Here is a 115302-nt window from a genome sequence, read left to right on the forward strand (position 1 = left end):
CATGACCCCACTCTCCGAGGGTGTCTCAGTGGTAGTTGGATATGAAAAATCCAATTTCCAACTCATACCAAACACTCGTGTGAAACAGGACAAAGATAAGCACCCCCTTTTTGACCTTTTTGAAACAGACAGATATGGAGTACAACATGGCTCTATTGTAGTACCATTGTATTTTAGAGTCATCTGTTTTAGACAGTACTTAACTACATTACCTTATAGTAACCATGGAGATTTAAATGTATACAAGTACGTCACTGAAGCCATCCTACAATTCTTATTCAACCACCAAGTGCTTTTTTGTGTTTTTTTTGTGCAATTCTTCCAACACAAATATGCAACATGCTTATGTTACAGTTTTTTTTTTGATTGCTAAATGACAGTGGGCACAACTGGAGTCACATGTGCAAAACTCTAACTACAGTCTGCACTACCAACAGTCACCTGAGCTAAACAGTTCACATCACCTGCAAAACTCATTCCAAGCAACACAACTCTTAACACATGGCTCAAAACATGCTCAGTGCAGCCAAACACTATGCACAACACTCACTGAGATAACACACACTGTCACTCAGAACACACTGAGAGTAAAAACACTAGCATCAAACACCAATACAGAAAATACAAACTTTTCATCTTTACAGTTTGAACAATTTCAGTGACTTCATACAAAGTAATATTTTCTTCAAAGAAAAGAGTGACATTCTTTCACATGATTTATTAAAATGTTTAGAACATAACAATTCTTTAAGGTAAATGAAAATTAGCAGTTTGCTTCAATAGTCTGTAGTAATTTACGGAATTACAGTAATGAGAAAAAAAAGGTACAAACTAAAAGTACATACTGTAATTCGAACAAATAATTGAGGGGCTAATCCTGCCTCTCTCTAGCATCAGGCCACAGGTTTTCTTAAACATCACATCTAATGTTTTCTCTTGCCATGCACCTGGGGAAGAACCTTCTGGAGTGCCTTATCCATCCCTGGCAGTCCTCTGGACTCGTGTCCTCACATCCGGCACGCATGGCTTCCAAAAGAGACATTTGGTCATGTGGGTGGTGACCAAACACTTTCCACCTCTAGGCAGAGAAAAACTCCACTATTGGGTTGAGGAAGGGTGAATATGCAGGCAGGTACAAAACCATAAATCTGTGATGTGCTGCAAACCAATCTGTGACAGCTGCAGAGTGGTGAAAAGCATCATTATCGCACACTATGACAAAAACTTGGAGGTTTCTTACTGGCTCCCCCTGTTCTGCTGGCACTAGCTGAGCATAGAGCTGTTCTAGGAAAGCTATAAGCCTTTCTGTGTTGTATGGGCCAATGAGTGGTGTGTTGAGAAGCAAACCATCATTGGCCATTGCAGCACACATGGTGATATTTCCCCCCCTTTGGCCTGGAACCTCCACAGTGGCCCTTTGACCTATAACATTCCTTCCTCTGCGCCGTGTTTTGGCAAGGTTAAATCCAGCTTCATCGATAAATACAAATGAATGTGGTCTTTCCAGTGCTTCCACCTCCATTACTCTCTGAAAAACAGTAAGTGCACAGTTTTACTGAAGAAATGCTAGTGTTTTTTTTACTGTAAATATTTTGTATAGCTGTGTACGTAACCTCAGACGTCTTACCTGGACATATTGGTATCTTTGCTCTTATACCCGTTCACTGTTTCTCTCGAACGGTACAGTGTATAACTGTTTCATTGTAACTTGGTGTTTCTTGAGGACTCGAGCAATAGTTGTTGCGCTGACAGAATTAACATTTTCAAATATATCATTATCAGCCAGCACTCTATCTTGAATCTCCCGCAGTTTTATTGCATTGTTGACAACAACCATGTCAACAATAGTATTTTCCTGCGCATCTGAAAATATTTTTCCTCTTCCCCCTGTTGGGGGCAGCCTTTGGGTCCTGTTGTAAAAATATATTTTACAGTCAAACTTACTGTAATATATATCTGTGTAAATATTCTATAATTGCAATACAAAATAGATTCCTGTAATGTTTTCATTTACTGTAAGGATGTAACTCTCACCTGTTTGTATGATGGAAAATTCGCATTTCAGATGCCACTGTGGATCTTTGCAGATTGGGTTGCACCCTCAATCCTGCCTCTCTCAATGAGAGACCATGGTTCACGACATGGTCTATAAGTGTAGCCCTTATTTCATCTGAAATAACAGCTCTTTGTCTTCTTTGTCTTCCTCCACGCATCCGCCCTCTCCCTGCCACCCTTCTCCTTCCACGAACCCATCTTCCTTGTTCCATTTCCAAAATGAGTCTTTCTGAGCTCTACCTATATATACTGTAATATGTGTGTGTGTTCACTAACAAGTCTAAAACAAGACACCTACTTAGCCTTTCAGCTGAAATTGCAATCAGCAGTGTTTGAAAGGCACAAGGCTGAAATCTATTCCGTTTTGAATATGTGGTTCACAGTTTTGACAGCAGTGTGTTAGCATTTGAACAAAGTGCTGTAAATCCACAGTGTTGTGCAGGTTGTGGTTAAAGTCATGGGATAAGTGTGTAGAGTTTTGAAAACTGTGTTCAAGCAATGAAAAACGAACTAGAGTTTGGTCCACATGAACTGCTGCTGTGCAGACTGTAGTTAGTGTTTTGCACATGTGACTCCAGTTGTGTCCACTGTCGTTTAGCAATCTAAAAAAACTGTAATTGCAGTTTATCGAGCACATTTAAACAGAGCCCATCCAAAGAGACCCCTGGGAGACCATGCGATGGCCTTGGCCTTGGCGCTGTGTCTCCGTACTAAAACAACGGCGGGCAGATAGGGACCACCGTCACCGTGCTGGTAATGACAGGAGGGCTACATGGGTAGACGAGCCCCTGTCTGTCCCCAGGCTAGGGAGGTTGTGGTGGTGGTGGTGGTGGTGGTGGTGGGGGGAATGTCTCATATGCGAGGAGATGCATCGCTGGAATCATTTAATTCATAACCTTAAATGTGACAGGGTTAATGAGTGGCAAAGGGAGCCTGGGGACCATGGATGAGGAAGGGCGTGTGTGTGTGTGTGTGTGTGTGTGTGTGTGTGTGTGTGTGTGTGTGTGTGTGTGTGTGTGTGTGTGTGTGTGTGTGTGTGTGTGTGTGTGTGTGTGTGTGTGTGTGTGTGTGCGTGTGTGAAGGTGGGAGTACTGGAGGTGGACTGGGGGCAGGATGTTATACCATACAGTCGTAACTACTGCTCTTAAATAGTGTAAGATTGTGTTTGTGTGCGTGTGTGTGTGTGTGTGTGTGTGTGTGCGTGTCAAGTTTGGGGGGACAGATGGCACTGGGCTGGGTTCTGTATTTGTTTGCTGTAGCTTTCAGTTCTAATTACCAAGGGTATACATATCCACACACACACGCACTCGCACACACAGGAACGTACACATGCACAGGCGCACGCCACAACACAACACAAACACACACACACACACTCCATATTCAACCACAGTTGCCATGATTTACTAAAGATGGGTAGAATACATGGTCAGACAGACAAAAAGAGAGAGTGAAAAGAGAGAGAGAGAGAGAGAGAGAGAGAGGATGGAGGAGGACAAAAACAAAATTGTAGTGGAGGAGGAGGAGGAAGAGGAGGAAGAGGAGGAGGAGAGAAAAATGATAGGCGAGTAAATTGGCTAGGCGGAGATGGAAGATGGAGGGAGAGGAGAGCGAGGGGTGATAGTGATGGATGAGTATATGGTGGGTGCGTGATGGAGGGAAGAGGAGGCAGAGGAGGGGGGAAAGGCAACACGATTTGTGGGCCCTGAAGCATCAGAGTTAACTCTCCTCTCTCTCTCTCTCTCTCTCTCTCTCTCTCTCTCTCTCTTCTTTCTCTCTCACCCCCTTTCTCTTTCCCTCTCCCCTCTCTTCCCCCTCTCTCCATTACCACATTGTGCTGCCTGGTAACACTAGCAGTTATTGTCTGTGAGGTGTGCAGTTTACATCGCCCTTTGGCCCGGACAATTAAATCTGCCATCAACACTGGGCGGCTTTCAGAGGGAGAAAATACACACATTGTGTGTGTGTGTGTGTGTGTGTGTGTGTGTGTGTGTGTGTGTGTGTGTGTGTGTGTGTGTGTGTGTGTGTGTGTGTGTGTGTGTGTGTGTGTGTGTGTGTATGAGCGTATGAGCGTGTGTGTGTGCCAGTGTGGACAAGTGACTGTTTCTGTGAAATTATACAGTTTTTTTGAAAAGGTGAATCAAATCAAATTGTATTTGTCACATGCGCCGAATACAACAGGTGTAGACCTTACAGTGAAATGCTTATTTACAAGCCCTTAACCAACAATGTAGTTTAAGAAATAGAGTTAAGAAAATATTTACTAAATGAACTAAAGCAATTTTTTCAATAAAAAGTAACACAATAAAATAACAATAACAATATATACAGGGGGTATCGGTACCAAATCAATGTGCGGGGTAACAGGTTAGTAGAGGTCATTTGTACATGTCGGTAAGGGTAAAGTGACTACGCATAGATAACAAACAGCAAGTAGCAGCAATGTAAAAACAAAGTGGGGGGTCAATGTAAATAGCCCGGGTGGCCATTTGATTAATTGTTCAGCAGTCTTATGGTTTGGGGGTAGAAGCTGTTAAGGAGCCTTTTGGACCTAGACTTGGCGCTCCGGTACCACTTGCCGTGCGGTAGCAGAGAGAAAAGTCTATGACTTTGGTGTCTGGAGTCTTTGACAATTTTTGGAGCCTTCCTCTGACACCGCCTATTGTGTAGGTCCTGGATGGCAGGAAGCTTGGTCCCAATGATGTACTGCCACGATCATCTCCTTTGTCTTGCTCTCATTGAGGGAGAGGTTGTTGTCCTGGCACCACACTGCCAGGTCTATGAACTCCTCCCTATAGGCTGTCTCATCGTTGTCGGTGATCAAGCCAACCACTGTTGAGTCGTCAGCAAAATTAATGATTGTGTTGGAGTCGTGCTAAGCCATGCAGTCGTGGATGAACAGGGAGTGCAAGAGGGGACTAAGCAGGCACCCCTGAGGGACCCCCATTTTGAGGATCAGCGTGGCAGATGTGTTGTTTCCTACCCTTACCACCTGGGGGCAGCCCGTCAGGAAGTCCATGATCCAGTTGCAGAGGGAGGTGCTTAGTCCCAGGATCCTTAGCTTAGTGATGAACTTTGTTGGCACTATGGTGTTGAACGCTCAGCTGTAGTCAATGAACAGCATTCAGTTCCTTTTATCCAGGTGGGAAAGGGCAGTGTGGAGTGTGATTGAAATTGCGTCATCTGTGGATCTGTTTGGGCGGTATGCCAATTGGAGTGGGTCTAGGGTTTCCGGGATGATGGTGTTGATGTGAACCATGACCAGCCTTTCAAAACGCTTCATGGCTAGAGACGTGAGTGCTACGGGGTGGTAGTCAGGGACTATGGTGGTCTGCTTGAAACATGTAGGTATTACAGACTCAGTCAGGGAGAGGTTGAAAATGTCAGTGAAGACACTTGCCAGACACTTGCCACTTGCCAGTAAAAGGCATTTAGCTCATCTGGTAGGCTCGCGTCACTGGGCAGCTCGCAGCTGGGTTTCCCTTTGTAGTCTGTAACAGTTTACAAGCCCTGCCACATCCGATGAGCATCAGAGCCGGTATAGTAGGATTCAATCTTAGTCCTGTATTGACACTTTGCCTGTATGATGGTTCGTCTGAAGGCATGGCGGGATTTCTAAGCATCCGAATTAGTGTCCTGCTCCTTGAAAGCGGCAGCACTAGCATTTAGCTCGGTGCGGATATTGCCTGTAATCGATAGCTCGTCATATTGGGGACGACGTCGTGGATGCACTTATTGATGGAGCCGGTGACTGAGGTGGTATACTCCTCAACTGCCATTGGATGACATATTCCATATATTGGATGACATATTCCATCCTGTGCTAGCAGAAGTATAATGTGACTGTAATATAGAATTTCCACAAAATCAAATTAAATCCCCAAATAAGGTAACTATGACAATTTGACATCTCCTAATGACTCTGAAAGCTATAAAATGAACTGTATTTGGATCAATGTAAAAACAGGAATAACATTCAGTTTGGCTGCTGAGTCTATGACAATAGCACCTGTCAGAATAGCGGCCATTTTGAAACAGAGGTGAAAAGCATGTCCATTCCCCCTCATCAAGCCTCTCTCAGCTGGTGAACTGGTAACATCTACTTCAGCTCCTGGAGAAAAACAAAGTCCCGCCTCCTCTCCTCCCCCCATCCCAAGGGAGGCTATCAGGACATGGAAAGGTCAGGGGTCCAGGAGCACCCCGGTAACCACAGACACACTTAATTACACACGCACACGCACCCACATACACATACAAGGCCAAGTCACCTGGTGGGGCAAAGATCTTGTGACCTGTTAGCGTTTTGCTTCAATTGATCCATTAAAAACAGATCAATTCTCCCCCCCCCCACAAATAGCGTGGTAACAGCCTGGCTCATCAATAAGTCAATATGACCTTTTTCACGACAGCCACTTTAACAATTTGTTGGTGGAAATCAGCGCACCAAGCCTATCATCACACAACACAACCTAAAGATGAACAATTTGACTATATTTGATTTCACATAGATTTGTAAATATAGACCGCATATACTTTTCATTTTCATTTGATTCATTCTCTTCTTTTCTTTTTTAAATACAGGTTGGTAGCATTAACTTGTTTTTTGCACATAAGTCCTAATTCCCAAAAGGTACAACACTGTGAAAAGGATAAAACCTCAAAAGCAGCCTGGGGGATAAAAAAGAGGGGATAAGTGTTCAATTCTAGGAGTTAAATTGTCCAATGAAAGAGTGGAAACCTCTTTAAAGCTAAAGTTTGGGATTTAGGAAGGTGTTCAATGGTCATTTCAATTCTTGATATATGATTTTCCCCTTCAAATCCCAGAATGTAGCTTTAATGGTGTAAATCCCTTTATCGGCTACCCCTGATCTCTGAGTAGCAAGGCTTTAGATGAATCAGAGCAGTCCTGGCCAGTGTGTAAGCTCCATGTCCCATGCGTATTATCCCAGCAGTGCCTCCATCAGTCAGGGACCTGCTTTTCTCAATTCCTGCTTTTCCAAAACCCATTCCAGACTTGGGGTACTTAGCAGAAGGGAAAGGCCAGGCTGGCTGAGGGGATTGCATCATCGTCTGTGTGGAGTTAGTTTCCATCACCAAGTGTCTTCAAACTTAACTCTGGACCTCGAAGCCAGTTCCACTGTATTTTTGTATGGTTCCCTTCGAATTAGGGACTGGTGTAAACCAGGTGTGTGCAATGAATTATCAGGTAGAACAGAAAACCAGCAAGCTCTGGACCTTCTAGGGTAAGAGTTGAGTATCCCTGACATAGGGTGTTAAGCGTAATCGTAGTCCATAGTCACTGAGACACGATAATCCGGTGTCCCATTGTGACATAGCTACAGGGCTCTGAGACCATCATCCACAGGGGATGCACAGCCCTAATGCGCACCTCCCCACATTTCCCAACCGACACAGCTCCGGTGCGCCTCCTCTATTAATTTGAATGTGTTGACAGCTGGAGAAATAGCTTCAGCTTCGCTGAGAATTCTAAACATATGAAAGCCAATATTCCAATAGAACACTGCTGTGCGTGTGCGTATGCGTTTTGGACTTTGATAGACACTTTTCTGTACTGTGATGTAGCTCGCTGTATTGCACTGCAGTTCATGCTTGACTTGTACATGTGAAGGAGATTTGTCTGTGAATGAAAATGAATAGGCCCATTAATCAGTTACTATAAATGAATCACTTTGAATCATATCACATGTAAATAATCACTAACATAGAATGCACTAGGGTGTGATAGGGGAGGGACGAAGGCTGAGAATCTAATGCCGGACCACCAAGTTACACCTCTTTATGGTCTTTTCTTATATTTCAGGAATGCCGTCTATACCTTTGTTTTCATCTGTGAACATCAAGAACCCTCCCTCACCAAAACCTATTGCATCAGTGTCTGTTGCGTTTGCTTTCAACTGAGCCGCCTACACGCCCAGAAGAACAGGTCCACCCCCCTCCCCAGTTGATATCTCTTTAAATACCACATTAAGCAGAGTGACGAATGAGCTTACGAGGCCAACTGTGACATCGTAACCAATGATAGGGGGAGCGTTAGCTTAGCGTAGCATTCCTAGTCGGTTCCAACAGTTCCGGCAGAGTGGTTTAGACGGAGCAGCTAATTCCGCTAACACGGTTGACACATAGTCCACATTACAGTTTTTTACAATCACTTTAGCACTATTTTCAGAACCTTGTGGTCATTTTTCAAAACTCTAGACACAAAACTCAAAATGGTCATCACTTGTAATGCAGGCTGTCCAATGTTCAAAACGTTGCATTGTGCCTTCATATCTTCAAAGAAACCTCTTTCTGCACTTGCAGAATCATTGGTTCAAATAACTCATTTATCATGAACTATCATAGGAACATTCATTAAGATCACCCACACAAAATACCGATAGTTTCACTGTGTAGATGTTCGTACAATCATTAAATATTGTAGTACAAAATATGTGATACATGTTTCATTATGCTACTACACGTAAATACATCAATGTAAAAGGACTAGTAGAGAGAATACTACAGACACAGTGGAATCATTGAACAAAATATGACATTTATTGATGAAATGAAATAAAATCACAACATAGGTTTCTTTGAATCAAAACAAAAATAATTAGCTACAAAAAAAGAAAAACACTACAGTAAAACATCAACTGTTCCTCACCTGACTTACTGTAAAAAGCTACAACAAAGGATTGATTACTGTACTTCTATATTTCCATCAAAACTGTCTTATGGATTTGGCCACAGGTTCTCATCCACATCACAATGGATTTACATTAGCCAAACATCTTGGGAAGAATCTTTGGGTGAATCCAGGCAACAGTTTCTTATCATTTTGAGCAGTTGTATCAATTGATAGTTAGATCATTGTGATGAAATGAATAGACAGTCATCTCAGATGTAATGTGTGAATTTCATTTTGAAATGGTAATACTTTGATGTTATGTTGTGTCATTTTGAACAGGTGATTTTAGTTCAATGAACAAATGATCTTAGCTTTATGTGTATTGTATCCAAGCAATTGGAAAAAGTGTTAGAGTTTTTTTAAAGTTTGCATTTTGATCATTGGTTGTGAGTTTTGTGTCTAGAGTTTTGAAAAATTACATCAAGGTTCCGAAATTAGTGCCAAAGTGATTGTAAAAAACTGTAATTACCCAGTCTAGTGGTGGGTTCAGCTGAAATGCAGCCCACTTTACAGTTTATTTAGATAATGACTACATTGATTTCCACAATAGAAACGTTAGCATGAGGCTAGCACTAGTTTGGACTGGTGCTACAGTTGCTAGTCTACTAGGGATGGGCTGAGAAGAGTACTGCTGGATATGGTTGTGTAGACTCAGAGGCACACTTGTGGACAGAGAGTGTGGGCAGAGAGAGAGTGTGTGAGTGTGTGTATTTCAGTGGCTCCATGGGACGGGGCAGGGTGCATTGGCAGCAGTGGAGTGTGCCAGAGCTATTTGTAAGCCCAGTTGATTGCAGATGTATTCTCTAGGGGGCATGAGACTCAGAGCAGGGGGTGGAGGTAAGGAGGGTGTGTGTGTGTGTGTGTGTGTGTGTGTGTGTGTGTGTGTGTGTGTGTGTGTGTGTGTGTGTGTGTGTGTGTGTGTGTGTGTGTGTGTGTGCGTGCGCGCATGTGTGCGTGCATGTGTGTGCGTGCGTGTGTGTGAGAGATATCAGAAGACAGTGTTTGGGAGGAACAGCTGTCAGTCAGTTGGAGTATAAACAGGCTAATTTATATTCCCACAGGCTTTGGGGAGGCTGACTGCAGTAAGTAATGCACTTCCTGCATGACTGCTTATGACATGGCTGGTGTGAGTACAGGAGAGATAGGTTGCATCCCAAATGGCACCCTGTTCCCTATAGAGTGCACTATTTTGACCTGGGCCCATAGGGCTCAATAAAGTGAAAAGGGTGCCATTTGAGACGAATCCATAGTCTTTAAAATTCCTGCTCTCCCTACTTTGTTGGTCAACTCTCTTCTAGTTGGTGAGAAAAAATGAATTGGTCATAGATTTAAAACATTATACTCAGGAATTATTCATTGACATTTTTATTTTCCCACTGCACCAGATTTGCCTGTGTGTATAGTTTAGGAGAGAAAAAATAACAGATAGATGCATTGAAGGAGAGAGAATGAATTCTGGCTATCCCTCCATTTTTGACACAAGAGGTGGGAAATACCAGAGCCACAAATAGAGATATCTATATATTCATAAATGGTCAAAAGTTTTAGAACACCTACTCATTCAAGGGTTTTTCTTTATTTTGATTATTTTCTACATTGTAGAATAATAGTGAAGACATCAAAACTATTAAATAACACATATGGAATCATGTAGTAACCAAAAAAGTGTTAAACAAATCAAAATATATTTCATATTTCAAGCCACCCTTTGCCTTGATGACAACTTTGCACACTCTTGGCATTCTCTCAACCAGCTTCACCTGGAATGCTTTTCCAACAGTCTTGAAGGAGTTCCCACATATGCCATACAACTCTCCTTCTGTGGCCTCCAATTGCTCTTAAATACAAGTAAAACTAAATGCATGCTCTTCAACCGATCGCTACCTGCACCTACCCGCCTGTCCAACATCACTACTCTGAACGGCTCTGACTTAGAATACGTGGACAACTACAAATACTTAGGTGTCTGGTTAGACTGTAAACTTTCCTTCCAGACCCATATCAAACATCTCCAATCCAAAGTTAAATCTAGAATTGGCTTCCTATTTCGCAACAAAGCATCCTTCACTCATGCTGCCAAACATACCCTTGTAAAACTGACCATCCTACCAATCCTCGACTTTGGCGATGTCATTTACAAAATAGCCTCCAATACCCTACTCAACAAATTGGATGCAGTCTATCACAGTGCAATCAGTTTTGTCACCAAAGCCCCATATACTACCCACCATTGCGACCTGTACGCTCTCGTTGGCTGGCCCTCGCTTCATACTCGTCGCCAAACCCACTGGCTCCATGTCATCTACAAGACCCTGCTAGGTAAAGTCTCCCCTTATCTCAGCTCGCTGGTCACCATAGCATCTCCCACCTGTAGCACACGCTCCAGCAGGTATATCTCTCTAGTCACCCCCAAAACCAAGTCTTTCTTTGGCCGCCTCTCCTTCCAGTTCTCTGCTGCCAATGAATGGAACGAACTACAAAAATCTCTGAAACTGGAAACACTTATCTCCCTCACTAGCTTTAAGCACCAACTGTCAGAGCAGCTCACAAATTACTGCACCTGTACATAGCCCACCTATAATTTAGCCCAAACAACTACCTCTTTCCCTACTGTATTTAATTTATTTATTTATTTTGCTCCTTTGCACCCCATTATTTTTATTTCTACTTTGCACATTATTCCATTGCAAATCTACCATTCCAGTGTTTTACTTGCTATATTGTATTTACTTTGCCACCATGGCCTTTTTTTGCCTTGACCTCCCTTATCTCACCTCATTTGCTCACATCGTATATAGACTTGTTTATACTGTATTATTGACTGTATGTTTGTTTTACTCCATGTGTAACTCTGTGTCGTTGTATGTGTCGAACTACTTTGCTTTATCTTAGCCAGGTCACAATTGTAAATGAGAACTTGTTCTCAACTTGCCTACCTGGTTAAATAAAGAAAAAATAAATAAATAAATAAATAAAAAATAAACATATGCTGGGCACTTGTTGGCTGCTTTTCCTTTTCCTTCTGCTTTTCCACGCTGCAGTCTAACTCATCCCAAACCATCTCAATTGGGTTGAGGTCTGGTGATTGTGGAGGGCAGGTCATCTGATGCAGCCCTCCATCACTCTCCTTCTTGGTCACATAGCCGTTACACAGCCTGGATGTGTGTTGGGTCATTGTCCTGTTGAAAAACCAATGATAGTCCCATTAAGTGCAAAGCAGATGGAATGGCGTATCGCTGCAGAATGCTGTGGTAGCCATGCTGGTTAAGTGTGCCTTGAATTCTAAATAAATCCCAGACCATGTCACCAGCAAAGCACCCCCACACCATCACACCTCCATGCTTCACGGTGGGAACCACATATGCAGAGATCATCCATTCACCTACTCTGCGTCTCACAAACACAGCAGTTGAAACCAAAATCTCAAATTTGGACTCATCGGACCAAAGGACAGATTTCCACCGGTTTAATGTCCATTGCTCGTGTTTCTTGGTCCAAGCAAGTCTCTTCTTATTATTGGTGTACTTTAGTAGTGGTTTCGTTGCAGCAATTCAACTATAAAGGCCTGATTTGTTCAGTCTCCTCTGAACAGTTGATGTTGAGAATGTGTCTATTACTTGAACTCTGTGAAGCATTTATTTGTGCTGCAATTTCTGAGTCTGGTCATTCTAATTAGCTTATCCTCTGCAGCAGAGGTAACTCTAGGTCTTCCTTTTCTGTGGCGGTCCTCATGAGAGCCTGTTTCATCATAGTTGTCACGCCCTGGCCTTAGTTATCTTTGTTTTCTTTATTATTTTAGTTAGGTCAGGGTGTGACATGGGGGATTTATGTGTTTTGTCTGGTCTAGGGTTTTTTGTATGTTTATGGGGCTGTTTCCTTTCTAGGTAGTTTGTAGGTCTATGGTTGACTAGATTGGTTCTCAATTAGAGGCAGCTGTCTATCGTTGTCTCTGATTGGGAACCATATTTAGGCAGCCATATTCTGTGTGTACTTTGTGGGTGGTTGTCTTCTGTCTTTGTGTCATTGCACCAGATAGGACTTTTTCGGTTGTCACATTTGTTGTTTTTGTATTTTGTAGTGTTCTCGTGTATGATCTTTATTAAACATGTTGAACTCTAACCACGCTGCATTTTGGTCCTCCTCTCCTTCAACGGAAGAAAACCGTTACAATAGTGCTTGATGGTTTTTGCGACTGCACTTGAAGAAACTTTGATGTTCTTGACATTTTCCACATTGACTTACCTTCATGTTTTAAAATAATGATGGACTGTCTTTTCTCTTTGCTTATTTAAGCTGTTCTTGCCATAATATGGACTTGGTCTTTCACCAAATAGGGCTCCTCTGTATACCATCCCTACCTTGTCACAACACAACTGATTGGCTCAAGAGTGTGCAAAGCTGTCATCAAGGCAATGGGTGGCTACTTTGAAGAATCTCAAATATAAAATATATTTTGATTTAACACTTTTGGTTACTACATGATTCCATATGTTATTTCATAGTTTTAATGTCTTCACTATTCTACAATGTAGGAAATAGTAAAAATAAAGAAACTCTGGAATGAGTAGGTGTGTCAAACTTTTGACTGGTACTGTATATATGAACATGGGAAATAGTGAGGCCGGGACACTACTGTATGAATTCCAAGACGATGGCATTCACTGTGCAGATGCCACCGCACATATGGAAAGGCCAGCACAAAACAAGCCAGTGTTGACATGATAAATATCAACACACATTAGTAGCACCCTCACATCCTGCAAACACACACACACACTCGCGCACACAGATGCACGCACACTCGCACTCACAAACACACTCAAACACAGCTGTGCGATGAACTGGTGTGTGTGTGTGTACTGTATACATGTGTGTGTGCTAGATGAGGGAGAGTGACGGTCTCCCCTGGTCGTGACAGCAGGTTTCCACATGGTTACACCTCGTCCTCTCAGAAGCAAACAGACAAAAGGCTAAAAGGCAGCTAGTGCTGACAGAAACAAAGCCCCAACAACCACAGGATTGTTTGGCTGCTGTCAACAGACCCAGTGTTTCAGATGCTGAGCGCTTGGTTAACCCTGTTTCCACCATACTGGATCGGAGAGGAGCATTCGCTGTGTGTGTGTTGTAATCAACTTTGGATAAGAGCTTCTCCTGACTGACCAAAATGTAAATGTACAATGGTGTTGGACTGGGAGGGGCTAGAGATTCATGCAGTAGCATAGGGAATATATAAAGACTAGTGTGACAGACCATTAGACTGAGCTACAAATGCACAAACGCACACACCCACACAGTCCTCCGCTAGACTAAAGACGCTTCTGGCGTCTGGCAGGATAAAATCTCCCTTCAGTCTGAGTGATTGTGTGAGTGGCACATGTGCCCACGCCTGGCATCAGCCCTGGTGGGTTGCAGGTACAGGGCTGGCATCTCACTTCAGTCCTGTGGCATCCTGGCAGTGCCAACCAAAGCCGCTGTTACAAATTCCTCACATTAGGGGAATTATGCCTTTATATGTCTTGACAACAGGCAGCGGCGTCAAGGAACAATGGCACAACAGAAACGACACAGTGTTGTTTCCTTCCCAATGAGAGGTAATCCTTCTTTCTCTCTCTCCGCCCCTAGGGTTCGTCACAACAGCACAAGTACACATTGTGGCGATTTAGGGACAGTTAGCGTACACAACCAGATGGAGGCCATTATCTGAAGAACACAATGTGTGTCCCAAATGTCTCCCTATATACAGTAGTGCACCACTTTTGACCAGAGCCCTATAAGCCCTGGTCAAAAGTAGTGTATAGGGAGCCATTCGGGACATAGACAATCTAACTGGAACAATCTGTCGTTCCAAAACATCCACGGGGCAGGATTAGAAGATACATACAGTGACATCAGGAGAGGATGTTTGGCAAGTGTGTGTGCTATCATGGTTTGCAATACGTATCTAGTAAGAGCCACTGGGTAGGAAGATTCAGACAAACCAAACAATTGACTTGTGAGGCTGTTGTGCACGATCCACACACACACACACCCACACATACGTACGTGTATCCATGTACATGCACACGCCCACACACAGACTGCGAGAGCCATTCTCACACCGTAGTGGAGCGCAAAAAGGACCTGCTGCACTTTAAATGCAATTTCCTGAAACAAGACACATAGATCGAATTGGGGATGTTTTTTTCCTTCCAGCGCTAGGCTATTACTGCATGGAGTGCTTTGTCAAAATCCCCGCCAATCTCACCAGGCTTTCTGGCAGACATCACACATCCAGCGTGTTTTTGTGGGGAGATGTTGTCTTCTGCTAGTGGAGAGGGGGAGGGGGAGGAGGAGCGAGGGATTGAGGGATTGAAGATAGAAAGAGGGAGGAAGGTGAAGAGGAACTGTAATAGGAGTGAGGAAGAAAAGATGGGAAGAGAGAGACAGAGAGAGAGAGAGAGAGAGAGAGAGAGACAGAGAGAGAGACAGAGAGAGAGAGACACAGAGAGAGAGAGAGAGAGAGAGAGAGAGACAGAGAAACAGAGAGAGTAAAGAGAGAATAAGGCAGATGGGGGGTGGGTAAAGGGAGGGTGCAGAGTCTCCTCTGCTCTTCCCTAAACAGCTGGCCAGGGTTGGCAGTAGGCCTGCAGACACATCTTTATATCCTGGTCTCTCTCTTCTTCTCTTCCTCACTGTCTTTCTATCTCTCTCTCCTATTTCTCTCTCTCCCTCTCCCTTTCCCTCTCTCTCAATTAAAATGAAAACACTTTATTGGTATGGAGAGTTTAACCACAAAGAAAGCATATTCATATCCCCCCCTCTCTCCCTCTTTCTCTCGCTCTCTCCCCCTCTTTCTCTCGCTCTCTCTCCTTCCATGCCAGGCTGTGTCTGGGACTTGGTAGGTGAGAGACTGCCTGCTCTATCCCTGTGAGGTCGGTCAGGGTCCCCGACTATGCTAACCCCTCCCTGAGGGATCTTTCCCTCCAAAGCCCCAGAAAGAGGGGGATGAGAGTGGACCATCATGGAGCAGACTCCCCCTGCTGTTTCCTCTTGCTCCAGAGCCTGTGACCCATAAAAAAGGAAGATACCTTCCCAGCACACGTAAACAGACAGACACACACACACCTCCAAGTACCGCACAGGACATTCAACAGAGACACTACGACCAACCTTATAAAACATTGCTATTCTGCACTGAACATAGCAGGATTTCCAATCCAAATCAAAAGTAAACTTAAATTGCCAAATTGGAGTTCCTTGAACTGGAATTGCCATGAAATTCACCAGACATTGAGGTGGGGCTGATGGGGAGAGGAAAAGGCCTTATCTGGATGAGGGCAGTGTGGTGCACTGTATTGCAGTGTGAGATCTGCTCTGCTGGGTGTCTGTCTCTCTCAGGGTTAGATTAAGGCTTAATGATTTGTTTCCACTCAGACAAGCTCAGCTGGCCCTCGCCGTGTCTGGCTATGGGCTCACCAGAGTGCCCCCCCCCCACAACCCTTCCTCCTCCACAACCATGGAAGATCCTTGGAAGATCTGAGGTAGACGTCTGAGGTAATGTGCTCACGTTCTCTCTCTCTCTCTCTCTCTCTCGCTGATGTCGCAGCTTCATTGTAAGGTGACCCGCTTAATCCTCAGGGAGTGTCCCTGATGACCCTCCAAGTAAATATGATCAATGTCTACTAACTATGACCCAATAAGGAACTAGTGATGAGCAACCAGTGGGTCGTTAATGTTGTGAAGCGAGGAAGGATTATAGACACTCTCTTTCAGCTGCAGGGTTGACTCACTTCAGCTCTGGTGTAATTAACACTTGACTCTACCTCCATGCCCTCAGGAACTGGCAGACGGAGTCTGTAAAACTATGTGGAAATGTCACAGAGAATCACCTCACAGTTCATAATATGGACAGAAAATGTTAAAGGTGAGAGAAATGGCCATTGTTGTCATTAATTTGTTTAGAAATGGACAGTCTAACATTTTGACTTGTCAAAACACCAAGGTTACATTATAAACTCAGTCTTAGTCATAATAAGCCTATGTCAAATAAATTGTTTGCAAACGTCAAAATATCATGATCTAAACAAATATGTTTTAAAATCGCTTATTTCAAAATGTATGATATAGGCATAATCATTTTGTTTTAAACAGATGCACACTGAAATATATTTTTTCATCATGAAGGTTAAACACGTGAAGGTTTATTTACACAAAGGGCAAATGCGGGTTAGTTTGAATGCTGTTGTTGAGTGGAAACAATTTCCCTTTGAATGTAAAGCAGGCTGAATCACCTGTTCCCTCAAGCACTCTCCTGCTCCCCCGCCAAGGACAAGCGCAAACACGTTTGTTTACCAGTCGGTGCTCTAGATGTCGGTGCATGCACTTGCGTCATCGGTTTCTTAGCAATTTAGCCTATGTAGGCTAGACACACACACAACCGGCAATCTCTTACAATAGCCTACTCATCAATTCCAGTACCTAAAGCTTTTAATTGCAGAAGTTGACCAACCCTAGACTATTTGGTAGTTATATGTTATTTTGTTTTAGAGATTAGCCTACATGAGTCAACTCTTTCTTTGGATCATACACACGGGAATATGTTAAACCACAACACTCAATTCCATTGAAACGGATAAAGCGTTGCTAATGTTGATCAACTCCAACCGTAGACTAATTGGAAGTCCTATGCTATTAGTTCCTAACCCAATCAATGAAACATTCAAGACAGAAAACCTCACGGATACTTTATTTATTTGTATATATCCTATCATAAACCAAGAGAGGCTTTAGAAAAAGCGATACATGCACTCGTGCTAGATTTTAAAATAGTGCATTTCAGCATGTTGCCCTACCCTATAGATTCCAAATCAAAGTGTATTGGTCAAACGCATATTTAGCAGATGTTATTGCTAGTGTAGCGAAATGCATGTAAAAATGCTTAGGATCTAGAGGCAGAGCTGTCATATCTGTCTGCGCCATTTTAGACAGACCACGGAATGATCGTTGAATCAAATGTAGGCCTACAGTATAATGTTAATATTTATTTTGGATTCTACTGCCTGAAATTAAATACCTGCCAGATCAATTCAAAAGAAGGTTAAATTCAAATGAAGATGCAATCATCCACGTGTCATAATTACATCCGCTAAATGAATAAATCGTTAACAAAAAATTAAGTGAAACATTTCGGGAAACTGTGTGAATAGGCCTAGGCGAAGAAAGCCTGAATAATGCCTATAATATATAGTTTAATTAACCTTTATTTAACAAGGCAAGTCAATTAAGAACACATTCTTATTTATAATGACGGTCTACACCGGTCAAACCCGGACGACGCTGGGCCAATTGTGCGCCGCGCTATGGGACTCCCAATCACAGCCGGTTGTGATACAGCCTGGATTCGAATCAAGGTGTCTGTAGTGACGCCTCTAGCACTGAGATGCAGTGCCTTAGACGGCTGCCCCGCTCGGGTCTTCATCAAGCCAAAACTGAGGCAATTCCAAATTATTTTCCATATATATATATATACAAGTCTCCCAACATTTTGACTCAATTTTGTCTATTGGTTTCAAGTGGGACATTCTGTACTGTAAGATTTTATGATCGTCATTTGGTGGACAGACTGTACATGGGTAGTAACCCGAGATCACTGAATCCGGGTTGGCAATGCGTCAGGTTGACAGCACACGACAAAGCAGCGAGTCGCGAGGCATCTCAGCCAGTTGCGGCAGGTGTGTTACATCCGGAGAGGAATCAGAGACACATTTGTTGTTTGGCTTTCCAAATAAACGTGACATGACTTGGCTTCGAAGTTAAATAAATATGAATTCACCAATAGGCTTATGGAGTCTATGGAAATATAACACATTTACACGAAGCTATATTTTATGTTAAGGTTGCATCGGTAATTGTACGTCAAGCAGAGCTGAGAGAAACATGGGAATGAATAGGCTATTTAGATGAATAGCCTCCACAAATTCATGAATAAGTAATTTGACGGTGTCATGTGATATGTATTGCCTTTTTAGGTCGTGTGTAATTTATTCATTTGGATGTGTGTGTGTGTGTGTGTGTTTGTGTAACGAGGCAGAAAAACGGTCTCTTATAAATCAAGTTCCTACCATCTTCTTTCCAATTCTGGAGATGGAGGTTGTAGGCTATTATTGTTTCAATATTTAAATGAATAGAAATAAGACGTGGCAAACAGACCAGCAAAGCTGTTGATATTAACATGTGTAACCAAACACCCGGGAAAGACAAAGGACCGTCGCACAATCCATCACTCCGTTTTATTCCTTCAGACAGTCAGGCTTCTGCCGCTGTTATAAGAGGTGACATTCGCTGCCTTATTGCATCAGCTAAATGAAACATGCGGTTTCCACGTGAGCACTGTTTCCATAATGTCATTGGTAGAACTCTCTGTAAACGTCTACAGAATGAAGTGGAAACATGTAGCCTGCGGAGATTCATGAAACGCATGTTGTATTAGGGCGTGCACGTGTGCAGAATAGAATGACACGGGAAGGTTTTATTTCAAACACCAAATGATCAGGTTACTTAATGGTTAATGGTTTTGCTGATAATTTTTTATTTTGTGTCTTGCAACACTTCATCAATAGTGTATGTTGTATACTGGCTCAACATCTACATAGCATATATATATATATATATATATATATATATATATATGAAAGCTCATGGTATACAATCAGCTTGAACATTCTCAACCTAATTTAAAGCCACCACAAGCCTTTTCCTGAAAATCTAAATGAATCATATTTCTTCAGACAGTCCATGATCCTATGATTATGAGTGACAGGGTTGAGTGACTGCAGCAGCTCCTGTAATTAACGTTAAACCTCTGGTCCCACAAGGAAAGAACAAGAGGAGAGAGGGGCTTCAGGTTGTGTGTGTGTGTGTGTGTGTGTGTGTGTGTGTGTGTGTGTGTGTGTGTGTGTGTGTGTGTGTGTGTGTGTGTGTGTAGATGGTGGGGGAGCTTGAGTAGACCTGACTTGAGATAAGACCTGAACCCAAACGATGGTATTTACAATAGTACACATATCAACATTTCCCCCATGGTAAAATCAAGTCAGAGAATGGCTTTTTGGTATGGGAAAAAACAAGGCCATCTTCCCTCATAGACACAACAGTTTGTAAATAAACACACTGGGTAAACATTTCAATGGCTGGTTTGATTTGAATTCCAGCTTCAATGGATCTCATCATACATAGAGGTAGATAGGGACTCTTACCAACTGCATAATGGTTGCCAGGAAGAACATGATGCAATATGACCTGATGGAATATTTACACATTAAAGCGATGCAATGCTGCAGCGGGTGGGGCATCACGCTTTCAAACAAACCCACTGACAGCTTCAAAGATGACCCCTACGGAAGACCCTGTTTGTGTATGTGTCTGTGCGGGCGGTAATGGTGGCTCGGAGTGTGTTTTATAGAGAGAGAGCAAGAGAGCGAGAGAGAGAGATGTGAGAGAGAACTAGATGTGGTGGGCTTCTTTTGTCTAGGCTGCGGGAGTCTATTTCATTAGCACACCAGCCAATCCCCCCCTCCTCTCCACCTTCCCTTCCCCCAACAACCCCACCCACCCTCTCCCTCATCTCTCCCCCCTCCCAGCCCCTCCCCGGCACCCCCAGGCCCAGGCGGAGAGCCCGGTCTCCAGCCTAATGGCTGCTCTGTATTCATTATCACCTCCCCGGTTCCCCTTGCCAGAGATGGGCCAACGTAATTGATAATTAAAGTGCAATAACACAGCGGTCAATGCAATCTCACTGCAGGAGCGGAGTGGCGGGGCCGAGCCCCCACACACACCATCGCTTTAATGCTGAGAAATAACAAGAGGGATGTGTGGCTCAGCAGCACTTCACCCAGGGAAGACCTGTAGTGTACACACACGAACACACAGACGGTAGGTATATAAAACGGGTACAAACATTAGCCTAACTACCCTGTAAAATTTATACAGGCAGAAAGACAGACAGACAGACAGAGACAGACAGACCTATATCAAAGTCTTATAGACAATTGCTCCTAATTAGGTCTTCATCACATAGAATCTATGTAGTAGAAAATAATTCTACATTTTCACTGAACAAATTCTCCAATTGTTTCTAATGAACCCATTGCATAGAATCTGTGTCACGAATTTCTATATTTTCCCAGAGGCGATCAATCCAATCAACAACAATAGCATGGCTAAAACACAATGCATATGTTCCTGGGGAGTGTGTGTAGCCTTCGTTATGTCTTTGAGAATAATTACGCTATCATATACCGTACTAGAGACCAATTCTACCACGAAGAGCTACCAAGATAGAAGGGAGAAGACAGGGAACATATTGCCTGTATTTGTGAGAGCAAATATCTCTTCACCTCTCGCTCTCCATCTGCTCTTGAAATTCGCTTAGCGTGGATATGAGGAATCAATCTGCCGTTTGATTCAGGATGCGGGATGTAATTACAGAAGGTAAAATGGAGGCAGTGCTTCACCTGATTAGAGAGAGAGAGAGAGAGAGAGTCATGCTCAACATGAGCTCCTGATATATTTCATATTTTTTTGTTTTTAGAATGAGATAAACACTCTAATCAAAAAATAATTCCAGACAAGAAGTGATGAACAACAACTCTATTCATTCAGAATAGAAAAAAAGTAACTGCGCCTCAAGTTAAGAAGTTGACTCTAGCTAGCTAGCTACACAAAGACCTAGCCTGCAGACGATCATGCTCGCCAGAAGGATCGAGCTAGAACAAACCTAGCAAGGGGAGTTAATATAACTACATCAAATGACCAAACTGAGTGAGTAAACCAAAAAGGAGCACGGACTAACTTTAAACAGATCTTCTGTTTTTTTTTGTGTGAAGATCTGACACTCTTTTTGCTGGTTTTTGAACTAAATTAGAGCTAGCTAACTACAGCAGCAGACAAACAAATCGGTTGCTATGGCAACGTGGCAGCAGGACAGAGTAGCAGCAGCAGTAGTAGCAGAGCCCACAGGCACCATGTCCCCACTCCCCCTCAGCGCTGAATCCATTCTCGACCCTTCAGAAGCCAAAAATGGCACAACTAGGAAAGCTTTTAAACAGAAACTACTAAAGGGGAGGCCAGAGACCCTTTTCTCAGACCTCTACAAAAACGGGGACGTGAGTAATCTTCCTCACTGACCAGCCAAATGCATGGCGCTCAGCAGCGTGCTCTCACTACCCATCCATAAAGAAAGAGGGAATCTGTAATGGGTGGAAGCTGAAAATCAAATAGACAGACGACCCTGACAGCACCATGATAACAATCAGCCCCTATAAGACTGGGACTGTCATGGTGCAAGGTAACATTCGGCTGTTTGAAACATACTTTCAGGCCATTAAGGAGAGAGTGGAGAGAGAGAAGGACACCACCAGTGACATCCCCTCCCACAAGACAAACTCCACCAACACCACCCTCACTCCTACTCTCCCCACCCAAAAAGGCACATCCAGCACCTCTCTTCCCACCATAGTGGAGAACACGCCCCAGGAGGAGAGCTACCCCCTCAGTGCAGAGCAGGCTCAGGCCCTCCTCACCACCATGGCTGCCATGAGGGAACAGTTCACCAAACTGGAGGGGGAGATGGTCCTGCTCAGGGAGAGCGTGAGCGAACAGCAACCAGACAACCACACCTTAGAGGAGCTCCTAACCAAGGTGAGGACAGAGCAGCACAGCAGCCTTGCAACACAGCTGAAAGAGGTTCAGCAAGAGAGAGACGGACTCAAGAGAGAGCTGGCTGATCTAACAATGGAGGTGAGAGAGCTCCAAAAAGACAGGCAGAACAGTAACAATGATCTGACCTCACTAAGAGAGGAGCGAAAGAGAACAGGCTGCAGGAGCAGCTAGATCACCACTCTATGACCTGCCCTCACAGAGCAGAGGAGCCCAGCTCAACCATCCAGGCTTCCCCAGCCCTGCCTGCTGCACCCCTCCTCCCCAGCCCACAGAACAGCCTCCCACTGACAGCGGCACCGGCACAGCTCCAACACCCACCAGCCCCCCCTCTGCCCCCTCCAGTCCAGAAGAAACACTGACATCGTCCTGTTGATGAACTCAAATGGTAAAGTTTGTTCAGGAGAAGAAACCTTTCCCTAGACACAAAAGGAGAAAGGTGTGGTGCCCAACAACGCAAAGTGCCATGGTGCTGCTTGATAAGGCCCATCTTGGGACGCCAAGCCTCATAATCATACACACCGGAAGCAATGACCTGCGTGCTCAGCAGGAAAGGGTGGCGACTTCACTACGGGGAGTGATCGAGAAGGCCTCTGCAATCTTCCCCAACTCAAGAATCGTGGTGTCAACCCTTCTACAGAGGAAGGACTTCCACCCTGCCACAATCCAAAGAATAAACACCAGCCTATCCCAGGACTGTGCCCTGCGACCCAATGTACACCTGCTCCACCATCCCACCATCCCACCCTCGATCTGGACTGTCTCTATGACCATGTTCACCTGTAAATGGAGACAGTCCCCATCCTTGCCAAGACTCTCAAGGATGTCGCTTTAAACCGTAGCCCGATCTCTCCACCCAGGAACAGCGGAGAAATCTCCACCCCGCCGAGATCACAGAGACAACACCCCGGACCAGCACCCTGGACCCCCCAGCCACAACCCGAGCACCACCAACCTCAATGCCCACCACAGCCAGCACAGCACAGACCACCCCAGCCCAGCTTCAGAGCCACCCAGACAAGGTCTCCCACCCACCTGCCCCCACCGCAGTCCCACACTTGGAGGAGCCACAGCCCAGCAGGCAGAGCTACGCACAGGCTGAGAGAGGAGCAACTGGCCCAGCTCCCATCCAACGGAATAAGTGACATTAAACAAATGCTGAGTCTACTATGCTCACATGTGATAGGCCGAGGGTCATGGTAAGATGAGCACAAGAACTCCACCATCCTCACACTATATCCACCCAAGTGGCATGACACAAATAATATCTTAAATGATAAACAAATCACATTAGTATAATACGAGTTTACTTTAATTGAAAAATCCTATTTTAATAGTTCTTGTTGGATTGTGAGTGTTTGTCTCATTTTGAAGGTAAAGAAAAAAAAGTTAGGAAATCTTTTTACGTTGCATGTTGGAATTTACAAGGAGTGAAGCCCTCTGCTCTTGGGCTAAAGAGCAGAAACCCAGACTTCCTGAAAGAAATTGATGATGTTGATATTGTAGTACTACAGAAAACATGGTGCAGAGGTGATGTTTCCACTGGCTGTCCACTAGGTTATAGGGAGATAATCCTACCATCCACTAAATGAAAAGGAGTCAAACAGGGCAGAGACTCAGGGGGAATGCTAATATGGTATAAATGTGAACTAATTCATTCAATCGAATTGATCAAAACAGGAGAATTCTTTATCTGGTTAAAAATCAACAAGGAGGCTGTCTTGACAGATAAAAACATCTCCCTCTGTGCCACATACATTCCCCCCTCAGAGTCACCCTACTGCAATCAAGAGAGTTTCTCCATTCTAGAGGGGGAAATTAGTCACTTTCAGGCCCAAGGCAACGTACTGGTCTGTGGAGACCTGAATGCTAGAACAGCAGAAGAACAAGACACTATTAACAGTCATGGGGATAAACACCTACCAGGAAGCAACAACCTTTCCCTCCCCACATACCCCCACAGAAACAACTATGACAAAGTGAAAAACAAAAATGGAGTACAGCTCGTGAAGCTCTGTCGAACACTGGGTCTGTACATAGTCAATGGTAGGCTGAGAGGGGACTCTTTGGTAGGTACACCTACAGCTCATCCCTTGGCAGCAGCACTGTAGACTACTTCCTCACCAACCTAAACCCAGAGTCTCTCAGAGCCTTCACACTCAGCCCACTAACATCTCTCTCTCAGACCACAGTAAAATCACAGTATATCTGAGAAGAGAGAGACATCTACTACACAGTACAGACATCTACCAAACAGTACAGACGTCTACCAAACAGTACAGACATCTACCAAACAGTACAGACGTCTACCAAACAGTACAGACGTCTACCAAACAGTACAAACAAACAGTACAGACGTCTACCAAACAGTAAAGACGTCTACCAAACAGTACAGACGTCTACCAAACAGTACAGACGTCTACCAAACAGTACAGACATCTACCAAACAGTACAGACGTCTACCAAACAGTACAGACGTCTACCAAACAGTACAGACGTCTACCAAACAGTACAGACGTCTACCAAACAGTACAGACGTCTACCAAACAGTACAGACGTCTACCAAACAGTAAAGACGTCTACCTAACAGTACAGACATCTACCAAACAGTACAGACATCTACCAAACAGTACAGACATCTACCAAACAGTACAGATGTCTACCAAACAGTACAGACGTCTACCAAACAGTACAGACGTCTACCAAACAGTACAGACGTCTACCAAACAGTACAGACGTCTACCAAACAGTACAGACGTCTACCAACCAGTACAGACGTCTACCAAACAGTACAGACGTCTACCAAACAGTACAGACGTCTACCAACAGTACAGACGTCTACCAAAGTAAAGTACCAAACAGTACAGACGTCTACCAAACAGTACAGACGTCTACCAAACAGTACAGACGTCTAAAACAGTACAGACGTCTACCAAACAGTACAGACGTCTACAGACGTCTAAACAGTACAGACGTCTACCACCAAACCAAACAGTACAGACGTCTACCAAACAGTACAGACGTCTACCAAACAGTAAAGACGTCTACCAAACAGTACAGACGTCTACCAAACAGTACAGACGTCTACCAAACAGTACAGATGTACAGACGTCTACCAAACAGTACAGACGTCTACCAAACAGTACAGGCGTCTACCAAACAGTACAGTCTACCACAGTACAGGCGTCTACCAAACAGTACAGACGTCTACCAAACAGTACAGACGTCTACCAAACAGTACAGACGTCTACCAAACAGTACAGACATCTACCAAACAGTACAGACGTCTACCAAACAGTACAGACGTCTACCAAACAGTACAGACGTCTACCAAACAGTACAGACGTCTACAGACGTCTAAACAGTACAGACGTCTACCAAACAGTACAGACGTCTACCAAAAGTACAGTACAGACGTCTACCAAACAGTACAGATGTCTACCAAACAGTAAAGACGTCTACCAAACAGTACAGACGTCTACCAAACTGTACAGGCGTCTACCAACCAGTACAGACGTCTACCAACCAGTACAGGCAAACGTCTACCAAACAGTACAGACGTCTACCAAAACAGTACAGACGTCTACCAAACAGTACAGACGTCTAACCAAAGACAGTACAGACGTCTACCAAACAGTACAGACAAAAACAGTACAGACGTCTCTACCAAACAGTACAGACGTCTACCAAACAGAAAGACGTCTACCAAACAGTACAGACAGACATCTACCAAACAGTACAGACATCTACCAAACAGTACAGACGTACAGATGTCTACCAAACAGTACAGACGTCTACCAAACAGTACGTCTAAAACAGTAGGCGTCTACCAAACAGTAAAGACGTCTACCAAAGTACAGACATCTACAGACAGTCTACCAAACAGTAGACAGTCAGACAGACATCTACCAAAACAGTACAGACGTCTACCAAACAGTACAGACGTCTACCAAACAGTACAGACGTCTACCAAACAGTACAGACGTCTACCAAACAGTACAGACGTCTACCAAACAGTACAGACGTCTACCAAACAGTACAGACGTCTACCAAACAGTACAGACGTCTACCAAACAGTAAAGACGTCTACCAAACAGTACAGACGTCTACCAAACAGTACAGATGTCTACCAAAAAGCACAGACGTCTACCAAAAAGCAATTAGTAGCCAAACAATACAATTTCTCCTGGACAACTTTTTAGCCTTAACATTCTCCTTCAGCAATGAAGGTGTACATTTGGCCGTTTGGAACATAAACTTTATATTTGACAAATTAGCCTCCTTGGCTAATCTAAAGAAGCATAAGAGCAAACCAGAAATAACAGACAATGAAAAATGGTTTGATAATGATTGCAAAAATCTAAGAAAGTCATAGAGAAATATATCGAATCAAAAACATAGAGAACCAGGCAACAAAAATGTACGCCTTCAATATGGAGAAACACTGAAGCAATACAAACACATCCTAAGAACAAAAAAGGAACAGCACATTAGAAAATAGCTGGATGTAATTGAGGAATCCATAGAATTAAGCCACTTCTGGGAGAATTGGACTAAATGAAACAAACCTCATCAGGAGGAATTGGCTATCCAAAATGGGGATATGTGGAGAAATCACTTTGTCAACCTCTACAGCAATATAACAAAGAGCCCAGAACAAAAAGATATTCAAGAAAAATTACAAATCCTTGAATCAGCAGTCGAAGACTGAATCAGAATCCTGTGGATACCTGTCATGCCCTTTGGTTAGGCCAGGGTGTGACTAGAGTGGGCATGCTAGTTTCTTTATTTCTATGTTTTCTATTTCTATTTCTTTGTCTCTGATTGAGAAACATACTTAGGTAGCCTTTTTGCCCACCTGGGTTTGTGGGTAGTTGTTTTCTGTATAGTTTTAGTTGCCTTACAGAACTGTTCGTTTCTCACTTTATTATTTTTGTTCTTTTGTTCAAATTTAAATATCATGAACACATACCACGCTGTGCTTTGGTCCACTCCTTCTTCATCAGACGAGCGTTACTATACCCCAATTACAGAAGAAGAATTATTGGAAAAACTATGCACTCTCCAACCCAAAAAGGCCTGTGGTGCTGATGGTATTTTAAATGAAATGATCAAATATACAGACCACAAATTCAAATGGGCTATACTCAAACTCTTCAACATTATCCTCACTGCAGGTATGTTCCCCAATATTTGGAACCAGGGATTGATCACACCAATCTATAAACATGGAGACAAATTTGACCCAAATAATTACAGAGGAATTTGCGTTAACAGCAACTTGGGGAAAATTCTCTGCAGTATTATAAATAGCAGATGACATCATTTCCTTGACGAACACAACGTCCTGAGCAGAAGCCCGATTGGATTTCTAAACAATTATCGTACAACAGACCACATTTACACCCTCCACACTCAAATTGACAAACAAGTAAACCAAAACAAAGGCAAAATCTACTCATGTTTGGTAGATTTCAAGAAAGCATTTGATGACAAATATAGGATGACAAATATAATTTATATTTGGACACAGTTCTATTAGAACACACCAAAAACTACACATATCTAGGACTAAATATCAGCAACACAGGTAGCTTTCACATGGCTGTGAATGAGCTGAGAGACAAAGGAAGAAGAGCATTCTATGCCATTAAAAGGAACATTCAAATCTAAATTCCAATTAGAATCTGGCTAAAATGTTTCCAATCGGTTATAGAACCAATTGCTCTATATGGCAGTAAAGTATGGGGTCCGCTCTCTAATAATGAATTCACCAAATGGGACAAAGAGAGAGTAATACAAGACTGTATTGCAGGTGCAAAGAAAAACTCCAAATAACGCATGTAGAGCAGAATTGGGCCAAAACCTCCTTCTCATTCGAATAGAAAAAAAGAGCCATAAAATTTGACAACCATCTAAAAACAAGCAACCCCAAAACATTCCATCACACAGTTCTACAATGTCAAGAGATGAAACCAGAGCAGAGTCCCCTCAGCCAGCTGGTTCTGAGGCTCAGTTAGCTGGTTCTGAGGCTCAGTTTACAAACCCAAACCAACCCCATAGAGCCTCAGGACAGCACTCAGAAAATCTGGCCCAACCATCATCACAAAACAAAAAGAAAAATATATCACCTCTTGGAAAGACACCACAAAAAAATCTAAGTAAACTTCAATGCTATTTGGCTCTAAACTGACAGTACTTGGTGGCAGACTATCTGACCACTGTGACTAATAGAAAACTGAGGAAAACATTGACTAGGTACAGACTCAGTGAGCACAGTCTGGCTATCGAGACCGGTCGTCACAGACAAACCTGGCTACCCAGAGAGGACAGGCTGTGCTCACTCTGCTCCAGGGGAGAGGTAGAGACAGAGCTGCAATTCCTATTACACTGTGACAAGTACTCATACCTAAGAGAATATTTCTTTCCCAGAATTATAATTCAATACAAAGAATTTGAAACTATAAAAGATGAAGAAAAAATCTAATATTTATTGGGTGAAAAGCCAAAATGTGCAGTTTTGGCAGCCAAATATGTGTCCTCCTGCCACAACCTGAGGGACAGCCAGTGGAAAGTTTAATGTCAATATTATTTCCCATCTTGTTTTGTTTTGTCTTTCATACCATGTCATGTGCCTTCTCAGTCATGTTGACACTGGTCTACTACCATTGCTTTAATGTACTGTTGTTCTGATTAATATTGTTGTTGTTAATGGTAATCCCATGTCCACTACTACTATTATTATTGCTGTTGGTCTCACCATTTATTTATATATATATATATATATATATATATATATATATATATATACAAATAAATATATATATATATAAATAAATATATATATAATATATATATATTTATTTTTTATTTTTATATATGTATACTTTGACAATGTGAGTAGTAATGAACTTGCCATGTCAATTGAATTGAATTGAGAGAGAGAGAGAGAGAAGAGAAAGAAAATACAGACAGAGAGGTGAAGAAGATAAGAGATTAAGAGAAAGGGAGTGTGTGTATGTGTGTGTGAGAGAACGAGAAAGAGTGTGTGTGTGCATGTGTGCATGTGTGTGTGTCTGTGTGTGAGAGAGAGAGAGCGAGAGAGTTAGAGAGCGAGAGAGAGAGAGAGAGTGTGTGTGTGTGTGTGTGTGTGTGTGTGTGTGTGTGTGTGTGTGTGTGTGTGTGTGTGTGTGTGTGTGTGTGTGTGTGTGTGTGTGTGTGTGAGAGAGAGAGATCCATATGCTAGGAAATGGCAGGGTCTGGCTCACTCAAAGGGGGAAAAGAGAGAGAGAAAGAGTGAGACACACTCCAGCCTCACTGTGTATCAGTCCTGTCACAGCCGCCCTTATCACAGGAAGTAGATGAAACCTGACATACGGTAGGTAGCCTGGTAACATCCCTCCAATACCTCGACTGGTGTCTGTAGCTACTAGTGTCTCACTCTGCAGAGAGACCAGTATTGACTGACTGGCAGCATACAGGGTTTAATGGGGGCTATTTTCATTTTCTCCTTGAGGGGAGAGACAAAGCGGTGGATTTCACTTTCACCACCGATAGGGATGACCTAAAAACACATCAGTCATTGTGACACTCGCTCTCTTCTACTCTGAGCACGTGTGAGCAAGACAGGCACAGGCACATGAAACACTTAAATACATGCACAAGCACACAGCAGGCAAAAACACTCTCTCACACACACTAACGCATCTTTCTCTCTCACATACAAGCACAAACACATGTACACACACACACAGCCCTCTGTAGTCCATTCCCAGGGGAAACCAGGCAGTGGAAGGGGTATAAACAAGCCAGGTACAGGGGCCCCTATCCTCCCTCGCCTCCCTCATGAAGCCATAACCACCACCTCAGAGCTGTGTGGGATGGGGCCACCTTGATGTACATAAAAACATCTTCTCTCCCCCCCCCCCTCCGTCACCTCTCTCCCTGCAGAGTGTGTGCTATGGTAACACACAAACGCGCATACACACATCAATTCAACCTTTGCCCGCAAACTACAGTCCCCTAAATCCTGAGCACATAATATGACTCCATAAACACACACGCACACACTCATACACATACACACTCATACTCACCCACACGTACACACTCATACAGACTCACACACGCACTACACACACACACACACACACACACACCAAACTCCATTACCTAAGACCTGTCCTCCCTGCCTCCTGACTGGCTGGGAGGCAATGAGATGTGTGTAATGTGATAATTTGATTATGATGCATTGAGTGGGCTTTATCATAAAGCATGGCAGCAGATCAAGCAAGAAGACAAGAGGAGGAGTAGAGTCGGATGGGGTTTCTTTATGCCGGGAAGGAGCAACTCTAGAACTAGTGTCATAGGTTGATGATCTGTGTGGATGGTCGGCGAGAGAGAGAGATGGAAAGGGAGAGAGGGAAAGAGAGAGAGAGAAATGGAATGGGAGAGAGAGAGAGAGAGAGATGGAAATGGAGAGAGAAATAAAGAGAGAGAGAGAATGAGAGAAAAAGAGAGAGGGAGGAAGAGAGAGAGGGAGATAAAGGAGAGAGAGAAAGAAAGAAAGAGAGAGAGAGAAAGGAGAGAGAAAGAGAGAGGGAGATAATGGCGAGAGAAAGAAAGAAAGAGAGAGAGGGAGATAAAGGAGAGAGAGAGAGAGAGAGAGAGAGGGGGGAAAGAAGAAAGAGAGAGATGCTGTGGACCTCATGGTGATGAAGGTGTAAAGGCTGTGACTCCAGTGTTACTATTAGACTGTCTGCACTACACTGTGGTAGAGCAGCAATTCTCAATTGGAGTAAACAAATGACACCAGGTAGAAATTCTGTAGAAATGATCCTGATTTAAAAAAAAAATGTTTTTTATTTCATCTCTGAAAATGTTTTCTTCAATTACAGTATTTTCAACATAGAGCTACTAGCAGCACTATGTTGGTTGATTTTGTGGTCTCAAACCAATGAGGGTTATTACGTTCTTCATCAAGAAAATGTACATTTACTATCAATATAGCATTACAAATAGTTTTCCAGATTGTATTTTGGGGGTTCTTATTCAACGATGCAAATATTGAGTCGCGATGCGAATATTGAGTCCAGATTGAGATGACCTGGTTTAATTTGGGTCCCGAGGCAAAACAATATTAAGAACCACTGGGGTAGAGGAACAAAGACATGAACACATTGAACAGAGAGAGAGAGAGCTGTGATCTATACAGTGCATGTACATATGTAGGATCTTCATTTGAGCCAGTTTGCTACAGCAGGACAATAATCGTGCAGCAACAGGAAATGTGAATTATTATGTGGATTATAATTAAGGGACATTTTGTAAGGGTTGATACATTTTTCATAAGGGAAAATCAAGTCTTAAATTTCAAAGTGGAACTTACCAAATTCATGAGCCTTTTTAAATCTCAAATACACTACAAGTTTTATTTGGACCACTCCTGCAACAGGGTGATCAAATTAAGGTTCTACATCTGTACATACACACACTGGGACATGTTGCATCAAAACACGCACACACGCACTCACACACACACTCACACACACACACACACACACACACACACACACACACACACACACACACACACACACACACACACACACACACACACACACACACACACACACACACACACACACACACACACACACACAGAGAGAAAGTATGGATCTCAAACTCAACCTCACTAATGCCCACATGCCAGCTCGCAAACACATACTCTTTCAGTCCAAAATAGAGACACTCATACACACTTACACACATTTCTTAATCCCCCACATATGAAGAGACCACCCCCCCACAAAATAGAAAGCAGGAGTTGATAGCATCCCGTGGGTTTATCTTATTCTGTCAATTCTGTCAATCACGGATTGAGCCAGTCTTCTGTATTTCTCAGGTAAATAGCACCCTATTCCTTACATAGTGCACTACTTTTGGCCAGAGCCCTATGGGGAAGGTAGTGCACTACGTAGGGAATAGGGTGCCATTTGGGACGTAACCCATGACTTATAATGGAGCTGCCAGAGCTTGTTGGGTAATGGAGGTCATTTAGAGACATGGCACATTATTAGACAAGGGCTTAGGTTACATTTTAGCTGCAATTTGGGGATATTTAGCACCCCCCACATACTTCCTCCTCTAGAGCGGTACTGAAACAGGCCCCCGAGACTACGGATTTGATCTTGCTGGGTAATGTGTGCTGCCATGTTCTGACTCTCCATACCACCCCTTTGTTTCACTCTTCCACTCTCTCTCACTCCCTCTAGTCTCTCTTTAACTAGCAGTTAAGTAATTAAGGGCTAGTTAAAATCCTTTAAAGTCCCCAGATGGATTTTCATGGTGTCTTCTCTGGACTGCATCAGAGGAGGAGAGGCCAAAGCATGTTGCGTCCTCTACTGTCAGATCAAATGTCACCGCAAAATTGCCAGAAAGACACTGGTCTGTCAAGGACAGGGTCGTAACGAAAATGGTCTAAAAGTCAATGCTGTATCCGCATGTTACACAATCACTGAATAATGAAGGATAACAACAGCAGAGGACAGTATAAACCCTTTGCATTTATGCATGAACATTTCAGTTATCAGGAGCAGACAGCGTCAGTGTTATCGCGAATACCCCGTCCACTTCAGGTAGAGCAGCACCAGCTGCAGCAGTTTCACTTTGACCTGATACTTCCTGTTCCCCACCACACTGTGGGACAGCTTCCTCCGCTACACCTGCTGAAAGGGTACTCAACCTATTTTAGTCAGGCTGTCAATTCTACCAGACCTTCCTATATCCAATGCCTCGTTGCCGTGAGGACGTAGGTGAGAATTTGTAAGTCGCTCTGGATAAGAGCGTCTGCTAAATGACTTAAATGTACATGTTAAATGTGAGAACACAATGTGTGCATCCAAAATGGCACCCTATTCCCTATTTAGAGCACTGTTTCCGATCAGGAAAAAGTAATGCATTATATAGGGTATAGGGTGCCATTTGGTAGGCATACAATGTTCCTCCTGCTACAGGCAGGGAGCTGGCTGGCTGTGATGAGAAATGCATTCATTTCATTTTCCTGCTAATCCCCAATCCATTGAGATCCCCATAGAGAGCTACTGAATACAAAATCTGATTCACTGAACCAGTGATCTGTAGGATACTGTTCCTCGTGATATCCCGTTCCTCCTGCATGCTTCAGATTCATCATGGCAGCTCAGTCTTTATTGTTTAATTGTTGGTCAAGAATATAAAGTGCCTCCTCTGCTTTTACCTCCCGGTGTGAGGGGAAAAAGGCTCACAAGTACACACGCACACGCACACGCACACACACACACACACACACACACACACACACACACACACACACACACACACACACACACACACACACACACACACACACACACACACACCTCATCAAAGGTTAGATAAATCTCATTACGAAAGACTGTGGTTATGGAACTCAGTTAGTGTGTGTCTGTGTGTGTACTTTTATGTAATCATATCATTGAAATATGCACTGTCCAGTTACCTCATCCTAGCCCTTGCCATTACACACTGGAGCAAGTAGCATATTCTACTACTGTATTTGAATGACAACATGGTATCACTTATCAAGGCCTGTTGTGTTGAGTTCAAGGAACAGATGCTCTCTTAAAAAAACAGATTGTAAATTGCCAGATGTATATCTTTTCTCTCTCTATAGTTACTCTCTGACTTACAGAGGAGTGTCGAATTGCTGACCTAATTTATATAGTTACTAAACATGTTACCAAACATTCCCAATTACGCAAAGGGTGAAACACAAGACAGGTGTTTGACAAAGGCTAACAGCATTGTGTACACCTTGGAGGTCCACACTGAAAATGCGTTATATTTTGCAAAAATTAGCAAAAAATATTAGCAAAAAAGATTCCCATATCCATTGCTTTTGGAATTTACGATGCTCCCTGACTGTCTAGCATTTGTTTCGATGACTGTTAACAAGCTGGGTAGAGTGAAGAGACTATGAACTATACAAGGTCCATTATAATTTTTTACACAGTTTTGATTGGGTTTCAGTCATTTCAATGTCAGTTGAGATCATTTTTCCAGATTTTTTTTTCTTTCTAAAATAAAAATATACAGTGGCTTGCAAAAGTATTCGTACCCCTTGGATTTCTTCACATTTTATAGTGTTACAAAGCGGGATAGAAATTGATTTAATGTCTTCAAGCTCTGTCAAGATGTTGGGGATCATGGCTTGACAGCCATTTTCAAGTCTTGCAATAGATTTTCAAGCAGATTTAAGTCAAGACTGTAAATTGGCCACTCAGGAACATTCACTGTCTTCTTGGTAAGCAACTCCCTGTTAGATTTGGCCTTGTTTTGTAGATTATTGTCTTGCTGAAAGGAGAATTCCTCTCCCAGTGCCTGGGGTAAAGCAGACTGAAGCAAATTATCCTCTATGATTTTGCCTGAGCTTAGCGCCATCCGTTTCTTTTTATCCTGAAAAACTCCCCAGTATTTGCCGATGTCAAATATACCCATACTATGATGCAGCTACCACCGCGCTAGAAAATCAGGATGTAATTACTCAGTGATGTGTTGTGTTGGATTTGCCCCAAACATAAAGTTTTGCATTTAGGTCAAAAAGTGTATTCCTTTGTCTTCTTTTTTTAACACAGTATTAGTGCCCAAGATGAAAGTTTTTGAATATTTGTATTCTGTATATTTATATTCTTTTCACTCTATCATTTAGCTCATTATTGTAGAGTCACTAGAATGTTGTTGATACATCCTCAGTTTTCTCCCATCACAGCCATTGAACTGTTTTAAAATCGGTTGATTTAATACACAATCCACAGCATAATTGTTACTATGCTTAAAAAGATCAATGTCTGATTTGTTATTGCTACCCATCTACCAATCACAGCCCTTCCTTATGATGAATTTGAAAAGGTCTTTGTAGTTTAATCTGTGCTTGAAATTCAACACTTGACTGAGGGACCTTACAGATGATGAATGTATGGGGGACAGAGGAAGGGTTATTCCCGCAGAAATCATGTCAGCCCCTATTACTTCACACAGAGTGAGTCCATGTAACGTATTATGTGATTTGATAAGCCAAATCCGACTCCTGAATTCATTTAGGCTTGCCTAAACAAAGGGGCTGAATGCAACAGCAATATTTAAGTTATCAAAGGTTCATTCATCTTTAAGATGTTAGAATTTATCTTCCACTTTACATTCCAGAGTATTCTGAGGAGATTGCTGACAAAAAAAAATACAATTAAATACATTTTAATCCTACTTTGTAACACAATAAAATGTGAAGAAATCCAAGGGGTCTGAATACTTTTGCAATCCATTTAAATCAATCCATTGTAAAGCTGATCCATTTTAGAATAAGGCTGTAACGTAAAACAAAATGTGGAAAAAGTCAAGGCGCCTGAATACTTTCCGAATGCACTGTATATTGTCACACCCTGATCTGTTTCACCTGTTCTTGTGCTTGTCTCCACCCCCCTCCAGGTGTCGCCCATCTTCCCCATTATCCCCTGTGTATTTATACCAGTGTTTTCTGTCTGTCTGTGCCAGTTCGTCTTGTTTGCCAAGTCAACCAGCGTTTTTCTCCTAGCTCCCGTTTGACCCCGTCTCTGTTTTTTTCTCATCCTCCTGGTTCTGACCCTTGCCTGTCTTGGACTCTGAGCCCGCCTGCCTGACCATTCTGCCTGCCCCTGACCTCGGGCCTGCCTGCCAAACCATCCGCCTCTCGTGTCTGCATCTGGGTCTCGCCTTGTGTCGCTATATATATCATATGTCCGTATACCTTTAGACTTTTACACCAAACGCTGACTGACAGTGTGGCCCAATGATATCATAATGTGTCATTACAGAAAAGTGGTGGTGATCTGAAAAGGAAAGAACCTTGGTGCTGTAAACGTCAACATCTGACACCTCTTCATAGCTACCTGCCTGCCTCCAGCCAGCTCAAAGGCTATAATTAACATCCATCAGGCAATCCGGCATCTCTGGCCCTAATGGGTCTTGCCTATATATACACCTACCCTTCATCCCAAATGGCATCCTGTTTCCCATATAGTGCACTACTCTTGCACAGGTCCTGATCAAAAGTAGTACAGTACATAGGGAATAGGGTGCCATTTGGGACAAATCCTATATATACACCTAGCCATTACTGGCAGAGTTAGAGGAGGAGATCGAAGTGGAGGTCACAACGGTTCTCCCTGACGAGTGCCTCAGTTCCTTGGCCTCACGGCCGCTAATCGCAAGCAAAGACAGAATTCTGTCAAACATGGGAGAGGGATAACGTGTTGGAGTTGGAGGGATGTATGGATCTGGCCTGGTGACGAGAGAGAGAGAGAGATAGAGAGAGAGAGGGGGCTTGTTCACACTTTTAGGCCTGGCGGAGCGTGTATGTGTGTGTGTGTGTGTGTGTGTGTGTGTGTGTGTGTGTGTGTGTGTGTGTGTGTGTGTGTGTGTGTAGGCCAACTCAAGCTGAGGGACAGATGCCTCTTACTCACCCCGCCTCTCTCTCTCTCCCTCACTCTCCATTCCTCTCTCTCACGCTCCGTCTTTCTCTCTCTGGCTGCGATCGATAGCTCTCGCTCAGGGTTTTAATTAGGTAATCAGTAGAACATGGGCTTTTAAGCGTGGTGAAAAATCTCCCCTTAAAACCTGACGCGTCAATACCAATTAAAATGGCCGTTTGAGCTGGGGCTAGGAGAGAGGCCATTGTCTTTTATGGCTTTCTAAGCAGCCTAATGTTGTAATGAAACTCAATGAAAAGCTATTGAAATGATTAGTTAAACAAGAGGAGCGGGGGACTGGCATTAACCCCCTGCAAGGTGTATGAGGGACAAATAGGAAGGCTAGGCAGGCAGACAGACAGACTAGCCAGACAGAGAGAGTATCAAGGCTGTGCCACCCTCAGAAACACATGTAAAGCTGGGCTTAAACTTTTTGTATGGTTTACCTGTTGTAAATACTGGTGCCATAACAAGCTAGACAGTGACAAGTAGACATAGACAGCTTAGGTATTCAGCATATAATTTGCCATGTTTGTGCAGCATGTTTAGGTGTGTTTTTATCTGGGGAGTGGGTGTGTTTTCTTTGTGTCCTCATGCATATTTACTTTCGTGTGTTTGTGTGTGTGTACGTTTGTGCGGGCATGTTTTTGTGCATATGTGTGTGTGTGTGCACGTGTGTGTGGGCGTGTTTTTCTGTGCGTGTGTGTGTTTACCTTGAGCTATAACTGTAAATGGTGGTTTGGTGGTGACAGTATAAGTGGTTCCCTGGTATTGCACCAGTGTAGTCAACAGCTTATCTCCACGCCAGGGGCCTCTGGGTGAAATCTAGCCCCCTCTCCAAGCACTGTGGTGGGATACAGATTCAGACCAAGTTTCTATTGCTGGGTCATGTGAAAGTAGGCCGGAGTCCATTGCAGCCAATATACCTGACAGAGGGACAAAGACAGGAAGTAAAAGAAGCATGTAATGTCATACTTCCTTTATATTTGTTTCATGGTCTGAAAAACTTTAGGCCAATATGAATAACTATCAACTGACTTAAATAGAGTAAGTGAAACAGATCGGTATGGCGTGAGGTAAGGTGAACAAGATTTATAGGACAAGCTGTGAAACACAGGATGTTCTTCCACCAGGGACCAAGACTTAACATTGCCTAAGCATACTGTGTGCATGTTCAAAGCAGCCATGTTGTTTGAGACATGAAATTAACACCTTCAAAAAGTATATTTAACACATTTTCTGAGTTCGTAACAACCGTTTTAAAAAGTGCCAGAGATGGGCAAAGATACATAAAAATGTATCTTGTTACAAAATACTCCCCAAACAAATTATCTACAAACTACAAAATACCATTACCTACAAATATATTGTATTTTTCAAAAACAGAAAACAGAAAATACAAAAGTTGAATTCACCTCCCCTTTTTGTACCAGATGTACTATCCTCACTCTGGAAGTGCACCCCTGTCCTTCAACGTTCTTGTCAGCTCCTCCACATGTTCACCAACACAACTCTCGCTGTGGTATTTGGCTTGTTACAAGTTTTCCTTGGGTGTAAATATGGCATAAGACTTGTAACCGGGTTACTGTTAGAGTTCGTCTGGGCACAAGCCAGATCAGGGAGAGGTAGCTGCTCGACTTCAACCATGCCATTGCCATAATATTTTTTTTTTTGGTGTGTATCGTTGATGACCATCGGTAAGCTATTAAAGTCAAGTATTGCTTGTGTCTAGGTGTGGCGCCCAGCGAGGTAAAGTGCAACCCTTTAATTGAACTGTTTGTTTTTTAATTTGTGTTAAAGGAGGAAGGCTTAAGTGTATTGCTTGGAGCCTTAATAGGTTTCTTATTGTAATTAACCCAGCTTTTTGTGACTCCTCGTTGTTTGTTGTGCTGTGTATAAACAAACAATCTGAGTGCAGTGATATCTCAAACATATTTTGGTGTATAATATTGGAGTGGTATGATATCTCGAACATATTTTGGTGTATAATATTGGAGTGGTATGATATCTCACATATTTTGGTGTTTAATATTGGAGTGGTATGATATCTCACATATTTTGGTGTTTAATATTGGAGTGGTATGATATCTCACATATTTTGGTGTATAATATTGGAGTGGTATGATATCTCACATATTTTGGTGTTTAATATTGTAGTGGTATGATATCTCACATATTTTGGTGTTTAATATTGGAGTGGTATGATATCTCACATATTTTGGTGTTTAATATTGGAGTGGTATGATATCTCGAACATATTTTGGTGTATAATATTGGAGTGGTATGATATCTCACATATTGTGGTGTATAATATTGGAGTGGTATGATATCTCACATATTTTGGTGTTTAATATTGGAGTGGAATGATATCTCACATATTTTGGTACGTATTTCATCCTCAATTTAACTTCTTTAAGTAAGCTACTGTTCTAGTATCTATTGAGCTGGTGCAAGAAGACAAGATTTGCAACCATATTCTTGTATGCTATACCACTTGTTTCATTGTAATTTGCATAACTGTGTAATAAAATATATGTTTTTGTAATTCTGTCTAGCATGATCTAATTCCATGGCCTTGCACCCAGTCGTAGTCCTTGTTGAATCTACCCTATCTGCCAAGTATTGGTTGAAAATATAAGTTGCTTCCATGATATTTTCACTTTAAATGATATTGTAGTAAATTACAATTGCCACTCCTTTACAATGAACGTAATCTCTATACAGTACATATCCTGTAACAGGCAAATGTAATGTGTAGCCCTGTAGTTGTATCTAAAATGTACTTTGTAACCGCATGTACCTACAAATGTGATAATTGACAAGAATATTCATGAATGTGAATGTGTTTTCATGAAGGTGTATTGGATGCATGCACTGCTCTTTCAGTAAACAGGAAATTTGAGTGTTTTCCAATTTGGCACAAAATACTTTCACTTTCAACTTTCAACTTTCATGTTACAAAAGATCCTGGGTATATTCATTAGTGCACACAGTTTGCAAATGAAAATGAAAACATGTGATTCTTATTGAACAAATTCTGGTAGGTCCCTCCCGGGTTTGGCCCATTTGGTTTTGTTTGGTCTCTATTGAATACCACCCAGGAAGATAGGTTTCATTTCCATCTAGCTACACCCATTATCTCCCAAGAAGATAGGTTTCATTTCCATCTAGCTGAACCAATTCAAATAAATGTGCAAGGGTGTAAGATGTAAGGGTGTAAACAGAATCTGAAGTCAGAGCAACTCAGCACTGCCAGTGGAGCAACATCCATCCACCAAGGTAACTTTACATTTTTTACATGAAGTATGAAATACACCTGCATATGACATTTTTAAGAAAAATAGAGATAGAAACTTAACATTAGAGCAGACACACGGTCAACATCCAACAATATTTATGTTTTATTTTAGAACTGTTTATTATTCAAAATAACACAAAAATAGGTTTAGTTGTAGAATGAAAAGTAGTAGAATTATTAAAATGGTTTCCAGCAGCAGTTACAGTCACCAACGCTCTGGATAACATGAAAGGTGTTCTCTCATTTGTGCCTGGAAGTAGCGAGCAAGCTCGCCAACGTTAGCCAGATAGCTTGGGTGCTTGACTGCAGTTGTGAGGTCAGAACGCTCGGATCAACCCTACTCCTTGGCCAGAGCGTCCATTGATACTGCTTGGTAGTGTGCGCTCCGAGAGTGAAACGCTCTGAATTTATGAACGGACAATCCAATCTAACAACGCTCTGAATTTACAAACACCCAGAGGGCACTCTGAGCGCACTCTGGCACTCCAGATTGAATTTATGAACGCACCCTCATGCGCGAGTTCCAAATATCTCTAACGGTCTCCCCAGGGTGATTTGTTTTATGCAAGTGATGTCAGAATGCACTCATTGTTTCAAAATGTGATTGTTATGCAACAGGACAGTTAACCCATACTGCCTGCTAATTATCTATAGGCTATGTTTCAACTTGTCAATTTCAATAGTCAATTTCAGTTCCACTTCATTAATTCATTAATTTGAGGCTTTACTGAGCGGACAAACTTTTCTCCCCGAGGAGAGGCCAAGCACTTCCCCAGTGTTTCTGCAGATCAAGTAGACATTTGACAGTCTTGCACAACTTTTTCCCCATGGCACATTTTCTGGCTGGCGCTGGCGTTGCCTTCATTGTTGTTTTCCCTACAAGTAATAACTTTGGACATGTGTGCATTCCTATCAAAGTAAGTGCCTTATTTACTGTATATTGTGTTGTTTCTACTGCAGCATACAGTATGTATGTTTGGAGCATAATGTATTTACAGTTTTATTTAAGTTTTTAAGTACTGGTGCCAAATAATGCATTCCGATTTTTGCATAGCTTGTAATGGACACCTATGATGCGCGTAAAATACCTTTTTGAAGGTTTTACTGAATATGATGAGCTAATGCTAAGCTATTTGCCAGCTATGTGTGGCGCCATGTTTGTTGACGTTATACAATGCATTCTGGGTGTCACGTAAATGTCTGTGAGACCAAAGATGTTATCATGAGGTGAAGGAATGGTTCACTCATCTTTTGAGTAAACTTCCGGAAGTGAAGTCAATGATCGTAGATGACACACCCCCTTCAACTGCATACTGAAAACAGACAAAACTCATCTTCTTCTTAACTTCTTCTTAACTTTGGTTGATGCAAAAAACAAAACATGGTTGCCCGCCCAAACTGCCCATCGTCTGATTTTTGATTTTTGATATTATTTTTATTTGTCAAATGGCAGCCAAGCATTGATCAGCACGTCACCAGAATAAGACCCATGATATTTATTGGAAAGGAGCTCAAGCTCATCACATTGCACTTTCACCACCCTGTGAAGTTCATCATAGCTTATTTCACCTGTAGCCTAGTAAATGGCATACTTTGATATAGTGGTTATTATCTGCTCGTAAAAGCGTTTCCACCCCCATTTCTCACGTAATTACTTTTGCAGACATACAAATATCCCACTTTGTCTTAGTGTATTTTGTTTTGCCGACATTTGGAAAGTTTAGTGAAAAATGTGTTATTCCCATCAGGACTGTTGTGACATTTTTTATCTGCCATGTAAGATACTCACATAATGAAAACCTGGTTACTGACAGTCACTCAATTAGCCATGTTAGCTAGCAATTTTTAGATTGGTAAGTGAAAGGATGAAAGGAGTGTCTCAATTGTTCATCCAACTTTTGGGTATCCATTTTGACTCTCCACTTAATCTGTGTTAACATTATGTCATTGTCCCCTACTTTCAAGATACTAAAGATGACATAGTCCTCAGAGTATTTTTCCCATCACCAGTGTGTCACGTGTGCTCCCTCTCCGGCCTCTAGGTCACCTGGTTGTTCGTTATGGTGCACACCTGTCACCATCATTACGCGCACATGAGCGTCATCTGACTCACCTGGACTCCATCACCTCCTTGTTACCTGCACTATATATGTCACTCCATTTGGTTCCTTCCCCAGGCGTCATTGTTTCTGTTTCATGTCTGTGTGCTGTTAGTGTTTCTTGTTTTGTATTATGTTTATTTTTATTAAAACACTCACTCCCTGAACTTGCTTCCCGACTCTCAGCGCACTCTGTACAGAATGATGCCTCACCAAAGGGAAGCATCAGGGGGTGTTTTTATTTGTTATTTTTTGTGTTGGAGGTGATGTCGGGTCCGGGTGTTCGAACCTGGAGCTACCTGGGAGGCCTCAGACGGTTTGTTGGGTTATCCTGCCTCACCTGGCTCAACGGGTTTCCATAACTCAGCGGGTTCGATGGACTCCCATGCCGCTGCTGGCTCAACAGGCTGCCAGGCCTCAGCAGGCTCAATAGGCTCCCATGCCTCAGCTGGTGAACAGGTTCCCGTGCCTCAACTGAGGCAACCGGAGAGGTCTCAGCCGACTCATGAGGCTCTCACGCCTCAGCTGGTTTGTCGGAGGCAGTGTCTCCCGTACGCGGTGTCTCCCGTACACGTTCTTAGCCTCCAGTGATGATCCGTGGCAAGAAGCCTCCAGTGATGATCCATGGCACGAAGCCTCCAGTGATGATCCATGGCACGAAGCCTACAGTGATGATCCATGGCACGAAGCCTACAGTGATGATCCATGGCAAGAGGCCTCCAGTGATGATCCAGGGCACGAAGTATCCAGTGATGATCTCCAGTCCGGAGCCTCCAGCAACGAGGGTGCCCATTCCGGGGCCGCAACGAGGGTGCCCAGTCCGTGGCCCGCAACGAGGGTGCCCAGTCCGCGGCCCGCAACGAGGGTGCCCAGTCCGGGGCCCGCAACGAGGGTGCCCAGTCCGGGGCCCGCAACGAGGGTGCCCAGTCCAGGGCCCACAACAAGGGTCCCCAGTCCGGGGCCTGCTTCTATGTTTTCTGTTTAGTTTGGTTACGTTACAGAACTGTTAGTTTGTCTCTTTATTATTTTTGTTCAAAGTGTTCTGAGTTAATAAAAAATCATGAACACGTACCACGCTGCGCTTTGGTCCACTCCTTATTCTTCATCAGACGAGAGTTACAGAGTGTCACATATAGGACCTGTTTCAAATTATCTCTTTTGCGCTCAACATAGCCACTTCATATGTGTATTCGCTCTGGAATGGTAAAAATATCCTTACTATTTTATTCAGCTAAATTCAATTATTTCTTCTTCCTATAAAATCCTATAATATAAAATAATGGCACAGGACTTACAAACATGTCTTGTCAGCTAAATGAACAAGCCTACAGCCTATTGCATGGAGCATCGCCAGATAACATAGTTGGCCAACTCAGGTTCTGTTCTTCTGACATGCATTTTCTTCATATCATAATGTTTCTTTAGACTTTACTAAATAAATTATGTATTTATTGTGATGGTACATATTACACTGATTTATTCAACTTTTTAAAATGTAAATGTTCAAAAGGTGCTCATCAGCAGCTTGCATGCAGCTTGTTGCGTGGTGGCCTGGAGATGCAAAACTTGTTTGTTAATTAACAATCAATTAATTTGTGTCCTCTCTAGTGTACATCATTTTTTGGTCCATATCTCTGAGGCCATACAAGCCTCTGGATTAAGTCCTGTTGTCCCTTTGAGGGACATTCTGGGCCTTTCAATGATATCACATGTGTGGGGTGTGACCTTGACAACTTTTGTGTAATTATTAATCGTCACTGTGTAAAAGTTATTTCACATTAAATAAGAGCTTATCAAAAAATGTCCTCTGTAGTGTTTTTTACCTACTGTACCCATTGACTGTAATATACATTTTTTTCATATTTACTTCCTAATGACCACTACAGAGGACACGTTTGTACTTACAATAAAAGATAAATAAATAAATACATATTTTTTTCTTAGTGTTATGTAAAAAAACAACAACACAAAAAATAAAATCTGGGTCCACCCCATGGCAAAATGGGTAGAATTGCAGGAAATTTGCTTTAAAATTGAAAAAAATGTATCTCTGCCCAATGACAGAATGAGTAGAATTGCATGAAGGTGCTATAAAATTACAAAATTTGCTCTCCATCCCATGGCAAAATGTGTCGAACTGCTGAAAACTTGCTATAAAACTGCAACATTGCTGCTTTAAAACGTATGTTTTTCTCTCCAGTGTCAAGAGGGGGGCCCCCAAAAGGTTAGAGCTGGCCCTGTCCTTATGTAAGAAGAAACGGGAATATACAATGTAAGAGTACAGGACAGAATGTAAATAAACTATCCCTTTTTACTATGAACAGCTACACCACAGGCCTAACCTAACCTACCTTTCAGCAGACAGTTAAAAACCAAATCCACATTTGGGGAAACAGCGCAACTGTTCGCCCCCAATGCCTTTGTTATTGTTTTTGTGTTGTTGATGAACTGGGGGCGAGGAGCATCCTGCAGCGTGGCAAACCACATGTGCAGTCCATATTCTGCTGTTCTATTGCACATGCCATGGGGTCTGAGGGGAAAAAACAGTGTTCGTTTTTTGATGCAATATCCCAAACGGACGTGGCAGCTTCAACATTTAAGGATTCTTTAAGTATGCTATAAAGTTTAGAGCCTGTGGTAGGGTTTTGTGTTTGCAAAATCAGTCATGTAAGCTTTTTTACATAATAGTGTAGGTTAACAGGATGATAAACTGATATCAAGATATGCTTTACTCATAACGATATCAAATCGAATTATCAATGTTGGTGCCCGCCCTTTATGTTAATGTTGGAATGTTTTACCTTTATTTTGTTCTAGATGGATAAGATATTCAATCTCCTCGCGCAGCACAGACTGGAGGCCTACTACAATACATTCCTCACTTTGGGTGTCCAAGATGAGAGAGATTTCATTGATGGCGTAAATGGTGAAGATTTAGACAAAATGAGTAAGGCCACAGACATGTAACTGACTCAATGACACCATATTGACACTGTGTAGTTCTTCGCTAGATGAGCCTTGAATTTAAGTCAGCCCTCTGCACCTCTCTGATTCAGAGGGGTTGGGTTAAATGCTGAAGACACTTTTCAGTTGAATGCATTCAGTTGTACAACTGACTAGGGATCCCCTTTCCCTTTCCCATTTAACATCATAGCCAAGAGTGATTTATTCTTATACCAGCCCATGTCATTATAGACAAAAATGCTAACATACAATCAGTCTCAACCTGTTTTTAATCGCATATCTGATGTATTTGGCCTACAATAGCTAGTTACTATCAAGCTGACTTAACCTACTGGTGAAAATCTGATTAATCACAGTTTTGGTTTCATTGTGAATGTATCGCCGCTTCAGACTGAATTAATAATACAATAATATAATACAAGAATAACATATTAATATATAATATACTAAAGACTGCAGCACAAAGTACTTAGATGAATAGGGGGTCAATGGATATTTCACTTTAAAGTCCTAGTTTCTATGGCTATCAGGCCTCAATCTGAGTAATAAGATCTAGATGTGACATTGTAACAATGTTTAATTTAGTCATTACATCAAAAACATTGTTCTTGCAGTATTGGGCCCCATTCATTTTTCACTTGTTTGGTTGAAGTTATTTGCCATTGTGGGGCACACATCAGTGTACAATGGGATTATTAGCAAGCTGCATGGCTGGTCAAAAAGTGTCTGTGGTTCATTTTTTCCCAACAGATTTCAGTCATGTAGAAAAGAATCGCTTTGAAAAAATGAAAGATTTCATCCAACGACTCAGAGCGCCACAGCAAGCAATGCCTGTACAGAAATCGATGGAGTCTTTCCATCTGCGGTACACATATCCCCACTGTCCTGAGCCAAGAGACATCAGAGGTGAGACATAGAAGTAGGTCATATAGGAAGGAGGAGAGCACTTTATTCAAAGGGATTCTATAACTCATATCAAAAGCATCATATCACTAAAAGTCATTACTTTGTGACATGCCTCATGTTTGACTATATTTTCAATATAGACATGGATCCTGCCCAAAACACGGTTGAAGATCTGATGCTAAGGATTTGTCACCAAGAGGCCATTGGGAATTCCAGAGCCCTGTGCCTCTACACCATTGAGGGAATGCCTTTAACTGATGATCCTTTCTTCAACACATGTACGTATGCCAGATATAGTATGCTTTTATACATACCCCATTATGAAAACACATTCACATTCATGACTAAAAAGGGTATTTTGTTATAAGCTGTCCAGAAGTATTTTATGTTAGTTGGAGGAGTTTAGAAGTTTAAATTGTTAGAGGCTAGTGTTTAAAGTTTGAGGCTAGTATAATAGTGACTGTATTATAAATGTAATTTACGTTTATTTGAACAGGGACAATAAAAACACAAGTCTCAGCAGACAAGTGAAATTGTGTTGTAGCAGATTTAGCTAACAGCTAATTCCATCTGCAATGGGATAGTAGCCTTTATTGTACATTTACATAATTTAGCAGACGCTCTTATCCAGAGTGACTTACAGTGAGTGCATACATTTTCATACTGGTCCCTCGTGGGAATCAAACCCACAACCCTGCCGTTGCAAGTGCCATGCTCTACCAACTGAGCCACACGGGACCTTAGTACTACGAGTAATAGTGAGTGTGTTACAACTAGGTCTTATTGTCATAGGCGTGTGTATAGGTGGCAATGAAGTCAGGCGCAGGAGAATTGAACTTGGTAAAATGGAGTAGTTTAATAACTTAGAAAACATAACTCCAAAACCATGAATAAATAAACAAACAAAACAAACTTGGTACGAGGACCCGCCGCGCAATTACAAACAACACAAAACAATAATGGACAATCTCTGACACAGACATGAGGGGAAACAGAGGGTTAAATGCACAACAGGTAATGAATGGGATTGAAACCAGGTGTGTAGGGAGACTAGACAAAACCAATGGAAAATGAAAAATGGATCAATGACGGCTAGAAAACCGGTGACGTCGACCGCCGAACAAGGAGAGGCATCGACTTCGGCAAAAGTCGTGACACTTATAGTAGTGCCAGTTCAGTAAAGTTGGCTAAAGTTCATGATGCTGTTGACCTTAACAAGGGCCCCAGGCCCAGTGGAATTGTATTATTATAACATAATATAAATTTCCCTTTCTTTTGCATACAATATAGCTCAGTATTTTTAATATGAAAATAGAGCTCTTCCGCCACCCACACCAGTGGTGGGTTTGGTATCGAAATGAGAAAATCATGTAGTAACCAAAAAAGTGTCAAATAAATCAAAATATATTTTATATTTCAGACTCTTCAAAGTAGCCATCCTTTGCCTTGATGACAGCTTTGCACACTCTTGGCATTCTCCCAACCAGCTTCACATGGAATGCTTTTTGATTTGTTTAACACTGTTTTGGTTACTACAAGATTTCATGTGTTATTTCATAGTTTTGATGTCTTCACTATTATTCTACGATGTTGAAAATAGTAAAAAAAAAACAACAAAAAAACAACAACCTTGAATGAGTATTGTGTCCAAACTTTTGACGGCAACTGTAAATACATATAATTTGAGGTGAAATGACATGGAATATCCCTTGTGTTGACAAGCATCTTATATTACAACCATTTTAGGGTCTTTGAAAGACAGGCACATTGAAAATGGAAGTGAGCTTTATGCCATATTTACACCCAAGGAGAACCTGAAACAAGCCCCCCACATGCCACAACGAGAGATGACTGACATCTCAGGAGAGGAGAATGTTCGATGCCACATTATGCTCAAGGTGAATTCATCACATTATCGAAAAATACAAAGCTCAACGTGGCAGGACTCAATTTATGTATATATTTATAGCTGTTTTAGCTGTATTTAAAACTGTGATTCTAACCCCTTACTTTTCCAAACCTGTATGTATTATGAAAGGGTGTAATACCAGAGGGGTATACTACGACGCTGGCTAGATCTATTGAGGATTTTCTAAAGCTAGCTAGCTTCAATTAGCTTCACCTTCCAATTTATGCTTAATGGATATCACGAAGGCGGATATTGATCCAACACCTGCTGCTAAGTCAAGCCAGGCTTGTAACTGCATGTGCATGTGCATTGCTTGCTGTTTGGGGTTTTAGGCTGGGTTTCTGAACAGCACTTTGTGACATCTGCTGATGTAAAAAGGGCTTTATAAATACATTTGATTGATTGATGTGGATAGCCCAGCTAGGTGAACGCCGATAACTTAATTGAGACAATACGCGAACAGAGATTCATGGTCGAGCCAGTGCCACCTTTTTCTTTGTTGGTGGTCGAAATCAAAATGAAAGAAAGGTTATCCTGCAAATTCAGGTTATAGTGGTAAGCAGGCTATTAGAAGTGCTGTCTTGCTTTTACTATGCGTATTGTTAATGCCGTCTTTGGTATGCTTATCCATGAACGAGCAGGCTGTTTTCTAAGTCGATAAATAATTGTATTAATACAGTCAAACCAGAGTTTTACTTACTGTTTTTAACACAAAATAAGATTTGATTAATAAAATATTTAATCGGTCGTCTTCATCAAATATTGCCTGTATGAAGAGAATGATGTGACGCAATCTTAGCAAAAGGGTGGGAATCTCATTTGATTGGTCCTCAACTCAAGTCTCACATTTGATAAATGATAAAGTGGAGTTAACCTGCCACGTAGCAAGTTAGAGCTGAAAGATTCGTTGCCATAGAAATATACCTAGCTAAAAGGTGAGCCTGCTTTGTGTTAATGGTTGCCCAGAGTTTAAGAGTTTACCAAAGTTAGCCGCTAACTCTTCTATCTCGCTACGTGGTATAGCCCTCTGGTAGCAACTAAGCTGTATCTGTAAATAATGTCTGTCAATTATTGAATATACTGTGCTTTTCACCAACAGGGAGACTATGAGGTCAAGGTGGACTTGACAAGTGACACAATTAGAGTCTTGAGACAAAAGCTCTCTAATGAAAGTGGAATCCCAGCACATGTCCTCCTTTATAAGTAATGTCACATGCATATATAATTGTGATTTAATCATTTATTAATACATTTAATAACAGACAAAATTATGTCAATTAATAAACCCCTGCACATCTTATCATTTGACCTTGTATAGCTTCAATACAACTTCTTCCTAATTTACCTTTTTTTGCAGAGGTGAACACGGTGAAACTTTGCAAGATTGTGGAATCAATGAGGAGACAACTGTGCCCTTTTCTTTGTCCTCACTCCCCGATGAGAATCAGGACAACATGGAATTCTTCTTGAATGATGTCGTACCCTCAGTGCAACAAACCCGGAAAGGACTCAGTGCTTTCTTTTCTTCACTATATACCGTTGTGAGATATTCAGATATTTACATTGTCTTGTTACAGTCATGTTGACCATGACGTGGTAACCATTTATTAAAACCTCAGATGTGTTGTATTACCATGTCCAGACAAAGAGTGCTACAGTGTTCCTTTGCTTGTGCTATTGGATGTTCAATGTACAGTACCTTGCCCCATCGAGTCACCCATCATGCATTAAATGATCTTCCCTAATATCCTTACAGAAATTTCAACATTCTGGAGAGGGATTCAAGAAAGTGAATGCATACATTCGAAAGCTCAGTGGATGTAATCCCCTGGCACAAAGTTTGTATCAGCTGTTGTGCAGAAATGAAAGTGGAAGTAGGACCCAGAAGGTGATGCTTATTTTTGAACACAAACGTAATGTACAGTACACATATAATATCATGTAAGTCCACAAATAGATTCATAACATTTATTTGTTTTAGATTGCCATTGTTGAGGGGTTGTACACTCTCTTCAGAGAGCTGTTGCCAAGCCTTAATAAAAAAAGAGGTGACAAGATCATTGAAGACCCTGACGTGTTTGAGAATGCACCAGTTTGCTGGGCCTACCTGATATCTAAGGCAGAGGTATGCCCGTTATTTTAATTTTATTTTTTTTAGATACAATATGAGCCATAATGTGTTATCAATGGTATGTTTTTAATGGGGAACTGAGATACTGCACCTCTATTTGTTTGGCATGTAACATAAACAAATGACCACCATATGTATGTGTTTTCTATCTCTTTGTCTACCCTAGAAAGAGAGTTCACAACATGAGGTCTTTGCACCGATATGTTTGACCTCTCAACCAGGAGTGCGCTTCTGCGACCCAGTTCAAGTACCTGGACTACCAGATGTCTTTGAAAGAGAGTATGTCCTACAGAAAATTAAAGGTAAAACATCAGCAGATGTGGGTATATGTAATATGCACAGCACTGTGGGAACAATATATTTTCAGTAACATCTACATGTGGCACAATGGCCAATAGTACTGGCCTGAAATCCGGAGACGGTTTTGTGCTTACATGCCACAACCACCACTCTGTGTCATGCCAAACATGTTCGGCATAACAAGGAGTGGCAAGTAGTGAATGGATATCTAAACAGACTGGTACTCAGGCTACAATAGTACCATACTAATGGGAAACTGCTCTGCACAACTCAATTCTACAGTACATCAAAAATATATGTAAAATGCCATCAAATGCCATCATATCATGTACCAAACACCATAACGCAAGATCAATTGGCTCTAGAGTTTAAACATTGGTTTTGAATCAATAGCTGTGACTTGACTGGCTCACTGCAGCCATAATGTTAAACATAGGAACGGGTTTGATGAAACTTTGGCATGTTCCCTCAGAGTTAAGAATTACAGGGCTCTCTACAGAGTGTGAATTTGAATTCTTAGTCAAACCCAGAACTAATAGTCATGCACCTATGTTAATGATTGCTGAGATGTGTTAGTGTCTGCACTGGAAGAGCAGCTAATAATGTCTTGTTTATTTGTAAACCGAAAAAAGTATCACTTTTGATATGTGAATTAAACTTTGACATGTACAGTAGTTTCATGATCAAATGTTGTAATTGCATGACGTGTTTTACCACTTGCTAAGATGGAGAAAGAATCCCAAACTGCTCTGCTGAGATCCTGACAGAAACTTCAATGTGGAGAGCTACCGATGTCGAAAAGATTTTACTCAGTCTGCCTCCATCCATCAAAACATTCCCTGTTTGGGTTTCATATGGACTTGTGACTGGTCAAAAGTATGATTCTTTCATTGTATCGTTCAATACTTTATCTGCATCGATAGTGTTAACTGGTAATTCATGATTTATTGTTTAATCAAATTAAAGCTTTCAGATCAAACTAGATGAGACATTTGCCAAGATGACTGAAGAATTGATTGCTTACCCTCACCTGACAGTCACTCCACCACTGCAGTTGAAGGGTGTAGGAGTGGATGGGCCACGTCTGGTTCTTTTGAAAGAAGGTAGGCTACCGGGCCTTGTGCCTACTAGTTCAAGTCTTGGTACGATGTATCATTCATGTTTGAGATTATTATGGTCATGGAAAGTCCCATCTCATGGTGTTCGCTTATTGTTGCTTAGGCCTATGCAAATGAATATGTGCACAATTCATTCACATTGCAGCAGAACTATTGATGTCTTTGGTTCATCAGACAGCAACATATGATACACTGCATTGACAGATAGCACTTTCAAATGCTGTCAGTTTATCACATGCTTGTTATTGAAGCGTGTATTTGATCTATTTTATGGGAATATGAACTTTTGGTAGCATTTTAGTTTACAGTGCTGAAACAAGTGAAGGGTTCAGGGATATCTAGCAGTTGCACAACTGAGATTGGTCCACATACATTATAAGTATGATATAGTTTTTCAAATGATTCGGTTAAATAGCCATTCTTTCTACAAAAGTTCCAAGCGCATTCTTAATACGTACGGTGCTGCTGAGAAGAGGTGAAATGGCCATAAATATTTATTACATAACTTGTACTTATTAGCCTCTATTATTTATATTTCTTAAGTAACAAATCATTATTTATACGTAACAACCAGGAAAAATCATCACAAATCTATATCTGTATTTAGCAGCTAAACACTATGAATGGGTTATTACCACTTTGTTACCCAGTTGTTCCCATGTTATTTCCCTGTTGTTTCCTCTTACTTCCCAGTTGTTCCCATGTTATTTCCCTGTTGTTTCCTCTTACTTCCCAGTCATTGCCCTGTTATTTCCCTGTTGTTTCCTCTTACTTCCCAGTCATTGCCCTGTTATTTCCCTGTTGTTTCCTCTTACTTCCCAGTTGTTCCCATGTTATTTCCCTGTTGTTTCCTCTTACTTCCCAGTTGTTCCCATGTTATTTCCCTGTTGTTTCCTCTTACTTCCCAGTTGTTCCCATGTTATTTCCCTGTTGTTTCCTCTTACTTCCCAGTCGTTGCCTGTTATTTCCCTGTTGTTTCCTCTTACTTCCCAGTTGTTGCCCTGTTATTTCCCTGTTGTTTCCTCTTACTTCCCAGTCGTTGCCCTGTTATTTCCCTGTTGTTTCCTCTTACTTCCCAGTTGTTGCCATGTTATTTCCCTGTTGTTTCCTCTTACTTCCCAGTTGTTGCCATGTTATTTCCCTGTTGTTTCCTCTTACTTCCCAGTTGTTGCCCTGTTATTTCCCTGTTGTTTCCTCTTACTTGCCAGTTGTTGCCATGTTATTTCCCTGTTGCTTCCTCTTACTTCCCAGTTGTTGCCATGTTATTTCCCTGTTGCTTCCTCTTACTTGCCAGTTGTTGCCATGTTATTTCCTTGATGTTTCCTCTTACTTCCCAGTCGTTGCCCTGTTATTTCCCTGTTGTTTCCTCTTACTTCCCAGTTGTTCCCATGTTATTTCCCTGTTGTTTCCTCTTACTTCCCAGTTGTGATCCTGTTATTTCAGAACTGTAAACTAAATTGCTGCCAAACGTTTTTATGGGAATCATTGTGTCTGGGGTTTTGCCATTTTAAATGCTGGCCTATTGTTGTGTGGTTTGCAGGATAAATAATTGTTTGTGGTTTTACAGATAACCTGGGTGTTTACATTGAAAAATCCAAAAGATCTCCTCTGGATTTCGTTGTTTTCGATTGCTTAGCTGGGAAAAACCGAACTTTGAATGTGGACGAATTGGCACATGAGTAAGACACTTATAATATGAAAATACTTTAAACATAATGTTTGAAACTATATGAAGCTTCATAATTCCTGGTGGGCAGTTCATGAACATGGATCACATTGATAATGAGTTAAGTTAATGTACCTATAATCTCCATCAGACCCCTTCATTGCTTATTGTATGTTTTGAATTTCTCTGTAGAATGAGAGACACCAGAAGTGACCAGACTTTCATGACCACCAGGACTCCTAAAGAGGCAATATTGGTAATTTATGATAGATTATATTTCAATATTTGAAAATACAGTATCCATTTATATTTCTGCATCTAAGGTCAGTTGACACTGCAAGCATGAGCCATTGATATGGCTCCAATGATGAGATGTTGGCAAAGACCAAGTAGCACACCAAGGTCTTCACCTTAGAATTTTTTTATTTTATTTTAACCTTTATTTTACTACGCAAGTCAGTTAAGAACAAATTCTTATTTTCAATGACGGCCTAGGAACAATGGGTTAACTGCCTGTTCAGGGGCAGAACGACAGATTTGTACCTTGTCAGCTCGGGGACTTGAACTTGCAACCTTTTGGTTACTAGTCCAACACTCTAACCACTAGGCTACCCTGACACGTATGTTGGTGTAACAACATTCTACATTATAACAGTGAAGTTAGCTCCTCCTTTGCTGTTTTCTCCATCCAACATTCTTTAGGTGCTAGTGGATTCAAGCTCCTCCATGAACGAGACATGCTATGATTCAGATGACAAAATGACACGGTTGGATGCAATCAAACAGCTGTTTGATAACTTCACAACGAGAAGCATGGCTTACGATTTCCATCATGTCATTGGCTTGGTGAAGTTTGACTCATCAGTTAACACTCTCCACACATTTACAGAGACTCTGGAGACCTTTAAGGTAAATATATTTGTCTCATAATGTCTATTTCCTGAATGCAAAATAGCAAAGCAGTTCCAAACATGGGATTTTGTGGGATTCATGGTATCATTCTTTAACCTTTTTTCAAGTGAGGTAAGATCTAATCTGGTATGTTATGTCAGCTAACGTGACATCTTATTACATGTAAAACAAAGAATGTTTTGCTATCCCCATTAGATGTTTGGGAGTATACAAAGTGTGCGTCTTTCTCTAAAAAAACTAACAATTGATTTACATGTAAACAATTTTTGCACTTACAGGAGCACATACACAATCTTAAGGCAAATGGACGCACTGTGCTGTATGATGCCTTGAATCATGGCACATCTGAACTGGAAAAAGTTGGAAAGCAATTTCCAGACTGCAGACTTCGCATCATATGTCTCACAGATGGGAATGATGTGGGGTAAAAAAATATTTTTTCAGTGTGGAAAACAGTGATTACAATCTGTTTGTGGATATTTTTATATTTTCGATTCTTTTACATGCAATGCAATAACATAAAGGGTAGCGTTCCATTTGGGATTGTATTTATTAAGAATTGTGTTCGTAGGTCAAAGACAAAACCAGATGACGTCACAACCAAGTTGATACGCTTTAACATTATTGTTGATGCCATCGTTGTTGGAAAGTTGGATAACCACATGCTCCATGGAATCAGCAATGCAACAGGTATAATGTCTAATGTCTAAGGAGGTTCTAGCTCATCCCAGTGGGCTTAGGTCATCATTATAATGTCTAATGTCTAAGGAGGTTCTAGCTCATCCCAGTGGGCTTAGGTCATCATTATAATGTCTAATGTCTAAGGAGGTTCTAGCTCATCCCAGTGGGCTTAGGTCATCATTATAATGTCTAAGGAGGTTCTAGCTCATCCCAGTGGGCTTAGGTCATCATTATAATGTCTAATGTCTAAGGAGGTTCTAGCTCATCCCAGTGGGCTTATGTCATCATCATTATAATGTCTAATGTCTAAGGAGGTTCTAGCTCATCCCAGTGGGCTTAGGTCATTATTAATATGTCTAAGGAGGTTCTAGCTCATCCCAGTGGGCTTAGGTCATCATTATAATGTCTAATGTCTAAGGAGATTCTAGCTCATCCCAGTGAGCATAGGACATCATAATGATGGTTTCCTTGTGGTTCAAATCTGGATGAAGGTCAGAATGAATGCATTTTTTTGTGCTCATACCTTCTCATTATTTTTGCATGACTCAACATTTTACACAAGATGACTAAGCAAGTGGAAGAAAGGGAACATTCCAAATGTTTCAACACAGCATTTATAACATATTTGTGTCAGTGTTTGGTGTCAGTATTCAATATTAGTCAGTAACGAAATGTGACAGAAATCATTACACATGCAACACCTTTCAGAAACTAGTCAAGATGCAGGTTGTGATAATACTTACAAGTAGGCAATTTCATCGCAATTATTGGGACAAATTCTTACCTGAAAATGTGCCCCTCAACTCGAACTACAGTAGCTTGCAATTCTGCTAATAAACTACCTAAGTGCCTATTCCAATAATACTTCCTATTACTACACATGCCAGAGTCGTTTTTCCCTTCACACATTCAAACCGCATTCTGCAACCTTTCGCCCCCCAATTTCATTGTAATACCATAGTATAACGTAATAGTAACACTTGAAGTATACCTTTAAAAGGGATTGTAAAGGGTTTAGAATTAGTTTGTTTTTAAACAATGACTTAGCTTCTAAATCACTTTTCTGGTCTAAATTGTCTGATTGTCATTATGATGCATTCTTTTACAACCAGTGTGCATCTTTTTGAAAGCTTAAATTGCATTTGGATCAATTCAGAGGACACATCAGACTAGACTAGAGTCTAGTGAAATGTGTTGTAGCCATCTGGTGTGTTTTTGGGGGTCAACAGATGCCGTATTTTTTCCTTCATATTTGCATCAAGTAATAAAAGTGAGGCAACTAATTCTATTTCGTCCATGCCCCGTAGGAGGGTGCTGTTTCAAACCAGAGACAGGTACAGCTGGTCTGAAGCTCTTTGAAATGGAAACAGTTCTATCTTTGGAGATGAGGAAGCCTAAGGAAAAAATGAACCCATCCTCCATTACGAGCAAGGTAGGACTTATCAAGTGAAATCTATTCAAACAGGATACTTATGTTTGTTTCCATGTATTTGATATGAAATAAGTTAAAGGGACACTTCACCACTTTTTTACCCCAGCACCATGTCAGTGTCTACATACAGTGGGGCAAAAAAGTATTTAGTCAGCCACCAATTGTGCAAGTTCTCCCACTTAAAAAGATGAGGCCTGCAATTTTCATCATAGGTACACTTCAACTATGACAGACAAAATGAGAAAAAATCCAGAAAATCACATTGTAGGATTTTTTTATGAATTTATTTGCAAATTATGGTGGAAAATAAGTATTTGGTCACCTACAAATAAGCAAGATTTCTGGCTCTCACAGACCTGTAACTTCTTCTTTAAGAGCCTCCTCTGTCCTCCACTCGTTACCTGTAGTAATTGCACCTGTTTGAACTTGTTATCAGTATAAAAGACACCTGTCCACAACCTCAAACAGTCACACTCCAAACTCCACTATGGCCAAGACCAAAGAGCTGTCAAAGGACACCAGAAACAAAATTGTAGACCTGCACCAGGCTGGGAAGACTGAATCTGCAATAGGTAAGCAGCTTGGTTTGAAGAAATCAACTGTGGGAGCAATTATTAGGAAATGGAAGACATGCAAGACCACTGATAATCTCCCTCGATCTGGGGCTCCACGCAAGTTCTCACCCAGTGGGGTCAAAAATGATCACAAGAATGGGGAGCAAAAATCTCAGAACCACACGGGGGGACCTAGTGAATGACCTGCAGAGAGCTGGGACCAAAGTAACAAAGCCTACCATCAGTAACACACTACGCCGCCAGGGACTCAAATCCTGCAGTGCCAGACGTGTCCCCCTGCTTAAGCCAGTACATATCCAGGCCCGTCTGAAGTTTGCTTGAGAGCATTTGGATGATCCAGTAGAAGATTGGGAGAATGTCATATGGTCAGATGAAACCAAAATATAACTTTTTGGTAAAAACTCAACTCGTCGTGTTTGGAGGACAAAGAATGCTGAGTTGCATCCAAAGAACACCATACCTACTGTGAAGCATGGGGGTGGAAACATCATGCTTTGGGGCTGTTTTTCTGCAAAGCGACCAGGACGACTGATCCGTGTAAAGGAAAGAATGAATGGGGCCATGTATCGTGAGATTTTGAGTGAAAACCTCCTTCCATCAGCAAGGGCATTGAAGATGAAACGTGGCTGGGTCTTTCAGCATGACAATGATCCCAAACACACCGCCCGGGCAACGAAGGAGTGGCTTCGTAAGAGGCATTTCAAGGTCCTGGAGTGGCCTAGCCAGTCTCCAGATCTCAACCCCATAGGCAATCTTTGGAGGGAGTTGAAAGTCTGTGTTGCCCAGCAACAGCCCTAAAACATCACTGCTCTAGAGGAGATCTGCATGGAGGAATGGGCCAAAATACCAGCAACAGTGTGTGAAAACCTTGTGAAGACTTACAGAAAACGTTTGACCTCTGTCATTACCAACAAAGGGTATATAACAAAGTATTGAGATAAACTTTTGTTATTGACCAAATACTTATTTTCCACCATAATTTGCAAATAAATTCATTAAAAATCCTACAATGTGATTTTCTGGATTTTTATCCCCTTATTTTGTCTGTCATAGTTGAGGTGTACCTATGATGAAAATTACAGGCCTCTCATCTTTTTAAGTGGAGAACTTGCACAATTGGTGGCTGACTAAATACTTTTTTGCCCCACTGTATGTGAAAATGACGAGTTTATACAGTTTCTATAGATAAGAAGAAAAGGTCCTAATAAAATGACTCCAGAGGATTTAAATAAACTGAACAATGATTTTCAAAGACCACAAGTTTATTGTGGCACGGAGACTTAGCTGGAAACGTCTTGTCGTTTTGTAAAATCACAGAATGTTTTTTCTCAGGACCTTTTCTTATCGTTTTGAGTACAGAACGTAGAAACGTGCCATACAAAGGTATGGTGCTGGACATAATGATATACACTGTATTCGGAAAGTATTCAGATCCCTTGACTTTTTCCACATTTTGTTACGTTACAGCTTTATTCTAAAATGGATTTAAATAAACAATTTTCCTCATCAACTTACACACAATACCCCATAATGACAAAGCGATAACAGCTTTTTAGAGTTTGAGTTTAAAAACAGAAATACCTTATTTACGTAAGTATTCAGACCCTTTGTCGTGAGACTCTAAAATTGAGCTCAGGTGCATCCTGTTTCCATTGATCACCCTTGAGATGTTTCTACAACTTGATTGGAGTCAACTTCTGGTAAATTCAATTGATTGGACATGATTTGGAAAGGCAAACATCTGTCTATATAAGGTCCCACAGTTGACAGAGCAAAAACCAAGCCATGAGGTCGAAGGAATTGTCCGTAGAGCTCCGAGACCGGGTTGAGTCGAGGCAAAAAAATATGAATAATTCTGCAGCATTGAAGGTTCCCAAGAACACAGTGGCCTCCATCATTCTTAAATGGAAGAAGTTTGGAACCATCAAGACAAAACAATATTCTCTGGTCTGATGAAACCAATATTGAACTCTTTGGCCTGAATGTCAAACGTCACATCTGGAGGAAACCTGGCACCATCCCTACGGTGAAGCATGGTGGTGGCAGCATCATACTCTGTGGATGTTTTTCAGCAGCAGGGACTTGGAGACTAGTCAGGATCGAGGGAAAGATGAACGGAGCAAAGTACAGAGAGATCCTTGATGAAAACCTGCTCAGGACCACAGACTGGGATGAAGGTTCGCCTTCCAACAGGACAACGACTCGAAGCACAGAGCCAAGACAACGCAAGTCTCTGAATGTCCTTGAGTGGCCAAGCCAGAGCGCGGACTTGAACCCGATCTGACATCTCTGGAAAGACATGAAAATATCTGTGCAGTGACGCTCCCCATCCAACCTGACAGAGCTTGAGAGGATCTGCAGAGAAGAATGGGAGAAACTCCCCAAATACAGGTGTGCCAAGCTTGTAGCATCATGCCCAAGCAGACTCAAGGCTGTAATCGCTGCCAAAGGTGCTTCAACAACGTACTATGTAAAGGGTCTGAATACTTATGTAAAAGTTTTTTATTTCTTATGAATTATAAAAACCTGTTTTTGCTTCGTTTGTAGATTGATGAGGGACAAAAACGATTTAATAAATGTTAGAATAAGGCTGTAATGTAACAAAATGTGGGTGAAGTCAAGGGCTCTGAATACTTTCAGAATGTACTGTAACACTGATAATAAACGGATTGTAACGAATAATGCTAATTTGTTATTAATTCTTTACAGAGTGTTTTAACTTCTCTCTTCGCCAAAAATGGCTATGATGAGCAGCCAGAGGTTTCTCTACCAAGCGAATTAAACAGTAAAGTCACTGTGACAGAGAAGTGAGTGATGTTCTATTTCATTGTGTGGTGATTTCTGCATGACCAGTATCACTACCCGTCCAAGCCCATTGTTCTTTGGCAGTGGGTTTAGTAAAAGTCTCAAAATATGGATTGCTGTCTCTCAATCACAAAAACATCTCCCAAAATAGTTCATTGAAAAAGAACATCAAGGAATCCAAGAGCAGTCGGTTTTTGGAGAAGGACAAACGCATTCTGGAAGAGCTGAAGAGTCTGCATTGTGACCCACATCCATTCTGCACAGTTTTGCCATTAGAGTCAGACTTCAGTAAGTAAGCAGTATTGGGGTATTGTTTTTAGTGGTATTGATTTGATAACACTTGCTATGTTGTTTCAAACATTTAATCCCTGTATCTCATGCCATACCTTTTCAGCGTTTTGGAAGATTCTCATGCAAGGCCCCCCTGATACACCTTATGAGAATGGAGCCTTTGAACTGTACTGTCAGTTTGGTGCTGAGTACCCTGTCAAACCTCCACTTGTGCGCTTTGTCACACCTGTATCCTTTTATACAAATTAATACATGAAGACAGTGTATTTTGTATTCTGTGACTGCTTACTGCTGTTACAATTCATTTATTCCCATTACCCAGGACTTCTACATTTTCAAAAATGGTGGAATTTACCTGCATGTGAAAGTAATTGTTTTGCTTCCACAACATCATAATTATCCAAACTCACGAGAAACTATAACATTGTCTAAATCGCAACAGCCGGGAAACATTTACACCTTCTGATTCGCAAAGCAACCTATAGTTACATGTAAGTGCAAAAGGTTAAATTGAGGCAGGCTAGTGTGTGGTTAGGGTTAGGGTAAGGTTAAATTGAGGCAGGCTAGTGCGTGGTTAGGGTTAGGGTAAGGTTAAATTGAGGCAGGCTAGTGTGTGGTTAGGGTTAGGGTTAGGGTAAGGTTAAATTGAGGCAGGCTAGTGCGTGGTTAGGGTAAGGTTAAATTGAGGCAGGCTAGTGTGGTTAAGGTAAGGTTAAATTGAGGCAGGCTAGTGTGTGGTTAGGGTTAGGGTTAGGGTAAGGTTAAATTGAGGCAGGCTAGTGCGTGGTTAGGGTAAGGTTAAATTGAGGCAGGCTAGTGTGGTTAAAGTAAGGTTAAATTGAGGCAGGCTAGTGTGGTTAGGGTAAGGTTAAATTGAGGCAGGCTAGTGTGGTTAGGGTAAGGTTAAATTGAGGCAGGCTAGTGTGTGGTTAGGGTTAAAGGTTAAATTGAGGCAGGCTAGTGTGTGGTTAGGGTTACGGTAAGGTTAAATTGAGGCAGGCTAGTGTGTGGTTAGGGTTACGGTAAGGTTAAATTGAGGCAGGCTAGTGTGTGGTTAGGGTTACGGTAAGGTTAAATTGAGGCAGGCTAGTGTGTGGTTAGGGTTAAATTGAGGCAGGTGTGGTTAAAGGTTAAATTGAGGCAGGCTAGTGTGTGGTTAGGGTTACGGTAAGGTTAAATTGAGGCAGGCTCGTGTGGTTAAGGTAAGGTTATATTGAAGCAGGCTAGTGTGGTTAAGGTTAGGTTAAGGTTAAATTGAGGCAGGCTAGTGTGGTTAAGGTTAGGGTAAGGTTAAATTGAGGCAGGCTAGTGTGGTTAAGGTAAGGTTATATTGAGGCAGGCTAGTGTGGTTAAGGTTAAGGTTAAATTGAGGCAGGCTAGTGTGGTTAGGGTTAGGTTAGGGTAAGGTTATATTGAGGCAGGCTAGTGTGGTTAAGGTTAGGGTAAGGTTATATTGAGGCAGGCTAGTGTGGTTAGGGTAAGGTTATATTGAGGCAGGCTAGTGTGGTTAAGGTTAGGTAAGGTTATATTGAGGCAGGCTAGTGTGGTTAAGGTTATATTGAGGTAGGTTATATTGAGGCAGGCTAGTGTGGTTAAGGTTAGTGTAAGGTTATATTGAGGCAGGCTAGTGTGGTTAAGGTTAGGTTATATTGAGGCAGGCTAGTGTGGTTAAGGTTAAGGGTTATATTGAGGCAGGCTAGTGTGGTTAAGGTTAGGTAAGGTTATATTGAGGCAGGCTAGTGTGGTTAAGGTTAAGGTAAGGTTATATTGAGGCAGGCTAGTGTGGTTAAGGTTACGGTAAGGTTATATTGAGGCAGGCTAGTGTGGTTAAGGCTAGTGTGTTAAGGTAAGGTTATATTGAGGCAGGCTAGTGTGGTTAAGGTTAGGGTAAGGTTATATTGAGGCAGGCTAGTGTGGTTAAGGTTAAGGTTATATTGAGGCAGGCTAGTGTGGTTAAGGTAAGGTTATATTGAGGCAGGCTAGTGTGGTTAAGGTTAGGTAAGGTTATATTGAGGCAGGCTAGTGTGGTTAAGGTTAGGGTAAGGTTATATTGAGGCAGGCTAGTGTGGTTAAGGTAAGGTTATATTGAGGCAGGCTAGTGTGGTGGTTAGGGTAAGGTTATATTGAGGCAGGCTAGTGTGGTTAAGGTTAGGGTAAGGTTATATTGAGGCAGGCTAGTGTGGTTAGGGTTAGGGTAAGGTTAAATTGAGGCAGGCTAGTGTGGTTAAGGGGTAAGGTTATATTGAGGCAGGCTAGTGTGGTTAGGTTAGGTAAGGTTATAATTGAGGCAGGCTAGTGTTAAGGTTAGGGTAAGGTTATATTGAGGCAGGCTAGTGTGTTAAGGTTAGGGTAAGGTTATATTGAGGCAGGCTAGTGTGGTTAAGGTAAGGTTAAGGTAAGGTTATAATTGAGGCAGGCTAGTGTGGTTAAAGGTTAAGGTTATAATGAGGCAGGCTAGTGTGGTTAAGGTTATATTTATATTGAGGCAGGCTAGTGTGGTTAAGGTTAGGGTAAGGTTATATTGAGGCAGGCTAGTGTGGTTAAGGTTAGGGTAAGGTTATATTGAGGCAGGCTAGTGTGGTTAAGGTTAGGTTATATTGAGGCAGGCTAGTGTGGTTAAGGTTAGGGTAAGGTTATATTGAGGCAGGCTAGTGTGGTTAAGGTTAGGGTAAGGTTATATTGAGGCAGGCTAGTGTGGTTAAGGTTAGGGTAAGGTTATATTGAGGCAGGCTAGTGTGGTTAAGGTTAGGGTAAGGTTATATTGAGGCAGGCTAGTGTGGTTAAGGTTAGGGTAAGGTTATATTGAGGCAGGCTAGTGTGGGTAAGGTTAAGGGTAAGGTTATATTGAGGCAGGCTAGTGTGGTTAAGGTTAAGGTTTATATTGAGGCAGGCTAGTGTGGTTAAGGTAAGGTTATATTGAGGCAGGCTAGTGTGGTTAAGGTTAGGTTTATATTGAGGCAGGCTAGTGTGGTTAAGGTTAGGGTAAGGTTATATTGAGGCAGGCTAGTGTGGTTAAGGTTAGGTAAGGTTATATTGAGGCAGGCTAGTGTGGTTAAGGTTAGGGTAAGGTTATATTGAGGCAGGCTAGTGTGGTTAAGGTTAGGGTAAGGTTATATTGAGGCAGGCTAGTGTGGTTAAGGTTAGGGTAAGGTTATATTGAGGCAGGCTAGTGTGGTTAAAGGTTATATTGAGGCAGGCTAGTGTGGTTAAGGTTAGGGTAAGGTTATATTGAGGCAGGCTAGTGTGGTTAAGGTTAAAGGTTATATTGAGGCAGGCTAGTGTGGTTAAGGTTAGGGTAAGGTTATATTGAGGCAGGCTAGTGTGGTTAAGGTTAAGGTTATATTGAGGCAGGCTAGGTGGTTAGGGTAGGCAGGCTAGTGTGGTTAAGGTTATATTGAGGCAGGCTAGTGTGTGGTTAAGGTAAGGTTAAATTGATGCAGGCTAGTGTGGTTAGGGTAAGGTTATATTGAGGCAGGCTAGTGTGGTTAAGGTTAGGGTAAGGTTAAATTGAGGCATGCTAGTGTGGTTAAGGTTAGGTAAGGTTATATTGAGGCAGGCTAGTGTGGTTAAGGTTACAGGTAAGGTTAAATTGAGGCAGGCTAGTGTGGTTAAGGTTAGGGTAAGGTTATAATTGAGGCAGGCTAGTGTGGTTAAGGTTAATATTGAGGCAGGCTAGTGTGGTTAAGGTTAGGGTAAGGTTAAATTGAGGCAGGCTAGTGTGGTTAGGGTAAGGTTATATTGAGGCAGGCTAGTGTGGTTAGGGTTAGGGTTATATTGAGACAGGCTAGTGTGGTTAAGGTTATATTGAGGCAGGCTAGTGTGGTTAAGGTTAGGGTAAGGTTAAATTGAGGCAGGCTAGTGTGGTTAAGGTTAGGGTAAGGTTATATTGAGGCAGGCTAGTGTGGTTAAGGTTAAATTGAGGCAGGCTAGTGTGGTTAAGGTTAGGGTAAGGTTATATTGAGGCAGGCTAGTGTGGTTAAGGTTAGGGTAAGGTTAAATTGAGGCAGCCTAGTGTGGTTAAGGTTAGGGTAAGGTTAAATTGAGGCAGCCTAGTGTGGTTAAGGTTAGGGTAAGGTTATATTGAGGCAGGCTGTGGTTAAGGTTAAGTAAGGTTATATTGGGCAGGCTAGTGTGGTTAAGGTTAAGGTTTATATTGAGGCAGGCTAGTGTGGTTAAGGTTAGGTTTATATTGAGGCAGGCTAGTGTGGTTAAGGTTAAGGTAAGGTTATATTGAGGCAGGCTAGTGTGGTTAAGGTAAGGTTATATTGAGGCAGGCTAGTGTGGTTAAGGTTAAGGTTATATTGAGGCAGGCTAGTGTGGTTAAGGTAAGGTTATATTGAGGCAGGCTAGTGTGGTTAAGGTAAGGTTATATTGAGGCAGGCTAGTGTGGTTAAGGTAAGGTTATATTGAGGCAGGCTAGTGTGGTTAAGGTAAGGTTAAATTGAGGCAGCCTAGTGTGGTTAGGGTAAGGTTAAATTGAGGCAGGCTAGTGTGGTTAAGGTTAGGGTAAGGTTATATTGAGGCAGGCTAGTGTGGTTAATTGAGGCAGGCTTGTGGTTAGGGTAAGGTTATATTGAGGCAGGCTAGTGTGTGGTTAGGTTAGGGTAAGGTTAAATTGAGGCAGGCTAGTGTGGTTAGGTTAAATTGAGGCAGGCTAGTGTGGTTAGGGTAAGGTTATATTGAGGCAGGCTAGTGTGTGTTAGGGTAAGGTTATATTGAGGCAGGCTAGTGTGGTTAAGGTTAGGGTAAGGTTATATTGAGGCAGGCTAGTGTGGTTAAGGTTAAGGTTATATTGAGGCAGGCTAGTGTGGTTAAGGTTAGGGTAAGGTTATATTGAGGCAGGCTAGTGTGGTTAAAGGTTAAATTGGGCAGGCTAGTGTGGTTAAGGTAAGGTTATATTGAGGCAGGCTAGTGTTAAGGTTAAGGTAAGGTTATATTGAGGCAGGCTAGTGTGTGGTAAGGTAAGGTTATATTGAGGCAGGCTAGTGTGGTTAAGGTAAGGTTATATTGAGGCAGGCTAGTGTGGTTAAGGTTAGGGTAAGGTTATATTGAGGCAGGCTAGTGTGGTTAAGGTAAGGTTATAAATTGAGGCAGGCTAGTGTGGTTAAGGTTAGGTTATATTGAGGCAGGCTAGTGTGGTTAAGGTTAGGGTAAGGTTATATTGAGGCAGGCTAGTGTGGTTAAGGTTAGGGTAAGGTTAAATTGAGGCAGGCTAGTGTGGTTAAGGTTAGGGTAAGGTTATATTGAGGCAGGCTAGTGTGGTTAAGGTTAGGGTAGGTTATATTGAGGCAGGCTAGTGTGGTTAAGGTTAGGGTAAGGTTATATTGAGGCAGGCTAGTGTGGTTAAGGTTAGGGTAAGGTTATATTGAGGCAGGCTAGTGTGGTTAAGGTAAGGTTATATTGAGGCAGGCTAAGGTTATAAGGTTATATTGAGGCAGGCTAGTGTGGTTAAGGTTAGGTAAGGTTATATTGAGGCAGGCTAGTGTGGTTAAGGTTAAGGTTATATTGAGGCAGGCTAGTGTGGTTAAGGTTAGGGTAAGGTTATATTGAGGCAGGCTAGTGTGGTTAAGGTTAGGGTAAGGTTATATTGAGGCAGGCTAGTGTGGTTAAGGTTAGGGTAAGGTTATATTGAGGCAGGCTAGTGTGGTTAAGGTTAAGGTAAGGTTATATTGAGGCAGGCTAGTGTGGTTAAGGTTAGGGTAAGGTTATATTGAGGCAGGCTAGTGTGGTTAAGGTTAGGGTAAGGTTATATTGAGGCAGGCTAGTGTGGTTAAGGTTAGGGTAAGGTTATATTGAGGCAGGCTAGTGTGGTTAAGGTAAGGTTATATTGAGGCAGGCTAGTGTGGTTAAGGTAAGGTTATATTGAGGCAGGCTAGTGTGGTTAAGGTAAGGTTATATTGAGGCAGGCTAGTGTGGTTAAGGTTAAAGGTTATATTGAGGCAGGCTAGTGTGGTTAAGGTTAAGGTAAGGTTATATTGAGGCAGGCTAGTGTGGTTAAGGTTAGGTTTATATTGAGGCAGGCTAGTGTGGTTAAGGTTAGGGTAAGGTTATATTGAGGCAGGCTAGTGTGGTTAAGGTTAGGGTAAGGTTATAATTGAGGCAGGCTAGTGTGGTTAAGGTTAAATTGTAAGGTTATAATTGAGGCAGGCTAGTGTGGTTAAGGTTAGGGTAAGGTTATATTGAGGCAGGCTAGTGTGTTAAGGTTAAGGTAAGGTTATATTGAGGCAGGCTAGTGTGGTTAAGGTTAGGGTAAGGTTATATTGAGGCAGGCTAGTGTGGTTAAGGTTAGGTAAGAGGCAGGCTAGTGTGGTTAAGGTAAGGTTAAGGTTGAGGCAGGCTAGTGTGGTTAAGGTAGGCAGGCTAGTGTGGTTAAGGTAAGGTTATATTGAGGCAGGCTAGTGTGGTTAAGGTTAAGGTTATATTGAGGCAGGCTAGTGTGGTTAAGGTTAGGGTAAGGTTATATTGAGGCAGGCTAGTGTGGTTAAGGTTAAAGGTTATATTGAGGCAGGCTAGTGTGGTTAAGGTTAGGTAAGGTTATATTGAGGCAGGCTAGTGTGGTTAAGGTTAGGTAAGGTTATATTGAGGCAGGCTAGTGTGGTTAAGGTTAGGGTAAGGTTATATTGAGGCAGGCTAGTGTGGTTAAGGTTAGGGTAAGGTTATATTGAGGCAGGCTAGTGTGGTTAAGGTTATAAGGTTATATTGAGGCAGGCTAGTGTTAAGGTAAGGTTATATTGAGGCAGGCTAGTGTGGTTAAGGTAAGGTTATATTGAGGCAGGCTAGTGTGGTTAAGGTTAGGTAAGGTTATATTGAGGCAGGCTAGTGTGGTTAAGGTTAGGGTAAGGTTATATTGAGGCAGGCTAGTGTGGTTAAGGTTAAGGTAAGGTTATATTGAGGCAGGCTAGTGTGGTTAAGGTTAGGGTAAGGTTATATTGAGGCAGGCTAGTGTGGTTAAGGTTAAGGGTAAGGTTATATTGAGGCAGGCTAGTGTGGTTAAGGTTAGGGTAAGGTTATATTGAGGCAGGCTAGTGTGGTTAAGGTAAGGTTATATTGAGGCAGGCTAGTGTGGTTAAGGTTAAGGTAAGGTTATATTGAGGCAGGCTAGTGTGGTTAAGGTTAAGGTTATATTGAGGCAGGCTAGTGTGGTTAAGGTTAGGGTAAGGTTAATTGAGGCAGGCTAGTGTGGTTAGTGTTATATTGGTTAGTGTGGTTAAGGTAAGGTTATATTGAGGCAGGCTAGTGTGGTTAAGGTAAGGTTATATTGAGGCAGGCTAGTGTGGTTAAGGTAAGGTTATATTGAGGCAGGCTAGTGTGGTTAAGGTTAGGGTAAGGTTATATTGAGGCAGGCTAGTGTGGTTAAGGTTAGGGTAAGGTTAAATTGAGGCAGCCTAGTGTGGTTAGGGTAAGGTTAAATTGAGGCAGGCTAGTGTGGTTAGGGTTAGGGTAAATTGAGGCAGGCTAGTGTGTGGTTAGGGTAAGGTTATATTGAGGCAGGCTAGTGTGGTTAGGGTTAGGGTAAGGTTAAATTGAGGCAGGCTAGTGTGGTTAGGGTAAGGTTAAATTGAGGCAGGCTAGTGTGGTTAGGGTTAGGGTAAGGTTAAATTGAGGCAGGCTAGTGTGGTTAAGGTTAGGGTAAGGTTATATTGAGGCAGGCTAGTGTGGTTAAGGTTAGGTAAATTGAGGCAGGCTAGTGTGGTTAAGGTTATAATTGAGGCAGGCTAGTGTGGTTAAGGTAAGGTTATATTGAGGCAGGCTAGTGTGGTTAAGGTTAGGGTAAGGTTATATTGAGGCAGGCTAGTGTGGTTAAGGTTAGGGTAAGGTTATAATGAGGCAGGCTAGTGTGGTTAAGGTAAGGGTAAGGTTATATTGAGGCAGGCTAGTGTGGTTAAGGTAAGGTTATATTGAGGCAGGCTAGTGTGGTTAAGGTTAGGGTAAGGTTATATTGAGGCAGGCTAGTGTGGTTAAGGTTAGGGTAAGGTTATATTGAGGCAGGCTAGTGTGGTTAAGGTTAGGGTAAGGTTATATTGAGGCAGGCTAGTGTGGTTAAGGTTAGGGTAAGGTTATATTGAGGCAGGCTAGTGTGGTTAAGGTTAAGGTTATATTGAGGCAGGCTAGTGTGGTTAAGGTTAGGGTAAGGTTATATTGAGGCAGGCTAGTGTGGTTAAGGTTAGGGTAAGGTTATATTGAGGCAGGCTAGTGTGGTTAAGGTTAGGGTAAGGTTATATTGAGGCAGGCTAGTGTGGTTAAGTTAAGGTATATTGAGGCAGGCTAGTGTGGTTAAAGGTTATATTGAGGCAGGCTAGTGTGGTTAAGGTAAGGTTATATTGAGGCAGGCTAGTGTGGTTAAGGTAAGGTTATATTGAGGCAGGCTAGTGTTAGGTTAAGGTTATATTGAGGCAGGCTAATTAAGGTATTGAGGCAGGCTAGTGTGGTTAAGGTTAGGGTAAGGTTATATTGAGGCAGGCTAGTGTGGTTAAGGTTAGGTAAGGTTATATTGAGGCAGGCTAGTGTGGTTAAGGTTAGGGTAAGGTTATATTGAGGCAGGCTAGTGTGGTTAAGGTTATATTGGTAAGGTTATATTGAGGCAGGCTAGTGTGGTTAAGGTTAAGGTAAGGTTATATTGAGGCAGGCTAGTGTGGTTAAGGTTAGGGTAAGGTTATATTGAGGCAGGCTAGTGTGGTTAAGGTTAAGGTAAGGTTATATTGAGGCAGGCTAGTGTGGTTAAGGTTAGGGTAAGGTTATATTGAGGCAGGCTAGTGTGTGGTTAAGGTAAGGTTAAATTGAGGCAGGCTAGTGTGGTTAGGTTAAGGTTATATTGAGGCAGGCTAGTGTGGTTAAGGTTAGGGTAAGGTTATATTGAGGCAGGCTAGTGTGGTTAAGGTTAAAGGTTATATTGAGGCAGGCTAGTGTGGTTAAGGTTAGGGTAAGGTTATATTGAGGCAGGCTAGTGTGGTTAAGGTTAGTTAAGGTTATTGAGGCAGGCTAGTGTGGTTAAGGTTAGGGTAAGGTTATATTGAGGCAGGCTAGTGTGGTTAGGGTAAGGTTAAATTGAGGCAGGCTAGTGTGGTTAAGGTTAGGGTAAGGTTATATTGAGGCAGGCTAGTGTGGTTAAGGTTAGGGTAAGGTTAAATTGAGGCAGCCTAGTGTGGTTAGGGTAAGGTTAAATTGAGGCAGGCTAGTGTGGTTAGGGTTAGGGTATATTGAGGCAGGCTAGTGTGGTTAAGGTTAAGGGTAAGGTTATATTGAGGCAGGCTAGTGTGGTTAAGGTTAAAAGGTTATATTGAGGCAGGCTAGTGTGGTTAAGGTAAGGTTATATTGAGGCAGGCTAGTGTGGTTAAGGTTAGGGTTTATATTGAGGCAGGCTAGTGTGGTTAAGGTTAGGTTATATTGAGGCAGGCTAGTGTGGTTAAGGTTAAGGTTAGGCTAGTAAGGTTATATATTGAGGCAGGCTAGTGTGGTTAAGGTTAGGGTAAGGTTATATTGAGGCAGGCTAGTGTGGTTAAGGTTAGGGTAAGGTTATATTGAGGCAGGCTAGTGTGGTTAAGGTTAGGGTAAGGTTATATTGAGGCAGGCTAGTGTGGTTAAGGTTAGGGTAAGGTTATATTGAGGCAGGCTAGTGTGGTTAAGGTTAGGGTAAGGTTATATTGAGGCAGGCTAGTGTGGTTAAGGTTAGGGTAAGGTTATATTGAGGCAGGCTAGTGTGGTTAGGTTAAGGTTATATTGAGGCAGGCTAGTGTGGTTAGGTTAAGGTTATATTGAGGCAGGCTAGTGTGGTTAAGGTAAGGTTAAATTGAGGCAGGCTAGTGTGGTTAAGGTTAGGGTAAGGTTATATTGAGGCAGGCTAGTGTGGTTAAGGTTAAAGGTTATATTGAGGCAGGCTAGTGTGGTTAAGGTTATTATATTGAGGCAGGCTAGTGTGGTTAAGGTTAAGGGTAATATTGTTATATTGAGGCAGGCTAGTGTGGTTAAGGTTAGGGTAAGGTTATATTGAGGCAGGCTAGTGTGGTTAAGGTTAGGGTAAGGTTATATTGAGGCAGGCTAGTGTGGTTAGGTAAGGTTATATTGAGGCAGGCTAGTGTGGTTAAGGTTAGGTAAGGTTATATTGAGGCAGGCTAGTGTGGTTAAGGTAAGGTTATATTGAGGCAGGCTAGTGTGGTTAAGGTAAGGTTATATTGAGGCAGGCTAGTGTGGTTAAGGTAAGGTTATATTGAGGCAGGCTAGTGTGGTTAAGGTAAGGTTATATTGAGGCAGGCTAGTGTGGTTAAGGTAAGGTTATATTGAGGCAGGCTAGTGTGGTTAAGGTAAGGTTATATTGAGGCAGGCTAGTGTGTGGTTAGGGTTAGGGTAAGGTTAAATTGAGGCAGGCTAGTGTGGTTAAGGTTAGGGTAAGGTTAAATTGAGGCAGCCTAGTGTGGTTAGGGTAAGGTTAAATTGAGGCAGGCTAGTGTGGTTAAGGTTAGGGTAAGGTTATATTGAGGCAGGCTAGTGTGTTTAGGGTTAGGGTAAGGTTAAATTGAGGCAGGCTAGTGTGGTTAGGTTAAGTAAGGTTATATTGAGGCAGGCTAGTGTGTTTAGGGTAAGGTTAAATTGAGGCAGGCTAGTGTGGTTAGGTAAGGCTAAATTGTAAGGTTATATTGAGGCAGGCTAGTGTGGTTAGGTTAAGTAAGGTTATATTGAGGCAGGCTAGTGTGGTTAAGGTAAGGTTAAATTGAGGCAGGCTAGTGTGGTTAGGGTTAAGGTTATATTGGTGGTTAAGGTTATATTGAGGCAGGCTAGTGTGGTTAAGGTTAGGTTGAAGGTTAAATTGAGGCAGGCTAGTGTGGTTAAGGTTAGGGTAAGGTTATATTGAGGCAGGCTAGTGTGGTTAAGGTTAAAGGTTATATTGAGGCAGGCTAGTGTGGTTAAGGTTAGGGTAAGGTTATATTGAGGCAGGCTAGTGTGGTTAAGGTTAAGGTTATATTGAGGCAGGCTAGTGTGGTTAAGGTAAAGGTTATATTGAGGCAGGCTAGTGTGGTTAAGGTTACGGTAAGGTTAAATTGAGGCAGGCTAGTGTGGTTAAGGTTAGGGTAAGGTTAAATTGAGGCAGGCTAGTGTGGTTAAGGTTAGGGTAAGGTTATATTGAGGCAGGCTAGTGTGGTTAAGGTTAGGGTAAGGTTATATTGAGGCAGGCTAGTGTGGTTAAGGTTAGGTAAGGTTATAATTGAGGCAGGCTAGTGTGGTTAAGGTTAGGGTAAGGTTATATTGAGGCAGGCTAGTGTGGTTAAGGTTAAGGTAAGGTTATATTGAGGCAGGCTAGTGTGTGGTTAAGGTAAGGTTATATTGAGGCAGGCTAGTGTGGTTAAGGTTAAGGTAAGGTTATATTGAGGCAGGCTAGTGTGGTTAGGGTAAGGTTATATTGAGGCAGGCTAGTGTGGTTAGGTTAAGGTTAAATTGAGGCAGGCTAGTGTGGTTAAGGTTACGGTAAGGTTAAATTGAGGCAGGCTAGTGTGGTTAAGGTTAGGGTAAGGTTATATTGAGGCAGGCTAGTGTGGTTAAGGTTAGGGTAAGGTTATATTGAGGCAGGCTAGTGTGGTTAAGGTTAGGTAAGGTTATATTGAGGCAGGCTAGTGTGGTTAAGGTTAGGGTAAGGTTATATTGAGGCAGGCTAGTGTGGTTAAGGTTAGGGTAAGGTTATATTGAGGCAGGCTAGTGTGGTTAAGGTAAGGTTATATTGAGGCAGGCTAGTGTGGTTAAGGTAAGGTTATATTGAGGCAGGCTAGTGTGGTTAAGTTTAAGGTAAGGTTATATTGAGGCAGGCTAGTGTGGTTAAGGTTACGGTAAGGTTAAATTGAGGCAGGCTAGTGTGGTTAAGGTTACGGTAAGGTTATATTGAGGCAGGCTAGTGTGGTTAAGGTTAGGGTAAGGTTATATTGAGGCAGGCTAGTGTGGTTAAGGTTAGGGTAAGGTTATATTGAGGCAGGCTAGTGTGGTTAAGGTTAGGGTAAGGTTATATTGAGGCAGGCTAGTGTGGTTAAGGTTAGGGTAAGGTTATATTGAGGCAGGCTAGTGTGGTTAAGGTAAGGTTATATTGAGGCAGGCTAGTGTGGTTAAGGTAAGGTTATATTGAGGCAGGCTAGTGTGGTTAAGGTTAGGGTAAGGTTATATTGAGGCAGGCTAGTGTGGTTAAGGTTAGGTAAGGTTATATTGAGGCAGGCTAGTGTGGTTAAGGTTAAGTTAAGGTTATATTGAGGCAGGCTAGTGTGGTTAGGGTAAGGTTATATTGAGGCAGGCTAGTGTGGTTAAGGTTAGGTAAGGTTATATTGAGGCAGGCTAGTGTGGTTAAGGTTAGGGTAAGGTTATATTGAGGCAGGCTAGTGTGGTTAAGGTTAGGGTAAGGTTATATTGAGGCAGGCTAGTGTGGTTAAGGTTAAGGTAAGGTTATATTGAGGCAGGCTAGTGTGGTTAAGGTTAGGGTAAGGTTATATTGAGGCAGGCTAGTGTGGTTAAGGTTAGGGTAAGGTTATATTGAGGCAGGCTAGTGTGGTTAAGGTTAGGGTAAGGTTATATTGAGGCAGGCTAGTGTGGTTAAGGTTAGGTAAGGTTATATTGAGGCAGGCTAGTGTGGTTAAGGTAAGGTTAATTGAGGCAGGCTAGTGTTTATAAGGTTAAATTGAGGCAGGCTAGTGTGGTTAGGGTAAGGTTAAATTGAGGCAGGCTAGTGTGGTTAAGGTTAGGTATATTGAGGCAGGCTAGTGTGGTTAAGGTTAGGGTAAGGTTATATTGAGGCAGGCTAGTGTGGTTAAGGTTAGGTAAGGTTATATTGAGGCAGGCTAGTGTGGTTAAGGTTAGGTTAAGGTTATATTGAGGCAGGCTAGTGTGGTTAAGGTTAGGGTAAGGTTATATTGAGGCAGGCTAGTGTGGTTAAGGTTAGGGTAAGGTTATATTGAGGCAGGCTAGTGTGGTTAAGGTAAGGTTATATTGAGGCTAGTGTGGTTAGGCTAGTGTTATTTGAGGCAGGTTAGGGTAAGGTTATATTGAGGCAGGCTAGTGTGGTTAAGGTTAAGGGTTATATTGAGGCAGGCTAGTGTGGTTAAGGTTAGGGTAAGGTTATATTGAGGCAGGCTAGTGTGGTTAAGGTAAGGTTATATTGAGGCAGGCTAGTGTGGTTAAGGTTAGGGTAAGGTTATATTGAGGCAGGCTAGTGTGGTTAAGGTTAGGGTAAGGTTATAATTGAGGCAGGCTAGTGTGGTTAAAGGTTATATTGAGGCAGGCTAGTGTTTATTAGGTTATATTGAGGCAGGCTAGTGTGGGTTAGGGTAAGGTTATATTGAGGCAGGCTAGTGTGGTTAAGGTTAGGGTAAGGTTATATTGAGGCAGGCTAGTGTGGTTAAGGTAAGGTTATATTATATTGAGGCAGGCTAGTGTGGTTAAGGTTAGGGTAAGGTTATAATGAGGCAGGCTAGTGTGGTTAAGGTAAGGTTATATTGAGGCAGGCTAGTGTGGTTAAGGTTAGGGTAAGGTTATATTGAGGCAGGCTAGTGTGGTTAAGGTTAGGGTAAGGTTATATTGAGGCAGGCTAGTGTGGTTAAGGTTAAGGTAAGGTTATATTGAGGCAGGCTAGTGTGGTTAAGGTTAGGGTAAGGTTATATTGAGGCAGGCTAGTGTGGTTAATATTGAGGCAGGCTAGTGTGGTTAAGGTAAGGTTATATTATATTGAGGCAGGCTAGTGTGGTTAAGGTAAGGTTATATTGAGGCAGGCTAGTGTGGTTAAGGTTAGGTAAGGTTATATTGAGGCAGGCTAGTGTGGTTAAGGTTAAGGTAAGGTTATATTGAGGCAGGCTAGTGTGGTTAAGGTTAGGGTAAGGTTATATTGAGGCAGGCTAGTGTGGTTAAGGTTAGGGTAAGGTTATATTGAGGCAGGCTAGTGTGGTTAAGGTTAGGGTAAGGTTATATTGAGGCAGGCTAGTGTGGTTAAGGTAAGGTTATATTGAGGCAGGCTAGTGTGGTTAAGGTTAGGGTAAGGTTATATTGAGGCAGGCTAGTGTGGTTAAGGTTAGGTAAGGTTATATTGAGGCAGGCTAGTGTGGTTAAGGTTAAGGTTATATTGAGGCAGGCTAGTGTGGTTAAGGTAAGGTTATATTGAGGCAGGCTAGTGTGGTTAAGGTTAGGGTAAGGTTATATTGAGGCAGGCTAGTGTGGTTAAGGTTAAGGTAAGGTTATATTGAGGCAGGCTAGTGTGGTTAAGGTTAAGGTAAGGTTATATTGAGGCAGGCTAGTGTGGTTAAGGTTAGGGTAAGGTTATATTGAGGCAGGCTAGTGTGGTTAAGGTAAGGTTATATTGAGGCAGGCTAGTGTGGTTAAGGTTAGGGTAAGGTTATATTGAGGCAGGCTAGTGTGGTTAAGGTTAGGTTAAGGTTAAATTGAGGCAGGCTAGTGTGGTTAAGGTTAGGGTAAGGTTATATTGAGGCAGGCTAGTGTGGTTAAGGTTAGGGTAAGGTTATATTGAGGCAGGCTAGTGTGGTTAAGGTAAGGTTATATTGAGGCAGGCTAGTGTGGTTAAGGTAAGGTTATATTGAGGCAGGCTAGTGTGGTTAAGGTTAGGGTAAGGTTATATTGAGGCAGGCTAGTGTGGTTAAGGTTAGGGTAAGGTTAAATTGAGGCAGGCTAGTGTGGTTAAGGTAAGGTTATATTGAGGCAGGCTAGTGTGGTTAAGGTTAGGGTAAGGTTATATTGAGGCAGGCTAGTGTGGTTAAGGTTAGGTTAAGGTTATATTGAGGCAGGCTAGTGTGGTTAAGGTTAAGGTAAGGTTATATTGAGGCAGGCTAGTGTGGTTAAGGTAAGGTTATATTGAGGCAGGCTAGTGTGGTTAAGGTAAGGTTATATTGAGGCAGGCTAGTGTGGTTAAGGTTAGGGTAAGGTTATATTGAGGCAGGCTAGTGTGGTTAAGGTTAGGGTAAGGTTATATTGAGGCAGGCTAGTGTGGTTAAGGTTAGGGTAAGGTTATATTGAGGCAGGCTAGTGTGGTTAAGGTTACGGTAAGGTTATATTGAGGCAGGCTAGTGTGGTTAAGGTTAGGGTAAGGTTATATTGAGGCAGGCTAGTGTGGTTAAGGTTAGGGTAAGGTTATATTGAGGCAGGCTAGTGTGGTTAAGGTTAGTGGTTAAGGTTATATATATGAGGCAGGCTAGTGTGGTTAAGGTTAAAGGTTATATTGAGGCAGGCTAGTGTGGTTAAGGTAAGGTTATATTGAGGCAGGCTAGTGTGGTTAAGGTAAGGTTATATTGAGGCAGGCTAGTGTGGTTAAGGTTAGGTAAGGTTATATTGAGGCAGGCTAGTGTGGTTAAGGTTAGGGTAAGGTTATATTGAGGCAGGCTAGTGTGGTTAAGGTTAGGGTATTATATTGAGGCAGGCTAGTGTGGTTAAGGTTAGGGTAAGGTTATATTGAGGCAGGCTAGTGTGGTTAAGGTTAGGTAAGGTTATATTGAGGCAGGCTAGTGTGGTTAAGGTTAGGGTAAGGTTATATTGAGGCAGGCTAGTGTGGTTAAGGTTAAGGTAAGGTTATATTGAGGCAGGCTAGTGTGGTTAAGGTAAGGTTATATTGAGGCAGGCTAGTGTGGTTAAGGTTAAGGGTAAGGTTATATTGAGGCAGGCTAGTGTGGTTAAGGTTAGGTAAGGTTATATTGAGGCAGGCTAGTGTGGTTAAGGTTAAGGTAAGGTTATATTGAGGCAGGCTAGTGTGGTTAAGGTTATATTGAGGCAGGCTAGGTAAGGTTATATTGAGGCAGGCTAGTGTGGTTAAGGTAAGGTTATATTGAGGCAGGCTAGTGTGGTTAAGGTAAGGTTATATTGAGGCAGGCTAGTGTGGTTAAGGTTAAGGTAAGGTTATATTGAGGCAGGCTAGTGTGGTTAAGGTTAGGGTAAGGTTATATTGAGGCAGGCTAGTGTGGTTAGGGTAAGGTTAAATTGAGGCAGGCTAGTGTGGTTAGGGTAAGGTTATATTGAGGCAGGCTAGTGTGGTTAGGGTAAGGTTATATTGAGGCAGGCTAGTGTGTTAAAGGTTATATTGAGGTAAGGTTAAATAAATGAGGCAGGCTAGTGTGGTTAGGGTAAGGTTATATTGAGGCAGGCTAGTGTGGTTAGGTTAAGGTTATATTGAGGCAGGCTAGTGTGGTTAGGGTAAGGTTAAATTGAGGCAGGCTAGTGTGGTTAAGGTTAGGGTAAGGTTAAATTGAGGCAGGCTAGTGTGGTTAAGGTTAGGGTAAGGTTAAATTGAGGCAGGCTAGTGTGGTTAAGGTAAGGTTATATTGAGGCAGGCTAGTGTGGTTAAGGTTAAGGTTATTAAATTGAGGCAGGCTAGTGTGGTTAGGTTAGGTAAGGTTATATTGAGGCAGGCTAGTGTGGTTAAGGTTAGGTAAGGTTATATTGAGGCAGGCTAGTGTGGTTAGTAGGTTAAATTGAGGCAGGCTAGTGTGGTTAAGGTTAGGGTAAGGTTATATTGAGGCAGGCTAGTGGTTAAGGTTAGGTAAGGTTATATTGAGGCAGGCTAGTGTGGTTAAGGTTAGTAAGGTTATATTGAGGCAGGCTAGTGTGGTTAAGGTTAGGTAAGGTTATATTGAGGCAGGCTAGTGTGGTTAAGGTTAAGGTTATATTGAGGCAGGCTAGTGTGGTTAAGGTTAAGGTAAGGTTATATTGAGGCAGGCTAGTGTGGTTAAGGTTAGGTAAGGTTATATTGAGGCAGGCTAGTGTGGTTAAGGTTAGGGTAAGGTTATATTGAGGCAGGCTAGTGTGGTTAAGGTTAGGTAAGGTTATATTGAGGCAGGCTAGTGTGGTTAAGGTTAGGGTAAGGTTATTTGAGGCAGGCTAGTGTGGTTAAGGTTACGGTAAGGTTATATTGAGGCAGGCTAGTGTGGTTAAGGTTAGGTAAGGTTATATTGAGGCAGGCTAGTGTGGTTAAGGTTAGGGTAAGGTTATAATGAGGCAGGCTAGTGTGGTTAAGGTTAAGGTTATATTGAGGCAGGCTAGTGTGGTTAAGGTAAGGTTATATTGAGGCAGGCTAGTGTGGTTAAGGTAAGGTTATATTGAGGCAGGCTAGTGTGGTTAAGGTAAAGGTTATATTGAGGCAGGCTAGTGTGGTTAAGGTTTAGGGTAAGGGTTATATTGAGGCAGGCTAGTGTGGTTAAGGTTAGGGTAAGGTTATATTGAGGCAGGCTAGTGTGGTTAAGGTTAGGGTAAGGTTATATTGAGGCAGGCTAGTGTGGTTAAGGTTAGGGTAAGGTTATATTGAGGCAGGCTAGTGTGGTTAAGGTTAGGGTAAGGTTATATTGAGGCAGGCTAGTGTGGTTAAGGTTATAATGAGGCAGGCTAGTGTGGTTAAGGTAAGGTTATATTGAGGCAGGCTAGTGTGGTTAAGGTTAGGGTAAGGTTATATTGAGGCAGGCTAGTGTGGTTAAGGTAAGGTTATATTGAGGCAGGCTAGTGTGGTTAAGGTTAGGTAAGGTTATATTGAGGCAGGCTAGTGTGGTTAAGGTTAGGTTATATTGAGGCAGGTAAGGTTATATTGAGGCAGGCTAGTGTGGTTAGGTAAGGTTATATTGAGGCAGGCTAGTGTGGTTAGGGTAAGGTTATATTGAGGCAGGCTAGTGTGGTTAGGTTAAGGTTATATTGAGACAGGCTAGTGTGGTTAAGGTTATATTGAGGCAGGCTAGTGTGGTTAAGGTTACGGTCAGGGTAAATTGAGGCAGGCTAGTGTGGTTAAGGTTATTGGGTAAGGTTATATTGAGGCAGGCTAGTGTGGTTAAGGTTAGGTAAGGTTATATTGAGGCAGGCTAGTGTGGTTAAGGTTAGGGTAAGGTTATATTGAGGCAGGCTAGTGTGGTTAAGGTTAGGGTAAGGTTATATTGAGGCAGGCTAGTGTGGTTAAGGTTAGGGTAAGGTTATATTGAGGCAGGCTAGTGTGGTTAAGGTTAGGGTAAGGTTATATTGAGGCAGGCTAGTGTGGTTAAGGTTAGGGTAAGGTTATATTGAGGCAGGCTAGTGTGGTTAAGGTAAGGTTATATTGAGGCAGGCTAGTGTGGTTAAGGTGGTTAAGGTGGTTAAGGTTATATTGAGGCAGGCTAGTGTGGTTAAGGTTAAGGTAAGGTTATATTGAGGCAGGCTAGTGTGGTTAAGGTTAAGGTAAGGTTATATTGAGGCAGGCTAGTGTGGTTAAGGTTAAGGTAAGGTTATATTGAGGCAGGCTAGTGTGGTTAAGGTTAAGGTTATATTGAGGCAGGCTAGTGTGGTTAATGTTACGGTAAGGTTATATTGAGGCAGGCTAGTGTGGTTAAGGTTAGGGTAAGGTTATATTGAGGCAGGCTAGTGTGGTTAAGGTTAGGGTAAGGTTATATTGAGGCAGGCTAGTGTGGTTAAGTTTAGGGTAAGGTTAAATTGAGGCAGGCTAGTGTGGTTAAGGTTAAGGGTAAGGTTATATTGAGGCAGGCTAGTGTGGTTAAGGTTAAGGTTAATTGGTTATATTATATTGAGGCAGGCTAGTGTGGTTAAGGTTAAGGTAAGGTTATATTGAGGCAGGCTAGTGTGGTTAAGGTTAGGTAAGGTTATATTGAGGCAGGCTAGTGTGGTTAAGGTAAGGTTATATTGAGACAGGCTAGTGTGGTTAAGGTAAGGTTATATTGAGGCAGGCTAGTGTGGTTAGGTAAGGTTATATTGAGGCAGGCTAGTGTGGTTAAGGTTATATTATATTGAGGCAGGCTAGTGTGGTTAAGGTTAGGGTAAGGTTATATTGAGGCAGGCTAGTGTGGTTAAGGTAAGGTTATATTGAGGCAGGCTAGTGTGGTTAGGTTAAGGTTATATTGAGGCAGGCTAGTGTGGTTAAGGTTTAGGGTAAGGTTATATTGAGGCAGGCTAGTGTGGTTAAGGTTAAATTGGGCAGGCTAAGGTTATTATTGAGGCAGGCTAGTGTTAAGGTTAGGGTAAGGTTAATTGAGGCAGGCTAGTGTGGTTAAGGTTAAATTGGGCAGGCTAGTGTGTTAGGGTAAGGTTAAATTGAGGCAGGCTAGTGTGGTTAAAGGTTATATTGAGGCAGGCTAGTGTGGTTAAGGTTAGGGTAAGGTTATATTGAGGCAGGCTAGTGTGGTTAAGGTTAGGTAAGGTTATATTGAGGCAGGCTAGTGTGGTTAAGGTTAAGGTAAGGTTATATTGAGGCAGGCTAGTGTGGTTAGGTTAAGGTAAGGTTATTAAATTGAGGCAGGCTAGTGTGGTTAGGTAAGGTTATATTGAGGCAGGCTAGTGTGGTTAAGGTTAGGTAAGGTTATATTGAGGCAGGCTAGTGTGGTTAAGGTTAAGGTTATATTGAGGCAGGCTAGTGTGGTTAAGGTTAGGGTAAGGTTATATTGAGGCAGGCTAGTGTGGTTAAGGTTAGGGTAAGGTTATATTGAGGCAGGCTAGTGTGGTTAAGGTTAGGGTAAGGTTATATTGAGGCAGGCTAGTGTGGTTAAGGTTAGGGTAAGGTTATATTGAGGCAGGCTAGTGTGGTTAAGGTTAGGTAAGGTTATATTGAGGCAGGCTAGTGTGGTTAAGGTAAAGGTTATATTGAGGCAGGCTAGTGTGGTTAAGGTTAGGGTAAGGTTATATTGAGGCAGGCTAGTGTGGTTAAGGTTAAGGTAAGGTTATATTGAGGCAGGCTAGTGTGGTTAAGGTTAGGGTAAGGTTATATTGAGGCAGGCTAGTGTGGTTAAGGTTAGGTAAGGTTATATTGAGGCAGGCTAGTGTGGTTAAGGTTAGGGTAAGGTTATATTGAGGCAGGCTAGTGTGGTTAAGGTTAGGTAAGGTTATATTGAGGCAGGCTAGTGTTAAGGTTAAGGTTGAGGCAGGCTAGTGTGGTTAAGGTTATAATGAGGCAGGCTAGTGTGGTTAAGGTAAGGTTATATTGAGGCAGGCTAGTGTGGTTAAGGTAAGGTTATATTGAGGCAGGCTAGTGTGGTTAAGGTTAGGGTAAGGTTATATTGAGGCAGGCTAGTGTGGTTAAGGTTAAGGTAAGGTTATATTGAGGCAGGCTAGTGTGGTTAAGGTTAGGGTAAGGTTATATTGAGGCAGGCTAGTGTGGTTAAGGTTAGGTAAGGTTATATTGAGGCAGGCTAGTGTGGTTAAGGTTAAGGTTTATATTGAGGCAGGCTAGTGTGGTTAAGGTTAGGTAAGGTTATATTGAGGCAGGCTAGTGTGGTTAAGGTTAGGGTAAGGTTATATTGAGGCAGGCTAGTGTGGTTAAGGTTAAGGTAAGGTTATATTGAGGCAGGCTAGTGTGGTTAAGGTTAGGGTAAGGTTATATTGAGGCAGGCTAGTGTGGTTAAGGTTAGGGGTAAGGTTATATTGAGGCAGGCTAGTGTGGTTAAGGGTAAGGTTATATTGAGGCAGGCTAGTGTGTTTAGGTTTATATTGAGGCAGGCTAGTGTGGTTAAGGTAAGGTTATATTGAGGCAGGCTAGTGTGGTTAGGTAAGGTTATATTGAGGCAGGCTAGTGTGGTTAAGGTTAAGGTTATATTGAGGCAGGCTAGTGTGGTTAAGGTAAGGTTATATTGAGGCAGGCTAGTGTGGTTAAGGTTAAAGGTTATATTGAGGCAGGCTGTGTGGTTAAGGTTATATTGAGGCAGGCTAGTGTGGTTAAGGTTTATATTGAGGCAGGCTAGTGTGGTTAAGGTTAAAGGTTAAATTGAGGCAGGCTAGTGTGGTTAAGGTAAGGTTAAATTGAGGCAGGCTAGTGTGGTTAGGGTAAGGTTAAATTGAGGCAGGCTAGTGTGGTTAAGGTTATGTTATATTGAGGCAGGCTAGTGTGGTTAAGGTTACGGTAAGGTTATATTGAGGCAGGCTAGTGTGGTTAAGGTTAGGGTAAGGTTATATTGAGGCAGGCTAGTGTGGTTAAGGTTAGGTAAGGTTATATTGAGGCAGGCTAGTGTGGTTAAGGTTAGGGTAAGGTTATATTGAGGCAGGCTAGTGTGGTTAAGGTTAGGGTAAGGTTATATTGAGGCAGGCTAGTGTGGTTAAGGTAAGGTTATATTGAGGCAGGCTAGTGTGGTTAAGGTAAGGTTATATTGAGGCAGGCTAGTGTGGTTAAGGTTAGGGTAAGGTTATATTGAGGCAGGCTAGTGTGGTTAAGGTTAGGGTAAGGTTATATTGAGGCAGGCTTGTGGTTAAGGTTAGGTAAGGTTATATTGAGGCAGGCTAGTGTGGTTAAGGTTAAAGGTTATATTGAGGCAGGCTAGTGTGGTTAAGGTTAGGGTAAGGTTATATTGAGGCAGGCTAGTGTGGTTAAGGTTAGGGGTAAGGTTATATTGAGGCAGGCTAGTGTGGTTAAGGTTAAGGTAAGGTTATATTGAGGCAGGCTAGTGTGGTTAAGTTAAGGTTATATTGAGGCAGGCTAGTGGTTATATAAGGTTAAATTGAGGCAGGCTAGTGTGGTTAAGGTAAGGTTATATTGAGGCAGGCTAGTGTGGTTAAGGTAAGGTTATATTGAGGCAGGCTAGTGTGGTTAAGGTAAGGTTATATTGAGGCAGGCTAGTGTGGTTAAGGTAAGGTTATATTGAGGCAGGCTAGTGTGGTTAAGGTTAGGTTATATTGAGGCAGGCTAGTGTGTTAGGGTTAAGGGTTAAATTGAGGCAGGCTAGTGTGTGTTAGGGTTAAAGGTTAAATTGAGGCAGGCTAGTGTGGTTAGGGTTAGGGTAAGGTTATATTGAGGCAGGCTAGTGTGGTTAGGTTAGGGTAAGGTTAAATTGAGGCAGGCTAGTGTGGTTAAGGTTAGGGTAAGGTTATATTGAGGCAGGCTAGTGTGGTTAAGGTTAGGGTAAGGTTATATTGAGGCAGGCTAGTGTGGTTAGGGTAAGGTTATATTGAGGCAGGCTAGTGTGGTTAAGGTTAGGGTAAGGTTATATTGAGGCAGGCTAGTGTGGTTAAGGTTAGGGTAAGGTTATATTGAGGCAGGCTAGTGTGGTTAAGGTAAGGTTAAATTGAGGCAGGCTAGTGTGGTTAAGGTTAGGGTAAGGTTATATTGAGGCAGGCTAGTGTGGTTAAGGTTAAGGTTATATTGAGGCAGGCTAGTGTGGTTAAGGTTACTGTAAGGTTATATTGAGGCAGGCTAGTGTGGTTAAGGTTATAAGGTTATAATTGAGGCAGGCTAGTGTGGTTAAGGTTAGGGTAAGGTTATATTGAGGCAGGCTAGTGTGGTTAAGGTTAAGGTTATATTGAGGCAGGCTAGTGTGGTTAAGGTTAGGTAAGGTTATATTGAGGCAGGCTAGTGTGGTTAAGGTTAGGGTAAGGTTATATTGAGGCAGGCTAGTGTGGTTAAGGTTACGGTAAGGTTATATTGAGGCAGGCTAGTGTGGTTAAGGTTAGGGTAAGGTTATATTGAGGCAGGCTAGTGTGGTTAAGGTTAGGGTAAGGTTATATTGAGGCAGGCTAGTGTGGTTAAGGTTAGGGTAAGGTTATATTGAGGCAGGCTAGTGTGGTTAAGGTTAGGGTAAGGTTATATTGAGGCAGGCTAGTGTGGTTAAGGTAAGGTTATATTGAGGCAGGCTAGTGTGGTTAAGGTTAGGGTAAGGTTATATTGAGGCAGGCTAGTGTGGTTAAGGTTAGGTAAGGTTTATATTGAGGCAGGCTAGTGTGGTTAAGGTTAGGGTAAGGTTATATTGAGGCAGGCTAGTGTGGTTAAGGTTAAGGTAAGGTTATATTGAGGCAGGCTAGTGTGGTTAAGGTTAGGTAAGGTTATATTGAGGCAGGCTAGTGTGGTTAAGGTTAGGGTAAGGTTATATTGAGGCAGGCTAGTGTGGTTAAGGTTAGGCAGGCTAGTTATATTGAGGCAGGCTAGTGTGGTTAAGGTTAAGGGTAAGGTTATATTGAGGCAGGCTAGTGTGGTTAAGGTTAGGTAAGGTTATATTGAGGCAGGCTAGTGTGGTTAAGGTTAGGGTAAGGTTATATTGAGGCAGGCTAGTGTGGTTAAGGTTATATTGAGGCAAGGTTATATTAAATTGAGGCAGGCTAGTGTGGTTAAGGTAAGGGTAAGGTTATATTGAGGCAGGCTAGTGTGGTTAAGGTAAGGTTATATTGAGGCAGGCTAGTGTGGTTAAGGTTAGGGTAAGGTTATATTGAGGCAGGCTAGTGTGGTTAAGGTTAGGGTAAGGTTATATTGAGGCAGGCTAGTGTGGTTAAGGTTAAGGTAAGGTTATATTGAGGCAGGCTAGTGTGGTTAAGGTTAGGGTAAGGTTATATTGAGGCAGGCTAGTGTGGTTAAGGTTTAGGGTAAGGTTATATTGAGGCAGGCTAGTGTGGTTAGTAAGGTTATATTGAGGCAGGCTAGTGTGGTTAAGGTTAGGGTAAGGTTATATTGAGGCAGGCTAGTGTGGTTAAGGTTAGGGTAAGGTTATATTGAGGCAGGCTAGTGTGGTTAAGGTTAAGGGTAAGGTTATATTGAGGCAGGCTAGTGTGGTTAAGGTTAGGTAAGGTTATATTGAGGCAGGCTAGTGTGGTTAAGGTAAGGTTATATTGAGGCAGGCTAGTGTGGTTAAGGTTAATTGAGGTAAGGTTATATTGAGGCAGGCTAGTGTGGTTAAGGTTAAAGGTTATATTGAGGCAGGCTAGTGTGGTTAAGGTTAAGGTAAGGTTATATTGAGGCAGGCTAGTGTGGTTAAGGTTATATTGAGGCAGGCTAGTGTGGTTATATTATATTGAGGCAGGCTAGTGTGGTTAAGGTTAGGGTAAGGTTATATTGAGGCAGGCTAGTGTGGTTAAGGTTAAGGTAAGGTTATATTGAGGCAGGCTAGTGTGGTTAAGGTTAAGGTAAGGTTATATTGAGGCAGGCTAGTGTGGTTAAGGTTAAGGTAAGGTTATATTGAGGCAGGCTAGTGTGGTTAAGGTTAGGGTAAGGTTATATTGAGGCAGGCTAGTGTGGTTAAGGTTATATATTGAGGCAGGCTAGTGTGGTTAAGGTAAGGTTATATTGAGGCAGGCTAGTGTGGTTAAGGTTAGGGTAAGGTTATATTGAGGCAGGCTAGTGTGGTTATATTGAGGCAGGTTAGTGTGGTTAAGGTTAAAGGTTATATTGAGGCAGGCTAGTGTGGTTAAGGTTAGGGTAAGGTTATATTGAGGCAGGCTAGTGGTTAAGTGGTTAGGCAGGCTAGTGTGGTTAAGGTAAGGTTAAATTGAGGCAGGCTAGTGTGTTTAGGGTAAGGTTATATTGAGGCAGGCTAGTGTGTTAAGGTTTATATTAAGGTTATAAGGTTATATTGGCAGGCTAGTGTGGTTAAAGGTTATATTGGTAAGGTAAGGTTATATTGAGGCAGGCTAGTGTGGTTAAGGTTAAGGTAAGGTTATATTGAGGCAGGCTAGTGTGGTTAAGGTTAGGTAAGGTTATATTGAGGCAGGCTAGTGTGGTTAAGGTTAGGGTAAGGTTATATTGAGGCAGGCTAGTGTGGTTAAGGTTAGGGTAAGGTTATATTGAGGCAGGCTAGTGTGGTTAAGGTTAGGGTAAGGTTATATTGAGGCAGGCTAGTGTGGTTAAGGGTAAGGTTATATTGAGGCAGGCTAGTGTGGTTAAGGTTAGGGTAAGGTTATATTGAGGCAGGCTAGTGTGGTTAAGGTTAGGGTAAGGTTATATTGAGGCAGGCTAGTGTGGTTAAGGTTAAGGTTATATTGAGGCAGGCTAGTGTGGTTAAGGTTAGGTTAAGGTTATATTGAGGCAGGCTAGTGTGGTGGTTAAGGTAGTAGGTTAAATTTATATTGAGGCAGGCTAGTGTGGTTAAGGTTAGGGTAAGGTTATATTGAGGCAGGCTAGTGTGTGTTAAGGTAAGGTTATATTGAGGCAGGCTAGTGTGGTTAAGGTAAGGTTATATTGAGGCAGGCTAGTGTGGTTAAGGTTAAGGTAAGGTTATATTATATTGAGGCAGGCTAGTGTGGTTAAGGTTAGGGTAAGGTTATATTGAGGCAGGCTAGTGTGGTTAAGGTTAAAGGTTATATTGAGGCAGGCTAGTGTGGTTAAGGTTAGGGTAAGGTTATATTGAGGCAGGCTAGTGTGGTTAGGTTAGGTAGTGTGGTTAAGGTTAAATTATATTGAGGCAGGCTAGTGTGGTTAAGGTAAAGGTTATATTGAGGCAGGCTAGTGTGGTTAAGGTTAGGGTAAGGTTATATTGAGGCAGGCTAGTGTGGTTAAGGTTATATTGAGGCAAAGGTTATATTGAGGCAGGCTAGTGTGGTTAAGGTTAAGGTAAGGTTATATTGAGGCAGGCTAGTGTGGTTAAGGTTATATTGAGGTAGGCTAGGTTATATTGAGGCAGGCTAGTGTGGTTAAGGTTATATTGGGTAAGGTTATATTGAGGCAGGCTAGTGTGGTTAAGGTTAGGTAAGGTTATATTGAGGCAGGCTAGTGTGGTTAAGGTTAGGGTAAGGTTATATTGAGGCAGGCTAGTGTGGTTAAGGTTAGGGTAAGGTTATATTGAGGCAGGCTAGTGTGGTTAAGGTTAGGGTAAGGTTATATTGAGGCAGGCTAGTGTGGTTAAGGTTAGGTAAGGTTATATTGAGGCAGGCTAGTGTGGTTAAGGTAAGGTTATATTGAGGCAGGCTAGTGTTAAGGTTAAGGTTATATTGAGGCAGGCTATTGAGGTTATATTGAGGCAGGCTAGTGTGGTTAAGGTTAGGGTAAGGTTAAATTGAGGCAGGCTAGTGTGGTTAAGGTTAAGGTTTAAATTGAGGCAGGCTAGTGTGGTTAAGGTTAGGGTAAGGTTATATTGAGGCAGGCTAGTGTGGTTAAGGTTAGGGTAAGGTTATATTGAGGCAGGCTAGTGTGGTTAAGGTTAGGGTAAGGTTATAATGAGGCAGGCTAGTGTGGTTAAGGTAAGGGTAAGGTTATATTGAGGCAGGCTAGTGTGGTTAAGGTTAAGGTTAAATTGAGGCAGGCTAGTGTGGTTAAGGTAAGGTTATATTGAGGCAGGCTAGTGTGGTTAGGTTTATATTGAGGCAGGCTAGTGTGGTTAAGGTTAGGTAAGGTTATATTGAGGCAGGCTAGTGTGGTTAAGGTTAAATTGAGTAAGGTTATATTGAGGCAGGCTAGTGTGGTTAAGGTTAGGGTAAGGTTATATTGAGGCAGGCTAGTGTGGTTATATAAATTGAGGCAGGCTAGTGTGGTTAGGGTAAGGTTAAATTGAGGCAGGCTAGTGTGGTTAGGTAAGGTTATATTGAGGCAGGCTAGTGTGGTTAAGGTTAAGTAAGGTTATATTGAGGCAGGCTAGTGTGGTTAAGGTTAGGGTAAGGTTATATTGAGGCAGGCTAGTGTGGTTAAAGGTTAGGGTAAGGTTATATTGAGGCAGGCTAGTGTGGTTAAGGTTAGGTAAGGTTAAATTGAGGCAGGCTAGTGTGTGGTTAGGGTAAGGTTAATTGAGGCAGGCTAGTGTGGTTAAGGGTTAAGGTTAAATTGAGGCAGGCTAGTGTGGTTAAGGTTAGGGTAAGGTTATATTGAGGCAGGCTAGTGTGGTTAAGGTTAGGGGTTATATTGAGGCAGGCTAGTGTGGTTAAGGTTAGGGTAAGGTTAATTGAGGCAGGCTAGTGTGGTTTAAGGTAAGGTTATATTGAGGCAGGCTAGTGTGGTTAAGGTTAGTAAGGTTATATTGAGGCAGGCTAGTGTGGTTAAGGTTAGGCTAGGTAAGGTTATATTGAGTTAAAGGTAAGGTTAAATTGAGGCAGGCTAGTGTGGTTAGGTAAAGGTTATATTGAGGCAGGCTAGTGTGGTTAAGGTTAGGGTAAGGTTATATTGAGGCAGGCTAGTGTGGTTAAGGTTAAGGTAAGGTTATATTGAGGCAGGCTAGTGTGGTTAGGTTAAGGCAGGCTAGTGTGGTTAGTTAAATTGAGGCAGGCTAGTGTGGTTAAGGTAAGGTTATATTGAGGCAGGCTAGTGTGGTTAAGGTTAGGGTAAATTATATTGAGGCAGGCTAGTGTGGTTAAGGTTAAAAGGTTATATTGAGGCAGGCTAGTGTGGTTAAGGTTTATATTGGGGCTAGTGTGGTTAAGGTTATATTGAGGCAGGCTAGTGTGGTTAAGGTTAGGGTAAGGTTATATTGAGGCAGGCTGGTGTGGTTAAGGTTAGGGTAAGGTTATATTGAGGCAGGCTAGTGTGGTTAAGGTTAGTGTAAGGTTATATTGAGGCAGGCTAGTGTGGTTAAGGTTAAGGTTATATTGAGGCAGGCTAGTGTGGTTAGGCAGGCTTGAGTGTGGTGTGGTTAAGGGGTAAGGTTATATTGAGGCAGGCTAGTGTGGTTAAGGTTAAGGTTTATATTGAGGCAGGCTAGTGTGGTTAAGGTTAGGGTAGGTTATATTGAGGCAGGCTAGTGTGGTTAAGGTTAGGGTAAGGTTATATTGAGGCAGGCTAGTGTGGTTAAGGTTAGGTAGGTTATATTGAGGCAGGCTAGTGTGGTTAAGGTTAAAGGTTATATTGAGGCAGGCTAGTGTGGTTAAGGTTAGGGTAAGGTTATATTGAGGCAGGCTAGTGTGGTTAAGGTTAGGGTAAGGTTATATTGAGGCAGGCTAGTGTGGTTAAGGTTAGGGTAAGGTTATATTGAGGCAGGCTAGTGTGGTTAAGGTTAAGGTTATATTGAGGCAGGCTAGTGTGGTTAAGGTTAAGGTAAGGTTATATTGAGGCAGGCTAGTGTGGTTAAGGTTTATATTGAGGCAGGCTAAGGTTAAATTATATTGAGGCAGGCTAGTGTGGTTAAGGTTAGGGTAAGGTTATATTGAGGCAGGCTAGTGTGGTTAAGGTTATATTGAGGTAAGTGTTATATATTGAGGCAGGCTAGTGTGGTTAAGGGTAAGGGCAGGCTAGTGTGGTTATATATGAGGCAGGCTAGTGTGGTTAAGGTAAGGTTATATTGAGGCAGGCTAGTGTGGTTAAGGTAAGGTTATATTGAGGCAGGCTAGTGTGGTTAAGGTTAAGGTAAGGTTATATTGAGGCAGGCTAGTGTGGTTAAGGTAAGGTTATATTGAGGCAGGCTAGTGTGGTTAAGGTTAGGTAAGGTTATATTGAGGCAGGCTAGTGTGGTTAAGGTTAGGGTTATATTGAGGCAGGCTAGTGTGGTTTAGGTTAGGGTAAGGTTATATTGAGGCAGGCTAGTGTGGTTAAGGTTAAGGTAAGGTTATATTGAGGCAGGCTAGTGTGGTTAAGGTTAGGGTAAGGTTATATTGAGGCAGGCTAGTGTGGTTAAGGTTTAAGGTAGTGTGGTTAGGTTATATTGAGGCAGGCTAGTGTGGTTAAGGTAAGGTTATATTGAGGCAGGCTAGTGTGGTTAAGGTAAGGTTATATTGAGGCAGGCTAGTGTGGTTAAGGTTAGGTAAGGTTATATTGAGGCAGGCTAGTGTGGTTAAGGTTAGGGTAAGGTTATATTGAGGCAGGCTAGTGTGGTTAAGGTTAGGGTAAGGTTATATTGAGGCAGGCTAGTGTGGTTAAGGTTAGAGGCAGGCTAAGGTTATATTGAGGCAGGCTAGTGTGGTTAAGGTTAGGGTAGGTTATATTGAGGCAGGCTAGTGTGGTTAAGGTTAGGGTAAGGTTATATTGAGGCAGGCTAGTGTGGTTAAGGTTAGGGTAAGGTTATATTGAGGCAGGCTAGTGTGGTTAAGGGTAAGGTTATATTGAGGCAGGCTAGTGTGGTTAAGGTTAGGGTAAGGTTATATTGAGGCAGGCTAGTGTGGTTAAGGTTAGGGTAAGGTTATATTGAGGCAGGCTAGTGTGGTTAAGGTAAGGTTATATTGAGGCAGGCTAGTGTGGTTAAGGTTAAGGTAAGGTTATATTGAGGCAGGCTTGTGTGGTTAAGGTTATATTGAGGCAGGCTAGTGTGGTTAAGGTTATATATTGAGGCAGGCTAGTGTGGTTAAGGTTAAGGTAAGGTTATATTGAGGCAGGCTAGTGTGGTTAAGGTTAAGGTAAGGTTATATTGAGGCAGGCTAGTGTGGTTAAGGTTAAGGTAAGGTTATATTGAGGCAGGCTAGTGTGGTTAAGGTTAGGTAAGGTTATATTGAGGCAGGCTAGTGTGGTTAAGGTTAAGGTAAGGTTATATTGAGGCAGGCTAGTGTGGTTAAGGTAAGGTTATATTGAGGCAGGCTAGTGTGGTTAAGGTTAAGGTAAGGTTATATTGAGGCAGGCTAGTGTGGTTAAGGTAAGGTTATATTGAGGCAGGCTAGTGTGGTTAAGGTAAGGTTATATTGAGGCAGGCTAGTGTGGTTAAGGTAAGGTTATATTGAGGCAGGCTAGTGTGGTTAAGGTTAGGCAGGCTAGGTTATATTAAGAGGCAGGCTAGTGTGGTTAAGGTTAGGGTAAGGTTATATTGAGGCAGGCTAGTGTGGTTAAGGTTAGGGTAAGGTTATATTGAGGCAGGCTAGTGTGGTTAAGGTTAGGGTAAGGTTATATTGAGGCAGGCTAGTGTGGTTAAGGTTAGGGTAAGGTTATAATGAGGCAGGCTAGTGTGGTTAAGGTAAGGGTAAGGTTATATTGAGGCAGGCTAGTGTGGTTAAGGTAAGGTTATATTGAGGCAGGCTAGTGTGGTTAAGGGGTAAGGTTATATTGAGGCAGGCTAGTGTGGTTAAGGTTAGGGTAAGGTTATATTGAGGCAGGCTAGTGTGGTTAAGGTTAGTGGTTAAGGTTATATTGAGGCAGGCTAGTGTGGTTAAGGTTAAGGTAAGGTTATATTGAGGCAGGCTAGTGTGGTTAAGGTTAAGGTAAGGTTATATTGAGGCAGGCTAGTGTGGTTAAGGTTAAGGTAAGGTTATATTGAGGCAGGCTAGTGTGGTTAAGGTTAGGGTAAGGTTATATTGAGGCAGGCTAGTGTGGTGGTTAGGGTAAGGTTAAATTGAGGCAGGCTAGTGTGGTTAAGGTTAGGTAAGGTTATATTGAGGCAGGCTAGTGTGGTTAAGGTAAGGTTATATTGAGGCAGGCTAGTGTGGTTAAGGTAAGGTTATATTGAGGCAGGCTAGTGTGGTTAAGGTTAAGGTTATATTGAGGCAGGCTAGTGTGGTTAAGGTAAGGTTATATTGAGGCAGGCTAGTGTGTAGTTAGGGTAAGGTTAAATTGTTAGTGTGTAAGGTTATATTGAGGCAGGCTAGTGTGGTTAAGGTTAAGTGTGGTTAGGTTATATTGAGGCAGGCTAGTGTGGTTAGGGTAAGGTTATATTGAGGCAGGCTAGTGTGGTTAAGGTTAGGGTAAGGTTATATTGAGGCAGGCTAGTGTGGTTAAGGTAAGGTTATATTGAGGCAGGCTAGTGTGGTTAAGGTAAGGTTATATTGAGGCAGGCTAGTGTGGTTAAGGTTAGGGTAAGGTTATATTGAGGCAGGCTAGTGTGGTTAAGGTTAAGGTAAGGTTATATTGAGGCAGGCTAGTGTGGTTAAGGTTAGGGTAAGGTTATATTGAGGCAGGCTAGTGTGGTTAAGGTTAGGGTAAGGTTATATTGAGGCAGGCTAGTGTGGTTAAGGTAAGGTTATATTGAGGCAGGCTAGTGTGGTTAAGGTTAGGGTAAGGTTATATTGAGGCAGGCTAGTGTGGTTAAGGTTAGGGTAAGGTTATATTGAGGCAGGCTAGTGTGGTTAAGGTTTATATTGGGCAGGCTAAAGGTTAAGGTTTATATTGAGGCAGGCTAGTGTGGTTAAGGTTAGGGTAAGGTTATATTGAGGCAGGCTAGTGTGGTTAAGGTAAGGTTATATTGAGGCAGGCTAGTGTGGTTAAGGTTAAGGTAAGGTTATATTGAGGCAGGCTAGTGTGGTTAAGGTTAAGGTAAGGTTATATTGAGGCAGGCTAGTGTGGTTAAGGTAAGGTTATATTGAGGCAGGCTAGTGTGGTTAAGGTTAAGGTAAGGTTATATTGAGGCAGGCTAGTGTGGTTAAGGTAAGGTTATATTGAGGCAGGCTAGTGTGGTTAAGGTAAGGTTATATTGAGGCAGGCTAGTGTGGTTAAGGTTAAGGTAAGGTTATATTGAGGCAGGCTAGTGTGGTTAAGGTTAAGGTAAGGTTATATTGAGGCAGGCTAGTGTGGTTAAGGTTAGGTAAGGTTATATTGAGGCAGGCTAGTGTGGTTAAGGTTAAGGTAAGGTTATATTGAGGCAGGCTAGTGTGGTTAAGGTTAAGGTAAGGTTATATTGAGGCAGGCTAGTGTGTTTATTGAGGCAGGCTAGTGGGTAAGGTTATATTGAGGCAGGCTAGTGTGGTTAAGGTAAGGTTAGGGTAAGGTTATATTGAGGCAGGCTAGTGTGGTTAAGGTTACGGTAAGGTTATATTGAGGCAGGCTAGTGTGGGTAAGATTATATTGAGGCAGGCTAGTGTGGTTAAGGTTAGGGTAAGGTTATAATGAGGCAGGCTAGTGTGGTTAAGGTAAGGTTATATTGAGGCAGGCTAGTGTGGTTAAGGTAAGGTTATATTGAGGCAGGCTAGTGTGGTTAAGGTTAGGGTAAGGTTATATTGAGGCAGGCTAGTGTGGTTAAGGTAAGGTTATATTGAGGCAGGCTAGTGTGGTTAAGGTTAGGGTAAGGTTATATTGAGGCAGGCTAGTGTGGTTAAGGTTAAGATAAGGTTATATTGAGGCAGGCTAGTGTGGTTAAGGTTAGGGTAAGGTTATATTGAGGCAGGCTAGTGTGGTTAAGGTAAGGTTATATTGAGGCAGGCTAGTGTGGTTAAGGTTAAGGTAAGGTTATATTGAGGCAGGCTAGTGTGGTTAAGGTTAGGGTAAGGTTATATTGAGGCAGGCTAGTGTGGTTAAGGTTAAGGTAAGGTTATATTGAGGCAGGCTAGTGTGGTTAAGGTAAGGTTATATTGAGGCAGGCTAGTGTGGTTAAGGTAAGGTTATATTGAGGCAGGCTAGTGTGGTTAAGGTAAGGTTATATTGAGGCAGGCTAGTGTGGTTAAGGTAAGGTTATATTGAGGCAGGCTAGTGTGGTTAAGGTAAGGTTATATTGAGGCAGGCTAGTGTGTGGTTAGGGTTAGGGTAAGGTTAAATTGAGGCAGGCTAGTTAAGGTTAAGGTAAGGTTAAATTGAGGCAGGCTAGTGTGGGTTAGGGTAAGGTTAAATTGAGGCAGGCTAGTGTGTGGTTAGGGTTAGGGTAAGGTTATATTGAGGCAGGCTAGTGTGTTTAGGGTTAGGGTAAGGTTAAATTGAGGCAGGCTAGTGTGGTTAGGGTAAGGTTAAATTGAGGCAGGCTAGTGTGTTTAGGGTAAGGTTAAATTGAGGCAGGCTAGTGTTGTTAGGGTAAGGTTATATTGAGGCAGGCTAGTGTGGTTAGGGTAAGGTTATATTGAGGCAGGCTAGTGTGTGGTTAAGGTAAGGTTAAATTGATGCAGGCTAGTGTGGTTAGGGTAAGGTTATATTGAGGCAGGCTAGTGTGGTTAGGTTAAGGTTAAAATGAGGCAGGCTAGTGTGGTTAAGGTTAGGGTAAGGTTAAATTGAGGCAGGCTAGTGTGGTTAAGGTTATGTTATATTGAGACAGGCTAGTGTGGTTAAGGTTACTGTAAGGGTAAATTGAGGCAGGCTAGTGTGGTTAAGGTTACGGTAAGGTTAAATTGAGGCAGGCTAGTGTGGTTAAGGTTACGGTAAGGTTATATTGAGGCAGGCTAGTGTGGTTAAGGTTAGGGTAAGGTTATATTGAGGCAGGCTAGTGTGGTTAAGGTTACGTTGAGGCAGGCTAGTGTGGTTAAGGTTAGGGTAAGGTTATATTGAGGCAGGCTAGTGTGGTTAAGGTTAGGGTAAGGTTATATTGAGGCAGGCTAGTGTGGTTAAGGTTAGGGTAAGGTTATAATGAGGCAGGCTAGTGTGGTTAAGGTAAGGGTAAGGTTATATTGAGGCAGGCTAGTGTGGTTAAGGTAAGGTTATATTGAGGCAGGCTAGTGTGGTTAAGGTAAGGTTATATTGAGGCAGGCTAGTGTGGTTAAGGTTAGGTAAGGTTATATTGAGGCAGGCTAGTGTGGTTAAGGTTAAGGTAAGGTTATATTGAGGCAGGCTAGTGTGGTTAAGGTTAGGGTAAGGTTATATTGAGGCAGGCTAGTGTGGTTAAGGTAAGGTTATATTGAGGCAGGCTAGTGTGGTTAAGGTTAGGGTAAGGTTATATTGAGGCAGGCTAGTGTGTGGTTAAGGTAAGGTTAAATTGAGGCAGGCTAGTGTGGTTAGGGTAAGGTTATATTGAGGCAGGCTAGTGTGGTTAGGTTAAGGTTATATTGAGGCAGGCTAGTGTGGTTAAGGTAAGGTTAAATTGAGGCAGGCTAGTGTGGTTAAGGTTAGGGTAAGGTTAAATTGAGGCAGGCTAGTGTGGTTAAGGTTATGTTATATTGAGACAGGCTAGTGTGGTTAAGGTTACGGTAAGGGTAAATTGAGGCAGGCTAGTGTGGTTAAGGTTACGGTAAGGTTAAATTGAGGCAGGCTAGTGTGGTTAAGGTTACGGTAAGGTTATATTGAGGCAGGCTAGTGTGGTTAAGGGTAAGGTTATATTGAGGCAGGCTAGTGTGGTTAAGGTTACGGTAAGGGTAAATTGAGGCAGGCTAGTGTGGTTAAGGTTAAGGGTTATATTGAGGCAGGCTAGTGTGGTTAAGGTTAGGGTAAGGTTATATTGAGGCAGGCTAGTGTGGTTAAGGTTAGGGTAAGGTTATATTGAGGCAGGCTAGTGTGGTTAAGGTTAAGGTAAGGTTATATTGAGGCAGGCTAGTGTGGTTAAGGTAAGGTTATATTGAGGCAGGCTAGTGTGGTTAAGGTAAGGTTATATTGAGGCAGGCTAGTGTGGTTATGGTAAGGTTATATTGAGGCAGGCTAGTGTGGTTAAGGTAAGGTTATATTGAGGCAGGCTAGTGTGGTTAAGGTAAGGTTATATTGAGGCAGGCTAGTGTGTGGTTAGGGTTAGGGTAAGGTTAAATTGAGGCAGGCTAGTGCGTGGTTAGGGTAAGGTTAAATTGAGGCAGGCTAGTGTGTGGTTAGGGTAAGGTTAAATTGAGGCAGGCTAGTGTGTGGTTAGGGTTAGGGTAAGGTTATATTGAGGCAGGCTAGTGTGTTTAGGGTTAGGGTAAGGTTAAATTGAGGCAGGCTAGTGTGGTTAGGGTAAGGTTAAATTGAGGCAGGCTAGTGTGTTTAGGGTAAGGTTAAATTGAGGCAGGCTAGTGTTGTTAGGGTAAGGCTAAATTGAGGCAGGCTAGTGCGTGGTTAGGGTAAGGTTAAATTGAGGCAGGCTAGTGTGGTTAAGGTAAGGTTAAATTGAGGCAGGCTAGTGTGGTTAGGTAAGGTTAAATTGAGGCAGGCTAGTGTGGTTAGGGTTAGGGTAAGGTTAAATTGAGGCAGGCTAGTGTGGGGTTAGGGTAAGGTTAAATTGAGGCAGGCTAGTGTGTGGTTAGGGTCAGGGTAAGGTTAAATTGAGGCAGGCTAGTGTGTTTAGGGTAAGGCTAAATTGAGGCAGGCTAGTGCGTGGTTAGGGTAAGGTTAAATTGAGGCAGGCTAGTGTGGTTAAGGTAAGGTTAAATTGAGGCAGGCTAGTGTTGTTAGGTTAAGGTTAAATTGAGGCAGGCTAGTGTGGTTAGGGTAAGGTTAAATTGAGGCAGGCTAGTGTGGTTAGGGTTAGGGTAAGGTTAAATTGAGGCAGGCTAGTGTGTGGTTAGGGTTAGGGTAAGGTTAAATTGAGGCAGGCTAGTGTGTTTAGGGTAAGGCTAAATTGAGGCAGGCTAGTGCGTGGTTAGGGTAAGGTTAAATTGAGGCAGGCTAGTGTGGTTAAGGTAAGGTTAAATTGAGGCAGGCTAGTGTGGTTAGGTTAAGGTTAAATTGAGGCAGGCTAGTGTGGTTAGGGTAAGGTTAAATTGAGGCAGGCTAGTGTGGTTAGGGTTAGGGTAAGGTTAAATTGAGGCAGGCTAGTGTGTGGTTAGGGTTAGGGTAAGGTTAAATTGAGGCAGGCTAGTATGGTTAGGGTAAGGTTAAATTGAGGCAGGCTAGTGTGTGGTTAGGGTAAGGGTAAATTGAGGCAGGCTAGTGTGTGGTTAGGGTTACGGTAAGGTTAAATTGAGGCAGGCTAGTGTGTGGTTAGGGTTACGGTAAGGTTAAATTGAGGCAGGCTAGTGTGTGGTTAGGGTTACGGTAAGGTTAAATTGAGGCAGGCTAGTGTGGTTAAGGTTAAGGTAAGGTTATATTGAGGCAGGCTAGTGTGGTTAAGGTTAGTGTAAGGTTAAATTGAGGCAGCCTAGTGTGGTTAAGGTAAGGTTATATTGAGGCAGGCTAGTGTGGTTAGGGTAAGGTTAAATTGAGGCAGGCTAGTGTGGTTATGGTTAGGGTAAATTGAGGCAGGCTAGTGTGTGGTTAGGGTAAGGTTATATTGAGGCAGGCTAGTGTGTGGTTAAGGTAAGGTTAAATTGAGGCAGGCTAGTGTGGTTAGGGTAAGGTTATATTGAGGCAGGCTAGTGTGGTTAGGTAAGGTTAAATTGAGGCAGGCTAGTGTGGTTAGGGTAAGGTTATATTGAGGCAGGCTAGTGTGGTTAAGGTAAGGTTAAATTGAGGCAGGCTAGTGTGGTTAAGGTTAGGGTAAGGTTAAATTGAGGCAGGCTAGTGTGGTTAAGGTTATGTTATATTGAGGCAGGCTAGTGTGGTTAAGGTTACGGTAAGGTTATATTGAGGCAGGCTAGTGTGGTTAAGGTTACTGTAAGGGTAAATTGAGGCAGGCTAGTGTGGTTAAGGTTAGGGTAAGGTTATATTGAGGCAGGCTAGTGTGGTTAAGGTTACGGTAAGGTTATATTGAGGCAGGCTAGTGTGGTTAAGGTTAGGGTAAGGTTATATTGAGGCAGGCTAGTGTGGTTAAGGTTAGGGTAAGGTTATATTGAGGCAGGCTAGTGTGGTTAAGGTTACGGTAAGGTTATATTGAGGCAGGCTAGTGTGGTTAAGGTTAGGGTAAAGGTTATATTGAGGCAGGCTAGTGTGGTTAAGGTTATAGGGGCAAGTGTGGTTATATTGAGGCAGGCTAGTGTGGTTAAGGTTAGGGTAAGGTTATATTGAGGCAGGCTAGTGTGGTTAAGGTTAGGGTAAGGTTATATTGAGGCAGGCTAGTGTGGTTAAGGTTAGGGTAAGGTTATATTGAGGCAGGCTAGTGTGGTTAAGGTTAGGGTAAGGTTATATTGAGGCAGGCTAGTGTGGTTAAGGTTAGGGTAAGGTTATATTGAGGCAGGCTAGTGTGGTTAAGGTTAGGGTAAGGTTATATTGAGGCAGGCTAGTGTGGTTAAATTTAGGGTAAGGGTAAATTGAGGCAGGCTAGTGTGGTTAAGGTTACGGTAAGGTTATATTGAGGCAGGCTAGTGTGTGGTTAGGTTAAGGTTATTAGACAGGCTAGTGTGGTTAAATTTAGGGTAAGGTTATATTGAGGCAGGCTAGTGTGGTTAAGGTTAGGGTAAGGTTATATTGAGGCAGGCTAGTGTGGTTAAGGTTAGGGTAAGGTTATATTGAGGCAGGCTAGTGTGGTTAAGGTTAGGGTAAGGTTATATTGAGGCAGGCTAGTGTGGTTAAGGTTAGGGTAAGGTTATATTGAGGCAGGCTAGTGTGGTTAATTGGGCTAGTGTGGTTAAGGTTAGGTTATATTGAGGCAGGCTAGTGTGGTTAAGGTTAGGGTAAGGTTATATTGAGGCAGGCTAGTGTGGTTAAGGTTAGGTAAGGTTATATTGAGGCAGGCTAGTGTGGTTAAGGTTAGGTAAGGTTATATTGAGGCAGGCTAGTGTTAAGGTAAGGTTATATTGAGGCAGTTAAGGTTAGGTAAGGTTATATTGAGGCAGGCTAGTGTGGTTAAGGTTAGGGTAAGGTTATATTGAGGCAGGCTAGTGTGGTTAAGGTTAGGGTAAGGTTATATTGAGGCAGGCTAGTGTGGTTAAGGTTAGGGTAAGGTTATATTGAGGCAGGCTAGTGTGGTTAAGGTTAGGGTAAGGTTATATTGAGGCAGGCTAGTGTGGTTAAGGTTAAGGTAAGGTTATATTGAGGCAGGCTAGTGTGGTTAAGGTTAAGGTAAGGTTATATTGAGGCAGGCTAGTGTGGTTAAGGTTAGGGTAAGGTTATATTGAGGCAGGCTAGTGTGGTTAAGGTTAGGGTAAGGTTATATTGAGGCAGGCTAGTGTGGTTAAGGTTAGGGTAAGGTTATATTGAGGCAGGCTAGTGTGGTTAAGGTTAGGGTAAGGTTATATTGAGGCAGGCTAGTGTGGTTAAGGTTAGGGTAAGGTTATATTGAGGCAGGCTAGTGTGGTTAAGGTTAGGGTAAGGTTATATTGAGGCAGGCTAGTGTGGTTAAGGTTAGGGTAAGGTTATATTGAGGCAGGCTAGTGTGGTTAAGGTTAAGGTAAGGTTATATTGAGGCAGGCTAGTGTGGTTAAGGTTAGGGTAAGGTTATATTGAGGCAGGCTAGTGTGGTTAAGGTTAGGGTAAGGTTATATTGAGGCAGGCTAGTGTGGTTAAGGTTAGGGTAAGGTTATATTGAGGCAGGCTAGTGTGGTTAAGGTTAGGGTAAGGTTATATTGAGGCAGGCTAGTGTGGTTAAGGTTAGGTAAGGTATATTGAGGCAGGCTAGTGTGGTTAAGGTTAGGTAAGGTTATATTGAGGCAGGCTAGTGTGGTTAAGGTTAGGGTAAGGTTATATTGAGGCAGGCTAGTGTGGTTAAGGTTAGGGTAAGGTTATATTGAGGCAGGCTAGTGTGGTTAAGGTTAGGGTAAGGTTATATTGAGGCAGGCTAGTGTGGTTAAGGTTAAGGTAAGGTTATATTGAGGCAGGCTAGTTAAAGGTTAAGGTTATATTGGTTAGTGTGGTTAAGGTTATATTTGAGGCAGGCTAGTGTGGTTAAGGTTAGGGTAAGGTTATATTGAGGCAGGCTAGTGTGGTTAAGGTTAGGGTAAGGTTATATTGAGGCAGGCTAGTGTGGTTAAGGTTAGGGTAAGGTTATATTGAGGCAGGCTAGTGTGGTTAAGGTAAGGTTATATTGAGGCAGGCTAGTGTGGTTAAGGTTAAGGTAAGGTTATATTGAGGCAGGCTAGTGTGGTTAAGGTAAGGTTATATTGAGGCAGGCTAGTGTGGTTAAGGTTAGGGTAAGGTTATATTGAGGCAGGCTAGTGTGGTTAAGGTTAGGGTAAGGTTATATTGAGGCAGGCTAGTGTGGTTAAGGTTAGGTAAGGTTATATTGAGGCAGGCTAGTGTGGTTAAGGTTAGGGTAAGGTTATATTGAGGCAGGCTAGTGTGGTTAAGGTTAGTAAGGTTATATTGAGGCAGGCTAGTGTGGTTAAGGTTAGGTAAGGTTATATTGAGGCAGGCTAGTGTGGTTAAGGTTAGGGTAAGGTTATATTGAGGCAGGCTAGTGTGGTTAAGGTTAGGGTAAGGTTATATTGAGGCAGGCTAGTGTGGTTAAGGTAAGGTTATATTGAGGTAGTGTGGTTAGGTTATATTGAGGCAGGCTAGTGTGGTTAAGGTTAAGGTAAGGTTATATTGAGGCAGGCTAGTGTGGTTAAGGTTAGGTAAGGTTATATTGAGGCAGGCTAGTGTGGTTAAGGTTAAGGTAAGGTTATATTGAGGCAGGCTAGTGTGGTTAAGGTTAAGGTAAGGTTATATTGAGGCAGGCTAGTGTGGTTAAGGTTAAGGTAAGGTTATATTGAGGCAGGCTAGTGTGGTTAAGGTTAAGGTAAGGTTATATTGAGGCAGGCTAGTGTGGTTAAGGTAAGGTTATATTGAGGCAGGCTAGTGTGGTTAAGGTTAAGGTAAGGTTATATTGAGGCAGGCTAGTGTGGTTAAGGTAAGGTTATATTGAGGCAGGCTAGTGTGGTTAAGGTTAGGTAAGGTTATATTGAGGCAGGCTAGTGTGGTTAAGGTTAGGGTAAGGTTATATTGAGGCAGGCTAGTGTGGTTAAGGTTAAGGTAAGGTTATATTGAGGCAGGCTAGTGTGGTTAAGGTAAGGTTATATTGAGGCAGGCTAGTGTGGTTAAGGTTAGGGTAAGGTTATATTGAGGCAGGCTAGTGTGGTTAAGGTTAGTAAGGTTATATTGAGGCAGGCTAGTGTGGTTAAGGTTAAGGTAAGGTTATATTGAGGCAGGCTAGTGTGGTTAAGGTAAGGTTAAGGTTATATTGAGGCAGGCTAGTGTGGTTAAGGTTAAGGTTATATTATATTGAGGCAGGCTAGTGTGGTTAAGGTTAGGGTAAGGTTATATTGAGGCAGGCTAGTGTGGTTAAAAAGGGTAAGGTTATATTGAGGCAGGCTAGTGTGTGGTTAGGGTAAGGTTATATTGAGGCAGGCTAGTGTGGTTAAGGTAAGGTTATATTGAGGCAGGCTAGTGTGGTTAAGGTTAGGGTAAGGTTATATTGAGGCAGGCTAGTGTGGTTAAGGTTAAGGTAAGGTTATATTGAGGCAGGCTAGTGTGGTTAAGGTAAGGTTATATTGAGGCAGGCTAGTGTGGTTAAGGTTAGGGTAAGGTTATATTGAGGCAGGCTAGTGTGGTTAAGGTAAGGTTATATTGAGGCAGGCTAGTGTGGTTAGGGTAAGGTTATATTGAGGCAGGCTAGTGTGGTTAGGTTAGGTAAGGTTATATTGAGGCAGGCTAGTGTGGTTAAGGTAAGGTTATATTGAGGCAGGCTAGTGTGGTTAAGGTTAAGGTAAGGTTATATTGAGGCAGGCTAGTGTGGTTAAGGTTAGGTTAAGGTTGAAGGTTATATTGAGGCAGGCTAGTGTGGTTAAGGTTAAGGTAAGGTTATATTGAGGCAGGCTAGTGTGGTTAAAGGTTATATTGAGGCAGGCTAGTGTGGTTAAGGTTATATTGAGGCAGGCTAGTGTGGTTAGGTTAAGGTAAGGTTATATTGAGGCAGGCTAGTGTGGTTAAGTTAGGTAAGGTTATATTGAGGCAGGCTAGTGTGGTTAAGGTTAAAATAATATTGAGGCAGGCTAGTGTGGTTAAGGTTAAGGTAAGGTTATATTGAGGCAGGCTAGTGTGGTTAAGGTTAAGGTAAGGTTATATTGAGGCAGGCTAGTGTGGTTAAGGTTAAGGTAAGGTTATATTGAGGCAGGCTAGTGTGGTTAAGGTTAAGATAAGGTTATATTGAGGCAGGCTAGTGTGGTTAAGGTTAAGGTAAGGTTATATTGAGGCAGGCTAGTGTGGTTAAGGTTATATTGAGGCAGGCTAGTGTGGTTAAGGTTAAGGTTTATATTGAGGCAGGCTAGTGTTAAGGTTAAGGTAAGGTTATATTGAGGCAGGCTAGTGTGGTTAAGGTAAGGTTAAGGTTATATTGAGGCAGGCTAGTGTGGTTAAGGTTAGGGTAAGGTTATATTGAGGCAGGCTAGTGTGGTTAGGGTAAGGTTATATTGAGGCAGGCTAGTGTGTTAAGGTTAAGGTAAGGTTATATTGAGGCAGGCTAGTGTGGTTAAGGTTAGGGTAAGGGTAAATTGAGGCAGGCTAGTGTGGTTAATGTTACGGTAAGGTTATATTGAGGCAGGCTAGTGTGTTTAGGGTTAGGGTAAGGTTAAATTGAGGCAGGCTAGTGTGGTTAGGGTAAGGTTAAATTGAGGCAGGCTAGTGTGGTTAAGGTAAAGGTTATATTGAGGCAGGCTAGTGTGGTTAAGGTTAGGGTAAGGTTATATTGAGGCAGGCTAGTGTGGTTAAGGTTAGGGTAGGTTATATTGAGGCAGGCTAGTGTGGTTAAGGTTAGGGTAAGGTTATATTGAGGCAGGCTAGTGTGGTTAAGGTTTATATTGAGGCAGGCTAGTGTGGTTAAGGTAAGGTTATATTGAGGCAGGCTAGTGTGGTTAAGGTTAAAGGTTATATTGAGGCAGGCTAGTGTGGTTAAGGTTATATTGAGGCAGGCTAAGGTTATATTGAGGCAGGCTAGTGTGGTTAAGGTAAGGTTATATTGAGGCAGGCTAGTGTGGTTAAGGTTATATTGAGGCAGGCTAGTGTGGTTAAGGTTAAGATAAGGTTATATTGAGGCAGGCTAGTGTGGTTAAGGTTACGGTAAGGTTATATTGAGGCAGGCTAGTGTGGTTAAGGTTAAGGTAAGGTTATATTGAGGCAGGCTAGTGTGGTTAAGGTTAGGTAAGGTTATATTGAGGCAGGCTAGTGTGGTTAAGGTTAAGGTAAGGTTATATTGAGGCAGGCTAGTGTGGTTAAGGTTTATATTGAGGCAGGCTAGTGTGGTTAAGGTTATATTATATTGAGGCAGGCTAGTGTGGTTAAGGTTAAGTAAGGTTATATTGAGGCAGGCTAGTGTGGTTAAGGTTAAGGTTATTATATTGAGGCAGGCTAGTGTGGTTAAGGTTAGGGTAAGGTTATATTGAGGCAGGCTAGTGTGGTTAAGGTTAGGGTAAGGTTATATTGAGGCAGGCTAGTGTGGTTAAGGTTAGGGTAAGGTTATATTGAGGCAGGCTAGTGTGGTTAAGGTTATGGTAAGGTTATATTGAGGCAGGCTAGTGTGGTTAAGGTTAGGGTAAGGTTATATTGAGGCAGGCTAGTGTGGTTAAGGTAAGGTTATATTGAGGCAGGCTAGTGTGGTTAAGGTTAAGGTAAGGTTATATTGAGGCAGGCTAGTGTGGTTAAGGTTAGGGTAAGGTTATATTGAGGCAGGCTAGTGTGGTTAAGGTTAAGGTTAAGGTAAGGTTATATTGAGGCAGGCTAGTGTGGTTAAGGTAAGGTTATATTGAGGCAGGCTAGTGTGGTTAAGGTTAGGGTAAGGTTATATTGAGGCAGGCTAGGCTAGTTATATTGTTAAGTGTTAAGGGTAAGGTTATATTGAGGCAGGCTAGTGTGGTTAAGGTTAGGTAAGGTTATATTGAGGCAGGCTAGTGTGGTTAAGGTAAGGTTATATTGAGGCAGGCTAGTGTGGTTAAGGTTAAGGTTAGGTTATATTGAGGCAGGCTAGTGTGGTTAAGGTAAGGTTATATTGAGGCAGGCTAGTGTGGTTAATTGGTTGGTTAAGGTAAGGTTATATTGAGGCAGGCTAGTGTGGTTAAGGTTAAGGTAAGGTTATATTGAGGCAGGCTAGTGTGGTTAAGGTAAGGTTATATTGAGGCAGGCTAGTGTGGTTAAGGTTAGGGTAAGGTTATATTGAGGCAGGCTAGTGTGGTTAAGGTTAGGGTAAGGTTATATTGAGGCAGGCTAGTGTGGTTAAGGTTAGGGTAAGGTTATATTGAGGCAGGCTAGTGTGGTTAAGGTTAGGGTAAGGTTATATTGAGGCAGGCTAGTGTGGTTAAGGTTAGGGTAAGGTTATATTGAGGCAGGCTAGTGTGGTTAAGGTTAGGGTAAGGTTATATTGAGGCAGGCTAGTGTGGTTAAGGTTAGGGTAAGGTTAAATTGAGGCAGCCTAGTGTGGTTAGGGTAAGGTTAAGGTAGTGTGGTTAAGGTAAGGTTATATTGAGGCAGGCTAGGCTAGTGTGGTTAAGGTTAAGGTTATATTGAGGCAGGCTAGTGTGGTTATGGTAAGGTTATATTGAGGCAGGCTAGTGTGGTTAAGGTTAGGGTAAGGTTATATTGAGGCAGGCTAGTGTGGTTAAGGTTAGGGTAAGGTTATATTGAAGTGTGGTTATATTGAGGTTATATTGAGGCAGGCTAGTGTGGTTAAGGTTAGGTAAGGTTATATTGAGGCAGGCTAGTGTGGTTAAGGTTAAGGTAAGGTTATATTGAGGCAGGCTAGTGTTAAGGTTAAGGTAAGGTTATATTGAGGCAGGCTAGTGTGGTTAAGGTAAGGTTATATTGAGGCAGGCTAGTGTGGTTAAGGTAAGGTTATATTGAGGCAGGCTAGTGTGGTTAAGGTTATATTGAGGCAGGCTAGTGTGGTTAAGGTTTATATTGAGGCAGGCTAGTGTGGTTAAGGTTAAGGTTTATATTGAGGCAGGCTAGTGTGGTTAAGGTTAAGGTAAGGTTATATTGAGGCAGGCTAGTGTGGTTAAGGTAAGGTTATATTGAGGCAGGCTAGTGTGGTTAAGGTTAGGTAAGGTTATATTGAGGCAGGCTAGTGTGGTTAAGGTTAGGGTAAGGTTATATTGAGGCAGGCTAGTGTGGTTAAGGTTAGGCAGGCTAAGGTTATATTGAGGCAGGCTAGTGTGGTTAAGGTTAGGGTAAGATTATATTGAGGCAGGCTAGTGTGGTTAAGGTTAGGGTAAGGTTATATTGAGGCAGGCTAGTGTGGTTAAGGTTAGGGTAAGGTTATATTGAGGCAGGCTAGTGTGGTTAAGGTTAGGGTAAGGTTATATTGAGGCAGGCTAGTGTGGTTAAGGTTATGGTAAGGTTATATTGAGGCAGGCTAGTGTGGTTAAGGTAAGGTTATATTGAGGCAGGCTAGTGTGGTTAAGGTTAGGGTAAGGTTATATTGAGGCAGGCTAGTGTGGTTAAGGTTAGGGTAAGGTTATATTGAGGCAGGCTAGTGTGGTTAAGGTTAGGGTAAGGTTATATTGAGGCAGGCTAGTGTGGTTAAGGTTAGGGTAAGGTATATTGATGCAGGCTAGTATTAGTGTATTATATTGAGGCAGGCTAGTGTGGTTAAGGTTAGGGTAAGGTTATATTGAGGCAGGCTGGTGTGGTTGAGGTTTATGGTAAGGTTATATTGAGGCAGGCTAGTGTGGTTAAGGTAAGGGTAAGGATCGAAAATGAAAACCCCTCATAACAAAAACACCCATGGATTTGAAATGCCGCCACTCTCAGATGCTCAGACTAAAATGCACCACAAATATAGCTCTGTTGATTTGTTTCTGGTGTGATTTCAGGCTGAAATATCATGTTTGTTCAATGCTTTCATATGAACCATTATGAAATACCCTTAATGTGGACAAAGGTGTACCACTGCAACGTAAACAATGTGGGGCGTATCTGCCACAACATATTTGACCGCAACTACTCGGCGAACATAACCATGAGAGAGATCTTGGATGCTGTGTATGGACTGCTCATCGTCCCTGAGCCTGAAGATCCACTGGACAGGTTGACTTGAACAATTATTTGACACTATACAACAGTCATTTGAATTATTTTGATGTCATTTCAAATCCATCTTAGTTTCCAAATGGTATATTGTATATATTATATTGAATATGTTGAGTTCATGCCTACATTAATATTATCTAAATGAAAATGTTTTGTAAAAGTATTTTGGCAGAGGAATTCCTAACCAGCAGAGAAAAATATGAACAAGAGGCCAAGAAAAACACAGAGGAAACTGCAGGCAATTCAATGAATGACATGGAACAGGTAAATGCACATATTCCTCCCGCCCCTCTTTTTTTTATAGTTCAGCAATTTGACTTATTTAGATATGTGTTTCCTTACTTTAAAAGCAGTCTAAGGACAACGAGTAACTGCATTACACACTTTGGTTTACAATTGCTAGTATATCAAAACCAATCTTCCCTGTTTAACATGTTATCAAATGCAATGCCCAATTCACCCCATAAATGTATTGTGTCACAAGAAATTTGAAATGTAAACATTTAAAACATGTGAACAGAATTGTGACTTTTAGCTTATAACCTTCCTGAGAGACACACACACACACACACACACACACACACACACACACACAAGGAATTTGAAGCAAAGCGTCAGACTAATCCTCATCATCACTCCAGACCTGACTGCCCTCGACCAGCACAAAAACATCCTGTGGCGGACTGCAATAGCATCGAATAGTCTCAGCGATATGCAACTGTGCAGGGATGTCAGGAACCAATACATGCAGTCAGTCAGGAAAGCAAAGGCTAGCTTTTTCAAACAGAAATTTGCATCCTGTTGCTCAAACTCCAAAAAGTTTTGGGACACTGTAAAGTCCATGGAGAACAAGAGCACCTCCTCCCAGCAGCCCACTGCACTGATGCTTGGTAACACAGTCAACACCGATAAATCCATGATAATCGAAAATTTCAATAAGCATTTCTCTACGGCTGGCCATGCTTTCCTCTTGGCTACCCCACCCCGGCCTACAGCCCTGCCCCCCACCCTCTTTCTGGACCCTCTCTTTCTAAAACTATCCGCCGCCATTGTTGCAACCCTTATTACCAGTCTGTTCAACCTCTCTTTCGTATCCTCCGAGATCCCTAAAGATTGGAAAGCTGCCGCGGTTATCCCCATCTTCAAAGGGGATGACACTCTAGACCCAAACTGTTACAGACCTATATCCATCCTGCCCTGTCTTTCTAAAGTCTTCGAAAGCCAAGCTAATAAACAGATCACTGACCATTTCGAATCCCACTCTACCTTCTTCGCTTGGCAATCTGGTTTCCGAGCTGGTCACGGGTGCAGCCACTCTCAAGGTACTAAATGATATCATAACCGCCATCGATAAAAGCCAGTACTGTGCAGCCATCTTCATCGACCTGGCCAAGGCTTTCGACTCTGTCAATCACCGTATTCTTATCGGCAGACTCAACAGACTTGGTTTCTCAAATGACCCCCTCGCCTGGTTCACCAACTACTTTGCAGACAGAGTTCAGTGTATCAAATCGAAGGGCCTGTTGTCCGGACCTCTGGCGATACCACAGTGTTCAATTCTCGGGCCGACTCTTTTCTCTGTATATATCAACGATGTCGCACTTGCTGCGGGTGATTCCCTGATCCACCTCTACGCAGACGACACCATTCTGTATACATCTGGCCCTTCTTTGGACACTGTGTTAACAAACCTCCAAACGAGCGCAGGATAGCCTAGTGTTTAGAGCGTTGGACTAGTAACCGGAATGTTGCAAGTTCAAATCCCCGAGCTGACAAGGTACAAATACCTGAACAGGTAGTTAGCCCACTGTTCCTAGGCTGTCATTGAAAATAAGAATTGGTTCTTAACTGACTTGCCTAGTTAAATAAAGGTTTAAACCATTTAAAAAAGCCATACAACACTCCTTCTGTGGCCTCCAACTGATCATAAACGCTAGTAAAACCAAATGCATGCTTTTCAACCGTTTGCTGCTGGCACCCGCCCGCCTGACTAGCATCACGACCCTGGACGGTTCTAACCTAGAATTTGTAGACAACTACAAATACCCAGGTGTCTGGCGAGACTGTAAACTCTCCTTCCAGACTCATATTAAACATCTCCAATCCAAAATCAAATCTTGAATCGGCTTCCTATTTCGCAACAAAGCCTCCTTCACTCACTGCTCCAAACTTACCCTAGTCAAACTGACTAACCTACCGATCCTCGACTTCGGCAATGTCATCTACAAAATTGCTTCCAATGCTCTACTTAGCAAACTGGATGCAGTCTATCACAGTGCGATCCGTTTAGTTACCAAAGCCCCTTATACCACCCACCACTGCGACCTGTATGCTCTAGTCGGCTGGCCCTCACTACATATTCGTCGCCAGACCCACTGGCTCCAGGTCATCTATAAATCTATGCTAGGTAAAGCTCTGCCTTATCTCAGCTCACTGGTCACGATAACAACACCCACCCGTAGCATGCAATCCAGCAGGTATATCTCACTGGTCATCCCCAAAGCCAACACCTCATTGGCCGCCTTTCCTTCCAGTTCTCTGCTGCCAGTGACTGGAACGAATTGCAAAAATAGCTGAAGCTGGAGAGTTATATTTCCCTCACTAACTTTAAACATCTGCTATCTGAGCAGCTAACCGATCGCTGCAGCTGTACATAGTCCATCTGTAAATAGCCCACTCAATCTACCTACCTCATCCCCATATTGTTTTTATTTACTTTTCTGCTCTTTTGCACAACAGTATCTCTACTTGCACATCATCATCTGCTCATTTATCACTCCAGTGTTAATCTGCTAAATTGTAATTACTTTGCTACTATGGCCTATTTATTGCCTTACCTCCTCACTCTATTTGCACACATTGTATGTTGACTCTTTTTTCTATTGTGTTATTGACTGTACGCTTGTTTATTTCACGTGTAACTCTGTGTTGATGTTTGTGTCGCACTGCTTTGCTTTATCTTGGCCAGGTCGCAGTTGTAAATGAGAACTTGTTCTCAACTAGCCTACCTGGTTAAATAAAGGTGAAATATATATAATAAAATAAAAAATCAATAAGAATAAAATGCTGAAACACATACCACTGTTATGTGTAGTATACTACTATGTATATAAGCAGCACACCTTCTTGGTTTCCAGGTTTGTCAGGTTCTACATTTGTTTGAACAGCAAGTACTTTAGTTTAACAGCATACACTGTAATATAATCCGATATTGTTTACTTACAGAAATTGGTGGGTGAAGAGTTGACTAAGAAGTTCACTCCCTCACATCTAATTTGTCCGCTATCCAAGAAGATGTTCATTGATCCAGTTAAAAACCAGGATGGAACAGTTTATGAGCGAAAGGACATTGAGAAACATCTACAAATGTAAGTGTGTTGCTGGATTCTGAATATTGATTAGAATTATACATTCATGTACTACTACTAATAGTGCACTCAAATTATTACAACAAGTACATCTTTGATCCTTCTGTAGTGACTGAATCAATTGTTTGTCATTCCTTACGTGCACAACTGTAGAAACATTGAGTTTGATTGAGTTTTTTCTCTCAATATTCTCCAAACAAGAAGTATAAACAAGTATTTGCCAGGACTGGGAGAATCTTTTGTAGTTCATTATGTCTGTAAACATTACAATGAAATAGCTAAATTAATAAATGAATTGACCCCATTTTTTTATGAGAATGGTCTACACTCTTACCCTTTTACAGGCAAAGGACTGATCCAAAAACAAAGAAACTTCTAAGACGAACTGACCTCAAGCCAGACACAACCATGCAGAAAATGGTGAGGGAGCACCGCAGAAAGGAATATATGGAGACAAGTGTTTGAAAACACAGCATGGCAGCCAAAATGTCTTCCTGTCGAATGCATTTTTGGGAGAAACATGATGATGGTGAGGGAAGTGTTACCCATTGGGTTATTGAATGGTATGATATTTTCCAGAGGGCCTTCATCTATGCGGGGGTTTTATCTACGCACTTCATGGGTAACCAGCTAAGATTTATATTATGCAAATGTTCTGTTAAACTCTGTTATTAATCAGGAGCATTTTTTTTCATGTTAAAATGAGTTGTGTATCACAGTTGTCATTAGACTGTTGTAATAATCAGATATCTAGGAGATTCCCAATATCTTGATATAATGACATGGGTTACTTTTAAATATGCTGTTAAGCCAAATTCAATGATTCAAAGTCGAGGGCCCACATTAATGATGGTGTTTTCAGTAGTTTACTTTAATTAAACTTAACACAGTGATTTAAAGAGGCAATCTGAAGTTCAGACAATAACAAAGAGGACACCCCGCCACTGACATCGTAAACAGCCGAGGGATGGTGCTGGAGGTATGTAACCACTCTCAAATTCACAGACAGAGCTATGGATGCATATACTGACCATCCATGATATCATAAGCATAGCCTTCAGACAAGGTTAAAACTATGCTGTGTTTGTTTACACATACATTGTTTACAAACAACGGTGTAAGCTTATAATTTGGGTTCTGATGGGGTATGACAATCTAACTAAGCACACAAGGCATTTTTACGTTGTTTTCCTCAAGAATCAATGGCTATATGTGACTAATTTCAGGAAACTAGGCGTATGTTGCGCGCCACTACTTCACAGGAGAACCATTTGAACGTAAACCTTTTTTGGGGGGGGCAGAAATGCCTTCTGGAACATGTGAACTTTTATGTGCCTTTAACAACAAACTTTTATGCCATTTATAAATACGAATAAAATTGTTAAACCTCTTAAGGATTGGCCCCTTTTTTTCAATTTTCGGCTAAAATGACATACCCAAATCTAACTGCCTGTAGCTCAGGCATTGAAGCAAGGATATGCATATTCTTGGTACCATTTGAAAGGAAACACTTTGAAGTTTGTGGAAATGTTAATGGAATGTAGGAGAATATAACACATTAGATCTGGTAAAAGATAATACAAAGAACGTTTGATTGCAAATATGCAGAGGGAGTTGAAAAGAGAACAAACACACTGTTGTATAAAACACCCGTCTCCGGATTATATCTTCAAACTAAGGGTAACCTTGGCATCTGTGACAGAGAGGGAGAAGCATCCATCCATAAGATAGTCTAGCTTGTTACATTTTCACATATTATACATTTTTAGCTAGCTAGCTAATGTTAGCTGGCTGGCTCGCTAGTTAACGTTACGTGTATGATCTGTGTAGTAATATTATTTGTATCAGAGCCATTTGCATTGCTAGTTATAGCCTAATGTTAGCTAGCTAGCATGGAACCTGATTGGTTAGCTACCTGCAGATTCATGCGGGGTAGTAACATTATGAGTTGTGATTATGGTTCATTGTTTAGCTAGCTAGCTACATGCCTAAACAAAAGACAAGTAACTATGTAAGTAACAATTTCACTACACCTTCTGTATCCTGTGGATGTGACAAATAAACTTAGATTTTATTTGATATAGTATGTGTTTACCAGAGACAGTAATGTGAAGAACATGACCTGCACCAAAGTCAAATTAGGATATAACGTTAGGCCAATGAGACAGTGTCCAAGTTCTAAAATTCTCTCTCACACACACACACACACAGTGGCAGAAATAACTGTAATGTTCAAATAGAGTAAAGAAAATACATTAGAAGTCAAGATGAGTTTAGCAATTCTATTGTCTTTCATTACTTCTAACGAGGTCAAACTAGCCTGTTCTTGTCTCTTCAATTGAATTGAAACGACAAACCTCGGCCGTGGTGCAAAATCTGTCTACTGTAGTATTTCCCTGAAGAAATAACATATTGGCACTTTTTCACAATGGCGCACTTCTATTGAGAACGAAACATTAGCGAAATAAAATCCATTACAATTTTTTGAAGCATCGAGATCACCATTATGCTGGGGGTTTTCTTTCAGTACTAATTATTGTAGGAGAGGTGGAGCAGGTGGGTCAGAGAGAGAGAGAAAGGAAGGGAAGGTGAGAAAAAGAGAGAGAGAGTGGAAGGAGTGTGTATTTCAGAGCTGAGAGCTTTAATAGGATGAGTAGTCTGGCTGGCTACTAGGCCATTAACAGAGAGAGAGAGAGAGAGGGGGAGGAGAGGGGGAAGAAGCGAGAGAGAGAGAGGGGAGGAGAGGGAGAACAAGCTGAGAGAGAGAGGAGGAGAGGGAGAACAAGCGAGAGAGAGAGAGGGAGAAGAAGCGAGAGAGCAGCATCTCTGCGTTAATAAAAGAGGCCTATTGCTGGAGACTGATTAGAAATATAATTTCCTGACTATTGCTTTTTTTCTCATTAAATTGGGCGATGTAGGCCTGGGATATATATAATAACCTGGAGAGGGGTATACAATAACAGAGGGGTGATAGACAGAGTGAATTCTCACTCACTCAATCACACACACACACTCATCCATGTACATGCACATGAACAGAGTTCCTTGCATATGCACACACACACACACGCACAGTGACAAAACGCTAGCTAAAACCTGATGGCGGGCACGTGGCGCAGGCTCTTAAATCTAATTCTGCCCTCGCCGCTGTGATTTGTTTCCACGGTAGTTTAATCTCGCCTGCCTCTTCTGTCCCTCAAATAAAATCCAAGCATAAATAAACCAGCAGCTTTACTGTGAGACCAGCCAGGCACACGAACACCCACTCTATTTTCTAACGCCATGGTCGTGACCTATTTCTTTTAAAGAGTCTACCACTGCTGTCAGGCCTACACACCCATTCAGTAATTAACTGGTATATTACATCATTATTGGCATTACTAATTACTATTATTAACAGTCCGCATAATTATAATTATTAATTTGTCTTAATAGCATTTGATAATAATATTAATGTTAGTGTTAGATATCACTACTACAAATATCCAGTTGAAGTCTGGAAGTTTACATACACTTAGGCTGGAGTCATTAACTCGTTTTTCAACCACTCCACACATTTCTTGTTAACAAACTATAGTTTTGGCAAGTCGGTTAGGACATCTACTTTGTGCATGACACAAGTAATTTTTCCTACAATTGTTTACAGACAGATTATTTCACTTATAATTCACTGTATCACAATTCCAGTGGGTCAGAAGTTTACATACGCTAAGTTGACTGTGCCTTTAAACAGCTTGGAAAATTCCAGAAAATGATGTAATGGCTTTAAAAGCTTCTGATAGGCTAATTGACATCATTCGAGTGTACCTGTGGCTGCATTTCAAGGCCGACCTTCAAACTCAGTGCCTCTTTGCTTGACATCATGGGAAAATCCAAAGAAATTATTCAAGACTGGTTCATCCTTGGGAGCAATTTCCAAACGCCTGAAGGTACCACATTCATCTGTACAAACAATAGCACGCAAGTATAAACACCATGGGACCACGCAGCTGTCATACAGCTACAGAAGGAGACGCGTTCTGTCTCCTAGAGATGAACGTATTTTGGTGTGAAAATCCCAGAACAACAGCAAAAAATATTGTTGTACGTAGAGTTGCTCATATACTGTAAATGTATACATATTTTCTAAATACACATTTATCTTGATGACATTATTACGAGTTAGCAAGGCCATTCTGGGATGAACCAGGCAGTGTTTCCCTGCAGAGTGAGAGATGGCCTGATAAGTAGAGGTAATAAATAGCCCAATCCAGGCGTGAACAGCCTTTTCTCTCTCTCTCCCCTTTCTTTCTCTCACTCACTCCAGCCCCTGTGGCCAAAAAGGCATCTGCTGCTCATGCTGATGTCATCTGGAGATAATAACCAGGCCCAGCGTGGCACCAGACCACAGCCAGCGCTATGCCTCCCTCCTCTCTGCCGTGCTTCGGCTTACTGGGAGAAGATCTGGCAACCTGAGGCTGAGGAGGATAGCAACTCTTGCACTACTGGCAGTCAGCCCCATAGACGCAGGGTTAGGGAGCAGTGAGGGACCGCAATAAGGGGTTACTGGGGTCTGGCAACCTTCGGATGGAGAGTTTCAAGGATCTGGCAACCTCGGAGGTCTGCGGTAGAGATTGCACCCCCTGCAGGAAGCCCCATAGCCGAAGGGTGTTAGGGACCCAGAGAGGGGGATCTGCAGCACACTGCTGGGATCTGGCAACTCGCAGCTATGGTGAAATACAAGTGCAACAACTCAACAGTCACCACACTGCTATATAAACACTAAAACAACCGGATAACCTTGTTTCCAGTGTGTGTGGGAGGTATTTGGTTGGCATGGCTAATCGAGGCTAACCATTTTACTCCCCTTGTCCTAGTCCTAGAAGGCTCCATCCAGCCCCACTACCACCTGCCTTACCACAGCTTTTTCCCCACAACCCACCAGGGATGCCAACCCCCAACCCTCCAAACCCCCCAACACATTACCACAGAGTGGCCACTCTCACCCTAATCCCCCTCCCCTGCCTCCTCCACAGTGGTTTGTAGGAAATCTATTGCTGTGTCTCAAATGGTACCCTATTCTCTGTTTAATGCTCTATGGGCCCTGGTCAAAGCCCATGCACTGTATAGGGAGTAGGGTGCCATTTGGGACGCAGTCAATGTGTTCACTTTCCTAGAGTGGTTAAGAGCACCAGCAACATGGAATTGGAAGGTAACTAACTCGACACTCTTGCCATTTCCTAAAGGGTTTCTAAAATGGGTGTGAGTGGGAGAATTGAGTTACTTTGGGTGGGTAAGATGGTTCAGGCCTGGTCTCTCCGCCCACCTGCACTGCGGACCATTACAATGGCTATTAAAGCTCCTGCTAGCACGTGTCAATCTCTCCATTTGGACTTAGAGTGGGAGGACTATTAAATGACTGGATGGGCTGCTGCTTCCTACTTCTCAGTCTGTCTGTTTCCCTCTCTTTCTGTCTGTCTCCTCCCCCTCCTCTGTCTCTTTTTAACTCCATCTCTCTCTCTCTCTCTCTCTCTCTCTCTCGCTCTCTCTCTCTCTCTCAGTAACTGTCTGCTGTCTGCGAGCATCAACTCCTCAGCTGACACTGATGCCTGCCTGCCTTCCTGCCTTTCTCTCTCTCTCCATCTCTGTGGAGGAGAGGAAAGAAGGAAGCAGGGTAGACAGAGAAATCAAATTGTCTTCATCTAATTCCCTCTGACATCCAATTCAGACTGCTGGAGGAGGGGGTGGGCTGTGGTGGTAACCTGAGGAGGAGGGATGTTTATGTGTCTGGGTGTGTCTGTGAGTGCGTGTGCCTGTGTGTGTGTGTTTGTGTGGTGGGAGGGGGGTCAGTTAGCTGTGGGCAGATATTCAGAATCCCCCCTTGCTCCGTGTCAGATGGAGCACAGATCAACCAAGGGATGAAGGCTCCCCTCAAGTCAACACGCGTACACACACACACACACACACACACACACACTTCTTCAAGGATAGACTGACCAATACTCTTTCTTTCAAAATAACGTTTTCTTTCATGTAACAACCACGCATGAAACAAATACCACTGAAAGCAATTTAAGGAGGCAATTTAGATTAATTTGAAAAACCTACATACATTTACATAAATTGCAATCAATTGCATAACCAAATATCCCAAACACTGTGACCGACCGAAGTAATACACACCAAAAGAAGCAGTATCAACAGACCGAAGCTCATCGCTATCCAGGGATTGCTTGAGAGGAAATGATGTCATAATTAAAAGGTATTGGTATTTTCTCTCACGGTCTCAGCAGTGCTCAACAGGTCAGCTAATACATGGTCATCGTAGAACCACGGGGACCGTGCTGGTCAGAGTATCTAGCTCCATGGTGACCTGTCCACTCATATACCATTTTCACTCAATCGTGCCGACCCCAACCACAGACTGCTAGCGCTGGTATAGTATGCTCACCCTGTACCAGCATGCTTCCAACAGCTTTATAGGGCGACAGGTAGCCTAGTGCTGAGGGTGTTGGGATAGTAACCGAAAGGTCGCTAGTTTGAATCCCCAAGGTGAACTATCCATCGATGTGCCCTTGAGCAAGGAACTTAACCCTAATTGCTCCAGGGTCTTCCGTTAATAATGGCTGACCCTGGCTGTGACCCCACTCTCCCAGGGCGTCTTAGGGAGAGTGGGATAAACACATTTCCAATTCACATCTGTATTCACACACAATTGTATATGTGTGAAATAGGACAAATATAAGCAGCCACTAAAGTGGATGAGTAACCAGGCAAGACGGTTCAGCTTGGCTCAGCAGTGAGAAAAGGATAGTAGTGAGACTGACTGCCTGGGCCTTACTAGTCCACCTGGTTCGCTCTGCAGACCAAGCTGGTTCGCTCTGCAGACCAAGCTGGTTCGCTCTGCAGACCAAGCTGGTTCGCTCTGCAGACCAAGCTGGTTCGCTCTGCAGACAAAGCTGGTTCGCTCTGCAGACCAAGCTGGTTCGCTCTGCAGACCAAGCTGGTTGCTCTGCAGACCAAGCTGGTTCGCTCTGCAGACCAAGCTGGTTCGCTCTGCAGACCAAGCTGGTTCGCTCTGCAGACCAAGCTGGTTGCTCTGCAGACCAAGCTGGTTCGCTCTGCAGACCAAGCTGGTTCGCTCTGCAGACCAAGCTGGTTCGCTCTGCAGACCAAGCTGGTTCGCTCTGCAGACCAAGCTGGTTCGCTCTGCAGACCAAGCTGGTTCGCTCTGCTGACCAGGCTGGTTCGCTCTGCAGACCAGGCTGGTTCGCTCTGCTGTCCAAGCTGGATCGCTCTGCTGTCCAAGCTGGATCGCTCTGCTGTCCAAGCTGGTTCGCTCTGCAGACCAAGCTGGTTCGCTCTGCAGACCAGGCTGGTTCGCTCTGCTGACCAGGCTGGTTCGCTCTGCAGACCAGGCTGGTTCGCTCTGCTGTCCAAGCTGGATCGCTCTGCTGTCCAAGCTGGATCGCTCTGCTGTCCAAGCTGGATCGCTCTGCTGTCCAAGCTGGATCGCTCTGCTGTCCAAGCTGGTTTGCTCTGCTGACCAAGCTGGTTCACTCTGCTGACCAAGCTGGTTCACTCTGCTGACCAAGCTGGTTCACTCTGCTGAGCAACTCCTTCTCTTTGTCATCCGTCTGTTTTTGTTACCATAACGCCCTTCAGGCCTCCTACACAGCCTATGGAAGTCCCTAAATCCCCATTTCTTTCTCTCTCTCATTATTACTCTCTCTCTACCCCATTCTATCTATCCCTCCTCTTTCTCTTCACCATTTGCGCTCTGTTACTTCACCTCACTCTTTTTCAGTCTCTCTCTCTCTCTCTCTCTCTCTCTCTCTCACTACTGACTGCTCTGTGGATGGCCGCTCCGTCCCGTGAGTTCTCTGACCCTGACTCTCCTCGACCCTTCACACAATGGTGCTTCACACACTGCCACCAGCCTCACTGCATCCTCGGTATTCACTTGGAGAAACACAGGGAGAGGGTGAGGTACAGAGAGAGAGGG

The 115302-nt window shown here is 42.5% G+C and overlaps 1 protein-coding gene across 2 annotated transcripts; it reads left to right on the forward strand.

Moving 5' to 3' along the window:
• Positions 1 to 40148: 40148 nt before the first annotated feature.
• LOC135539350 (uncharacterized) lies at positions 40149 to 108712 on the forward strand. 2 transcript variants are annotated; one of them, XM_064965173.1, is made up of 26 exons: positions 40152 to 40236; positions 44555 to 44626; positions 45172 to 45301; positions 46069 to 46224; positions 46365 to 46502; positions 47971 to 48122; positions 49233 to 49336; positions 49491 to 49674; positions 49890 to 50021; positions 50115 to 50258; positions 50431 to 50566; positions 51290 to 51440; positions 51531 to 51667; positions 53250 to 53361; positions 53541 to 53604; positions 54051 to 54257; positions 54539 to 54684; positions 54832 to 54950; positions 56249 to 56373; positions 59658 to 59755; positions 59905 to 60041; positions 60148 to 60272; positions 103802 to 103947; positions 104112 to 104214; positions 107176 to 107318; positions 107663 to 108712. In XM_064965173.1, the coding sequence occupies exons 3-26, from the start codon at positions 45172 to 45174 to the stop codon at positions 107781 to 107783; spliced, it is 3210 nt and encodes a 1069-aa protein (XP_064821245.1). In that variant the 5' UTR covers positions 40152 to 40236; positions 44555 to 44626; the 3' UTR covers positions 107784 to 108712. The 2 variants fall into 2 exon arrangements, with proteins under 2 accessions (XP_064821243.1, XP_064821245.1); XM_064965171.1 differs by lacking the exon at positions 44555 to 44626 and having other exon boundaries at positions 40149 to 40236.
• The last annotated feature ends 6590 nt before the right edge of the window (positions 108713 to 115302 follow it).

The sequence above is a fragment of the Oncorhynchus masou genome, chromosome 5, assembly GCF_036934945.1.
Source record: "Oncorhynchus masou masou isolate Uvic2021 chromosome 5, UVic_Omas_1.1, whole genome shotgun sequence".
In the NCBI taxonomy this organism is placed as follows: domain Eukaryota; kingdom Metazoa; phylum Chordata; class Actinopteri; order Salmoniformes; family Salmonidae; genus Oncorhynchus; species Oncorhynchus masou.

What these genes read in the sequence shown, in the direction of transcription:
- LOC135539350 (XM_064965171.1), top strand. Translation starts at nt 45,172, where the DNA reads ATGGATAAGATATTCAATCTCCTCGCGCAGCACAGACTGGAGGCCTAC. An exon ending in GGACTTGTGACTGGTCAAAA is followed by an intron (nt 51,441 to 51,530) that starts GTATGATTCTTT and finishes ATCAAATTAAAG; the next exon opens with CTTTCAGATCAAACTAGATG. An exon ending in ACAGATGGGAATGATGTGGG is followed by an intron (nt 54,685 to 54,831) that starts GTAAAAAAATAT and finishes TTGTGTTCGTAG; the next exon opens with GTCAAAGACAAAACCAGATG.